This window comes from Elephas maximus, chromosome 2 (assembly GCF_024166365.1).
Source record: "Elephas maximus indicus isolate mEleMax1 chromosome 2, mEleMax1 primary haplotype, whole genome shotgun sequence".
Classification (NCBI taxonomy): Eukaryota; Metazoa; Chordata; class Mammalia; order Proboscidea; family Elephantidae; genus Elephas; species Elephas maximus.
Genome location: NC_064820.1, coordinates 202735347 through 202879525, shown reverse-complemented (window position 1 = coordinate 202879525; position 144179 = coordinate 202735347). Strand labels below are relative to the sequence as shown.

Here is a 144179-nt window from a genome sequence, read left to right as displayed (position 1 = left end):
ACCCAAAATCAGATTCTACTCAAGAATAGTGAATGGACTCTTAGGCTTATATTTCTGGTAAAGGCCCAAACCAGCTGGTAAGAGGACATAAGTGATTCAAAGCCTACAACAATCAAGACAGCACAATCTACTAGCCCATTTACGTACACTGAAAAAAAACAAAACAAGATAAGTCTCAGTGAGCAAATATAAAATAAACCATTACAATATCTTATAGATGGCTCAGAGACAACAGTCGATATCAAACCACATAAAGAAGCAGACCATGATTGCTTCTAAAACTCCCCAAATTAAAGAATCAAAATCTTTCCCAAATGAAGATACAATCCTGGAATTGCCAGATGCAGAATATAAAAACTAATTTACAGAATGCTTCAAGACATCAGGGATGACCTCGGAAATGAAATAAGGCAATCTACAGAAAAAGCCAAGGAACGCACTGATAAAGCAGTTGAAGAAATCAAAAAGATTATTCAAAAGAGACAGCATTCAGAAATCCAAAAGATTAAAAGAAAAATTACAGAATTAGACAACTCAATAGGAAGTCAGAGGAGCAGAATCGAGGAATTGGAATGCAAAGTGGGGGAGTTGGAGGATAAGGCAATTGACACCAACATAGCTGAAGAAAAATCAGATAAAAGAATTTAAAAGAATGAAGAAACACTAAGAATCATGTGGGACTCTATCAAGAAGAATAACTTGCGTGTGATTGCTGTTCCAGAACAAGGAGGGATAACAGAAAATACAGAGAGAATAGTTGAAGATCTATTGGCAGAAAACTTCCCTGACATCATGAAAGATGAAAGGATAGCTATCCAAGATGCTTATCGAACCCCATATAAGACTGAACCAAAAAGAAAATCACCAAGACATATTATCATCAGACTTGCCAAAACCAAAGATAATAAGAAAATTTTAAAAGCAGCCAGGGATAAAAGAAAGGTCTCCTACAAAGGAGAATCAATAAGAATAAGTTCAGACTACTCAGCAGACACCATGCAGTCAGGAAGGCAATGGGATGACATATACAGAGCACTGAAGGAGAAAAACTGCCAGCCAAGGATCATTTATCCAGCAAAACTCTCTCTCAAATGTGAAGGTGAAATTAAAACATTTACAGATAAACACAAGCTTAGAGAATTTGCAAAAACCAAACCAAAGCTACAAGAAATACTAAAGGAAATTGTTTGGTCAGAAAATCAACAACATCAGATAACAACACAATACGAGGTCACAGAACAGAACATCCTGATATCAACTTAAATAAGGAAATCACAAAAACAAATTAAGATTAATTTTAAAAAGAAAAAAATGCTCAAAACAAGAAATCATTGAAGTCATTATGTAAAAGATTACAATAAACAAAAAGAGGGACTAAATACAGGAGGCATAGAACAGCCATGTGGAGAGGAAAACAAGGCGATATAGGACGATACAAGTTAGGTTTTTACTTAGAAAAATAGGGGCAAATATTAAGGTAACCACAAAGAGGTCTAACAATTCCATAACTCAGAATAAAAACCAAGAAAAACATAAAGACTCAGCAAACATAAATTCGACTACTATGAAAATGAGGAACACACAATTTACAAAGAAAAATGTCTCAGCACAAAAAAAGTAAGTGGAAAAATGAATTTGTCAACAACACACACAAAAAGGCATCAAAATGACAGCACTAAACACATTCTTATCTATAATTATACTGAATGTAAATAGGCTAAATGCACCAATAAAGAGACAGAGAGTCTCAGACTGGATAAAGGAACATGATCCATCTATATGCTGCCTACAAGAGACACACCTTAGACTTAGAGACACAAACAAACTAAAACTCAAAGGATGGAAAAAAATATATCAAGCAAACAACAAGCAAAAAAGAGCAGGAGTAGTAATATTAATTTCCGAAAAAATAGACTTCAAAGTTAAATCCACCACAAAGGATAAAGAAGGACACTACATAATGATTAAAGGGACAATTGACCAGGAAGATATAACCATATTAAATATTTATGCACCCAATGACAGGGCTGCAAGATACATAAAACAAACTTTAACAGAACTGAAAAGTGAGATAGATACCTCCACAATTATAGTAGGAGACTTCAACACACCACTTTTGGAGAAGGACAGGACTTCCAGTAAGAAGCTCAATAGAGACACGGAAGACCTAATTGCTACAATCAACCAACTTGACCTCATAGACCTATACAGAACACTCCACCCAACAGCTGCAAAATATACTTTTTTTTCTAGTGCACATGGAACATTCTCTAGAATAGATCACATATTAGGTCATAAAACAAACCTTTGCAGAATCCAAAACATCGAAATATTACAAAGCATCTTCTCAGACCACAAGGCCATAAAAGTGGAAATCAATAACAGAAAAATCAGGGAAAAGAAATCAAATACTTGGAAACTGAACAAGACCCTGCTCAAAAAAGACTGGGTTATAGAAGACATAAAGGAGGGAATAAAGAAATTCATAGAATGCAACATGAATGAAAACACTTCCTATCAAAACCTCTGGGACACAGCAAAAGCAGTGCTCAGAGGTCAATTTATATTGATAAATGCACACATACAAAAAGAAGAAAGTGCCAAAATCAGAGAACTGTCCCTACAACTTGAACAAATAGAAAGTGAGCAACAAAAGAATCCGTCAGGCACCAGGAGAAAACAAATAATAAAAATTAGAGCTGAATTAATTGAATTAGATAACAGAAGAACAATTGAAAGAATTAACAAAGTCAAAAGCTGGTTCTTTGAAAAAATTAACAAAACTGATAAACCATTGGCCAGACTGACTAAAGAAATACAGGAAAGGAAACAAATACCCTGAATAAGAGACGAGATGGGCCATATCACAACAGACCCAACTGAAATTAAAAGGATCATATCAGATTATTATGAAAAATTGTACTCTAACAAATTTGAAAACCTAGAAGAAATGGATGAATTGCTAGAAAAACACTACCTACCTAAACTAACACAATCAGGAGTAGAACAACTAAATAGACCCATAACAAAAAAAGAGATTGAAAAGGTATTCAAAAAACTCCCAACAAAAAAAAGCCCTGGCCTGGACGGCTTCACTGCAGAATTCTACCAAACTTTCAGAGAAGAGTTAACACCACTACTCCTAAAGGTATTTCAAAGCATAGAAAATGATGGAATACTCTCAAACTCATTCTAAGAAGTCAGCACATCCCTGATACAAAAACCGGGTAAAGACACCACAAAAAAAGAAAATTACGGACCTGTATCCCTCATGAACATAGATGCAAAAATCCTCAACAAAATTCTAGCCAATAGAATTCAACAACATATCAAAAAAATAATCCACCACGACCAAGTGGGATTTATACCAGGTATGCAAGGTTGGTTTAATATTAGAAAAACCATTAATGTAATCCACCATATAAATAAAACAAAAGACAAAAACCACATGATCTTATCAATTGATGCAGAAAAGGCATTTGACAAAGTCCAACACCCATTCATGATAAAAACTTTCAGCAAAATAGGAATTGAAGGAAAATTCCTCAACATAATAAAGGGCATCTATACAAAGCCAACAGCCAACATCACTCTAAATGGGAAGAATCTGAAAGCATTTCTCTTGAGAACGGGAACCAGAGAAGGTTGCCCTTTATCACCGCTCTTATTCAACATTGTGCTAGAGGTCCTAGCCAGAGCAATTAGGCTAGACTAAGAAATAAAGGGCATCCGGATTGGCAAGGAGGAAGTAAAATTATCTCTATTTGCAGATGACATGATCTTATACACAGAAAACCCTAAGGAATCCTCCAGAAAACTACTGAAACTAATAGAAGAGTTCGGCAGAGTCTCAGGTTATAAGATAGACATACAAACATCACTTGGATTCCTCTACATCAACCAAAAGAACATCGAAGAGGAAATCACCAAATCAATACCATTCACAGTAGCCCCCAAGAAAGATAAAATACTTAGGAATAAATCTTACCAAAGATGTAAAAGACCTATACAAAGTACTACTGCAAGAAACTAAAATGGACCTAGATAAGTGGAAAAACATACCTTGCTCATGGATAGGAAGACTTAACATAGTAAAAATGTCTATTCTACCAAAAGCCATCTATACATACAATGCACTTCCGATCCAAATTCCGATGACATTTTTTAATGTGTTGGAGAAACAAATCACCAACATCATATGGAAGGGAAAGAAGCCTCGGATAAGTAAAGCATTACTGAAAAAGAAGAAGAAAGTGGGAGGCCTCACTCTACCTGATTTTAGAGCCTATTATACAGCCACAGTAGTCAAAACAGCCTGGTACTGGTACAACAACAGGCACATAGACCAATGGAACAGAATTGAGAACCCAGATATAAATCCATCCACATTTGAGCAGTGGATATTTGACAAAGGCCCAGTGTCAGTTAACTGGGGAGAAGATAGTCTTTTTTAACAAATGGTGCTGGCATAACTGGATATCCATTTGCAAAAAAATGAAACAGGACCCATACCTCACACCATGCACAAAAACTAACTCCAAGTGGATCAAAGACCCAAACATAAAGACTAAAATGATAAAGATCATGGAAGAAAAAATAGGGACAACGTTAGGAGCCCTAATACAAGGCATAAACAGAATACAAAACATTACCAAAAATGAAGAAGAGAAACCAGATAACTGGGAGCTCCTAAAAATCAAACACCTATGCTCATCTAAAGACTTCACCAAAAGAGTAAAAAGACCACCTACAGATTGGGAAAAAATTTTCAGCTATGACATCTCTGACCAGTACCTGATCTCTAAAATCTATATGATTCTGTTAAAACTCAACCACAAAAAGACAAACAACCGAACCAAGAAGTGGGCAAAGGATATGAACACGCACTTCACTAAAGAAGATATTCAGAGCCAACAGCCAACATCACTCTAAATGGAGAGAGCCTGAAAGCATTTCCCTTGAGAACGGGAACCAGACAAGGATGCCCTTTATCACCACTCTTATTCAACATTGTGCTAGAGGTCCTAGCCAGAGCAATTAGGCTAGACTAAGAAATAAAGGGCATCCGGATTGGCAAGGAGGAAGTAAAATTATCTCTATTTGCAGATGACATGCTCTTATACACAGAAAACCCTAAGGAATCCTCCAGAAAACTACTGAAACTAATAGAAGAGTTCGGCAGAGTCTCAGGTTATAAGATAGACATACAAACATCACTTGGATTCCTCTACATCAACCAAAAGAACATCGAAGAGGAAATCACCAAATCAATACCATTCACAGTAGCCCCCAAGAAAGACAAAATACTTAGGAATAAATCTTACCAAAGATGTAAAAGACCTATACAAAGTACTACTGCAAGAAACTAAAAAGGACCTACTTAAGTGGAAAAACATACTTTGCTCATGGATGGGAAGACTTAACATAGTAAAAATGTCTATTCTACCAAAAGCCATCTATACATGCAATGCACTTCCGATCCAAATTCTGATGACATTTTTTAATGTGATGGAGAAACAAATCACCAACTTCATATGGAAGGGAAAGAAGCCTCGGCTAAGTAAAACATTACTGAAAAAGAAGAAGAAAGTGGGAGGCCTCACTCTACCTGATTTTAGAACCTATTATACCGCCACAGTAGTCAAAACAGCCTGGTACTGGTACAACAACAGGCACATAGACCAATGGAACAGAATTGAGAACCCAAATATAAATCCATCCACATATGAGTAGCTGATATTTGACAAAGGCCCAGTGTCAGTTAATTGGGGAAAAGGTAGCCTTTTTAACAAATGGTGCTGGCATAACTGGATAGCCAATTTGCAAAAAAATGAAACAGGACCCATACCTCACACCATGCACAAAAACTAACTCCAAGTGGATCAAAGACCCAAACATAAAGACTAAAATGATAAAGATCATGGAAGAAAAAATAGGGACAACGTTAGGAGCCCTAATACAAGGCATAAACAGAATACAAAACATTACCAAAAATGAAGAAGAGAAACCAGATAACTGGGAGCTCCTAAAAATCAAACACCTATGCTCATCTAAAGACTTCACCAAAAGAGTAAAAAGACCACCTACAGATTGGGAAAAAATTTTCAGCTATGACATCTCTGACCAGTACCTGATCTCTAAAATCTATATGATTCTGTTAAAACTCAACCACAAAAAGACAAACAACCGAACCAAGAAGTGGGCAAAGGATATGAACACGCACTTCACTAAAGAAGATATTCAGAGCCAACAGCCAACATCACTCTAAATGGAGAGAGCCTGAAAGCATTTCCCTTGAGAACGGGAACCAGACAAGGATGCCCTTTATCACCACTCTTATTCAACATTGTGCTAGAGGTCCTAGCCAGAGCAATTAGGCTAGACTAAGAAATAAAGGGCATCCGGATTGGCAAGGAGGAAGTAAAATTATCTCTATTTGCAGATGACATGCTCTTATACACAGAAAACCCTAAGGAATCCTCCAGAAAACTACTGAAACTAATAGAAGAGTTCGGCAGAGTCTCAGGTTATAAGATAGACATACAAACATCACTTGGATTCCTCTACATCAACCAAAAGAACATCGAAGAGGAAATCACCAAATCAATACCATTCACAGTAGCCCCCAAGAAAGACAAAATACTTAGGAATAAATCTTACCAAAGATGTAAAAGACCTATACAAAGTACTACTGCAAGAAACTAAAAAGGACCTACTTAAGTGGAAAAACATACTTTGCTCATGGATGGGAAGACTTAACATAGTAAAAATGTCTATTCTACCAAAAGCCATCTATACATGCAATGCACTTCCGATCCAAATTCTGATGACATTTTTTAATGTGATGGAGAAACAAATCACCAACTTCATATGGAAGGGAAAGAAGCCTCGGCTAAGTAAAACATTACTGAAAAAGAAGAAGAAAGTGGGAGGCCTCACTCTACCTGATTTTAGAACCTATTATACCGCCACAGTAGTCAAAACAGCCTGGTACTGGTACAACAACAGGCACATAGACCAATGGAACAGAATTGAGAACCCAAATATAAATCCATCCACATATGAGTAGCTGATATTTGACAAAGGCCCAGTGTCAGTTAATTGGGGAAAAGGTAGCCTTTTTAACAAATGGTGCTGGCATAACTGGATAGCCAATTTGCAAAAAAATGAAACAGGACCCATACCTCACACCATGCACAAAAACTAACTCCAAGTGGATCAAAGACCCAAACATAAAGACTAAAATGATAAAGATCATGGAAGAAAAAATAGGGACAACGTTAGGAGCCCTAATACAAGGCATAAACAGAATACAAAACATTACCAAAAATGAAGAAGAGAAACCAGATAACTGGGAGCTCCTAAAAATCAAACACCTATGCTCATCTAAAGACTTCACCAAAAGAGTAAAAAGACCACCTACAGATTGGGAGAGAAATTTCAGCTATGACATCTCTGACCAGCGCCTGATCTCTAAAAGCTATATGATTCTGTTAAAACTCAACCACAAAAAGACGAACAACCCAATCAAGAAGTGGGCAAAGGATATGAACACACACTTCATTAAAGAAGATATTCAGGTAGCTAACAGATACATGAGAAAATGCTCTCGATCATTAGCCATTAGAGAAATGCAAATTAAAACTACGATGAGATCCCATCTCACTCCAACAAGGCTGGCATTAATCCAAAAAACACAAAATAATAAATGTTGGAGAGGCTGTGGAGAGATTGGAACTCTTATACACTGCTGGTGGGAATGTAAAATGGTACAACCACTTTGGAAATCTATCTGGTGTTTTCTTAAAAAGTTAGAGCTACCATACAACCCAGAAATCCCACTCCTCAGAATATACCCTAGAGAAATAAGAGCCTTTACACGAACAGATATATGCGCACCCATGTTTATTGGAGCACTGTTTACAATAGCAAAAAGCTGGAAGCAACCAAGGTGTCCACCAATAGATGAATGGTTAAATAAATTATGGTATATTCACAGAATGGAATGCTACGCATTGATAAAGAACAGTGACGAATCTGTGAAACATTTCATAACATGCAGGAACCTGGAAGGCATTATGCTGAGTGAAATTAGCCAGATTCAAAAGGACAAATACTGTATAAGACCACTATTATAAGTTCTTGAGAAATAGTATAAACTGAGAACAACACATTCTTTTGTGGCTCTGCCCCCATGGGTTCAAACTCACACCTTCCCTTGTGTGTTCCCAGGTCTGCATCCCAGGCTCTCAGGGGTTTGTCTGCCTCTTCCCAGGATTCTTTGCTTTGGCCATCCTGAGTCCTAAGAAAATGTCATCCTTCCCCCCATGACTTATGACCAGTCAGTCATAAGCACCAACTTTCTGCCCATGGAAAGGAACATCTCAAACAGAACAGGTATCCAAAAGTCCATGTGGTTCCACCACAAACTCCCACTTAGGGGCCCATTTGATGGCCATCCATTGCCCCCATGAACACAGCCACCATCTTCCTCTTTGTTGCTCCTCTCCCTTCCCAGGCACTGCCACCTGGGGAAAGGGAGAGAAAGTAGAAGTAGCCTTCCCAATAGGGAGCGGAGCTTGTGCCCAAAGGGGGCTCTCCCAGCCCAGGGCCATAGCTTTCCTAGATCCCAGCCACAGGAGATACCACTCCGAGTGTCACTTGCTTCTACAACACCTCCAGCACCACATCTGTGCTACTCCTTCTTTGGAGGAAATTCTCCTCCACCCACTGCTTTAGCCACATGATCTGAATATTTCCTGACCACCCACTATGTTCCAGGCACTGTTCCAGTCACTAGGGACACAGACAAGGCTCTGTCCCCATGGGTGTGTGGGCGGGAGGGAGAAGGGGTGAGACAGAAAAAGATTCCCCAGCCCACACATGTCTGAGCTCTACTCTTACCTCCCCACAGTGGGCGAGTGGTCCCAGAGGGGTCCCCTGCCATGGGTGGAGCCCGGGAAGACCACATGGGCCTGGAGGCAGGCAGAGGCCAGGAGCTCGGGCAGGGGATTTTGAGGTCCCTAGAGTCCTGGTGGTGCAATGCTTAAGCACTTGGCTGCTAACCAAAATGTCGGTGGTCCAAACCAACCAGCAGCTCTGCAGGAGAAAAGACCTGGTGATCTGCTCCCATAAAGATTACAGGCTAGGAAACCCCATGGCTGGTTCTATTCTGTCCTATAGGGTTGCTATGAGTCGGAATTAACTTGACGGCACACAACAACAATGAAGAATTAGACAAATTTGCAATTATAGCTTGGGATTTTACACTCTCCATCAGTACTTGTTAAAAAAAAAAAAAAAGGCGGGCAAAAACCAGTAAGAGATGAATGCTTTGAACAATATTATCAAGCAACTTAATCTGATAATTATAGAACACTATACGACACATAGAAGCCCTGGTGATGAAGTGTTTAAGAGCTCAGGCTGCTAAGCGAAAGGTTGGAATTTTGAATCTACCAGTTGCTCCTTGGAAACCATATGGGGCAGTTCTACACTGTGCTATAGGATCACTATGAGCTTTTTTTTTTTTAATACAAAGCATAAGGAGCCCTGGTGGTACACAATGTTAAGTGCTCAGATGCTAATTGAAAGATTGGCAAAGACAAAGGCTCTGCCCCCATGGGTTCAAACTCACCCAGTGGCCCTGAGGGAGAAAGACCTGGTGATCTGCTCCCATAAGGATTACAGCCAAGAAAACCCTATGTGGCAGTTCCATTCTGTCACGTGGGGTTGCCATGAGTCAAAATCAACTCGATGGCACCTAACAAAAACAGTAACATACAAAACACACTTTAGAAAGCATACACTTTTCAAGTATATGTGGAATGTATACCAAGTGTATCATATGCTGACCCATAAAACAAATCTTAATAAACGCAATATAATTGAAATCATACAGAATATGTTCTCCGGCCACAGTGAAACTAAACATTCCCAAATATTTGAAATTAATCAGTACATTTCTAAACAGGGAATGGATCAAAGAAAAATCACATGAAAATTAGAAGATATTTTGAACTGATGATCATAAAAGCCAATCATAACAATATTTGTGAGTGCAGCTAAAGCAGAGCCTGGGGAAAATTACAGTTCTAAATACTTACAAAGGAGTAAAGGTTGGAAATCAGTTTTATAAGTTTCTACTTTCAAAAGCTAGGAAAAAACAGTGAACTAAACTAGAAGGAGAAGGAAATAATATTAAAAACAGAAACCAATAAAGTAGCAAATATATAAAGAATAGGGAGAAACAACAAATCAAAAGATGATCCTTTGACACAGGGGCCAACTTGAAGAGACTTCCAATGGCCAAGTGTGAGAAAACTTGAGCAACAAAATAAATAACAACAGTAGTGGGTTATAATCCATATGATAAGATAAATATCCATGAGTCCATACTGATATGGAAACACAGGTGGCATACTGGATAAGAGCAACAATGTTAACCAAAAGGTCGGCAGTTCAAATCCACCAGGTGCTCCTTGGAAACCCTATGGGGCAGTTCTACTCTGACCTATATGGTCACTATCAGACAAAATTGACTCGACGGCAATGGGATTTTTTTTTTTTTTTTGGTAAGGACATAGCCCCCAGGTGACACAAATGATTAAGCACTCAGCTGCTAACCAAACGATTGGCAGTTCGAGTCCTCCCAAAGGCTCCTCAGAAGAAGGACTACTTCCCAAAACATCACCCATTGTGCTCACTTCTGCAGCACATATACCAAAACAGTAGCCACTGAAAACTCTATGGAGTACAGATCTACTCTGACACGTGTGGGGTCACCATGAGTCAGAATCAACTCAACTGGTTTTTTTAATACTGATATAAATAAGTGTTTAAGTATATAATTAAATGCGGGGAAAGGGAAATCTCTTCCTTATAGTAGAATTCTAATTGATAAATGTAGAAGGAATGATGGAAATATAAAGTAACTATCTGGCATGCATCACTGTTGCCAGTAAGATTTATCAACGGATGCTAAAAATTGTTGTTGTTGTTGGGTGCCAACTCATACCCTACGTACAGCAGAATTAAACACTGTCTGGTCCAGTGCCATCCTCACAATCCTTGCTGTGTTTGAGCCCATTGTTGCAGCCACTGTGTCAGCCCATCTCATTAAGGGTCTTCCTCTTTTTTGCTGACCTTCTTATCTTAGCAGACATGATGTCCTTTTCCAGGGACTGGTCCCTCCTGATAACATGTCCATAATACATGAGATAAAGTCTGGCCGTACTCGCTTCCAAGGAACATTCTGGCTGCACTTCTTCCAAGACAGACTTGTTCATTCTTCTGGCGGTCCATGGTATATTCAATATTCTTCACCAACACCGTAATTCAAAGGCATCAATTCTTCTGTCTTGGTTTTTTTGTTTTTGTTGCTAAAAATTAGTAGTTTCAAAGTATCCCCTCACAAGATGCCTATTAATCGTAAAGGAGAAATGTTACCTTTATACTGGAGAAACCTGGCAGACACCACTTTAGCCAAGTGATCAAGGTTAGCATTAGCAGTAAAGAGACATATCAACACCATGTTCCTCCTGACAGGAGGTGCTGGGACGGACACAGCACATTTATCTCGTCACAGGGCCCAGCAACCATTCATACACGCAGCTTCCTCTTCCTCTCTAACTTCATGGGCATACACATGGTTGCCAGAAATGAGGTCAAGATGGCCTGGTGTATTAGCCAGGATTTGACCACAGAAGCAGAACTACTAGGAGATTATAGGGATTTATTAAAGAGATTGAAATCCTTGGGTGGTGCTTATGATTAATGTGCTCAGCTGCTACCCAAAAAGTTGGCTGGCTGTAAGAAAGGGCTGGTAATCTACTTCTGAAAGGTTATGGTCATTGAAAATCCTATGGAACACAGTTATACTCTGACACATGTAGGGTAGCCGTGAGTCAGAACCGACTTAACGGTGACTGGTTTGGGTTTGATATTACAGGGACTGGCCCTTACACAATTGTGGGAGCTAGTTAAACAATCTATGTGAAGTTGTTGCTCTGTGTCTGGTGCTGGAGCCTGGAGTCAGCAGGGCAGGCAGTCAGAAGAGAAGATGGATTTGAAGTGGGGGAAACAAGGACAAATGGAACTGAAAGGGTTGGACTGGAACCTGTAAGAATGGACCAGAAACTATGTTGATCCCTCGCTGTCTTCCAGCCTCCAACTTCGATGTTGTAAGTGACCTGCTGGAGGAGCTGGTGCCCTTCATCATGGAACTAAACATGTACCTTCCCAGGAGCCAGAGAAGCAAAGGAAGATCTGGCAGGAGCTGGAGAGCTGTATGCTTGAGGGCAGCTACCCTGCACCAACCAGGTGAACCAGCAGAGACACAATCTGTGTGAGCTGCAACAGTGCCCTATACTGACCTCCCAAGTGTCAAAAGATTATGGCTGCTGCTTCACTTCCACCTTCACAATCTCATGCAAGATGTCTCTGTCGTCCATGCTAACCCGGAACTGTGCAGGGACAGGGATTCTGGGAAACAGCTGTAACTCAACTTAAGACCACCACAACTCAATACAGAGAAGCCACTGCTTTGGTTTCCCTCCAATCACATGGACCCCTGGCCTTTGTACCAATTCACAGCTAGCCCAGGCACAATTACAGACATTTGCAGTAAGTAGGACTGATCATCAGCATTCTACTTATATCTTTTCTTTATACAATTTATTTTTATGTCATTGAGAATATACACAGCACAACATACACCTACATGTACACTTCAGTGACATTGACTACATTCTTGGAGTTGTGCAACCATTCTCACCCTCATTTTCTGAGTTGTTCCTCCCCCATTAACATAGACTCATTGACCCCTAAACTTCCTACCTAATCTTTGGTGGTGTTGTCCATTTGATTCCATATAGACAAAAAAAAAAAAAAAATTTTTTTTTTTTTTTTTTAAAAAGCATAATGCTCAACACAGATCTACTTTAGCTAAACTATGGTTTTAAGAAGGCTTCAGGGGATACTTTTGGTTTAAGGTTTAATCTTTGGTGGGGTTTGTTTGCTTTTTTGGGTACATTTGTATGTGTGTGTGATAACATATATAACATAAAATTTTCTTTTTAGCCATTCTTAAGTGTACAATTCAGTGGCATGAACTGCATTCACAATGTTGGTGCAACCTGTATTTTGGCTGGATATATTTCCAAGCAAGTAGTGCTCTCAGGAAGGCAAACCCGAGGCTGCTTTCCCAGGGCTACTTCTATGAAGAAAGGGTCCAGGCCTGCTTTAACTTTTATCACAAAAGGGCTCCCTCTTTTTGTGTTTTCTGGAAGAGTTAGTTAGATGGTGGCAATTTCTTCCTTAAATGTTTGGTACAATTCACCAGTCAGATCATCTGGGCCTGGAGTGTTTTGTAGGAAGGTTTTTAATCATGCACTAAGTTGCTTTAATAGTTCTACTTTTTAGATTTTCTTTTTTTTCTCTCTCTCTTTCTATTTTGCTAAATTGTGTTTTTCCAGGAATTTATTTTTCATCACATTTTCAAAGTTATTGGCATAAAGTATTACATAAAATCTTGGGCTTTTTTTTTTTATTATTATTTTGTTGTTGCTATCGAGAATATATACAGTAAAACATAGATCAACTCAACAGTTTCTACATGTACCACTTAATGACATTCTTTGAGTTGTGCAACCATGCGTACCGTCTTTTTCTGAGTTGTTCCTCACCCATTAACATAAACACACTGCACCCTAAGGTTCCTATCTATTCTTTGGAGTTGCTGCTGTCAATTTGATCCCATATAGGTAGTTCTTAAAAGAACGTAATGCTCAAGGTAGACATTTTTTTTACTAATTAAGCTAGACTACTGTTTTAAGAAGACTTCAGGGGATATTTTTAGTTTAAGGTTTAAAGATTACCTCAGGGCAATAGCTTTCAGGGGTTCATCCAGGCTCCATGGAGTCTATGAGAATTTGAAAATCTGTTCTGCACTTTCTCCTTTTTGATCAGGATTCTTCTATAGAATCTTTGATCAAAATGTTCATTAATGGTAGCCAGGGACCATCCAGTTCTTCTGGTCTCATGGCAAAGGAGGCAGTTGTTCATGGAGACAACATGCCACACATTCCATATCCTCTTTGTATTCTTGACTCTCCTTCTTCCTCTGTTGCTCCAGGTGAACAGAGACCAATTGCTGTGCCTTGAATGGCTGCTTTCAAGATTTTAATACTCCAAGCACTAAGCAAGGAACTCCGTACAAGGTACGTAGAACAACAACAACAACAACAAAAAAACCAAAAAAACCAAACCCATTGCCATGGAGTAGCTCTAAATATGTTATTAGGCCAATTAACTGGATGTCGCATGAAACCATGACTCTAAACATCCAAACCAAGAAACTAAATCCCATGAGGTTTTTGGTTGTACATAAGTTACTCTTTTTTGTAGTTGTTGTTGTAAATATATCTATCACACTACTTTTTAAAAGTGTACAACTTATTGACAGCAATTACAATAATTGGCTGTGCAACCCTATTAGAGTATTTTAATGGCTAAAGAAATCTATAGTGATGTTCCTCTTTTCGTTACTCCTGACTTGTGATTTCTCTCCTTTTAAAAAAATTAATCTTTCCAAGGGTTTATCAATGTCACAACCTTTTCAGGGGTTTATCAGTGTCACAATCTTTTCAAATAACTATATTTTGCGTTTTTCATTTCTCACTATGTATATATTCATTTGTTTTTTGTTTCTGTCTTTATTACTTCCTCCCATCTATTTTCTTTAAGTTTAATTTGCTATTCTTTGCATTTTAAAAAGCATTATTTATGTTCATTTAAGTGGGATTTCTGTATGGAGTAGCAGTCTAATGTGTGGTCAATCTACCACGTTTAACTAAAAATCCAATTATTCATAATATAAAAAACTAGAAAATACCTAGTTACACAATCCTAGGTATTTTTTGGGTTTTTTTTTTTTTAGGTATTGACTAGGAGCCCTCGTGGCGCAGTGGTTAAAGTGCTAAGCTGCTAACCAAAAGGTTGGTGGTTCAAACCCACTAGCTGCTCCACAGGGAAAGATGTCGCAGTCCACTTTCATAAAGATTTACAACATTGGAAACCATACAGGGCAGTTCTACTCTGTCCTGTAGTGTCACTATGAGTGGGAATTGATTTGATGGCAATGGGTTTGGTTAAGCATTTGGGTTAGTAAAGTATGTTATAGTCACTTAAGGAAAGGTTGTATAAAACCAAAAAAAACCAAACCCACTGCTGCCGAGTCGATTCCGACTCATAGCGAATGAAAGGTTGTATAGCCACCAAAAATACTATTTTACTCGTTTTCAGTTGGGTTTTTTGTTTTCTTATTGTTGAGTTCTGAGAGTTCTTTATCAGATACATGATTTGCAAATATTTTCTCTCTGTGACTTGTTTTTTCATTCCCTTAACAGTGTCTTCTGAAGAGCAGAAGTTTTCCTGAATTTCAATTTATATATACATTTTTTCATTTATGGATCATGTTTTTAATGTCCCAGCTAAGAAATTTTGTCTAACTCAAGGTCACAAATATTTTCTCCTGTTTTCTTCTAAAGTTTTATAGTTTGCATTTTGCATTTAGGTCTCTGATCCATTTTTAGTTAATCTTTGTGTAAGGTGTAAATATGTGTTGAGGTTTTATTTTGTTTCTGTTTTTTGCATACAGACAGAATGCTTCTTAGAAGGGAGATGGTGAGACTTTGTCTCATGTGCTCTGAACACGTTGTCAGGAAGGACCGGCCCCTGGAAGAAGGATATCATGCTTGGTAAAGTAGGTCAGTGAAAAAGAGGAAGACCTTCAATGAGATGGACTGACACAGCGGCTGCAACAATGGGCTCAAATATAGCAAGGATTGTAAGGACAGCGCAAGACTGGGCACTGTTTCATCCTGTTGTACATAGGATCACTATGAGTTGGAACCAACTCAACAGCACCTAACAACAACAGATGCAGACTTCCACTTGTTCCAGCACCATTTGTTGAAAAGACTATCCTTTCTTCACTGAATTCTCTTGATGTCTTAGTCAAAAATCATTACTGCAAATGTATGTGTGGGTCTATTTCTGAACTCTCTGTTCTGTTCCATGGATCTATTTCTCTGTTATGCCAATACCATGCAATCTTGATTCTATATCTATATAGTAAGTCTTGAAATCAGGTAATCCTTCAATGTTGTTCTTTTTTTCAGTATTTCGGCTATTCTAGGTACTTCGAATTTTCATACGAATTTTACGGAGTGTCAATTCCTACCAAAAAAAAAAAAGTCCACTGAATTTTAATTGGGATTTCTTTGAATTTATAAGTTACTTTGATATGTTAATTTCTGGTAGTTCATTGCAGTACATAGATATAAAACTGATTTTTTTAAATATATCAATCTTGTATGCTGCAACCTTGCTAAGTTTATTTATTAGTTCTAATAGCTTTTTTGTAGATACCGCCAGATTTTTTTTTTTTTTATACAGACAATCATGTAGTCTGCTTGGGAAGCGAAAGTCTTGTAAGCTGCTAGCCTTTAGGACCATCCTTAAATAGATCTGATGGCTCAGCATCTTAAGGGTGAGGTTTGAAATATGATGCTGGGTGTATGAAGTGAGGAGGAAATTACAAATCCCTTGGATCCTCAGTTTCTCCAACTGTAAATGGGGATAATAATATCTACTGTGCACTATTGTGAAGAAACAATAAGGAGAGATTTTAAGTCGTGACTCATTCCAAAAGGTTTTCAATCAGCCAGGTAACTTGTGCAAAGGCTCTGGATCAAGTGTCTCCTTCTCTCTGTTTCCTGGTCTCTCCACAGCCCTCCCTCCCAAACACCCTGCCTTCATGACCTCACTCCTTCTTCACCTGAGATTTCGGGAAAGAGTCTAACAATTCCATCCTAGGGGGAGAAGCCTGTCTGTGTGTGAGCACAGAGCCCCAAGACTTGCAGAAAGGGGCTCTTGGGAGGCATGGGGTGAGGACAGGGCCTTCCCCAGGCCTCTGAAAGCCCGATTTTCCCTTGTGTAAAGCTGGCTGTGTTCTTACCAGGTGAATTCTCACCAATTGAGTGTTCACAAACCATTCCAGGCCCACAATCCACTCCCGATGAAACTATAGTTGTGGTAGAGCCAGAGTGGTACCAGCTTGGAAACACACAACCTGATCCCCAGGAACCTGCCCCCTCGCCTGATACAGTAGCCTGTCATCCTCGCTTCTCCAGGCTCTCTGCTGCCCTTGACCCCAGCAGACATGCTTTCACACTGCTGTAATCATTGCACTTCTCAGCTTATTACTCCTGCTTCCAAATTGCAACATCGTCCTAAGAACTTTGCTTTCTAGTGCCACCAAGCCAAAGCATGTAACTCACAGAGCCACTCCCTTGCTGGAGAGGTTTTGCCTTCTTTTGGACTCTTTCATCAGAGCAAATTTCCAGCAGTGAGATTCTTGGGCTAGATAAAATGAACATTGCTATGGTTCTTGCTGCTTTTTGCCAAATGATTTTCCCACATGCTTGTACACTTTCACTATCAATAAATTACGCCTCTGCAGAACCTGTACATAGACCAAGAGGAAGTCGTTTGAACAGAACAAGGGGATACTACATGATTTAAAATTAGGAAAGATATGCAATCTGCATTAAAAAAAAAAATCTGCATGCTGAGTAAATAATCCAAGAAACTCAGCCGTATGAAGAAAATGAGGCTTCAGCATTGAGGGAAGACTTATTAACGATCTGTGATATGCAAATGACACAAACTTGCTTGCTGAAAGTGAAGAAGACTTGATGCTTTTACTGGTGAAGATTAAAGACCACATCCTTCAGTATGGATTACATTTCAACAAAAACAAAACAAAAATCCTCACAACTGGACCAATAAGCAACATCATGATAAATGGAGAAAAGATTGCCGTTGTCAAGGATTTCATTTTACTTGGATTCACAATTAATGACCATGGAAGCAGCAGTCAGGAAATCAAAAGATGTATTGCATTGGCAATTCTGCTGCAAAAGACCTCTTTCAAGTGTTAAAAAGCAAAGATGTCCCCTTGAAGACTAAAGTGTGCCTGACCCAAGTCATGGTGTTTTCAATCGCCCTCATATGCATGTGAAAGCTGGACAATGAATAAAGAAGACCAAAGAAGAATTGGTGTCTTTGAATTATGGTGTTGGCAGAGAATATTGAATATACCATGGACTGCCCAAAGAACGGAAAATCTGTCTTGGAAGAAGTACAGCTAGAATGCTCCACAGAAGTGAGGGTGGTGAGACTTTATCTCTCATACTTAAGACATGTTATCAACAGGGACCAGTCCCTGAAGAAGGGCATCACGTTTGGTAAAGTAAAAGAGGAAAACCCTCAAGGAGATGGATTGACACAGTGGGTGCAACAATGGGTTCAAACATCAATGACTGAGAGGATGGTGCAGGACCAGGCAGTGTTTCATTCTGATGTATGTAGAATCCGAACTGGCTTGACAACATCAATAAATGAATATACTATTTTCACTACAATATTAGCAGCATGGATTCTTATCAGTTACTTTTCATATTTTTTGTAAATACTTTTATTCTTCCCCTTGTAGAAATAATAAAAAAAAAAAAACCCTTGTCAAAACATTCTTATACTACAGAGAAATAGCGAGGCCATTGGTAATTACATGTCTTACACAAAATGACTGTAAATTTTTGGACTTCCATGATAACATTTTTTAAAAAAGTAAATCCTATTTTACTCCATCTACCTTGTAAGAACATTTTCGTACATAATGACAATGACATTATGACACTAAATTATCAAGAAGCCTTTGGTGTCACCTAATGCCCATTTCATAGTCACATTTTCCCACTGCTTCAAAAACGTGTCATTTCATTTATTTTGTTCAGATAGCATCTGCACAAAAGCTACACATGATATTGCAGCGTTATGTTTCTTAGTTCTCTTTTAATCTAGAGTGGCCCACCTTTCCTTCTTGTCACTGACTTGCTGACAATTGACCACTGGTCAGGTATCCTGCAGAATGTCTCTCCTTCCCAATGGTCTGCCTTGTGGTGTCCTTTAACTGGTCTTGCCATCTCTCGTTCCTCCTGTAAACTGGAGGTCAGTTCTAAAGCCATCATAGGATTCAGGCTCAACTTTTTTGGCAGAAAATCTCAGAGGCAGAGCTGGGAGCTTCCTATCACATCCCATATGGAGACACTCAACATCTGATTGCTCCTCTCTCAGTGATACCAACATGGATCATACCAAGGTAACCTTCCCTATCAACCTTTCGGCTTTGGTTGACCCCCATTGCCCAGCAGTCAACAAGGATCCAATCAACAGTGATTCAGTCATTCCCTCATTCATTAATTCTGTCTGCATGAAGATAAATTCAGAAAAAAGGAAGGCAGCTGTCATTCATCGAGCATCTACTAATGTGCTGGCACCATGGTTGGTGTCTTACCGCTCTCTATTACTTTTAATCTTTATAACAAAATGGTGAGGACAAAAATAGATCTGATCATAACAGAAATAACGGTCACTAACATTTGGGCTGAGAGCAGTGGTGGTTCATGGTAGAATTCATACCTTCCATGCAGGAGATCTGGGTTCAATTCCCGGCCCGTGCACCTCGTCCACAACCACCACCCATCTGTCTGTAGAGGCTTGCTTGCTGCTCTACTGAACAGGTTTCAGTGGCATTTCCAGATGAAGACGGGCTAGAAAGAAAGGCCTGGAGATCGATTTCCGAAAGATTAGCCAGTGAAAACCCTGTGGATCACAACAGTCTGATCTCATTGTGCATGCAGTCACCATGAGTTGAAGGCTAACTCAACAGCATTTAACTATAACAGCATTTAGGCTGCCTCGTCTTATTTAATCCTACCCTTGAGGTAGTCTCTCTTATTATCTCTAACTTACCGATGAATAAGTCAAGGCTCATTGACAGGCCTGAGGGCACAAAGCCAGGGAGAGGCAGGGCAGGCTGTGTACCCAGATCTCCCACCTTCCAGAATGTGATGTGCATCACAGCCAACCAAGGACTGACTGCACTCAGACAGTGGTAATCGAGAAACATCTCAGCGTATAAGCATGCCAACATAAGGCTGCTGTAGGAAGTTTCTCCTAGAAGGACACAAGCATGATCCATAGTGTGCATGGTTCAACAGATGTTTATTGAGCACAGCCTCTGCTCTTCTGAAATGTGGAGGCTGATGTGTTAGTAGCAGTGCCCGTGGGCTAGCCTGTGACTAGGTGAAGTATTATGGCATGGATCTTGACAGAGTGAGTGTTCACACTGAAGATGGAGATTTGGGCTTGCTGCAGAGAGTTGAAAGCTAAGGTGAGGGAGTGGAGGAGATGGCCAGGGGCCATGCAGAGAGTGAGGGCCCAACAATGGTGTTTGGAGGCAGCGCACAATTACAGAGGGGAAATCACCCAACCCCAAGGAAGGGCACTGTAGAATCTTACTTAGGGCCTAAATGTCCATGCATAAGAGGAAGACTATGCCAGCCACTCTATCCATACTGTGGAACAAAGCAGGTGTTAGGAGAATGGTGCTGGGTCATAGCTGGCATATGTTTCACTCAACAAGACAGATTGATGATGAAAAAAACCAAGCTGCAGAACAATATGCACAGATGAAGCTATCTGTAACACACACATGGAAACTCTTCAAAAATACTACATGTAGACACGTGTGTATATACATACACAGGCAAGGTCAGCAAGGAGAGACAGCAAACCCAAACTGTTGTTACCTGGGGCCTAGGATTAGGGGAGGGGGAAAGAGATCGAGGGGTCTTTGGATTGACTGAAATAATTTAATTTGTATAAGAAAAATATATTCACATATTACTTGTGTATATAAAATTAACAATATAAACAAAAAGCTACCAGAGACTATCGGGTGATTGTTGTTACCTTAACCTGGAGGCTTCCAGGACACATTCCAGGCCAAGACGGACAGCTTCATTCTGAATACAGAATAATTTCATCACCCCCTAAAAATTCCCTCATGCTGCCCCATTTGTAAAAAATCTGCATCCTATACTTAACTCCTGGCAACCGCTGTTCCTATAGTTTTGGCTTCTCCAGAAATTCGAACCAGATTCAGAAGAGGTTGTGGAACAAGGGATGTCATTGCTGATGTCAGATGACTATTGGCTGAAAGCAAGGAATAACAGAAAGATGTTTACCTGTGTTTTATTGACTATGAAAACACATTCGACTATGTGGGTCATAACTAATTATGGATAACATTGCAAAGAAAGGGAATTCCAAAACACTTAATTGTGCTCATGCGGAACCTGTACATAGACCAAGAGGCAGTTGTTAAAACAGAATAAGGGGATACTGAGTGGCTTAAACTCAGGGAAGGTGTGCATCAGGGTTATATCCTTTGACCATACTTATTCAATCTGTCCAAGAAGCTGGACTGTATGAAGAACATGGCATAGGAAGTGGAGGAAGACTCATTAACAACCTGCATTATGCAGATGACACAACCTTGCTTGCTGAAAGCAAAGAGGACTTGAACCACTTACCAATGAAGATCAAAGACTACAGCCTTCAGTATGGATTACGTCTCAACATAAAGAAAACAAAAATCCTCACCACTAGACCAATAAGCAACATCATGACATACGGAGAAAAGACTGAAGTTGTCAAGGATTTCGTTTTACTTGGATCCACAACCAACCCCCATGAAAGCAGCAGTCAAGAAATCAAACGACACACTGCATTGGGCAAATCTGCTGTAAAAGACTTCCTTTAAAGTGTTAAAAAGCAAAGAGATCACTTTGAGGACTAAGGTGCACCTGACTCAAGCCATGATATTTTCAGTAGCCTCATAACATGCGAAAGCTGGACAATGAATAAGGAAGACCAAAGAAGAATTGATGCATTTGTATCATGGAGTTGTCGAAGAATGCTGAATGCACGGTGGACTGCCAGAAAAATGAACAAATCTGTCTTGGAAGAAGTAGAGTCAGAATGCTCCTTAGAAGCAAGGTTGGCAAGACTTTGTCTCAGGGACTTTGGACATGTTATCAGGAGCGACCAGTCCCTGAAGAAAGACAACATGCCAAGTAAAGCAGAGGGTCAGCGAAAAAGAGGAAGATCCTCAGTGAGATAGATTGACAACAATGAGTTCAAACATAGCATGCACTGAGAGGATGGTGCAACACCAGGCAGCGTTTCGTTCTGTTGCATGTTAGGGTAGCTATGAGTCGGAACCAACTGGACAGTACCTAACAACAACGACAACAACATAGTTTTGGCTTTTCTACAATGTCATCCAAGTGGAATCATTGAAGTATGTAAATCTTTTGAGCCTGACTTCTTCATTCAGTACATGCCTTTGAGATTCACCCACGTTGTACAGTGTATGAATAGGTCATTGCTTTTTATTGCTGAAGAACTCAGAACAAAAAATACTATTGCCATCGAGTCAATTCCAACTCATCGTGACCCCATAGTGTTTCCAAGGCTATAACTTTATGGAAGCAAACTGCACATCTTTCTCCCACTGAGCAGCTGGTGAGTTCGAACAGCTGACCTTTTGGTCAGCACCACTAGCGCTCATTGCCGAATAGTATCCCATTATATGAATGAACTGCAGTTCATCTATCCATTCACTCATTGATGGGCATTTAGGTTATATGCCATTTTCGGCAGTTATGAGGTGAGCTACTATAAACATTTGTGCAAGATTTTTGTGTGAATATAAGCTTTCATTTTCTAGAGTAAACTCGTAAGAGTGAGGTTACTGGGTCATATGCTAAGTATTCACCCAACTTGAAAAGAAACTGTTGGACTGTTATCCAGAGTGGCTTTATCACTTTACATCCCCCCAGCAATGCGGGATAGTTGCAGCTACTCCATATCCAGTACTTGGTATTCACAATTAGTTTGTTTGTATTGTCTGTTTGTTGTAATTCTAGCCACTCTAAAAGTTGTATAGTGGTATTTCATTGTGGTTTTAATTTGCAGAGCAGACCTTTTAAATTTTGACAAAGTCAAACTTACCAATTTTTGCTTTTATGGGTTGCACTTTTGGCATCATAGCTAAGAACTCTACCTAACCCAAGGTCACAGAGTTTTTCTCCTGTATTTCTTCTAAAAGTTTTATAGTTTTTTTGCTTTACATTTAGATCTGTGATCCATTTTTATTGTCGTAAAAATATATATAATAAAACATTTACCATTTCCACTTTTTTACATGTACGACTCACTGATATTAATTATGTTCACCATATTGTGCAACCACAACCACCTTCCATTTCCAAATTTTTTCATCACCCTTAACAGAGACTCAGTGCCCCTTAAGCTATACTTCCTCCTTGTCCCCCTCCTACCTGCCCCTGCAAACTTTGATCTTTATGCATTTGCCTATTCTAGATATTTCATATAAGTGAGATCATATAAAGCCTGTTCTTTTGTGTCTGACTTATTTCACTTAGCATAGTGTTTTCGAAGTTCATCCATGTCATAGCATATATCAGAACTTTATTTCTCCTTATGGCTGAATAATATTCCATTGTACAGATATACACGTTTCATTTACGCATTTGTCTGTTGATAAACACTTGAGTTGTTTCTGCCTTAGCTATTGTGAACAGTGCTGCAATGAGCGTTAGTGTATACCTGTCTGTTTGTGCCCCTGCTTTCAAGTCTGTTGGGTGTATACCTAGCAGTGAAATTTCTGGGTCATGTGGTAATTTGATATTTAACTTTCTGAGGAACCGTCAAACTGTTTTCTACAGTGGCTGCACCACTTTACAATCTCACCAACAATGAATGAGGGTTCTGTTTTGGATTGAATTGTTCCCCCCTCCCCCACAAAAATGTGTGTCAACTTGGCTAGTCCATGATTCCCGGTATGGTGTGATTCCCCACCATTTTGTCTTCTGAAGTGATTTTCCTACAAGTTGTAAATCCTGCCTCTATGATGTTAATGAGGTGGGGTTAGCAACAGTTATGTTAATGATGCAGGATTCAATCTTCAAGATTACACTGTGTCTTAAGCCAATCACTTTTGAGATACAGAAGAGAGGAGCAAGAAGAGAGACAGGGGACTTCATACCACCAAGAAACAGGAGCCAGAAGAATAGTGTGTCCTTTGGACCCGGGTCCCTGTGCTGAGAAGCTACTGGTCCAAGGGAAGATTGATGACAAGGACCTTCCTTCAGAGTCAACAGAGAGAGAAAGCCTTCCCCTAGAGCTGACACCCTGAATTTGACTTCTAGCCTACTAGACTGTGAGATAATAAATTTCTCATTGTTAAAGCTATACGCTTGTGGTATTTCTGTTATATCAGCACTAGGTAACTAAGACAGGTTCCAATTTCTCCATAACCTCACCAACATATGTTGCTTTCTGATCGTAATCATTCTACTAGAGGTGAAATGATATCTCATTGTGGTTTTGACTTGCATTTCCTTAATGATTAATGACATTGAGCATCTTTTTATGTGCTTGTTGGCCATTTGTATATTTTCTTTTGTGAAAATGTCTATTCAAGTCCTTTGACCATTTTTGACTGAGTTGTTTGTCTTTTTGTAAGAGTTTTAAAAAATATATTCTGATATTAAATGCTTATCAGATATATGATTACTGAATATTTTTTCCCGCTCATTGATAAAGTCCTTTGATGAACAAAAGCTTTTAATTTTGAGGAAATCCAATTTATCTAATTTGCCTTTTGTGGCTTCCTTGTGCTTTTGGTGTCATATCTAAGAGTCCATTGTAGAAGCTTAGGTCCCAAAGCATTACCTCTATGTTTTGTTCTAAGAGTTTTATGGTTTTAGTTCTTAAATTTAGGTTGTCGATCCACTTTGAGTTAACCTTTGTATATGCTAAGAGGTATGGGTCCTGCTGCATGTAGAGACCCAGTTATCTCAGCATCATTTACTGTAGAGACTATGCTTTCCCCATTGAATGGATTTAACACTCTTGTCAAAAATCAGTTGACCATAGATACATACATTTATTTCTGGACTCTTAATTCTAATCCATTGATCTACATGTCTATCATTAAACCAGTACCAGACTGCTTTGATTATTGTAGCTTTGTAGTATATTTTGGAATTGGAGAGCGTGAGTCCTCCTGCTTTATTCTTCTTTTTCAAGATTGCTTTAGCTTTCAGGACCCCTTGTAGTCTCATAAATTTGAGGACTGACTTTTCCATTTCCTCGAAGAAGGCTGTTGGGATTTTGATCGGGATTGCATTGAATCTATAGATTACTTTAGGAAGTATTAACATCTGTCTTAGGCTGGGTTCTCTAGAGAAGCAAAACCCGTAAAGCATACAAATATATACAGAAAGGTTTATATCAAGGAAATGGCTCACGCAGTTACAGAGGCTGGATCAGGATAGAGGCTTCTCTCGATTCACATAGCCACAGGGCCTGGTGAACCCAAGATCCACAGGTCGGAGAGCAGAGTTTCCTCTCTCAGGCTATGAAGATCAACAAATCCCAAGGACTGCAGGTAAGCTGGTAGCTCAAGTCCCATGAGCCGGAGGTCAGATGAACGGGAGGCAGCTGCTGGACCTAGACTGAGCAAAAAAGCCAGAATGTCTGCTTATATTTGGATGCAGGCCACACCTCCAAGGAAACTACCTTTCAACTGATTGGCTACTCACAGCAGATTCAATCTTGGGAGTGATCATATATAAACATTGAGAATCATGGCCCAGCCAAGTTGACACACAATCTTAACCATCACAACATCTTAACACAGAATGTCCAGAACATGGAATGTCCTTCCATTTATTTAGGACTTCTTTAATTCCTTTCAGTAATGTTTTATATTTCGGGGGGAACCTATTTTTACCTTCCTGGTTAAATTTATGCCTCGGTTTTTTTATTCTTTTAGATATTTTGTAGATGAAATTGTTTCTTTAATTTCCTTTTCAGATTGCTCATTGTTGATGTATAGAATCTGACTGATTTTTGTGTGTTGATCTTGCACCCGGACACTTTGCTGAATGCATTTATTAGCTCTAGTAGCTTTCTTGTGTACTGTTTGGGTTTTTCTACATATAGGATCATGTCATCTGATAGTGTTACTTCTTCCTTCCAAATTTGGATACTTTCTATTTCTTTTTCTTACCTAATTACCCTGGCAGACTTCCTGTACAATATTGAGCAGCAATGCTGACAGCAGGAATCCTTGTCTTGTTCCCGATCTTAAGGGGAAAGTTCTCAGCCTTTCTCCATTGAGTATGATGGCTGTGATTATGATCCATTTTGATTTTGTTTTTGTATAATATGTCAGTCTCAGGCTGAGGTTCTTTTTTTTTTGCATGTGGATGTCCAATGTATCCAACAAAGTTGTTGAAGATACTACCCATTCTTCAATGAATTGCCTTTGCACCTTTGTCAAAAATCAATTGGTTGTGTTTGTGTGGATCTATTTCCAGACTTTCTATTCCTTTATATCTATCTATGTGTCTATCCCTTCACCAATATCACACCGTCTTTCTTGTGATTTTTTTTTTTTATTGTTGTAAAAATATAAATAACACAACATTCGGCATGTTATCTTAGTTGCTGTAGTTTTATAATAAATCTTAAAACCAGGTAATGCGGACTTCTATTTCTGTCCAAGATGGATGAATAGGGACTAGATTTACCCTCCTGCTTGAAATAACAACCTAAAGAATCCCAGGTAAAATACATGAAATAAAAAATTTCAACACACTGAAATCAGTCAAGGAAAGACAGCAATCCCTGACAATGGGAAGCAAACAAGATGAGTCCTACAATCACCCCAGTGTCTTAGTCTGGGCTTTCTAGAGGAACAAAGCCAGTAAAGCATATATATAAATATATACAGATTTATTTCAAGGACATGGCTCCCACAATGGAGAGGAAATGACTCAACGCAATTATGGAGGGCAGTGAATTCCAAATCCATGGGTCAGGCAGCATACTGGAGGTCTCTGCTAGCTCACAGGGTTGTGGGAGCTGGCGAATTGAAAGCTGCAGGTCAGGTAGCAGGCTGAAGGTTTCTACAGGCTGATATTCCAAAAACTGGAGGTCAGGTGATGATAAGAAGGCAGAGTTTAAAGAGAGAGCAATTTTTGCCAGAACATCCATTGATATGCTAGAGGTAGGCCACACACCCGTGGAAACTCCCCTTTCAGCTGATTGGCTGCTCACATCAAATCACAAAATGGAAGGTGATTACATAGTGTTTGCCAAATCATTGAGAATCATAGCCTAGCCAAGTTGACACAAAACTTTAACCATCGCTATCTACCCTTGTCGACTTGGCACCTATACACATCTCCTTAAACCATACACAATCTCCAAATAAAGACAATTATAAAAACATACTTGCACCTAACATGATACAACTAACATGCATATTAACAACATACTAGCCCCTTTTATATCTTATGTTTTATAATAAGTAATGAGATAAGGGAGGGATGAAAACAAAGGTTCATATTTATATCCCAAAACCAAAACCAAACCCATTGCATTAGAGTTGATTCCAACTCCAAGCAACCCTATAGGACAGAGTAGAACTGCCTTATAGGGCATCTAAGGCTGTACTTCTTTAAGGAAGCAGACTGATACATCTTTCTCCCACGGAGCAGCTGGTGGGTTCAAACCACCGACCTTTCAGTTAGCAGCTGAGCACTTTAACCACTGTGCCGTGAGGGCTCCATATATGTGTGGTGTGTGTGTGTACACACACATAACAAAACAAGAAATACTCATAACAGTTACAACCATCATTTCTGCAACTGGTCACATAGTGGTAACTGTTAGTCAATACTACCTTCTTCCACTACTCATTCCATATTCCCTTCACCTTCAACAAGCACCTCAGCTGGTTGTGATTGTTTTCCCAGTGGGGTAGCCCAAAGCTTCATTTCTGAAGGGTCTGGGCCATTAGTAGTCCTGTCTGAATTGGGTTGTTGTAGTTTTCCATTGACTTTAATCACAGGGCATGGTAGTACTAGAGACGCCCTAAGGGATCTCCTGTATTACCAACATACTCTTCTTTACCTCCATTATGTAATATGAGTCTAATTTCCCCTTGGTAATCAGGATCACCCACACCAGTCGATACGTTAAGTCCCTTTTTTGTCTGTTAACTCAGAGGCACGAGGAGCCCAAAGTGGCCAGTGGCATTCTTAACTTCCAGTTCAGTAGAATCAGTGTTGTGTTTCCTGGTGGGAGAATTCCTCCCTTTGGAACCAAGACCTCTAGACCTGCAGAGTGTAGGGTCCTGGGGACAGGAAGCAAAAATTTTGCAAGTGGGTCACTAGGGGTAATAGTGAGTAGTGCCACTTCCATTTCTACCCCTTGATTCCTGGACCCGTGAATCCTGGCTGTGGGAGAAACAGCACAATATATTGGATGCTGATTTAAAGCATATATAGCCTCCTGGAGAACATTATTCCTGACCTGCAAGGTATTTCTAGTTAGCTGGCACCATAATTGAGTCTTTAAAAGACCATCCCATCATTTTATTCACCAGCTGTTTCAGACGCTGGGCAACATGGTAAGACCAGTGAATTCCGTGAGCATGAGTCCGTTGCCACACTTCATTTGCTGTGAAGTGTCTCTTGAACCAAGGCAATGCCATGACAGTGGATAAGGCATTCTGTAAGTCCACAGATGGTAGTTTTGGCAGAAGCATTGCGTGCAGAAAGGGCAAATTCTTATCCAGAAAAAGTGTCTATCCCAGTATCCTTTCCATGATGGAAGTGGTCCAATGTAATCGACCTCTGCCGGGTTGCTGGCTGATCACCCTGAGTAATGGTACCATATTGGGAACTCAGTGTTGGTCTCTGCTGCTGGCAGATTGGGCACTCCACAGTGGCTGTAGCCAAGTGGAAGTCCATGTTGCTGGCTGACCCCATGCATAATCTCCATCCCTGCCACTATGACCACTTTGTTCATGAGTCCATTGGGCAAAGACCGGAGTGCCTAGAGAAAGAGGTTGACTGGTGTCCACGGAATGCATTATCTGATCCACTTGATTGTTAAAATGATTCTCTGCCAAGGTCACTCTTTGGTGAACAATCACATGAGATACAAATATCTTAACTTCTTTTGCCCATTCAGAAAAATCTATCCACATACCTCTTTTCCATATCTCCTTGTCACCAATTTTTTATTTTTTTTTTTGTCACCAGTTTTCCAATCATCTTCCTTCCAAGTCCCTGACCATCCAGACAAAGCATTGACCATAGCCTGTGAATTGGTATATAATTGCACATCTGGCCATTTCTTGAGCTTCCTCGCCTGTGCAAGCTCCCCTATATTTTACTGTTCCAGCCCATATCCCCCACTTTCTGGGCTTCTAACTAGAACACTGAGACTTTGGTTTTCCTGCTCTATCATGTACTTCCTGTAACTGTGTCTGCCTTTGGGCCCAAGTGGCAAGAGGACAGAGAGAGAGGGGAAAAAAAAAAAAAGGCAGTGAGGATTTCCCCTACACTCTTGAGACAGCTCCTCTAGTCAGAAATAAGGGTTTTCTTCCCTCAGAGTTTTAGGTAACTTCCTAGATACCACTGCTGTTGCACCCCTGTGTGATTGCCTGGGGTTGGGGTAGGAGAAAAGGAAAAAAAAAAAAAAAAGATTTCTTCCACTCTATTACACATTTATTATTAGTTGTCTTCCAGTTGGCTCTGACTCAGGGCTCCTCCACATACAGCAGAATGAAATGTTGACCAGTCCTGTGCCATCTTCATGGTTGTCTACATATTGGAGTCCATTGTTTCAATCACTGTGTATTTTGAGTGCTTTCCAACCTACACGGCTCATATTCTATCACTATATCAGACAATATTCTGTTGTGATCCATAGGGTTTTCATTGGCTAATTTCTGGAAGTAAGGTAGATCGCCAGGCCTTTTCCTACTCCTTGAACCAGAAATCAAGAGCTTGTCTTAGAACCCTTTCTTTTCACACCTAGAGTGTATGTTTGGATTTCAAGGCTGCCTTTGAGTCTAGACCGGGAAATACCAAGGGGGAAAAAAAAAGGGAAATTCGCTGCTGGTTCAGTGGTATTTAGAGATCTGTTTTCCTTCTCAATCTGCCTGCTATCATTTATTTTTCAAAGTCCTCAGCTAGCTGCTCTACACATCCAGGAATTTTAGGTGCATTTTGTGGCAGAGATAGGATGCACTGCCGTCGACTCATACAGAGGGTGCTTATTTCATCTTCACCAGAACCTACATCCCTAATTTTTTTTTTTTTTTTTGAACAACATGCAATATATGCTTAGGGAAGATTCTTAAGAAAATACTACCATTTATCTCTGGGTAGCAGGATTTGGGGAGGTTTCTTACTCACTTCCTGGTAACTTCTCTGCTAATGAGCATTACTATTTGTATAATTAGAAAAAGAATCACTGAACTCTCACAAAGCAGCCCAAGCATGGTGAACTCACATGTGGTGCTCAGGACATTTTCTAAGCCCTAAGTCGTGGAGTATGTGAACAGGTCGAGAGTTCACATGAAGCACTGCTGATGGGAAAAGGTAGTACCCAAATGTTGTGAACTTTTTCATTCCAGCCTTGTACACCAGGTCTGTTCAGGTGGAAGAAAAAAACCAGCAAAGATGCTGATCCATGGTCTTTGCAGCAATGGGCACTAGGGCTTTGTTTATTTTACTTTTTTTTTTAAATATATTTTATATTGCCTAAACATTCAATGGAAACCCTGGTGGTGTAGTGGTTAAGCGCTACGGCTGCTAACCAAAGGGCCGGCAGTTCAAATCCACCAGGCACTCCTTGGAAACTCTATGGGGCAGTTCTACTCTGTCCTATAGGGTCGCGACTCGACAGCAGTGGGTTTTTTTGGTTTTAAACGTTCAATGGAAACCCTGGTGGCATAGTGGTTAAGAGCTACAGCTGCTAACCAAAAAGTCGGCAGTTGCAATCCACCAGGCACTCCTTGGAAGCTGTATGGGGCAGTTCTATAAAAACCAAACAAAGGAGTTATCAGAGCTCTCAGCTCTTATTGCCACCCCACTACTTGGCCCCGAGGGTACACATTGTGGTTAAAAAGACATGTCCATGTGTTGAGCCTGGAACCAGTGAATGTGACCTTATGTAGAGAAAAGATCTTTGTAGATGTGATTAAGGTAAGGAGCTTGAGATGAGGAGATTATCCTGGATTATTGCAGTGGACCCTCAATCCAATGACAAGTGTCCCTATAAGAGGCATACAGAGGAGGAGGGAGACACAAAGGAGAAGGCAATGTGACCATGGAGGCAGAGATTGGAGTGATGTGGCCACAAGCCAAGGAAGTCGGCAACCACCAGAAGCTGGCAGAGGCAAAAAGCAGATTCTCCCCTAGAGCCTTAGGAGGGAGACATACCGAGTTTGGACTCCTGGTTTCCGTAACTCGGAGAGAATAAATTTCTGATGATTTAGGCACAAAGTTTGTAGTAATTTGTTACAGATGCTCTAGGAAACTAACAGCTTTAGAAAGGCAAGCCTGCGGGCAGGCCTTGCTGCCCAGGGCAGTTCGGTCCATTAGTTAGACCCTAGGCAGACTGATAATGTAATGTGCGGAGTGTACAGGCCGGGCCCTCACAGGAGGGAACCCAGTGCCCTCTGAGCAAGGGTTCCTGGGAGACCTCGTAGATACCTTATGGAAGTATTTCCGTTGTGAACATGACTCAATGTTACATCCTTTGGCAAACTTTCTGCCCCAGTCAGGGTATGTGAGGCAATGCTACAATAACAAAGAGCCCTAAAATCGTGGTGGATTATAACATTAAAAAAGGTTTATGTATCGGTCATGTTCATGTTTATAATAGGTTACCTACGTGTTCTACTTCATGGTTCCTTTCTCCAGGACCCAGGCTGAAGAAGCATCCACCACTTCAGATGCTAATAGTCACCACTTCAGAGGGAAAGGGAGCTTTGCCAGATTCCACATAAGCAATTAAATGCTCCAACTCATTGGTCCCTTAGTCATGCAGCCCCACCCAAACAAGGGGCCCAGGAAGTATGATCCTATCCTGTGCCCAGAAGATGGAGAGCTAAAACTATTCGGTGAACAGCATTCATGACTACCAGACTTTCGTGAATCCCAAGCTCCTATGTCCCATTTATCTTTCTATTATCACTTCCCAGCATAGGGCATGGATGAGATTATGTTCAGTTACCATTGAATGAATGAATTAAAATTCCTGGCATGTAGAAAGTTCTCAAGGCAGTTTTTCCAAACTAGCACTGACAATAGAACACAGTAGGAACTCTACAAACGTGCTGGTGCAATTGAATTAACTTTCTCTTTTTTTCATTTTACAAACTATTCTCCTTGGGGATTCTGACACTTGCATGTAACAAGTCATAATGAATTCAAGGTTAAGACTGAAGCAGAATCAAGGTCACAGGTCTGCAGATTGAGGTACCATCCAGGGGAGCTGATTAGAGGGAGTGTGCAGATACCAGCCCCTGGTTTTAACTTGCAGCTTTTTGTCAAATCCAAGCCCACAGCCAGGCATAACCCATGACAGAGTAGCAGGCAAGGTCTGGGGTTTTGAGCAAGGCAGGTGCTTGCAAAGCTGACCTGAGCACTCAGAAACACAGGGTTGGCATGTGTGGTCACGACAAGCCTGGTTGCCAGAGCAGACTTGGTGCTAGGTTCAGTGCCAAGGCTGGTCTTTCCTCCCCACTCCCAACCTTGGTTAATGCCCAGACACCATTGGTGCTGTGTCCCAGTGACCAGGACATGCCCAGTCCTGCATATCATTCTCATTTGTGCCATCTGCTTTGCTCTGCCAGGCTCTGTCCAGGCTGGTATCTGCACCCTTCCTTTAATCAGGCCTCCTGGACGGCACCTATATCAGCAGACCTGTGACCTTGGTTCTGTTTCAGTCTTATTCTTGAATTCATTATGACTTGTTGCATGCAAGTGTCAGAATCCCTAAGGAAAATGGTTTATTAAAAAGTACTTTCAGGCATGGCTGGATCCAGGGGTCTAACCAGTGGTCCACTTCTCAGTTCCACTTTCCTCAATGTTAGCTTCATTCTCAGACTGGCTATTCCCTACTTTACAGTTTTAGAGTATGAACCTGATGTGACAAAAGACTTCATTTGTTCTTTTCACTGCTATATTCCTATGTTTAGACCAGTGCCAAGCTTTCAATAAATGCTTGTATAATGAATGAATTGAGGAAAGAAAGAATAAAAGATGGCCCTTACACTCCAGGTTTATGTCCTATCAACTTGGAAACTCCAGGAAAAGAAAGAATACCTCTTCTCAAACCAAACTCCCTAACCCATTGCCATTGAGTGGATTCTGACTCATAGCGACCCTATAGGACAGAGTAGAACTGCCCCATAGGGTTTCCAAGGAGCCCCTGGTGGATCTGAACTACTGACCTTTTGGTTAGCAGCCCTAGCACTTACCCACTATGCCGTTAGGGCTGACTAATTAGTCTGGCTTGGATTTGGGTTATATATTTGTCAGTGTAGGCTAGACTTTGCCATAGTAACACACAAATCCTGAAATCTCAGTGGCTTAACATCATAAAATTTTACTGCTTAGTCACATCATAATCCAATGTGTTTGGGGGTTCCTCCCATTTTTTTGACCCTACCATCTTCAATCTATGACTTCAGAGTTATGGAAAGGGAAAAGAAGGATATCACATGTGGGAGATGTTTTAGGGTGCACACTTGGAAGTGGCATCCATCACCTCTGTCCATATTCCATTGGCCACAGCTGGCCAATGGCTCCCAGCTGGGAGCCTAGGAGGAAATAAAATGCTTTGGTAAACACATACTGCATCTTCCTGCAAGCTGTATGACCCTCCCTGAGACAAACACTGAGACTGGTAGGTTTCATAGCCTGGCTGTGGAGGAGGGCTGCTTCTCTGTGGGAAAACTGGTGTGCTTTTTATTAGAAGGGGAAGCGCTGGTGGCACAGTGGTTAAAAGCTCAGCTGCTAACTAAAAGATCAGCAGTGGGGAATTCACCAGCCGCTCCTTGCAAATCCCATGAGGCAGTGCTGCTCTGTCCTGTAGCGTCGCTATGAGTCGGAATCGACTTAATGGCAATGGGGTTGGTTTTTGGTTTATTAGAAGGGAGTTTCTGGGAGATGCAAATGGTTCATGCACTATCCTGAGTGTGTTTGATTTTAACTCAGCTGCCTCCCTCCCACCCCCTCTAGAAAAAAAGAAAAAAAATTTTTTTTTTTTTTTTTTTTTTTGAGGGAAAATAGGGAGTGACCTCCCACAGCCCAGGTTACGTATATTGTCCCGCATGGTAAGTCAGGCTTCAGCCAACAGACACAAAAATGGAAATAAAGAACTTTATTACTCAGTTCCTGGGGGTACCTGACACGCCTGTATGCCGGCACATACAGAGAGGTCACGAGTGGACAGAGGGGAAGGGCGCGGACCTGGGGCACAACCTTTAAAGTCCGAGGGTAGGGTGAGGGGATTTTCATGAGCTAAGTGCCATTGGGAAACCCCGGTGGCGTAGTGGTTAAGTCCTATGGCTGCTAACCAAAAGGTCTACAGTTCGAATCCGCCGGGCACTCCTTGGCAACTCTACAGGGCAGTTCTACTCTGTCCTATAGGGTCACTATGAGTTGGAATCGACTCGACTGCAGTGGGTTTGGTTTTTTTTTTAAGTACCATTGGTCCTTTTGAATCTAAAGAACCAGGAGTAAGGGAGATTGGCTGTGACAACTAAGTGGGGCAGCTGTGGGGAGCCGAAAAAGGGAAAACCTCAGTGTTTTAGGTAGCACGATTATCAGGGGCAACTACCTGTGGCGTGATGTGGTGCACGAGCTAATAGGCAAGAAATGGGCTCGACAGGGATGCCAAGGCATCATTTAAGATGGTGACTGGCTAATATCATTACATGCATTCAGTTGCTAATCGAAAGGTTGGAGGTTTGAGCTCACCCAGAGGTCATTTGGAGGAAAGGCCTGGTAATCTACTTCCAAAAAAGTCAGCCACTGAAAACCTTATAGAGCACAGTTCTACTCTGACACACATGGGGTTGCCATGGGTTGAAATCGACTGGATGGCAACTGGTTAATAGCTTTATTTCCAGAATGGGGAATGGATGCTGGGCAACTTTGACCACTAATCCTCAGGTATTGTTTCTTAGTTCCTCCTAAGCCCCACCTAGGGCCAACATACTCTTTCTGAGCAATTTCAGCAGTGTCAGGCTGGCTAAAGGACCCGGCATGCCTTTGGTTTTGTTTAAATTACTCCCAAATAACTTGCAGATCCCCGTGATCCATCAATGTCTAATTTAGTGAGAACATTCAAGGATTGTTTTCATAACACAGATGCTGAAAAGATAAACAGATTTAGGGTAATCTGTTAAATACCTTTAAAGTAATATGTATTTAAATAATTTTTAAAAACTGATTGTAAAACTCATACATATTACTTGTAGAAAGCTTGAAAAATAGTATTTTATTACTCAGCTTTCACTAAGATATGCTACTGTAACAAATGACCTCCCCCGTCCCCCGGCCCCAATCTCAACAAAAGTGGATTTCTCACTCATGTTTTATGTTGGTAGAGGGTCAGCCAGGCTCTAATCTACATGTCTTCACTCCAGGACTCGGGCTAAAGCATCAGCCCCATCTGGGACACGTGGTTCTCATAGCACAGAAACAGAACTGGCTGGCTCACACAGTGGCTCTTAAAACTTCTGCTCTGACATCATACATGTCACTTCTGCTTGCATTCCATTGGCTAAAGTGAATCACATGGCCAAGTTCAAAGTCAGTGGGAAAGGGTAGTATAGGCAGTCTCTGGGTTTTGAACTTCTGACTTGCATACAACCCATAGTGTCTTAGGCTGGATTCTCTAGAAGAGCAAAACCAGTGAATCATGTAGAGATTTATATCAAGGAAATGGCTCACATGGTTGTAGAGGCTGGGAAATCCCAAGCCCATGGTTCAGGCTGGAGGCTTCTCCTGACTCACGTAGCTGCAGAGGCTGATGAACCCAAGATTGGCAGGTAAGATGGCAGGCTGCTGGCTCAAATCCCAAGAACCGGAGGTCAGATGATGATGAGCTGGATGCAGGATCCAGAGCGAACAAAAGTCAATGAACTTTGTCAGAAAGTACATATATTTTAGATGCAAGCCATACTTCTCAAGGAAACTCCCTTTCAACTGATTGGCTGCTCTTAGCAGATCTCATGATGGAGATGATTAATTATATCAGATTTCAACATGGAAGTGATTACATCATAACATAGCTGCCCAACTACCTCATAACTACCAAACCACTAGAATCATGGCTCAGTCAAGTTGACACAGAGCCTTAACCATCACAGTTAGCTATAAACCAACCCATGTAAAGTCTATTATGTTAAAAATTCAAGGTACATACAATGGTTTGTAATAGCAAATTGATGCAACTCTGTGACAAGCATCAAAATATTATTATTATTACTGTATTATTATGTTAAAGATGTTTTAATGTATCTGGAAGTGTTTCTTTAATGTTTTTTATGCATAGAAAAGTACGCTATATACTATATACTAAGACAAACAAAAGAATTAAATTTGCCTGTAATTTAACCTCCCAGAGATAATCATATGGCTAGTGGCTCAATGGTTAAATGCTTGGCTGCTAACTGAAAGTCTGGTGCTTCAAACCCACCACTAGCTCCTCAGGAGAAAAAATTTGGTGATCTGCCTCCATAAAGATTACAGCCTAGGAAACCCTAGGGAGCGGTTCTACTCTGTCCTATAAAGTCACTAGGAGTTGGAGTGAACTTGACAGCACACTACAACATATTTAAATATAGGTCCCTGAGTAATGGAAATGAGTTGTGTTGGATGAGAGGATACAAAATAATAAACCACAGGCCAAAATCAGTCTGTAGATGGGTTTGCTTCTTCTTTTTTTTCTTTGGGGTGTCTAAAAAATATTTTGAGTCAGCATTTAAAACGTGAATTTTCACATACACACTGAAAATATGGGGTTCTCTTACAAAATTGGTCCTTATTCATGGCTCTCACTCCCACAATTGACAGCTGAGACTGAGTAGCAGCTGTTCATTCAGGCATGTCTTAGTTACCTAAGGCTATCATAACACAAATATCACAAGTGGGTGGCTTTAAAGAACAGAAATTTATTTTCTCACAGCTCTAGAGGCTAAATGGCCAAATCAGGGTCTCAGATGATTCCTTCTGTGGGCTTCTCTCCTAGTTTTTGGTATCTGCCAGAGATCCTTAGCATTCCTTGGTGTTCCTTGGTGTCTGTCTTTCCCTGTGTGTCTGTGTCTAATCTGCTCTTTTTTAAAACTCAGAAGTGTTTAGGTTTAGGACCAACTCTACTCAGGTATGACATAATTAACATAACAAAGAAAACCTTATCTCCAAATAGAATCACATTCACAGGCATAGGAGTGTCTTAGTTTCTCCATGCTGCTACAAAAATACAAGTGGGTGGTTTTAACACAGAGAAATTAATTTTCTCACAGTTCAGAGGCTAGAAGCCTGAATTCAGCCTTCCTAAGGGTTTTTTTTTTTTTAAGGGTAGGCTATCTTTGTCTGCTCTAGGGGGAAGGTCCTTGTCTCTTTATAGCATCTATTCCTTGATGATATTCATGTGGCATGGTATCTATCTTCCTCCATCTGCTTGCTTGCTTAACCTGCTCTTTTATATTTCAAAAGTGATTGGCTTAAACTTCACCCTACACTGATATGGCCTCATTAAAGAAACAAAGAAAACTCCTTCCCAAATAGGATTATAACCACAGGTATAGGGGTTATGATTTACAACACATTTTTTTTTTAATTATTGTGCTTTAAACGAAAGTTCACAAATCAAGTCAGTCTCTCATACAAAAACTTTCATACATCTTGCTGCGTACTCCTAGCTGCTCTCCCCCTAATGAGACAGCGCACTCCTCCTGTCCACCCTGTATTCCCCCGTCCATTCAACCAGCTCTTGTCCCCCTCTGCATTCTCATCTAGCCTCCAGAAAAGAGCTGCCCACATAGTCTCGTGTGTTTACTTGAGCCAAGAAACTCACTTCTCACCAGTATCATTTTCTGTCTTATAGTCCAATCCAATCCCTGTCTGAAGAGTTGGCTTTGGGTATGGTTACAGTCTTGGGCTAACAGAAGGTCTGGGGACCATGACCTCTGGGGTCCCTCTAGTATCAGTCAGACCATTAAGTCTGGTCTTTTTATGGGAATTTGAGGTCTGCATCCCACTGTTCTCCTGCTCCTTCAGGGTTTCTTTGTTGTGTTCCCTGTCAGGGCAGTCATTGGTTGTAGCTGGGCACCATCTAGTTTTTCCAGTCTCAGACTGTTGGAGTCTCTGGTTTATATGGCCCTTTCTGCCTCTTGGGCTCATCTTTACCTTTTGTCTTTGGTATTCTTCATTCTCCTTTGAGACCAGGTGGATTGAGACCAATTGACGCATCTTAGATGGCCACTTGCTAGCGTTGAACACCCCAGATGCCACTCACCAAAGTGGGATGTAGAACTTTTTCTTAATACATTTTGTTATGCCAATTGACCTAGATGTACCCTGAAACCATGGTCCCTAGACCCCCATTCCTGCTACTTTGGCCTTCGAAATGTTCCGTCGTATTTCAGAAACTTCTTTGTTTTTGGATTAGTCCGGTTGTGCTGACCTGTTCTGTATTGTGTGTTGTCTTTCCCTTCACATAAAATAGTTTTTGTCTACTATCTAATTACCGAATACCGCCTCGCTCCCTCCCCACCCTCATAACAATTAAAGAATATTTTCTTCTGTGTTTAAACTATTTCTTGAGTTCTTATAATACTGGTCTCATACAATATTTGTCCTTTTGCCACTAATTTCACTCAGCATAATGCTTTCCAGATTCCTCCACGTAATGAAATGTTTCACGGATTCATCACTGTTCTTAATTGTTGCGTAGTATTCTATTATGTGAATATACCTTAATTTATTTATCCATTGATGGGCACTAGGTTGTTTCCGTCTAGTTGCTATTGTAAACAGTGCCACAATGAACATGGATTTGCATATATCTGTTCATGTAAAGGCTCTTATTCCTCTAGGACATATTCCAATGAGTGGGATTGCTGGATCATATGGTAGTTCTATTTCTAGTTTTTTAAGGAGCGCTAAGTCAATTTCCACAGTGGTTGTACCATTTTACATTCTCAGCAGCAGTGTATAAGTGTTCCAGTCTCTCCACAACGTCTCCAATATTTATCGTTTTGTGTTTTTTGGATTAGTGCCAGCGTTGTTAGAGTGAGATGGTATCTCATTGCACTTTTGATTTGCATTTCTGTAGTAGCTAATGATCGTAAGCATTTCCTTATGCATCTGTTAGCTGCCTGAATGTCTTCTTTGGTGAAGTGCCTGTTCATATCTTTCTTCCATTTTTTAATTGGATTATTTGCCTTTTTATTGTTGAATTTTTTGAGGTTATCATGTAGATTTTATAATATGTCTTGGTGACTTTCTTTTGAGATCTACCTTATGTGGGGCTCTATGACCATCTTGGGTAGATACCCTCTCATCTTTCACAATATCACAGAAGTTTTCTGCCAATAAGTCTTCAACAATTCTCTCTGTATTTTCTGTTATCCCTCCCTGTTCTGGTACTCCAATCACTCATAGGTTATTTCTCTTGATAGAGTCCCACATGATTCTTAGGGTTTCTACATTTTATTAAATTCTTTTATCTGATTTTTCTTTGAATATATTGGTGCCAAGTGTTTTATCTTCAATCTCACTTATTCTGCCTTCCACTTGCTCAGTTCTGCTCCTCTGACTTTCTAAACCTAATGAGTCGTCTAATTCTGTAATTTTGTTGTTAATCTTCTGAGTTTATAATTGCTGTCTCTGTATGGATTCTTGTAGCCTTTTAAATTTTTCATTACATTCTTGAATAACCATTTTAATTTCTTCAACTGCTTTATCATGTGTTCCTTGGTTTGTTGTGTTTTGCCTGATTACGTCCCTGATGTCTTGAAGAGTTCTGTATATCAATCTTTTGTATTCTACATCAAGTAATTCCAGGAGGACACCTTCATCTGGCAGGTTCCTTGATTCTTTGTTTTGAGAGCTTGTTGAAATGATGGTGGTCTGCTTCTTTATGTGATTTGATATTGACTGTTGTCTCTGAGCCATCTATAAATTATTGTATTAATTTATTTTATGTTTGCTTACTGTATGCTAGCTTCTTGCTTTGTTTTGTTTTGATATGCCCAAATAGGCTGCCTGAGTGAGCTAACTTGATTATTTTCACCTTTGAAGTTCTAACGTCCTGTCACCAGACGGCTAGAGCTGTTACCAGGTATATGAGCCTAGGAGTCCTTTCACTTTTCATGTATGGATTCAGCTCAGGTGTCCAGGTGGTACAGGCTCTGTCCTACAGCCTTAGAGGGGCAGGAGTGATTGATGTAGGCACAGGTATTTGGTTGCAGCAGGGGATCACGCTCTGAGCAAGGCAGGGAACAGAAAATCATCCCCTGAGTGTCTGTGAGGAAACCATGTCCCTGCTCTTAGAGCACACAGGTGGGTGTGTTCTGCAGCCGGACCATGGGCACTCAGTGCTTTTGGTTGTAAGGACTGGGAGGCACTACTTATCCTTGGATCCCTGTTGCGGGTGGCTAGGTGATGTGGGTGGAGCCACCAGTCCTTGGGCCCCTGATGTGGGTAGGTGAAGACCCTGTTTAACAGGCAAAGTGGTGTCAAACATCAAAACCCACCTCTTCACCACACAGCTGAAACAATTGAAGTCAGATCTCAAGCACATACACTGTTTCAGTCTGCCAACAAGGGCCTAATCTCCTGAAATGAGCCCACACAAGTCCATGCAGGGGTGAAAGGTATTCAAAGTCTGCAGACTGTTTGTGCCTAGACAGGAGCCACTTCCGTCCTGAGCCCCCCAGCTGAGCAGAGCTAACAGATTATCTTTTCCCTCAATTGTTAATTTATTCCTTCTCCAAGGCTGGGAGAATGGCTCAGGGCAGGCAGCAGAACCTGTCTCAGGCCCATGGAAATTGACAGCCTCTGAAGCCAGCTTGGAGGACTGGGGGCACAGTAAAATAAACGCAAGTGCTTAAACTTTGCCAAGAGCACTGTTCCTCTCTGGTTCTGGACGTGTGAGTAGACTGTGCAGCTCACTGTTTCTCCCTGAGGAAACTGTGTCCCGAATGCTGCCAACCCCACCGCAGTCACGCAAGGGGATTGTGCCACTGAGTCAGGTCTGGCAACTCCTCGCTGCTTCTAAACCATGTCTCCCTCCCCTTGCCACTCAGTCTGTTTTCCTAACTTTGCTTTTGATGTTCAAGGCTTCTAGCTTCTCTCATATATAATCGTTTCACTTGTTTTTTCAGGTCTTTGTTGTAAGAGGGATCACCAGAAGCATCTGACTACTCCACCATCTTGGGTCCGCCTCCTCATGTAGATTTTAGAAATCAGAGGCTGATCAGATTTGTCGTAGCCAAAAACTTTTTCCCAGTCTGTAGGTAATCTTTTTATTCTTTTGGTGAAGGGCAAAATAATTTTTTTTAGGAACTATCAGTTATCTAGTTTCTCTTCTGGTGTTTGTGCATTGTTAGTAATGTTTTGTATACCCAACTACTCCTTCTGGTCTGTGTGCTCTTCCTTGCTGCAGCAAGTGAAATAAACTCAACTTTGTTTGAGTGTGGGTATGTTTCTGCTGGTCTTCGACAACATTTATGCATTCATTTATTCTCTCATTCAACAATATTTATTGTGGAACCACCACGTAGCCACCACTGTCTGGTCCCACTCTTTTTCCTTTCCTCCCAAGGCTTCAGGCCTGCCCCACTCAGGTACCCTGACCCCATAGGACTAGTCCAGCTGATCGCTTCTGGTATGAGGAGGTACCATCTTAGCATTGGGCACAGGGGGTAGCTCCTGAAGACATGACCTCAGGTGTGTGCAAAGGGAAGAGCATTCAGTCATAGCTCTGTTCTTCTGCCTGAGAAGCAAAACTTATCACCTCTCATAAGTGGACTGGACTGTAGGATTGACTGATCTCACCCTTCAGGCTGTGAGCCAACCTCTTCACTTGTGTCCCCAGCCAGGAGCAGGGTCAAGCCACATTGAGACCAGGGATGGTCTGATATGAGATCACTTCTGAAGATGCCATGGAAGAATGAGTGCTAAATTCAGATAAGGAAGCAGAGGGCAGAACTGAGGGTCAAGGTCAAACCTCACCAGTTGTCAGAGGGAAACGGTGAGGTCGATCGAAATAGTCAGGAATAGACTGAACCCCAGAGATAGTAATCCTGGCCACCATTACTGAGCCCACTCCACGTGCCAGCCATGGGAATATGCTTTAGATTATTTACTTTTAAGCCTCTATTTCTGGGGTCTCAAGACTACTCTCAAGTTCAATGACTCACTAGAAGAACTCACAAGACTGAACAGCAGATTATACTCTTGGCTAAGATTTATTACAGCGAAGATTCAGAGTAAAAGCAATAGGAAAAGGATAAGTATCAGGTAAAGTTCTGAGAGGTCAGGTGTAAACTTCCAAGACCTTCCCCCACCAGGGTCACACAGGACATGTTTTTATCTCTACCACTGAACTATGGGGATACATGCAAAATGTCTTTGCCCAAGAAAGCCCACCCAAGTCCTAGTCTTTTATAGAGTGCAGGTCACATAGGTACATCCTGCTATGTGGCCAGCCATGATAACAAAAACTTAGGACCCCAGCCGTGAAACGAGATACATCAGTAATCTTGATGCCTGCACAAAACAATCCTGACCAGTCTTGAGAAACTGGTACTTCTTTGTAATGTTCCATTGCTCCAGGCATACACAACAACATCACAATTAGTAGCATAAGGAACACTCTGGGGGCCACGTTCCGGGAATTGGCCAAGAGTCAATCATGTTTCCAGGGTCCCCTGGAGACATGAAAGAATTGAGCAATCTGACCTGCTGTGTTAATTCTTTCCTCACAACCTCACAAGCAGCTGCCATATGGGAATTACTAGCCTATTTACAGCTGAAGAAACTGAGGCCCAGGGACATGAACTGATTGATGGACAGAGACTTATAAAATAGGACTGTGGGGTAGAGAAGGACTCTGAGGCCAGATAGGCCTGGGTCCCAGTGCTGGTTCTGCTGCTAATGCCAGTATTGCCACGGGCAATTTCACCCCATCTGTGTAACAAAAGTAAAAACAGCACCTCTCTCAGAGGGCTGTTGCTAGAAATACATGAAATTGTGGTTTGGAGGGGCTTAGCACCGCACCTAGCACGCCTGAGTGACAGATGAACACAAGCTCTCAGGGTTATAGTGATGATGTGATGAAGATGAAGGTCGAGGGGCTCTCCTAATTCTAGCCAGAAGCCCAAAAGATATACCAGAAGGAAGTGACAGGAGGTGCACTTTCACTCCAAGGGGGATATCTGTAAAGCTTGGGGCATCCCAACCTCCCAGGCCCCAGAGTCCCTCCTCACCATGTTGGAAACAGCAGATGGGGCTAGGAAAGGTAGCACAGCCTCCTTGAGACAGGTCCAGGCTTCAGGGTCCAGGTTGTGACTCCTGGCTCATTGGCAGGCTAGCCTCTGATGGGGTCCATAGAGTGGGCCAGGGCTGTGGGTAGTAGTGGTGCATGAGTGGCCTGACAAGGCTCAGCCTGTGCATGTTGGTGTCTGGACCAGGGAATCATGACACACAGTCGATATGTTCTCTGCCCAAAGGGAAGTCAGTCCGGCCTGCAGGCTGTTCTGAGGCCCAGGTCTGGGCTTTGGAAGCCCCTCTCTGGGTGTCTATTGGGGCAGAACTCCAGCGAAGTCCTCTGTAGCACCCACTAAGCAGGTATAACAGCAGCACTGACAACCCAGGTGTGTGGCCACCATCAAGTCTTAATCCAGGCAGCCTGGACCATCAGCCAGACAGGGGATGGCAGAGAGGCAACCAGAGACTGCACAGACTTTGCTGTGCATGGAGGCTCCCACCTGGCTTTGCACCCTGTGGGCTGTCACTGCAGGTCTCAGGGTCTCAGTACCTTCATCTGTAAATTGGGAACAACATGTCAGTGAAAACAAAAAAAAACACGTTGCATTGTCTATTTTGACTCATAGTGACCCTATAGGTCAAAGTAGAACTGCCCCATAGAGTTTCCAAGGAGTGCCTGGTGGATTTGAACTGCCGACTTTTTTTGGTTAACGGCTATAGCACTTAACTCCTACGCAACCAGGGTTAAGGTAACACAGTTCAGAGGGTGCAAACAGGCCAACGGAGGCCACAGATTTGTGCTATCTGGTCCTCACAGAGCATTTTAAGGTTTTGAACTGGTTGCCAGCGTTTTAACATCAGAAAAATTTACCAAAAAATCTGAATTTCCAGGTTTCTTTAAAGATGGGGGCAGGGGTTGTAGTGTGGCCACATGTGACCTGCAGTCTCACAAAGTTACAGGTGGCTGCAGCCTGGCTGCAGCCACCCCTTCAGACAGCCCCATCCAGCTACTTGCTCCTTAGCAGGTAGCTGTTGTCTTGGCCCCTGCCCACTTCCCAGCAAGGCCACCAGTGTAATCTGCATGCAGCAGTACCAGGCTGGCCGGCTCAGACCACCACCACGTCCCAGCTTCGACCCTGAGCAATTGTAATCCCCAGTCCTGGCATCGGGGATGGTCACTCCCTATAATCCAGAGGTGGACACATCTGCCCTAGCTGGGGCTTGGAGATGGGTGATGTCAGAGGCCTGGTGGGTGCTGCAGAACTTAGTCCTCACCCTTCTCCTTCCTGCCCAGACAAACTCCCCGAAGCCCACATTCAGGCCTGGCCCAGGCAATCCCTGGGATCCTGGCAGCCCCTGGCCAGGGGAAAGTAGCCAGGGTAGGGGAGGGATGGCAGGGAGAGCTTGCAGGCCTGTAGGGGTCTAGGTGGTCCTGAACCAGAGCTTCCATGAGCGGGGAACCCCAGGAGGCAGGCCTTTCTAACTGTCAGATCATCCAGTCCCCAGGCCTGCCTGAGAGGGAGGGCCCCTTCATAGGAAGAGCAAGGTGGGTATGGGTATACACCTGTCAGATCCCCAGTGTTCTCCTGGCTGCATGGGGTGTAACAACCAGAAGTACTCAGCTGCAGTGAATCTTCGTGGCTCCCAGGCCTCTCTAGGAGGTGAAATGAAGGCAACCAGAGGCAGATGGGTCGGAGTGGACTGGGCCCCAGGCCTCTGGCCCCTGCACTTGGTCTTCCCTGCTGGCAGCCTTTCCTGGCATCCCTGCCTCGAGTCCCTTTCCTATCTTCCTTTGGCAAGCTCCTTCAAGATGCAGCTGAAAAGATTCCTCCTCCCAGAAGCTTTCTCTGACCCTCTTTCTGCTGGGCTCCTCAGTGCCTCAGACATATCCCTCTTACACTCACATGACAGAATCCCTCCCCACCAGGCCCTGAGACCCTAAGGGCGCGCCTGGGGGACAGAGCCTGGTACAGAGAGGGCCCTGGTACTTGGCACCATCCCTGCCTGCGGTTTATGACACAGAGCCGGGGTGTCCTCTTGGAGCAGCTCACATGCCTGTGGTCCTTACGTAAGTGGCCAGCCCACCCCAGGAGTGCACGGCCCCATGGCGTCAAGGCCTGTGTGCAGCGGGCCCAGGGGACGGGAGGGGTCTGCATGACCTCAGAGTGAAGTCGTGCTTGTTTATGAGACACTGTCTCTGTACTGGTCATTTCCTCCCTGCTGGGCCACACAGCTCTCCCTGCTTTGCCAGGCTCTGACTTATCATCTGGCATCACACATTGTCACTCTTGCAGCCTGTGTCAGCCGGCATGATGGAGTCAGAGCAGTTTGTCTGCAATTTGTGATAATGAGTTGGGCGGCAGGGAAACACTTGGATCCTCCAGTGGCCTGGCTGGCTTGGGCCTGAAACCTTGGGCTGTGAGGTGTCCCGGCTATAGCTTGGCACCTTGGTGGGCTGGGGTGGAAACACAGAGAGTCCAAGCGGGCATGGGCAGACTGGCCAGGAGGTCCCACCCAGAGCTCCTCAAGGGGAATGGCTACAGGGACAGAGAGGAGGGGTTGGCCAGCCCTGGTGCTTGCCTTCACTGCTCTTGGGTCTCCCAGAGAAGGGCCTGCAGAGAGAGAAGGAGGGAGGGAGGGAGAGCCTTAACCCCACATGCACTGCAGGGGATGGGGAGGGGTGATGGGGAGATAGTCCCGTGGCTCAGGTAGAGGGAGGGCTAGTTGGCAGAGGTTCAACACCAGTAAGCAGCACCTGGAATTTCTCTGTTGAGAATAGGAGGAAGCCCCAATTTCACTCCCTTCCTCAAGCACCAGCCTGTGGTGCAAAATGCCCTCTGATGCTAGACAGTGGAGAAAGATACAGATTTCACAGACTAAACAGGGTCTGCCCGATTTAAAGGCATTCATAGGGGCTCATGTTTAAAAAGGTTGAAACACTTCGCTGGTCAAAAAGGAAATGTGCATGTGTGTACACACACATACACATGCACTCACACTCACATGCACCCTCACATGTACATGCACTCACACACGCACCTTCACATACACGCTCATACTCATATAATCATACACACTCACACATACTACCCCATTTGGCACAGACAGCTACTTTGTGGTCCCTAAAAAGACACTCCAAAGGTCCTCACACCTTGAGAGCAAGTTCTTTTGCCTGCAAGGACCAGAGACTAGGTTAGGCCGTGATAAAAAAAAATAAGGTATTTATGGTATGGATAGCATAGGGAGTCTAGGTATTCTTTAGGCACTTGCTTTCATGTCTTTTTTTTTTCTTAGTTGAGGTATCGTTTGCATACAGTAAAATGCACAAATCTTAAGTACACAGCTGATGAATTTTTGTCTATGCCTACACCCATCTAACCACCACCCAGATCAATATAAAGAATATTTCCATCACCCCAGGAAGTTTCCTCTTGCCCTATCCCAGTCAATCATACCCACGTCCTCCCCAGAGGCAGCCCCTGTTCTGGTTTCTATTATCACACATTAATTTCGACTGTTCTTGAATGTCACATGAGTTGAATAATACTGTATGAAGATTCTTGTACAAGTCTGTGAATTTATGGTTTTGTCTCTCTTAGATAAATGCTTAGCATGGGATTTCTATGTCTTTATAAGAAATGCCCAGACACGACTGTATAGAGACTAAAGTTAGTTAGAGGTAATGGGGGAGTGGGGAGGGGAAAGGGGAGTCATTGCTTAGGGGACTCTGAGTTTCTGTTAATGGCAATGAAATGACTTGGAAACAGAGAGTGGTGATGGTTGTGCAACCGATGAACGTAATCAAAGCCTCTGATTTGTACACGTAAAAAATGTTGAATTGGCAAATGTTTTGTTATATATATATATTTTTACCACAATGAAACAATAAAAAAGAGAAACTGCCAGACAGTTTTCCAAAGGAATTTTACTATTTTATACTCCTACCAGCATACATGCGAATATCAGTTTCTTCATATCCTAATTAACACTTTGATACTGTAAGTCTTATACATTTAGTCATGCTAGTGGGTATGTAGCGATCTCTCATTGTGATTTTATCTTTTCTTAAAGATTAATGAATCTGAGCACTGTGTAAACATGTAAAAAAAAATTGGCTTAGCAGTGTTTATGAAAATACCTCTCGGGGAGGGAGCGATTGGAAAACAAATGTATAAAGTATGCATTATTTATTATAAATGCGGTATGTCATCTTCTTTTTGATGTGTAGGAATTCTTTATATATTCTAGATACTAGTCCTTTGTCAGATATATGTACTGTGGATATTTTCTTCCAGCCTTTGGCTTGCCTTTTCGCTTTCTTAATGGTGCTTGTTGGTGAACAGAAGTTTTAAACTTTACTGAAGTCAAATGTATCGTTTTTTTCTCTTGCGGATAGTGCTCTTTGCATCCTGTTAAGAAATCTTTGTCTACCCTGAGATCATGAAGATAATTTTCCTATGTTTTCTCCCAGAACATTTTATTGTTCTGTCTTCCACATTTTGGTCTATAATCCATTTCAAAATAATTTTTCTGTATGATGTTAGGTAATGAATGGGTCAAGGTTCATCCTTTTATATCGATTTCCAGTTGCTCCACCTCCATGTATTGAAAATATCTCCCTTTCCCTGTTGAATTGTATTGGAGTCTTTATCTTAAATCAGGTGACCATAAGTGTTTGGATCTATTTCTAGGCTCTGTGTTCTTTCCATTGATTTGTATGTCTGTCCTCACACACATACCAAGTGTCTTCATTACAGTAAAGTGAAGACACTTTACTGTGGCTTTATAGGAATCTTGATATTGTGTAGTATAAATCTTCCAACTTTACCCTTCTTCAAGTTTGTCTTGGTTCTTTCTTTTATTATTATTAATTTTTATTGTGCTTTAAGTGAAAGGTTACAAATCAAGTCAGTCTCTCACACAAAAACTTACATGCACCTTGCTACATACACCCAGTTGCTCTCCCCCTCATGAGATAGCCCGCTCCCTCCCTCCACTCTCTCTTTTCGTGTCCATTTCACCAGCTTCTAACCCCCTGTACCCTCTCATCTCCTATCCAGGCAGGAGATGCCAACATAGCCACAAGTGTCCACCTAGTCCAAGAAGCTCACTCCTCATCAGTATCCCTCTCCATCCCATTGTCCTGTCCAATCCATGTCTGAAGAGTTGGCTTTGGGAATGGTTCCTGTCCTGGGCCAACAGAAGGCCTGGAGGCCATGACCACTGGGGTCCTTCTAGTCTCAGTCAGACCATTAAGTCTGGTCTTTTAATGAGAATTTGAGGTCTGCATCCCACTGCTCTCCTGCTCCCTCAGGGATTCTCTGTTGTGTTATCTGTCAGGGCAGTCATCGATTGTAGCTGGGCACCATCTAGTTCTTCTGGTCTCAGGCTGATGTAGTCTCTGGCTTATGTGCCCCCTCTGTTTCTTGGGCTCATAATTATCTCCTGTCCTTGGTGTTCTTCATTCTCCCTTTGTCCAGATGGGTTGAGACCAGTTGATGCATCTTAGATGGCTGCTTGCTAGCGTTTAAGACCCCAGATGCCACTCTCCAAAGTGGGATGCGGAACTTTTTCTTAATAGATTTCATTATGCTGATTGACTTAGATGTCCCCTGAAACCATGGTCCCCAAACCCCCACCCCTGCTACGCTGGCCTTCGAAGCATTCAGTTTGTTCAGGAAACTTCTTCGCTTTTGGTTTAGTCTAGTTATGCTGACCCCTCCTGTATTGTGTGTTGTCTTTCCCGTCACCTAAAGTAGTTCTTATCTACTATCTAAATACCCCTCTCCTACCCTCCCTCCCTCCCCGCTCTCGTAACCATCAAAGAATATTTTCTTCTGTTTAAACTATTTCTCGAGTTCTTATAATAGCGACCTTATACAATACTTGTTCTTTTGCAGCTGACTAATTTCACTCAGCATAATGCCTTCCAGATTCTTCCATGTTGTGAAATGTTTCACAGATTCATCACTGCTCTTTTTCAATGCATAGTATTCCATTGTGTGAATATATACTATAACTTATTTATCCATTCATCTGTTGATGGGCACCTTGGTTGCTTCCATCTTTTTGCTATTGTAAACAGTGCTGCAGTGAACATGGGTGTGCATGTATCTGTTCGTGTAAAGGCTCTTATTTCTCTAGGATATGTTCCAAGGAGTGGGATTGCTGGATCTTATGGTAGTTCTATTTCTAGCTTTTTAAGGAAGCGCTAGATAGATTTCCAAAATGGTTGTACCATTTTACATTCTCACCAGCAGTGTATAAGTGTTCTAGTCTCTCCAAAACCTCTCCAACATTTCTTATTTTGTGTTTTTTGGATTAATGCCAGCCTTGTTGGAGTGAGATGGAACCTCATTGTAGTTTGATTTGCATTTCTCTAATGGCTAATGATCATGAGCAAATCCCCATGTATCTGTTAGCTACCTGAATGTCTTCTTTAGTGAAGTGCCTGTTCATATCTTTTGCACATTTTTTAATTGTTTTTTTTGTCTTTTTGTAGTTGAGTTTTTGCAGTATCACGTAGATTTTAGAGATCAGGGACTGATCAGAAATGTCATAGCTGAAAACTTTTTCCGGGTCTGTAGGTAATCTTTTTACTCTTTTCGTAAAGTCTTTCAATGATCATAGGTATTTGATTTTTAGGAGCTCCCAGTTATCTACTTTTTCTTCTGCACTGTTAGTAATGTTCTGTATACTGTTTATGCCTGTCTTGGTTCTTTACATTTCCATGTAAGTTTTAAAATCAGCTTGCCAATTTCTGCAAGAAGAGCCTACTGGAATTTTTATTTGGATAGCATTGAACCTGTAGATCGATTTAGGGAGAATTAACATCTTAACAATTTTCAGTCTCGTGCTCTGTAAACATGGTGTATCTCTCTATTATTTAGATCTTTATTAATTTCCTTCCTCAGTGTTTTATAGTTTTCAATATAGAGGTGTTGTACACTTATTAAAAAATATGATGCTATTGCACATAGTATTTCTTATACCTTTTCTGTCTCTAATGGTAGCTTTCATCTGTTCTCCTCTCTCCGTCTCAACCATTGTGTCTATATTCTCAATGTGAATTTGGAAAAGAGCCAGCCTGATTGGCTTCTTCAATATCACAACCACCCTAAGCAGATTCCTTCACTCTGGTCAGTCACAGGCCTCTGGCCATCCTTCTGATGGACTGCCCTTGAGTCAGTCCAACCTGATCCCTCCTCTTTTCTGAACAGGAGACTCCAGGTACTGTATTTGCCACAAGAAGGTGACATTGTGTGTGGCAGCCACTGTGACCAACATGCCTACTACAGTTCTATAGTGGGTTGAATAGTGTCTCCTCCAAAAGGCATGTCTACCTAGAACCTCAGAATATGACCTTATTTAGAATAGGGACTTTGCAGGTGTAACTGAGATAAGGATCTCAGGATGCAATCACCCTGGATTCAGGTGGACCCTAAATCCAATGGTGAATGTCCTTGTAAGAGACAGAAAGGGAGAAGACATACACACACAGAGGGAAGAAGGCCATCTACAAGCCAAGGAATGCCAAAGGTCATCCACAATTATCAGAAGTCAGGAGAGACACATGGGACTGATTCCCCCTCAGAGCCCTCAGAAGGAACCAACCCTGTGGACAATTTGATTTTAGATTTTGGCCTCCAGAACTGCAAGAGAATAAATTTGTGTTGTTTTAAACCACCAAGTTTGTGGCGATTTGTTACAGCAGCCCTAGGTAAAAACACACAGACTTGTAACTAGTACATAACAAAAACTCTGGGTAGCTGTAGCTAGCACACCTGCTTGAGTAAAAGGCCTGGACTCCAGAGGATAGAGGAAAAGGCACACTGCGCCTTTTCCTCCGTGATGTGGGGATTGTCAGTGGGGGCTTGCATGTTGCTATGATGCTAAACAGGTTTCAGTGGGGCTTCCAGACTAAGACAGACTAGGAAGAAGGGCCTAATGACTTACTTCTAAAAATCAGCCAGTGAAAACCCTGTGAATCAATGGTCCAATCTGCAACCAATCATGTGGATAATGCAGGACTGAGTACCATTTTGTTCCGTGTGCAAGGGTGGATTAACCAGTACGACAGGTACACATAGGCTTACAGTAAGCAAGGTACGCATGGGCTTAATTGTGTTTGCCCACTAATCTGTAGCACACAATTTCACATGGGTGAGATGTGGTAAAAACAGGTGAAATTATGCACTGCAGATTAATACATAAGCACAAATAAGCGTGGGTGTACCTTGCTTATTGGGTAATCTGTCCCTGTCCATGTCCATAGGACTGTCAACTTGACAGCAGCTGACAACAACATGGTGACTGTCCTTTTGTTGCCCTGGCTGGATCCCTGAACTTCAATCTCTTCTCCAACTCAAAGTTTCTCTCCTCCACTATGAGGTAGGGCCTGCCTCATGCTGGGATTCCTGTAGTGGAAAACGAGGGCCTAGCCAGTTCCTTCACAGGTCTGTGCCTTGTTCTCCCAGCTTCTCTAGGGTTGGAGGGGAAGGGATAGTAGGTGGAGAGGTGCCATATTTACTTGGTGTTTATGTCCTCCGGGTGTAGCAGATGCCCAAACGCTGCTTCCTCCCTGAGTTGAGGGTTTCCGGGGTTCCCTCTGGAACCTCTACAGAGAAGCTCTGGCTGTAGTTTTCTGACACCTGCAATGCAATCTTGGCTGGCTGCAAAACACCCCTTCTGCCCCTGAGTTCTACAAGTTCACCCTGCAGACACCCTCTGAGATTTTGAAAACTGAAGGTCAGCAACCTTCCAGAGATCCAAAGGCCCATGGGAGCTCGCTCATCTTGCTGTGTCAAATTGTGCACACAGGCCATTCCTAACATGCTGCCTTGATTAAAGTGATGTTAAAATAAGAATTAACATCTGGTAGGTCAATTCCTCCTATTTAATTTTAAGAATTTCTTTGTATACTAACTCTTTGCTATAAACTTTTAAATCATTCCCCTTCCCACCTCCTCCCACCAAAGTCAAAGCACATTAAATTTATATTCTAATTTGGGGAAAATGATGTTTTTATGGTATTAAGCTTTTCCGTGCAAGAATTTAATTTTTCTTCATTTGTTCAACTTTTATTTTGGGACTTGATTTGATTTCATAGTTTTTGTCATTAAGGGTCTGAATCTTTTAAAATTTATTCCTAAGTACTTCTATAATTATTATGAATGAGTTTTGTTTTTCTGCTTTTGTTTCTCTTTCAGAGGAAAAAAAAAACTATATATATATATATAAAAAACCTTCAACCACCTTAAATTCTCTGACCAACTCTAGTAGTTTGTTTACAAAAATGTCTTACCTTTTATGGACACACAATAATGTCATTTGCAAATAAAGATAATTTTGTCTGTTTTTTCCCCCACGATTTTAACCAATCAACCAATTCTTTTCTTTTCTCACAGTATTTCTTTAGCTAACATCTCTAAAATAATCTTGAGTTTAACGGCGAGAACAGGCATTCACATTTTGCTGCTAATTTTAATGAAAACGATTTAAGCATATCAAGAGCTCATATGGTATTTGCTGTTAACTTTTATATATTTACCATAGTTTTACATTGTTTCCTTCTGTTATTTTACTTGGAACTTTTATTAGGCGTGACTGCTAAATTGTATTAAGTGCTTTTGTGCATGTTTTAATACGACCACCTGATTTTTCTTCTTTGTTTAAATGTTCTCTGATCTTCAATGATTTTTCATTCTTAGAATAGGCCCTATTTGCTATGATGTATATTTTTGGGTACACTGCTGGCTTCAATTTTCTAACAACTTGCTATAAACTAAACGTAATCATAAAATAAAGTAAAAACAAAATGAAATCATTTCTTTCTTATTATATACCATTGCCTTTGGAAGACAGTACAGTGTAGCAGTTTGAGCACAGACTGGGGAGCCAGACTGCCAGGGCTTAAATTCCTGCTACACCACCTAATGCGCCCACCTGAGTAGCTATAATTCCCAGTCTCCCTTGCAGATGGAGCAACCAATGAGTTGTTGGTGGAAGTCTGTGTGGACCCTTGAGAAAGGCCTTTCATACTTTTGTTCCTCACCTTTCCTCCTCATTCTTTCTGTCTAGACTTTGGACATTATGGCTGGAGCCCCAACAGCCATCTTGTGACCTTGAGAATGTATGCTACATGATGAAAATACTGGAGCTGGAGGGTGGAAGGAGCTTGGGTGCTGGTGACACCATGGAACCACCACTCAAGTGCAACCTGCCTAGACCCAGGATGCGTTTACGTGAGACAGAAATGCACTTCTGTCTTGTTTAAGCCACTTCATGTTTTCTAAATATAATTCCCAGCTGAGAGAAGTAACGGAGAAGCTGGCTTACCTTCCCGCAAGGATTGAAGTGGCTTGGTGGAGGCTCACATACCACAAGCCGCTGGGGCAAGTTCCCATTGCCTGCTGCAGACCAGTCCTCAGGAAAGAGGAGGGGGCTACAGGAGAGTCCTGGGCCTGTGCTGCCTAGCCATGCTGCCCACTTGAGGATGCATGTCTGTTCTAGGAGTCCCAGGCTGTTGAGAACACCTGGTCATCTTTAGAGTGTTGCCCCAGACACCCAAAACATAGCTTTCTTGGGACCTGAAGGCCATGGATACATTAAAATCCATCAAGACCCAATTTCCCTGAGCTCAGATCCAGCTGGCCAGCCCTCCAGCCTAGAGGATGCCTCCAGCTCCACAGTGGGCACATCCTTTCCCCAATGCCTAGCCTTGTCTCAAAGAGGCTGGCATCTCCATCATAGGAACAGGATACCTATGGCCAGAGGTCCTGCCCGTAGGTCCCAGGACAGCATGATGGCCATCTGCACCAGAGCTGCTGGATTCAAAAACTTGGCACATGTCAGAGCAGGGCTGCCTGATTTGAGCTCTTCAAGATTCCCATTTCTTATGTCAGAACTCAAAACCACCAGGCAGGCACCTTTCCCCAAAGCCTGAAAGGCTAAGGAGTTTCTGTATCCTCTGCAACCCCAGATGCCCTACAGACACTGCCAACTGGGAATTTGTTCCATTCTGTACCCTCACAGAGACGCTGTCCTCTTCTGATAGTGGTATTGACTCTCCCCAAGAAGGTGTCTTCTCCCCTGTTCTGTGTTTTCCAACACATTAGCCCTGCCCTCCACTTCTCAAAGAAAGCTTCTGCTTCATTCAGCTTCCTGAACACCCTGTTCCTCACCACGGCCCAGGATTTTCTCCTGGTTTGGGAGGGCAAGTTTCTCTGTTAGGACCCTTTAGAGTGCAAGTAACATCAAACTGAATCACACTGACTTAAATAGCAAAGGGAATGCATTGGATTCTGTACCTGAAAAGTCCTGAACGGACTTCAGGTGAGGCTTATTCCAGCTGTTCAGACAATATCGCCAAGAACCTAGCTCTTTTCTCTCCATTCTTCCTTCCATGGTGACAACATCGTCCCCATCCCCAGCATAGTGGCCTCAGTTCCTCCAGGCTCTTCTGTCATGTTAGAAAGAGCTGCTACAGCTCTAGACTCATATCCTTTCCCTACAGAGGTCTGTACTAGGGTTCCCACAGTAAAGACAGGAAGATTTGCACTCCAAGAAATCTCAGAAAACATCTTCTCATGTCTCACTGGCTCCAGTGACTCAAAGACATAGTCTGAACAGCAACCTCCTTAGGGGAAAATCATCCTGGTTTATCATTTAGGGAACAATCCTCCCTGGTGTGATTCAAAAGGGGCTAACCCACCCCTCAACTACAAAGAACCTAAGCCCGGCCAATCAGAACATTCCATCCCCTGGTTAATGATTGGTTCATGGATGGGCATGTGATCCCAATTAAACTCAGTTCTGGGACTTTCATGGGGACTTTTGCAAACAAGGGACTGCTGCCAGGCTTGAAGTCAGAGGCTGGAAGGCAGGTACTTCTGGAAGTCACAGCTGAGGGAGGGCCTGCATGAGCGTGGCACCAACACTGGTGCAACATGGGATACTTGGCTGCTGTTCCTTTCCTGGTACCAGGGCACTCATTCCTGATTCCTCCAAGTAAGGCTAGGGATCTGAAGGCAGCAGAGTCGGAAGGTCCTTGGGGACATGGAGACCCACAGCACAGGTGGAGAGTACCAACATGGGAAGGGTGATGGTCAACATGGGAAGGGTGGTGGTCATGCTCCCTAGTCCCGGGAGCCCACAGCCCGGGGCCAAACTGTGGCAAGGCACTGCTGGCCCACAAGGCTTCCCAGAGCAAGACTCAGCGAGGAGGGAGGGAGAGAGTGCTTGCACAGAGAGCGCAGCCTGAGGGAAAGCAGGGAGGGTGGCAGTGCAAGGTAGGACACAAAGATAAGCAATAGAAACACAGCTGCTGGGTGGGATAGCATGGGGTGCATCCCAAGGGCCACCTGAAACAACAAGCAGTGTCAGCAGAAGAATGGCAGCTTTGGTGGACACATCTGGATCTTTCTCTTTAGAGGCCACGTCCTGACCACTTGACCCTTTTGTGGCTTCTCCTTCCTCTGAATGGCTCTGTCTCTCCCTCCCAGTCCCCATCCCTCACCTCCTGCCAGACCCTATCCCACCGCCTGGTCTGGTGTGGCCGGGCCGCTCAGTTGCACTCCAGGCTGCATCTGGAAGTCTTTATTAGACAGTGCAGACTTGTGCTGGGCCAGAAAAGCAAACAGACCAGGGGCAGGGAACATGAAGATTCCCCATCCCAGCTCAGGAACTAGCAGGCTGCCGGCGGAGGGGGGCGGGGGGGCGAGGTGTGAGGCTTCTGAGAAGGGCAAGGACCTGGAGGATATGCAGACTTGGGGTCCGTGTGCTTCTTTTCGAAGGACATAGAGTCTGAGCCAGTCACAGCAGCAGGGCTGTGCATGAGTGGGCCGTCCTCACCTCACAGAGGAGGGCCTGGGGGCTCAGAGAGGCTAAGGAGTACCTCAAGGGGGTGCTCACTGGGGTTGGAATGGGCCCTGCTGGCCTTCTTGGGGCCCTCGTCCACTGAGGTGTTAGGGAGGTGACCCGCCAGGAGGTCAGAGTCACTAGGCCACTGCAGGGATAATGTCCAGAGGGCCAGGCTGGGAAGAGGTGCCCCCACTGGACATGGGAGCAATGCAAAGGCCTGGCCCAAAGGATGAAGGGCAGAGGCACAGCCCAGATGCTCTCATGGCTCTTAGAAACAGCACTACTTGGAAGCTCTCAGTGCCTGAGAAATCCGAGGGTTCCAGTTGCCAACCTGAGCTCATATTTAAGGAAGTAAGCAAGGATGGGGCAGGAGGGAGATTCTGGCCTGGATGGAGAGCCAGCCTGAGGCAGGTGTCTTCATACCCATGGCTTTCAGAATTGTCATCACCACCTGGGGTACTATTAGTCCATTTTATACCTGGCTGAGAAAGGGGGTTGCCTGTGTGGGTGACAGAGCAGAGCTGGGGACTCTTGGTCTCAGGCTCCACCAGTCCTGGGAAGGTGGGGGGTAGGCAGCAGTCCAGGTACATTCTTGCAGAGCCTCTTCTGAGAGCCTGGGAGGGGGAGGCCAGCCAGCAGGCTGCAGGATGGATGCCTTTATGCCCTAGATAGGAAGTCCCATTCCCTTTTGCCCGCCCCACCTTCCCCCTCCCTCAGGGTGCTGGTGGAACCCTCCAACACATTCTTGGCAGCATCTTGTCCTATTCCCCCAGAGGCAGGCCCTCCCCTATGCCTTCCTGCTCAAGTTCATGGGCATGGATGCAGGCTGGAAGTTGAAAGGACCAGGTAGGCAAGCTTGGCCGAACGAAGCTTCTTTTCTTCCTCTGGTCAGACCTTGGAATCATCATCTGTGAAAGGAGGGGTTTAGCCCAGCCAATGGCTCAACTGGAAAAAAGAGTACACAATCCTCAGACACAGGGTCTTCTCCATTTCAAGGACTCTGAGTTCCAAGTTTTAAACTAGTCTGTTGTATTCATCTTTGAATTTTTGGCAAAAACTGACTTGGGATTTCTAGGACGGGCAACCTCACGTGTGTCACCAGGACAGGGTCAGAGTACTCTGGGTTGCCTCACTGCTCACAAAGATCACCCTAAAGATGGAAATAACAAAAACCTGAAACACCCATTAGCATTCTCTCTGAAAAAAATCTGGTTAAAGTCCATGGTGAATTTCTTCCTCATTGTTTTTTGTATTGCTTTAACTGGTCACAGTGAATCATACTTTCATTAAAAATATATATTAACAAAGTTATTTAAAAAGATAAGTCCCTGATTGGGTTATTTGGAGCACTGAAGAACCATTCGGAAGTATCTTAACGTATATACAGAAAAAAGTACCTTCCGTTCTTTCATTCTAAGAAAAATAAAAGAAGCAAGACTTGATTCCAGAAAGAAAAGTGGCCAGAGAGTACATTACACGAGGTCATGGGCACAGGAGGGATCAGGCTTGACAGCCAACCAGATCCTGCAGGATCAGGGCTCAAGTTTCCACCCATTTTCATCTGGCTTGGTTGGGCCCTAGGATTCTCACACTTACTCAACTCTCCATCCCCAACCCCATGAACTGTTCCTCAATATACGTTTATAAAGCACCTACTATGTGTCAGTCACTGTTCTAGAATCTGGAGCTACAGCAATGGGCAAACAGACAAAAATTCTGGCCTCATGGAGCTGACAGTCTAGTGAGGGAGGCTGACCATGAACCAATGCACAGTGTGTAGGGTGCTGATGGACTCTGATGGAGTTTAGAGCAGAGAGAAGGGAGGGGGTTGCTGGGATGGGGCTGCATCTTTAAGCCCGGAGTTCAGGGAAATGGTCTTACTGAGTAGGTGACCCTGGAACGAAGACCTGGAGAGGTAAGGGCAGGAGCCCACAGGACACTGGGAAGGAGAGCTCCAGGCAGAAATGAACCCAGCATTATGTTCCAAAAACATCCAGGGACGAGACATCCTGCATGGCCAGAGTATAGTGACTCAAAACGGGAGTGATGGGGTTGGGGTGATAGGAAGTGACAGGAAGCGGGGGATGGGGAGATCGTAGGCTACAGTAAGGACTTGGCTGAGGCTGGGGAGGACCCTGAGCAGAGGAGGGAACAGGGCCTGACTTTTCCAGCTGCGTGTGGAGAACACACTGCAAAGGGCCAGCATGAAAGTATGAGGCCAGCTTGGGGGATCACGGAGAGAAGCACAGCCACCCAATATAGTGAGCCCTGGTCCACCAGGCCTGCACCAGATTCCGTATTTGCCATATTTACTCTCCTTTCAGATTTTTAAAAAATGTCCCACTCCTTTTAAAAAATTTTTTTTATTGTGGTAAAATATACGTAACTTAAAATTTGCCGTTTTAACCATTTTTATGTATACAGTTCCTAAGAAAACAAATTCAGTGAAATTTAGTACACTCACAACATTGTGCAACTCTCGCCACTATTCATTTCCAAAACTCTTTCATCACCTCAAACAGGAACCCAGTATCCATTAAGCAATAACTTCCCCTCTCCCTCTCTCTCCCTTTTTTAATTTAAATAAACTTATTTTAAAATGAAGTATTACATCACTAACTTAAATATCAAACTAAATTCATTTTCCATAAATAGAAGATAACTGTAAAAATTAATTCAATGAAAACACAGCTGATTACTTTCTAATGACATGCGCTTTGCTGGCCAAGTTCTCTGCATCTGTGGTCTCCTCTTACTGTTTAAAATAAATGAAATAGTGCTGGTGTCAAAGAGGTGTCAAAGGTTAATTAGCATGAGAGAGAGCTTCTCTGCTGTGCGACTCCACGTTATTGCCCCTACAGCCACTAAGATCAGCTTCCCTCCCACCTTGCCCAGCCCACACCTTGGCAAGCACTGTCCTTGAAGCTTGGATCCCAAGCCCTGGCCAGGCCAGCCAGAGTCACCCCACAGGATGTCAGTTTAGGACAGTGTTGGTGCTATAAATCTGGCAGAGAGCTCAGATCACATTTCGATATTCCTGGAAACTATGTCACTGGTATTTCTAGTACCAGCATTGTTATCCATGGTGAACAGGTTTCAGTGGAGCGTCCAGACTAAGACAGACTAGGGAGAAAGGCCTGGTGATCTACTTCCAAAAATCAACCAATGAAAGCCCTCTGGATCATAGAATATTGTCCAAGACTTCGACTCTCTTACCTTGGCCACGTCATCAGGAGGGACCGATTGTTAGAAATGGACATTACATAGGACTTCCTGTCTGAGGTAGGCTAGAAGGAGAAGGCTTTCTCTTAGGGAAGAACGTGGAGGCGGGGCACCGGAGCAGGCTAGGAACCGGGCCTGCCCACAAGGGAACCTCCTGTGAAAGGATGGCTTAAATTCTCTGTGCTTTTCCCTTAGAAAATGGACACTTCCCTGTGATGAAGTGTTTTAGTGATATTTTTACATTTTGAGGTACAGAGTGCATAAGTATTTAGTTACAGATTGATTTTGTTCTGCATGGTTTTAAACCATGTGCATGTATGACTTTGACTTGAATATTTCAAGACACAGGGCCCTAAGAGGTTACTGTGTGTTGGAGGGGTTTTCTGTAACTGGGCTGTGGGCACACGCAAAGGAATGAGAGGATAGGCAAAATGTAAATACTTGCTGGGTTCAGAAATAAGTTTCCTCACCCTGTGGGGAAGCCCTGCTCTGTCCTATAGGGTCACTATGAGTTGGAATCGATGCAACGGGTTTGGTTTTTGCTTGTTTTTAACTGGGCTGACATAGACTAGTGGAACCCCCAAGACTATGGCCCTTAGAGACCCTTTGAACATGGAACTGAAATTACTCCCAGAGATCACATCACAGCCACATAATAGAAAGGTCTATAAAATGAACGATAACACCAATGAGGACTGTATACCTCAGAACAATCAACTATGAAAAAAAGGAGAGCTAAAAGGCAGGATTTGCCCAAAAGCAAAGTTAAGAAGGATAGCATGGGCAGGAAAGTTAGCCAAATGGACACAGGGAACCGAGGGAGGAAGGGAGGAAAGTGCTAAAAAAAAAAAACAAACAAAACTAAGTTTCCTTAGATTACAATACCACACAATTGTGGGAGACTAGGATCTTGAGCCACGAACTCGGAAGTGCAAGAAATGAGAGCTGGTGACTGCAGGTTGCCCCTGCAAATCCTCTCTGTGCCCTGACCTGTAGGGTAAATCAATAGGCCCTCCTGTGTCTGGTTGGATTTCATCCAGTAAAGAGCCTAGGCAGGAGATGAGGAGAGAGTGGAAAGTGAAGCCGGAGCATTTATTCCCCAGGTTCTCTCCCTGCAAGGTTGCCTGGGTATGGCTGTGTGCCTTTGCCAAAGGTTCCGATTACCAGCTGGCAGCCCCTCCACACAGCCTTCTTTTTCTCCAGTTTGAAATCATGCTCCTTGCTCTTGTCCCTTGAGTCAGAGGGCAGTAGCAGCATCTCACTGTTACTAGCCGTGGGGTACTGCACTATCCTTCATAATGGTTTTCCTGCACCCCCCACCACACTTTATTAAACTAGCTGCTGAGTCAACTCTGACCCCATGTATGGTCAGAGTACAACTGTGCTTCATAGGGCTTTCAACGGCTGGTTTTTCAAAAGTAGATCTCCAGGTCTTTCTTTTGAGGTGGCTCTGGGTAGGCTCAAACCTCCATCCTATCAGTTAGCAGCTGAGCACATTAACCATTTCACTCCCCAGGGACTCCCTACACTTAGTAAATTAAAACAAACGAACGAACCCGTTGCCAATTCTGACTCACAGAGACCCTATAGGACTGAGTAGAACTGCCCCATAGGGTGTTCAAGGAGCAGCTGGTAGATTCGAACTGCCAGCCTCTTGGTTAGCAGCCAAGCTCTTCACCGCTGCTCAACCCCACGAGTAGTACAGTCCCCTTATTAAGCTTTCCTCAGTGTACCCTATTTATGCCCCCAGAAACAGATCCTGAAAACCGTCTCTGGGATTGTTGCAGAGCAAGGCTTCCCAGCTTGGGACTGAGCCCTGCCTAGGTTCTTGCCTTCTACTCACCAATAATGACCAGGAGAGGCTCAGAGGTTCCACATCAATAAACGTTTATAGTGACAGAGAGCAAAGGCTTGCGAGGGAGAGATAGAGAGGGGCTTCCACCTACGCTAGCCTCCAGTCTCTCCCCAAACAAAGGATTTCCTAGGGTTTATAAAAGTTTTTAGGTGGGACAAAGGCATTATCTTTATTCATTAAATGGGTGGAGGTTTCCAGGAGAAGGGGAGGGATTATGAAAATCAAATGCACGTGCAGTTAGAATTCAAGATGGTTTTCCTCGCAGAGGTTGCTGGGAACCAAGATGGAGTCTGTCACAAAGGCTGTCAGGATGTCGTATAGGACTTATTCTGGGATGTTGTGCACACACGATGCCTCTGGACCTTGGTTCAAGTCCCAGCGAGGGGTCCCTGCTCATGTTTGTCTCAGTGGAAGGTCATTCATAGGCCACATTGATCTTTACTGTGCATACTCTGCACCTGGTGGGGCCTTGAAAAACAACTCAGGAGGGTTATCAGTAATTTATAGCTGGTCAAGTGCACAGGGCTTTGAAATGTAGCCCCTTATCTTGTCTAAGCACCTAGTTTGTTAATCACAAGTAGTTCTCAGGTGCCAGCAGCAAAAGTTATATGGTGGTCTGCACTTAGGCTTAGATTCCAAGAATATTGGGTCAGAGGCTATTTAATTCAGCCAGCCTGATCTCTTGCCTGTCTCAGGATTGGGTTGCTCCCATCCTAGGAGTACACAGATCACACCTCCTTGACAGGGAAATAGGTCATGGGAAATCTGGCAAGCAGTGGCATTATGATCACTCAAAAGATGGCCTGTGGTGGCATGAGATAATGGAGTTGGAGGGCAAGGCATTGGCATCAAGTGGTTGTGACAGATGCTGTAGCAACCATGGCCCAGGGAATAGCAATAATGCTACGACAGCATTTTCCAAAACATGGTGCACAGACTGGTACTGTCCACTAGCTACCTGTGGCTAGTAAGAGATTAGATCAGTTCAGAAAATGAGTGTTTAGTAAGTTTTATAGCATTTTGTTATGGCTGCAATGTTCAAGCGCTTCCATGAACATGATCAACGCTCTCATCTTATTGAACAGAGTATAGGCCTGTTTGAAGTTCCTGACTAAAGCTCGCAGCTAACTGAAATGTTGAAGATTCAGGCCCATCCAGAGGCCCCTCAGAAGAAAGGTCTGGCAACTTACTTCTGAAAAAAGCAGCCATTGAAAACACCGTGGAGTACAGTTTTACTGTGACATACATGGGGTTGCCAGGAGTCAGAGTCGACGCCAAGGTAACTGACAATAAACCTGTTTGGTATCGCTAACTCGCCTGCTGAGTCCCACGTGGTGCAGCTAAATGGAGCAGCAGGACCATGTTACAGTGTGTGAGATTTTACAGTCAGTTTTTACTATTACCTGAAAGTGTTTAAAATATGGAATCCGTTTCTTTCTTTGAAAGATGATTTAAATTTAACTATAATTTACAGTGCATGGGCAAGCTGGACAATGAATAAGGAAGACCGAAGAAGAATTGATGCCTTTGAGTTGTGGTGTCGGCAAAGAATATTGAATGTACCATGGACTGCCATAAGAACGAATAAATCTGTCTTGGAAGAAGTACAACCAGAATGCTCCTTAGAAGTAAGGATGGCAAGACTGCGTCTTACATGCTTTGGACACGTTGTCAGGAGGGATCAGTCTCTGGAGAAGGACATCATGCTTGGCAAAGTACAGGGTGAGCGGAAAAGAGCAAGACCCTCAACAAGGTGGATTGACACAGTGGCTGTGACAATGGGCTCAAGTATAACGATTGTAAGGATGGCGCAGGACCGGGCAGCGTTTCATTCTATCGTGCATAGGGTTGCTATGAGTTGGAGCCGACCCGATGGCACCTAACAAAAATAACATAATTTACAGGATAAATTGTTGGAACCGGCTATTGGTGAAGAATTGGAGATGAGCTTTTAAAACAGCATCACTTGCTCTAATTTGTATAAAAATTAAAGATAAATATCCTATCAGTGGATGAATGGATCAGCAAAAGTGATATACCCATACCTTAGAAGCAAAGATGGCAAGACCTCATCTTATATGCTTGGACATGTTATCAGGAGGGAGCAGTCCCTGGAGACAGGCATTATGCTTGGTGAAGTAGAGGGTCAGTGAAAAAGAAGAAAACCTTAATGAGATGAATTGACGCAGTGGCTGCAACAATGGGCTCAAACATAACAATGATTGTGAGGATGGTACAGGACCCAGCAGTGGTTTGTTCTGTTGTACATAAGGTCGGCTATGAGTTGGAACTGACTCCAAGACACCTAACAACAACAATATATCCATACAATAGAATATTATTCAACCATAAAAGGGAATGAAATTCTAATACATGCTACAGAATGGATAAACTTTAAAAACATTCTGCTGAGTGAAATAAGCCAGACACAAAAGGTCACATGTTGTATAATTTCATTTACATGAAATATCCAGAATAGGCAAATCCATAGAGATGAAAAGCAGATCAGTGGTTGCCAGGCACTGGGGGAGAGGAGAATGCAGAGGGACTGCTTAATAGGTTTCCTTTCGGGGCAATGAAAAACTTCTGAAATAGACAGTGGTGATGGGTACACAACGTTGTGACTGTACTAAATGCCATCGAATTGTACACTTAAAATGGTTAAAATAGTACATTTTGGTTAGGTGTACAACAATAAAAAAATAGTAGCCTGAGCTTGCTGAAATCATTTTAAAATCTCCTTTCTTTTCTGTCAACATTACCTCTGTGAGGCTGGCTTCTCTGCTATGAAAATTAATAACACAAAGAATAGAAGAAGATTAACTATATTATCCCCTGAGAGTAGCATTGTGCCAGTTCACCCTAGATTAAATAAATTAACGAGCAAGAAGCAAGTTCACGTGGCACATTAAAATCTTTAAAAATGGGAGCCATTATTTGACTCCTTTTTGTTTGTTTGTAATTGCAGAAAGACAAAAGTTGCATTGTAAATATGATTCTTTATATTAATCACCTTAGGTACATTTTCAGTGAACAACATGTACACTTTTTGTAATTAAAAACATTTTTTCTTGTGCTATGTTTATTCTAATTATATTTATTGAAGTTAATTTTGCGTTTGTTAACTCTAATGATAAAAACCATAGGCTTGTATTCTGTGTGTCTTTATTTTAGCACTTTTTTTTTTTTTTTTACAAGAGTATCAGTCTGCAATGGATTGGAAATTTAAAAAGCAGATAGTTTGAGAAGCATCATAGTAGAAAGCATAGTTAAGACCAAGAAGAAAGCTACAGCTAGGCATGTCCAGCGGAGAATGCAGGCGAAGGATCAGAAAGTCTCCATGGCAACCCTGAAGGCAGCTTCATCTCCTGCTGCAGACCAAGCCCAGGGCCCAGCATAAGGCTGCAGAAGTGCAGTGGCACCTGCTGGGTCAACTCTGCCAGGTTAGTCACACAAGGTAAGGGTATGGGGAAGAGAGGGGTCCTGAGACATGGTTTAGGGACAATTGGGCGGACACAAATAAGACTGGGACCTCTGAATTCCCAGATTCCTCGTGAGCTTCCCTTGAGAACAGAGGCCACCCTTGGCCCAGGGAACCAGCCTCCTCTTGCATAAAAGCCTTGCAGTGACTATGCCTGGGGATCGTGCTTCTCTTCAGGACCTCCGGGCCCACACAAGAGTTAGATCCCAACACTATCAGGCAAAGAGTACAGGATCTGGCCTAAGAGACCCAGAACCCCAAAAGAGTTATAGGGCCTTGCCAATCTGCATGGCCCGGAGCCTCGGGAGTATGTGTGGGGAGACTCCTATGTGTGAGTCCAAGGGGATGAAGCATAAGACCCCATCGGCCCACATTCATTGACGCGAGGTCATTTTATAGCCCTAAAGGATTTAATATGCTGGCTTGAGATCAAAGACTGGTGCTGTCAGTCCATAGGTTTTAGGTTGGCTGGTGGAAGCCTTGATGGAACAGTGGTTGAAATGTTGAGATCTCTCTGGCACACTGAGGAAGGTGTGTGGAAACTTAGGAAGACAGGCTTTTGGAATCCATTCAAACATTTAGGGCGTTTTTTTTTTTTACCCAGCCACTCCCCAAACACAAGCCTCTTGAATGGCCTGAAGTCCACTCCCTTTTTTGAAAAAACAAAACCAGTTTTGCCATCAAGTGAATTCCAACTCATGGTGACCCCATGTGTGTCAGAGTAAAACTGTGCTCCATAGGATTTTCAATGTCTGATTTTCTGGAGGTAGATTAACAAGGCTTTCTTCTGAAGCACCTCTGGGTGGACTCGAACTTCCAACCTTTGGCTACCAGCCAAGCATGTTAACTGTACCACCTACAGACTCCTCACTCCATTTACCAAGGCACTGACAAAGGCTTTCGTGAGGGAACCTCTAACATCCTTGAAGAGCTCTCTGGAGGCTGGAAATGACAGTGAGAGAGGCTGCAATGGAATGGGGGTTCCTAATCTCAGTGGGAATAATGGGACCCTGCAGGTACAGACGCCAGCTGGCAACGTGCAAACAGCAAAACCAAGATGAGACCCCTGAGGGAGCAGGAGAACAGTGGGATGCAGACCCCAAATTCTCATAAGACCAGACTTAATGGTCTGACTGAGACTAGAAGGATCCCAGTGGTCATGGCCCCCAGATCTTTTGTTGGCCCAGGACAGGAACCATTCCTGAAGCCAACTCTTCAGGCATGGATTGGACTGGACGATGGGTTGGAAAGGGATGCTGGTGAGGAGTGAGCTTCTTGGATCAGGTGGACACTTGAAACTATGTTGGTATTTCCTGCCTGGAGGGGAGATGAGAGGATGGAGGGGGTTAGAAACTGGTGAAATGGACACGAAAAGAGAGAGTGGAAGGAGAGAGCGGGCTGTCTCATTAGGGGGAGAGTAATTGGGAGTGTGTAGCAAGGTGTATATGGGTTTTTGTGTGAGAGGCTGACTTGATTTGTAAACTTTCACTTAAAGCACAATAAAAATCTTAAAAAAAAAAAAAAAAACAACCAAGGTGGGCCCAATTACCACAGGCGTAGAGGGGTAGCAAAGAGTTTTGATCATAGAGACTGATGGTGGTGGCTAAATGATCACAGAGTCCTTAAAATGAAATAAATGCTGAAGAGCATGTTTAGGAGGGAAAATTATAGATCTGATGGGCATAGTGGGGATTCACAGCCCCTTACCCGGTTCGCAGACCAGGAGCCCCTGGACTGATGGGGAGGTGAGATCTCTTTGAGGAAGGACCCCAAAACACCAGCGTCATGCCATAAATCTTCCCTCAAGCCTCGCTCGAAGAAACATGCTGCCATTGGCCTGAATGACTATGCACCAGGGGAAAAGAAATATCTAGACATTCCAGGAGTTATTTAGAGACTGGCCCTGAACTGATGCTAATCCTCAGAGACCTGAAAGGGCCCACTGGTCAGAGCAGCGCTTACAGGGATCAGGTGACAGATGGAGTTTTGGCTAAGTCCACCTCACGATGGGTCCAATAATTATTTCCTTAGCGCCAGAATGCATAGTGAGGATAGTTACGCTTAATACCTAGAATAAAGCCCACATTGTCTCACTGTCTCAGGGCTATTGCAGTAGAAAATAAGGATCCCTGAAATGCTCCCATATCCCACCAGGATTGTAAACTAAAAGCAATGCTGTCTGCCATCAGACTTGAGAGATGTGGGACAGTGATTTCTACCACACGCTCATTTAACTCACCTGTATATTCAGTGCAAGATTTGACAGTAGATTGTTGCAAACTTAATCAAGTGACGAAATGAATAAATCTGCAGTTCCAGATGTGGTGTCTTTACTGGGCAGATAACAACGCTTGGCACCTATTATCCAGCTACTGATTTGGAAATTTTTCTTATTCCTGTCAGTATAGAAAATCAGAAGCAATTTGCCTTCAAGTGGCATAGCGGAGAGTATATATATATCTTTATTGTCTTGCTTTGGGGCCATGTCACTTTCATTTTGATATTATACAAAACAAAATGGTGGTTCATTGCACTGATCATCTTATACTGAATGGATTTGTTGGGCAAGAGTTAGCAAGTATCCTAGATGCCTTAGTCAGACACATGCATGTCAAGCGTGAGGGATAAAACATGTGAAACTCCAGACTCCAAGTGCCCACCAGGAACAAGGGGTTATCTCAGCCAAAGAAACACAGAGTTGTATGTATAAGACAGCCTTCCTTTTTAAAATGGAAGTAGTACAGACACATAGATCTGGGAGGCAAAGAGTGCTGTCCAAGCAGGAGACCAGGATGCGCTTTGCACTGGCTCCCTCTGTTTCCCTGCCTCTCCCTCAGCCCCATACCTGGCTCCTCAGAAGTTTCCAATGACCGGTTCACAGGGGAGGAAAATGCTGTGTTTCATGTTAGGTTTTCATAGTAAATCAGGACCAGAATGAAGCCAGTGGCAGCTGCACTTCAGCCCCACCAAGAAGTGGCCTTTATATTGTAAACAGAAAAGTGTTTTGTTTGATCTCTACTTTTTGAAAAATGTTTAGACTTATCATAAAATTTCATAACAATTCTTGTTGCCTTCTCTTAGTTAATCCTCAAAGAACAACTCTTTGAGCTAGAGAGTATCATTCCCACTTCACATGTGAGAATACTGAGGTCCAGAAAGGACTAGTGGTTAAGGCTCTTAGGGCTGCAGTAGGGATTCAAACCCTAGCCCATCAGGCCCAGAGCAGAGGCTGCTTCCCTATCATGAGAATGTTTTTGGGTGTGAAGCTGCGCCTGTGCATCCACGGGAAGTGGAAGGAATGGGGCTCTAGAGGAAAAGCGTGTTGGGCAGTTTCTTCTCAGCCCTGGCCTAAGCTTCACATCTTCTCAGCAGGTGATAGATAAAGAATGTGATTGTCCAGTCAGGGATGGTATGACCATTCACTCAGGCCTGAAAGGCCACCTGATCCCTCTGTCCAAGCCCAACCCCAGATCCACTATAGCCCTGGTCCCACCTCTTGTTTCTCCCACCAGAACAGCAGGAACTCCCTTTAAGGCCTTGCTCATTCAGCCCAGGTCCTCTAAGAAGAAGCTGGGAAATGGGGTGGAAGTTTGCCTCATGGGGCACTTCCTGGATGTACTAGGTGGAGTGGTGGATGTCAGTAAGTAATCAGAATGATGAAGTGGCTGCTTTCATAGAGGCAGTCAGGGAAGGCTTCTCTGAGGGGATGACATTGGAGCTAGCTCTGCATGATGATTGGGGGGTGGGGAGAAGAGGAAGATTTCTAGGCTGAGGGAACGCCAAGGTGAAGGCCTTGAAGTGGGAACAAGTTACTTCTTGCTGCATTCCCTCCCCTTGTCACCTCAAGAACCTAGAACCGATCTCACACCTCTCAGCATGGCCCTTGAGGCCTTTCACACCCTTCTGCCCAGCCTCCTACTCATTCTTTGATCCCACTGCATGCTGTGACTGCCCAGAGTAGGCTGGGCCCCTCTGATAGTATCTGAAAGAAAGTGGGCTCTGGGGGGAGCTCAGGGAGTGATGGAGAGTATGGCAACCTTGAGAGCCAGCCGCCATCCCACCTAAGGGGCAATGTCTCTTTGCACCAGCCAGCGCTCCCTTGAGGGAACACAGCCCTCTGTGTGAGCATCCCAGCTTGGCCCCACCCCATCCATGACTCTTAATGATGGCCTGAGCTTCTCGGACCCTCTCCCCATCTGTCCAATGGGTGGATTGGCCCAGAAGCCTCAGAGGTCCCTGTAGCGCACCATGGTCTGACTCACTTGCACTCCACAAACAAACAACACACAGCTTATTTTCTACATCTATTGATGACAAGATGGTCTCCAAAACTCCTCTGAGCTGGGAGGGGTGACAGAAAAGCCATTTGGCCAACACCCGTCCTTGTGGCCAGCAATCATTTATTTCCCAGCTGTGTTTTTAGGAGAAAATAATTAAGGCTCTGAATGCTGCCAACAGGGTGGCTCTGTGGCTGTCTTTGGTGGTGATGACCACGCTGGAGTCCCCACAGATTAAGCTCCCTTCCCCTGCCTCGAGCTCCACCCATCAGTCTCTGTCTGGGCCAGTTGAGTTCAGCTTATGGACGACCAGAAGCAGCTGTCCCCTCTCCAGGCCCCACCTCCTGCTGAGTGCAATAGCATCTCTTTCTGCATAGATGACCCAGACCCCTACCTCAGTTGCAGCTCTCAGACTCTCTCTGCCTTCACGCCTGCCCAGTCCACTTCCCTGTTGTCCTCTGAGCACCTAAACTGTACTTCATGGTTTCCAGAGTCCATTCTCATTTGTCCCCATAACTGCCAGGGAGCCAGGATTTCTCAGGCCCATCTTATAGATGAGAAAACTGAGGCTTTGGGAGATAACCAGGATTGCCCAGGGTCACAGGCCAGCAAGAATTGGAACAGGAACTTAGATTGAGCCTCCTGGCTTTGACTCCTAGTGTTTTCTTCCATCCCTCTGTCCTAGTGTCTCCTCTTTAAATCCAGGTTCTCTAACTCTGAACTCTCCCTTCAGCACAGCCCTCTCTCTGAGCTTGAGACCCATATCCCTCTACCTCAAATTCAGCAGGGCCCAAACAGTTGTCCTCACCCCCCTCAGCCTGCCACCATCTCGAACGGCTCTCTTGTTGGCCTAGCCCTGCAGAATTGCTGGACACCTGGGGACCAGCCTAATCTTCTCTTCATCTGCCCCCACATCTGGTAGCACTCTCTGGGGCCTGATTCACAGGACTGCCACCCATGCCACTTCATAGGCAGGGCAGAAGGACTCCACTGCCTCCTCCTGTGTCCCAGGCCAGCCACTCTCCTTCAAGGAATACCAGGACCTTTGGACAAGAAGGCTTTTCCTCTAATCTTAGTGAGTTTAAGTTCTTGAATCTTGGGGTGTTTATGTCCAAAATATGAACATCCGTTTTCCAAGTAAATCAACCTTCTCCTTTAACCCTGAGATTTAGCAAAGGTTTGCTGAGGACCCAGCTCTGTACCACGACATACTGAAGGGTAAGACTTGCTCCTGCCCTGAAAGCAGTAGACAAGTAGGTGAACAGGCCTTCCCAAGACTAATTCATAAAACAGTCTCTAAGCCCGTGATGGGTGCTTTCACTTAGTTGCTCATTCCTCTTACTTCTCTCTCCATTCATCCACATCACATACCCAGGGAACAGAGCTCTGTTTGGCTCAGCTAATCCTCATCACTGCTCTTTGGGCTGAGGCTGTGGCATCAGGCCACCTCAGAGAGAAGCTGCTATGGGGTGGGGACTCCCCATGGCCCAGTCACTGAGGGGAGCAGGTAGGGTCTTAGCAAAATAGCACAACTTGCTCAGGCTCACTTTTCCGAACAATTTACTATAAGATAAAACCATGGGAGAGGCACGCTTGAATGTAATTGAAAAATTATGTGTTCAGTGTCATCTATGTCCAAGACATTGGTTTCACTGCCAGAGAGCAAGACGGATGGAGATGAGAAACTTCAAGTTGTGACCCATGAACTGAAATTGATTGATTCTGTGTGGAGCACTGAGGAACTGTGCCTCACAAGGGAAACCACATGTCGTGATGTAAAAAAACATGAACTTTGGAACAAAACAACTCCGGGTTCAAATTCTAGTTCCACCACAAACTGGCCATTGGATCTTAGGAAATTAGACTCCTCACTAAGCTTCAGCTTCTTCATGTGAGAAACAGGGTGATGATATCATTTTTAAAACACAATGAAGCAAAGACATCAGAAGAAAATGAAAATGCAGACCAATATCTCTTATTAATATGGATTCAAATATCTTCAACAAAAAAGAGCAAACCACAAATACAACTAGATGGTGCCCAGCTACCACCACTGACTGCTCTGACAGGGATCACAATAGAGAGTCCCAGACAGAGCTGGAGAAAAGTGTAGAACAAAATTCTAACTCAAAAAGAAAGACCAGACTTGCTGGCCTGACAGAGACTGGAGAAACCCTGTAAGTATGGCCACCGGGCATCCTTTTAGCTCAGTAATGAATTTACTCCTGAGGTTCACCCTTCATCCAAAGGTTAGACAGGCTCATGAAGCAAAACGAGACTAAAGGAAAAGACTCACCAGCCCAGGGGCAAGGACTAGAAGGCAAGAGGGGACAGGAAAGCTGGTAATAGGGAGCCTAAGATTGAGAAGGGAGAGTGTTGACATGTCGTGGGGTTGTTAACCCATGTCATAAAACAATATGCATACTAATTGTTTAATGAGAAGCTAGTTTGTTCTGTGAACCTTAATCTAAAGTACAAAAAAAAAAAAGCAAACCAAATCCAGCAACATAAAAAAGATTATAAACTGTGACCAAGTAGGATTTATTACAAGAATGCAAAGTTAAACATCAATGTAATAAGTACACGATATGAATAGAATAAAGGACAAAAATTACATGGTCATTTCAATAACCACAGAAAAATCATTTGAGAAAATCCAACACACTTTCATGATAAAAATAGAAGAGAACAGCCTCAACCTGATAAAGGGAATCTACAAAAACCCACAGCTAATATCTTACTTAATGATGAAAGACTGAATGATTTCTTCCTTAGATCAAGAACGTGACAAGAATGCTGGCTCTTGCCACGTCTATCCAACATCGTAATATCCAGAGTAAATAAAGAACTCCTCTAACTCAATAACAAAAATAAACAAATAAATAATGAACAAAGGACTTGAATAGACATTTCTCCAAAGAAGTTATACAAGTGGCCAATAAGCACATGAAGAGATGCTCAACATCATTAGCCACCAGGGAAATGCGAAGCAAAACCTCGGTGAGATACCACTCACATCCACTTGGATGGCTAGAATAAAAAAATCAGATAACAAGTGTTAGCAAAGATGTGGAGAAATTAGAATCTTCATACACTGCTAAAGGGGACATAAAATGGTGTAGCTGTTCTGGAAAGCAGTCTGGCCGTTCCTCAAAAGGTTGAACATAGAATTACCATATGACCCAGCAGTTGCACTCTTAGGTACCTACCCAAGAGAAATGAAAACATATGTCCACACAAAAACTTGTACATGGGTGTTCATAGCAGCATTATTCATGAAAGCCAAAAAGTAAAAACAACCCAAATGTCCATCAACTGATGGTTGGATAAATTGAGATGTGGTATATCCATACAATGGAATATTATTTGGCAATAAAAAGGAATGAAGTACTAATACAGGCTATGATGATATAAGGATGAGCCCTCAAAACATGCTAAGTGAAAGAGGCCATTCACAAAAGAGCACATATTCATTTACATGAAATGTCCAGAATAGTCCAATTTATTAAGACAGAAAGTGGGTTAATGGTTGCCTAGGACTTTCAGAAACGCTGGTAGCGTAGTGGTTAAGTGCTATGGCTGCTAACCAAATGGTCAGCAGTTCGAGTCCGTCAGGCGCTCCTTGGAAACTCTATGGGGCAGTTCTACTCTGTCCTATAGGGTCGCTATGAGTCTCGACTCAACGGCACTGGATTTGGTTTGGTTTTCGTAAGACTGGGAGGTTGGGAGAAAATGGGAAAGGACAGCTATTGAGTTTGAGGTTTCTTTTTGGGATGATGATAATGTCCTCAAATTGATTTTGGTGAGTTTTGCTCATCTCTGTGGATATACTCAAAACCACTGAATTGTACATTTTAAAAAGGTGAATGGTATATAAAAAAGAGGATTATATAATACTTAACATCTTTGTAGCCCTCTTCTATTTAACAATATAGCTTGTCAAAAACTAAACCAAACCCAATGCTGTTGAGTCGATTCCGACTCATAGCGACCCTATAGGACAGAGTAGAACTGCTCCATAGAGTTTCCAAGGAGCCTGCAGGATTCGAACTGCCTACTCTTTGGTTAGCAGCCATAGCACTTAACCACTATGCCACCAGGGTTTCCATATAGCTTGTATACAACTGTAAAAAAAAGAAAACAAAAAAACCCAAACCCATTGTCGTCAGGTGGATTCCAACTCATACAGACCCTACAGGACAGGGTAGAACTGCCCCATAGGGTGTCCAAGGAGCGGAAAGTAGATTTGAACAGCTGACCTTTTGGAAGCAGCTGAGCTCTTAACCACTGTGCCACCAAGGCTCTGTATACACCTATACTGCCATCTAATTCTAAGGGCTGCACAGTATTACACCATGGTTATGTTCCATTCTTTACTTAACCAGTCCCCTGCTGATGGACGTTGCTTATTTCCAATGTTTGCTCAATATCAACAGCACTAGGTGAACATCTTGAGCACTTTTTACCCATTTGTCATTATTCATTAGCATAATTTGTGTGAGAAAATAATTTCTCCCTAGAATGTTGCACCCATTTACACTTTCACAGGCAGTGTGTGAGATTACCTGAGATCTCAGTTTTATGGAGGAGGAGAATGCCTTGCTCAAGGCCTTACGGTGAGGTAGCAGGGAGCCAGGGCTTAACCCTGGCCAGCCTGGCTCCAGGGCCAGCTTGCTGTCTGTCCTTGCAGCTGCTCTGAGTTGCACTGGCATCTCTATCCTTACTCCCCTGGTTGACCTGAACGGTATACCCTCTATCACCTCCATACCTTGTGCCTTCTCCTAGGCCTTGGGCTCAGAGGTGTTGGGTGGGTAGTGAGTGCCCAGGGGCAGTCTTTAAGTTGTTCCTCCTCCTCCCCAACTGGATTGCCCAGGTGCAATCTCTAAATTGTACTCACTCCAATTTTGTGATTAATAGACATTGATATCAGCAATAAGTCAGCAAAAATGGCTTCCCCCGCTTGACTAGCTGCCTCAGTTAGGCGCCTTTCATATTTGTGTCACCTTGAAATGTCATTCCGCACCTTGTCTGGTGGCCCCTTGGACTTAAGCCGTGGTGGCAAGTGTCTCCCTCTGCCCCTCTCCCTACAACTCTACTGGGGCTGCTGCTTTTCCAACAGCACATGGTCCCTACACAGCCTCAACACCTGGTTATGAGCCAGGTGGGGAACAGGCATCCCCAGGAGCACAGGAACTCAGAGCCTTGCAGGGTATTAAAACACTTCTAATAGCAGACTATCCATTAGGAGTGCAACTGGCATGGGGCAAGTTGTACACATTTTTATGGATTCTGTATTTTAAAAGTCTTAGAAAATGATTCAAGTGGCAATTGTTTTGATATACATATTTTACCACACACACACATACAAAGTCTTGGAGACTTATCAGCCAAATGCAATGTGTGGGCCCCGTTTATAACCTGATTTGAACCAACAAACTGTAAAAGGTTTTTTTTAAACAGTCAGGGACATTTGAACATAGAGTATTAGATGCATTAATGTATTTTTTAATTGTATTTAGTGTGATACTGGTATTGTGCTCATAACAGCTTTATTTGTAAATACCCATAATGAATTACCAATGAATCAAATTATATAAGGATTTGTTCCAGCAAAACAAAACAAACTGAAACAAGTTGGATGAAAGGTTGACTCTGGGTGATGAGTACATGTGGGTCCATGAGACTATCTTTGTGTATATTTGAAATTTTCCCAAACAAAACAATACATATGTATGTGTCTATGTGTGTGTATACATATCTGCTAAGAATTAAAAAAAAAAAAAATTTCTGAAGGCAATATTGTTTAGGAAAGGGAGTTAAAAACTCCAATTTCCATTTGCAAGAAAAGGAAGGTTTTGCCAGATGGGCTAGGTTATTTCAGAACACAAGCAAAACATTGCCACATCAGCAGATTGTGGAGGCCCTATTTTAGTGTCCAGCTTGTCTTGCCTATGAAGGAGGTATTCTCCTCTCCTGGGGTTATCGAAGCTGCTTCATGTCAGGTTGGGCTGGGCAGCCTGAAAGAAAATCTCTGTCCCTAGCAACAGTGCCATTCATTGATGCAAAGGAGCATGCATGCCTGGGAGCACGGACACCCAGGTGAATGTTCACAGTTTCCTGGAGCACTATAACATAGGGGACTGTACTCTCCACCACCAATTCTCAGTACTTCACAGAGTTTCAAAGTTATAATAAACAACAATCATACAAATTATATAAACAGGCTACCAACATTCCATGAGACCCTCAGAAATTTCACAAAGATCAGGGCTTGGAAGGACCAGCCTACAGGAAGAACCCCCCCCCACGCCCCCACCACCACCATGTACAGTGTACATGAAGGTAACAAATGCCTACTAAGCAATGGGGAAGGCTGCCCAGAAGACCCCCAAACACTGCCAAGCAGAGGCTAGAGTAGAAAGCAAACAGTGCAGTAGTCCCTGGGGGTAATGGTTAACCTCACCGTTTAAACCAAGGTCTCAGCCCAAGCAATGAACAAAAAGCCTGAGAAGTCCAGGCCTCTAGGGCTACAGGCAGAGCTCGATTCAGGCCTTCACATTATGATATAAGCACTCTGCCTGGCTCCATTTCTCAAATCTGCTTTCCTCTGCTTTCACTCTCTGACTCTCTCCACCTGAGGTCAAGCTGACCACAAGTGAAACCCCAGTCTTACACCCTAACAGCTTGTTAACTTCACTGGAAAGACAGGGTTTCTTTTCTGATAGGTCCAGCAAGAATCCTCTGGGTTGGCCCTCACTGGTTCTTACTGGCTTGCTTTAGGTCCCTGGAATCAATCCCTGTGGCCATGGTGTGGTGCCCTCATTGTCCAGGCAGGCCTGGGTCCTGTACCCACCCCAGCAACCAGGAGGCCAAGGCAGCCCAGTGTGATCTGACAGGCTGAGGGTAAAGAAGAGGTGATTTCACAGACAAAAACCTGGGTGCTGTCCTCAGAGGAGACAGCAATAGGCACAGATGTCCTCTCTGCCCACTGGTCACTCCAGATGGCACTGTTGCCAGCATGCCTAGGGAATACCCAGGCAGGCCCTCCTTGAAACCTCCTGTACCAGAATGGTCTGGGAGGGTCCCATGTCCCACACAAAACATGGAAATGAAGCCCTGCAGGAGGCAAGGAGTAGCTCCAGACATGCCCTGGGACAGTCCCATGTCCCCTGGGGTAGGGTTGACTCTTGCTTGGAATGTGCTCCCCAATAGAGGGAGTCCTGGATCCCAAACCTTCACCCACTCCCCCTGCCCTGCATTCTGACTCATAGCCAACACCCACTGCTAGAGTGGATGATCCCAAGGGGAAACTTACCACCCATAGAGAAGCCCCTCCTCCACCCAGCCACAGATTCTGTTGGATATCGCAGTATATTTTATGAAGTTTGAGGAACTCCATCTGGAATGGGAGTAACCGGCTCAGGTGCCCACAGGGCCAGGCAGGTGGAATGGAAGAGCTGTATTCAGCCTGGAGGGAGGATGGGGAGGACCTGGGGGGCAAGCCCCTCCGAGGGCACAGCAACTGTCAGTGCCAGGGAACAGTTCTCCCTCAGAATGGGGCCAGGATTTCCAGGTCTTCCAATTTGTCATAAGAAGCTGAAAGTCCAGGGGACAATTTTGGGCCCTTCTTAATGTCAGCTTAGTAGACAAGAATGAGAAGAAACAAGAATACAGTATCAGGTCTCTGCAGGGGTCAGGTGGCAGCTAGGGTGACCAACCAAACCAGTGTGCCTAGGACCGAGGGTTGCCCAGGATGTGGGACTTTCTGTGCTAAAATCAGGCAGTCCTGGGCAAACGGGTCTGGTTTGTCACCCTAAGTGGCACCCTCAGACAAGATAATTGAAGACGGTTTATGGAAGGGAGGGGGCTGGGTTAAGGGAAACCAACAAGAGAGGGTCAGCTGTAGGGGGAGGGGTTTGCTCAGCTGGAGTGAAACCACTCCTAGGCCTGAAGGGTGTTACCCTGAGAGAGTGGCTGTGGGAGACCATTGTCACCTCTTAAGGGTAAACACCCTGAACTCACCCCCTCCCTCCCTGGACCTCCTGCTGGGTGTCTCCCACTGGCCAAAGCTAACCAGAAACCAGAGGTCCCGGGGTCTCCCTGATAAAAGCCAACCTCAGGGGACACAGAGCAGGGGACAAGGGAAAAAAGTGGATATACAGGGGCAAATGGTAAATTCAGAGGCTAAATTCAGGCCAAGAGATCCGAAAGAATAGTCAAGGAAGACACAACTGAGAGCACCCCCCTTTGGAAGAACAAAAACTGGCCAAGACAGGGTCCATCTTAACTCCTCCCCTCTTCCGGGGTCCCCACCATGGCCCAAGTAAGTGATCCAGACAATTCCTGGCTCTCTTCACCTGTACTCCAGTGCCCCTCCCAGAGAGGATGTGCTCTGGGAAGACTCGAGCTCCCCACACTCAGGGCCCCTTCCCCTGGTTTCCCTGGATAAGGCAGCTCCAGTTTCAAAAACACACGCAGAACTAGCAGGGCAGCATGTATGCATCTTCTGGAGAAAAGGTCCAGATCTGGGCTCCTGCTGGCCCAGGCATCCCTTGAGCAGCCAGGGGCCTCTCCAGGTTTCCGACATGGCTGAGGGAATCTGGCAACCAGGCTTCCTGAGCTGGGTTCTCTGGACTTCCACTGAGTGTGCAAGCTCCTCACCCACTTCCAATAGTCAGCTGGAGTCTGGGCCTGCTGCACACAACCAAAAGGCTAGATGGGGCCAGCCGCCATTCACTGAGGTTTTAACCATATGGTCAGCCCTGTGCTGAGAACTTCGATTAAATCAAGAGGTGGCCTGTTTCTGTACAGCCTGTAAGCTAAGAATGGTTTTTATATTTTTAAAGGATTGTAAAACACACACACACATACAAAAGAGAATACGCAACAGAGATGTGTGTGGCCCAAAAAGCCTAAAATAATTACCTAATGAATTCTTGGAGCCCTGATGGCACAGTGATTAAGTATTTGGCTGCTAACAAAAAGGTCGGCAGTTGGAATATACCAGCCTCTCCTTGGAAACCCTGTGGGGCAGTTCTACTCTGTCTTGTAGGGTCGCTATGAGTTGGAATCCACTCGATGGCAGTGGGTTAATAAATTCTTTGGAGTCCTTGAGTGGTGCAAACAGTTAACGTGTTCTGCTGCTAACCGAAAAGTTGTGCCTTGGAAGAAAGGCACCCAGCAGTGCCTTGGAAGAAAGGCCTGTTCATCGCTCCACTTCCGAAAATCAGCCAGGCAACTGTTTTTTTTTATTTTTTAGTGAATTCTCTGTAGTCATGCTACTCTGGGTCACTGGCCCAGCCTCCAGCCTCCCCAGTCTCGGGGATTCCACAGAGGAAATGCTCCAAACAAAGGAAGGGGCTCCAATTTGCGTGGTGACCGCCTCTTTTCCAGCTGCACAGAGCTTTTGAGCCTCAGGCTTGTAGTTCTTAGGTCAGTCAGTGCCCACAGACAGAGGCTCTGCTCCCAGTAGAACCCTGCTTAGACCTCTGTTTATAGAATGGACACATAAATGAAACTTGAAGCTTCTACCTTGAATTATTAAAAGGAGGCTTTTGAGGCCTCTCTCCGCTATGTGATCTCTGCTCAGTGGCCAACCACATGCCTTTTTTTGGTGCCAAGAACCACCTTAAATGGACACATGACCCGCACACACTATAGTCCCCACTCCTTCCTATCATTGTTCCCTTCCTCCCACTTACCTGCCTTATTTCCATTACCTGCCTGGACCCTGTGGGCATTTGGTCCTAGACAACGTGCAGAGCATTGACAGTGATGTAATGTTTACTTACTTTCTATGCCTGACATGCTTTTTTCCATCCCTGGGACTTTGCCTGTGCTGTCCTCTCTGCCTGGAATGCCCTTCCTCACCTTGTCTCCTTCTTAATTTCCAAAATTCAGCTGAAAATTTTCCTGTCCCATGGATTCTCCTCTGAAGTCTACTCCCTATTTTCTGTGTGCGTATGTATGTCCAGCTAGGATGGAACTGGGTTGGCTTCCTCTCTGCGCCTCCAAGCCTAGCACAGGACAGGCACATGGAGGTGTGGAGAACATCTGTGGGTTAAATGAACAACCATGCTTTGCTCAACTTTGACCAAAAAAACCAGTTGCCCTTGAGTTGATTCCAACTCATGGCAACCCCATGTGTGTCAGAGTAGAACTGAGCTACACAGGATTTCAGTGACTGATTATTAAGAAGTAGATCAGCAGGCCTTTCTTCTGAGGCACCTCTGGGTGGACTCAAACCACCAAACTTTTGGTTAGCAGCGCGTTAACTGTTTGCACCATCCAAGGACTCCTACTTAACCCTGATAGGGATGCCAAATGCTTATCTTTTTGTGCTGGAGGAGATTCCTTACCTAAAATAATCAAACAGTGCCATGTAAGCTGCTTGGTATTTGGAAAGTTTAGATGGTGCAATGCAGGAATGGAAAGGCAGGTGTTCCCATCACTACAATCCACCCTGGTCTTTGCCAAAGAGCCTTCAGGGATTCCACACTTGGGTGTGGACCTGCTGCTCTCCACTCACTTCTGTTCCATAGCCAATGCTTGGTGCAAGGTCAGGTTTCTGTTGGTCCCACATAGACCCTGGTGATCTTCCAGCTAAGCAGAGTAGATGCCCAGGTCTTCCTGGATGCAGTAACATTAGCGGTGCATCAGGGACAGCATTGACATTCCAGGCCAGATCTGGGCTTCACAGCATGAGTTTAAATTCTTTCTAACCAGAGGTCAAACTCAGCTACAAAACAGTGTTTTCAAGATGACCACGTTCTTTAAATAATAACTATATATATATATGCCCTAATTGCGCCCCTGGGTCTCAGGTCCCACACCTTCAGCCCACAGGTTGAAGGAGTCAGGAATGTCCATGGTTGCAAAGGACAGAAATCCCTTTAGAGTGCCTCAAATAAACATGGGAATTTATGGGGATGTGATACTAAGGAGTCCAGGGGAGATCTCGACTTCAGAAGGCCACCTGGATCCAGGGCCTCCAGAAATGTGTATCTTTCTCCATCCTTGGGCTCTGCTCTGCTTTGGGCTGCTTCTCTCTCAGATGGCCTCCTTCCTCTCCCTCTCCCCCAAGGTAACAAGAAAGTTCCCAGCAGCACCAGGCTACCTGCTTGCCAGCTGGGCCACCCTGGCAAAGGCCAAGCTCCCTGATGTCCCTGGGCAGGTTCTCAAGGATTCAGCATGGGCCACATCCTGATCCCCAAGCCAATGCCAGGACCAGGGAGACCTAATGGCTATGTGGCTGGGCCCAGTCCACTGCCTTCCCATAGTACTCTCGGGAGGCTGGTCCCCAAAGCTGGGCCAGTAACAGCTGCAGATAGGTGAAGTGGCATTTATCCCATTGCAAATTCTCAGCAGGGAACTTGTAAGAAGCGCAAATTTCCAAATCACATTTCCACACCAGATATACTGAATCAGAATCTACATTTTAACAAGATCCCCAGGTGATTGTTATGTATAAAGTCCTGGGAACTTCTTAGAAATGCAAATTCTCAGCAGGGGTTTGAGCTGATCCAGTTTGAAGCCCCTGGTTCCTACCCTTCCAGCTAAGAACCCAGACTCCTGGCGTCTTGGTGCTAGCAGAAGGCCAGTGACATCATCCTGTCCCCACCTCAGTTACAGAGGGTGGAGGCCAGTCTGGGGCAGAACAGCTTGGTCTCCAGACCCAAGTTCTAGCCTTTCATCAGAGGACCTTTGCACATGTAGTTCCCTCTGTGGGGTCCTCCCTCCCTTCTCTGTTAACTTCCTCTGGGAACCTGCCAGGTTCTAGATGAACTGCACCAACCCTAGCCACAGCCTCCTCACAGATAGAGCCTACTCTGCCCCCCTCCCTATCCCACCTGGAATTGTCCAGCTCCCTGTATGATCGTGGGGCTAACGTCTGCTTCGCCACCACTTTTTAAGTGCCACATGGGCCCGGGGAAGGATCTATTCTAACTCATTCAAGTTCCCAGCACCAGGTGAGGGCTTGGCATGAAAGGAGTGTTAGGGATGAATGGATGAATGAAAGTGAGAGGCATAGTGGAGGCTGAGGGGTGAATGCCATGTCCCGTAAACTAGCTCTGCTACTCCCCAGCAGCATGACGTAGACAAACCCCTTCCTTACAGACGCTGAATCTCAGTTTCTTCAACGGTCCAAGGGGTATAATAAACACCTCCTGCTCCGAGGGCCTGCAGAGCCATGGTGAAGCTGGAGAGAGATTACATCAGGGAAAATGCTCTGGACACGACATTAAAAGCTTCGTTTTGTTCTCTAACGCGACTGGGAAGGATCTGTTTAGAATTTCGAGGTTTTTTTTTTTTTTAAGTGAAATAAAAAACACCAGATGGCTTCAGACTACGCAAATGTTGGGCCAGTTCTCGTGACCTTCCTCGGGAGACTGGGGGTCCGGAGCACAGCGGGGAGGGAGGGGACGGCTGGGAACCAGGGAGGGAAAGCCGTTCTCGGTGACTCACGGCGGGGGCCGGGTTAGAGCTCTAGGCCGGCCCTGGGCGGAGGACCTGGTCTTGTCGCGCCGAGGCCGCCCCCTACCCGCGCCTCTCATGCTGGTGGGTTCAGGGCAGGACTAGTCAGCCGGCGACGCTCGGGAAGGGGGCGGCTCCCATGGGTTGCACCCAGCTTTGCTCAAGACCTGCGTAATTACCGTCGCTGAATTCTGCCTCTGCAGTAAATTTGGAGTTCGAATTCTATACGGTTTTGACGAAGTTTGTTTCCATCTTCGAGGAGTCCCAGTTTTCTCATCCATCTCTCCTGGTCAGGTTTAAAGACCTATTGTGCGCAGCGTTTCTGGTGCCCAGAGAGGACTCTGGAACACAGAGGGTCGCATACTTAGAACAGGGGCTCACGGGTGGTGGAGGAATTCCTGAGCACGTACATTAACATCAAGTCTGACATTGTGCTCTATACCTTAAACCCTGCGAAGTAGGCACTATTGTTATCCCCATTTACAGATGAGAAAACTGAGGCACAGAGCGATTTCCGCCCCCAGTCTATGGTCCTAAGCCTAGTCAGTGGTTGAGTCAGAGTCTGAACTCTGCCTGTCTGCTGCCCCCCACCCCTACCCCATCCCTACCCCACCCCTAGGACCTAACTCCCAACGCTCGGCACTCTCCAGTTACCGCACAGATTCGGTTCCAGGAGACGCCCTACTCCCCCTTCTTTGACTATTGTAGGCCCGGGCCCGGCCGTTGTCAGGACAACCAGGGGCCAATGGGGAGCAGGCAGGCAGGGGGAGGCCCCGCCCCCGCCCCGCCACGCGCGAAGGCCTCGGGGCTATAAGCGCCAAAGCAGCGGAGCTGGAGTCCAGCTCGCGGAGCGTAAGGCGCACACGGAGTTCTGCAGTGACCGCCGCGCACAGAGCCGGAGAACCGCCCAGGGGCCAGAGCAGCAGTCGCGATGTGCGGTAAGTGCGTTGCCCGTCTATCTCTCCTCCCCGGCGGCCATGGGTTCCGGCCCCTCATCCTCTCAGTCTCAGGGTCCGGGCCCAAAAGTCGGGCGCCGAAGACCTGGAGGCAGACCGGCATGGGGGCGCCGATCTGCCACTGTCCTCGACCGAGGGGCTTTCATTAGCCCGGCAGTCTCCCCCTGGCCACTGAGTAAGTGTCTCAAGGAGATGTGGGAGGGATGCCCAATCCTGGTCCCCAAAAGGGTGAGGGCGACCCCGACCGGTTTCCCCACCAAGGGGAAGGAACTGGACCTGCCCCGGGTCTGGACCCTGGCAACACAGAGGTCCTCCCACGCTAGGTCCAGGGAGGGTGCTTTCCTCCGCTTCCCGGAGTCGCCCACAGAGGTGGCCACCCGTGAGGTCGCGCGTCCTGAGCGCGAATTGCCCCACCCGGCTCTCAGCCTCCTGGGCGCCGGACGCCCACTGCGCCCACCGCGGAGAGTAGACCCCACCGGCACCCTCCCGGGCAGCCCATCCGGCGCGCTCCCACGGCGTCCAGAGCGCCCCTGGTGCGACCCCAAAAGAACCCTATCCCTAGACGAGTTGATTCTGGGTTCCTGGCCTTTTTGCTGAAAAGAGTGCTCAGGACCAGGAGCAGAAGGAGCTCCAGGCGACACGGATCATCCCGGCAGCCGCCGGAGAGGAGGGCGTCGGCGGTCTTACGCGCACATCTGTAATTCCTTATTCTCCTGGCTGGGCTGCCTTCGCTGGCCTGGGAGAGGGCCGGGAACTTCTGCTGGGACAAAAGGTCACTGTGCTTTTTTTTTTCCTTGAGTAGGATTCGGTTACCCACTCCAGCCTCCTGTGGCGGGAGGACTTGGTGGAACTTTTGAAGCCATGAAAGGCCTCTCTCTGGCTTTGCTGAGGGCTGAGAGTGGGGTGTGCCAGGGGGGGAACCTTGGGACAAAGTCTGTACAGGCCTTGTTTCTGAGGTCATCCATCTCGGAGAAAGAACCAATTACCAAGGAAAGAACCAGTTATAGCAGGCTTTGGGATGTGGGCTCACCCGGGCGGAGAAATCAACAGTTTAAATTCAGGAGCCCTCAGCAAAAATTTCAGGATGCCCAGGCATCACTGGCAATGTGTAGGGCTGCCTCTAGGCAGAAATGAGGCAAAGGTGGCAGTTTTGCTGGACCTTAAAGCCCTTCAGGTTCCAAAACTCAGTGTGACATTCAAGGCCCTTGGCCAACTGGTGGCAGTAGAGCCAGGCTAGACTCTTGCCCTAGGAATGGCCCTCCAGCACCAGCCACTTGCCACCTTCTCTCAGCTGCACCTCCACCCCCACTGCCACCTCCAGCCTTCTACTCCTACTTGCATCCTGCTTTACCTCCCCAACTCTGAAAAAAAGTGGGTTTTTTGTTCTGCTTTCCTAAAGTGCTGCACATGGTTTGTCCCCTTTGGAGAGATTGAACTTTGGGTTGTAACCAACCTGTATCCTCACATCTTCTGGCACTGACTCAATGTTATGTGTCAGAAGGGGCTTCAGGTCACCAAAGGACACACCAGGGCTCAGGAGCAGCCTTGACTAGTGGAAGTGTCTGCTCTGAGCCAGAATCAAAGAGCATGTGTTCCACTAGGAGGCCTTCCTAGAATATGTTTCTCTAAGGGTGAGCCTTGCCGAGATCGTCAGACGTAGCTCAGTGGGGAGTAATGTTTAATCCCTGCATGGGAAGGTTATTTCCTTTTCAAGTTATGCCAGGAGAATGTCTCAGCTTGGTGCTTTTTCACAGCAGAAACAGTCCAGGGCTCAAAGCAGGTGGCAGCAACTGGCTAGAATCTAACACGTGGGTCTATTTTTTTGGATTATGGTCTGTATGTATAGCGAGCGATATTGGTTTTCCTTTTATTTATTTATGTATTTGCAGTGAATTCAGTTAGGTTTTCCAAAAAATTTGGTCAATTTTACAGAAAAATAGTAAGGGAATGATTGTGCTGTAGACACAAAGACATGGCAAACATTGTGAAGATGCTCTTGGAATTAATCACCTAACTCCTTCACTTTCCATTAGGGGAAAATGAGGCCCAGAGAGGTCTGTGCACACCTGAATGTGAGCAGGAATGGTTTTTTAAGTCCTTTCTCTGGGCTGTGCCTATTGCTTCTGGTTGTGGTCCCTCTGCCAATCTTCTACCTTGGAGCAGCCTTAGGGCCCCCATCTCCTGAGCTATTCCCACAAGGATCAAGACCAAAGCCCTTTCCATATCAATTTGCTGATGACCATGCTTAGATTGTCCTGCTCTCCCTTGTCTTTGCTTCTTCTCCCACAGAAAGCCAGGCCATAACTGACCCTCTACAAATCTGAGATATTCAGTGCCCTGAGAGTTTAGTTGAAATAACATTTAGCCAGTTACCTTTGAGTTGAGTCTGATTCCTGGTGATCCCATGCATGTCAGAATAGAACTGGGCTCCACAGGGCTATCAATGGCTGATTTTTCAGAAGTAGATCCTAGGCTTTTCTTCTAAGGCACCTCTGCGGGACTTGAACCTCCAGTCTTTTGGTTAGCACCTGAGCATTTTAATCCTTTGTACCACCAAAAAAATAAAAATAAAAACCACTTGCCATCGAGTTGATTCCGACTAATAGCGACCCTATAGGACAAAGTAGAACTGCCCCATAGGGTTTCCAAGGAGTGGCTGGTGGATTTGAATTGCCAACCTTTTGGTTAGCAGACCAACGCTTAACCACTGCGCCACCAGGGCTTCCAAGGGGCTCCAAAATGACAGTTATCCACAAATAGTTTTGTTGGCATCTAAAAAGCTGCTGGCATTTTGTTGACTTTCTACCAATAGAAATGTAACTATATTTCCTTTCTTCCATCATCCTTTCCTTCTCCCCTTCCTTTTTCTTCTCCTTCCTTCTTCATTCAGCCATTAGTGAATGACTATTTGTGGATAGGCCCTATATTTTCGGGGCACTGGGGTCTTGAAGGTCATGTGGGCATGGTCCTTCTCTCAGAGGGAGGCAGGCAAGTTGGAGGATCAATCTGGAGGCCAGTCACTGATCAGACTTGTGCTAACCCATTGGATAAATGCTGCCATGGACGGAAGATCTTGGGCACAAGCTGCAGCCTGGAAGTCTGAAGCCAAAGCAGACAGGCAGATATGTTTTGACTAGCACATCAAATTTTTGGAGATTTCACAAAAGCAGGTGGGATTTTCCACTTCTCTTGAAAATATCCAAAGATGAGTAATAGAGTCTATATTTCTAAATGGTACATAAGTGTCCCTTCAGCTGATGGGCACAAGGTCCCCAGTTCTCCCAGCCCCCTCCTAGCTCCCTTACTCACTAGTATTACCTGCTGGCTTCCGTAATGCCTGAGGTTGGGATCCCAGCATAGAGGAGGCAGGGTCCAGTGGCTTTCTCAAGAAGAGAGGGAAGGAATTGAGACAGCACTGCAGAGAGCCAGGCCTGAAGTATGAGCTCAGCAGAGGCCTGCTAGGATAAGACACAGCTTGTGCAAAGATATAACGGCAGGGATTACACTCGTATGGGATTTGGAAAAAGGGATCTCACTTCCAATCATAAACCTTCCTTGTCTATAGTGTACTATACTTAGTAATCCAAAAGGAAGTGGGGGATGGGGATGACGCTTGGCCACAAAAATTGTAAAATTCTTAGTTCTTGCTAAACCATTGGCTTTAATTCACCATCCTCTGTCTTGGTTGCTGTATCAGTTTCCTGAGGCTGCTGGCTTGAAACAATAGAAATTTATTTTCTCTCAGTTCCAGAAGCTAGAAGTTTGAAATCATTATCACTGGACCAAAATCAAGGTGTCACCAGGGTCATGCTCCTTCCAAAGGTTCTATGGGAGAATCTGTTCCTTGCATCTTCCACTTCTCGTGCCCCCAAGCATTCTTTGGCTTGTGGCCCCATCACTCCAGAGCTTGGCTGCTAATCAAAAGGTGGGCAGTTTGAATCCACCAGCGGCTCCTTGGAAACCCTATGGGGCAGTTCTACTTCATCCCACAGAGTCACTATGAATTGGAATCAACTCAACAGCGACAGGTTTTTGTTGTTGTTGTTGTATTGTCTTCCCCTCTTCTGTATCAAGTCTTCCTCTGCCTCTCCCTTATACACACACTTGTGATTGCATTTAGGGCCCATCTAGATAGTCCAGGATCATCTCCCTATCTCAAGATCCTTAACTTAATTATATCTGCAAAGATACTTTTCCCATATAAAGAACGTTCACAGGTTCATGGGATCAGGACCATGGTATCTTTGGGGGGCATTATTCAGCCTGCTACAGTTGGATTCTTGCTTGCATGTACATTCTCCAAGAGCAGCCCATGCTGCAAATCCCAGCTGCTTAAGTCTTGGCACAAGGACTTTGGCCAGAGGTCCACCAGCCTCCACCCCCATATCAGCAATGGATGAGGGGGGCTTTCTTCTTTATAGTTAGCAAAATTAGCTTAAAAAGGCAGACTAACTTGAGCTTACAGACAATTTTGAGAGAAAATTCTGAAGATCAATACAGTGTGAAAACAAGAAATTTGATCTGATCATCTGCCTTTTTGTAATTTTCAAAGGACAATTTTCTCTTTCACAGAACAAATTATTTGTACTGTTTTTAATAGCCAAACTTTGACAATTAAAACCCTTTTTTTTTTTCTTGAAAGGTTTCTTTTAATAACATTTAGAGTATAGGCTGCTTCTCACTTTGCTCTTGGTGAAATCGTAAAAAGACAAGGACACTAAGAACTTTTCTATTAAAAATAGAAATGCCTCTCCATGTATACTGATGGAAACAGAGTCCCCTGTTATCTCACGGATTCCAACAGAGCTGTGACTTTAGCTCATGGAGCCCAACCGAGGCCTGAGGCAGGATAAGGCTGTCCCCAGAGGAGCCAGTTCCCCCTCCTGACCCTACAGGCCCCTTTGCCCTTCTGTGGGAACTTGGCTGTGGGACCACACACTTCCACTGCCTCCGCCTTTGTTCTTGCTTCCGTTGGGAGGCAGCAGGAATCATTATCCCCATTTCATAGACAACGTGGCATTGGTCAGCCTGCGTGAATGAGGTTGAGTCAGTGAGGATCAGACAACCAGAGGGAGCCTGGCCCCAGACTTCCTCAGCAGCCCTCCCAGTTGACCCAGTGGCCTCCCAACACCTGAGGGCCTCACCCCAGGAGGATAGGCCCACCCCAACCCCCACTCCAACATGCCACACACACACATACGCTCATTCACACACCACACACACATACACACACTCACACACAATACACCACATAGAAATACTCACGCACTGCACACACTCACACACACACCACACACAAAAGAATTTTATGAGCATTCCTTGAGGCAGAAATCTAACTTGGCCTTGTTCTGTCTAGGGAAGGAATAATCCAATTTGAGTTTAAGCATAATATCTAATCTCTACTAGGTTCATGGATTTAACTAGTGAGCCCCTTCAATTCTCAGAAGCAGTGGATGGAAAGAGTGACCTCTGTCTGTGGAGGGTCCCAGCCTGGGGTGGGCAGTTATATAACTCCCACATAGTGAGCCCCTACTCTGTGATATACGGGACTGTCCACTCACACCCACAGCTCAGCAAGGGCACTGTTGTCATAGCCATTTTTACACAAGGAAGCTTATGTTTGAGGAGATGGAGAGCTTTTACAAAACTGCACAAGCAGAATCAGAATGTGAACCACAGCCTGCCCACCATGAGACTGACTTTCTTCCCTTATCTCCTGACAGTATCCCTCAGGTCCCAAACAACCCCCCCCCGCACCCCCCACGCTCCCTCTCCAGGAATTGTAGAGAAGGTTCCAGTTGTCAGCGACCCAGCCTGCTCCTAGCTCTGGCCTTTTCACTAGCTCACAAGGTGTCCAGGGACATCATTTCCATGATTTGGTCAGGGTCATCCTTTGTCACCTGAGCTGTGAGAGGCCCCGGCTTGTGTGGACATGCCATGGTGGCCTTGTGGTCCTGAGTTCCTGTATGATCTATCGAGCCTTATGCTATGGGAATGTTAGAGTTGCCAGCCCTCCGAGGTGAGCCCAGGCAGAAGGGCCCTAGGACCCTCTCGAAGGCCCGTCTTCGTCTTGCCTTGTGTCTATATTGTCTACAGTCCCTGGTGTTTATCTCAGTCTCTCTCCCTCAGGAGCCTTTCCTCACTGGCTTTCCCCATCAAAATTTTTCCCCATCAGTTTTAAGAGTGGGACCCTGACAAGCTGTTTGGGAGCTCTGGGTGCCAGGGTGGGGCATGTGGCTGAGCTGAGGTTAGATGTGCTGGGGCACCTGCCATTCTGGGTGCTTCAGGCTTTATTCTTCTCCCCTGCTCAGTTGCATCTTTTTTTCTTTTAGTTAGCTAAAATCAGGCAGAATCTGGAGTAGGGGGCCATCTCTCTTAGGCCCGAGGGGCCATCCCAGAGCTATCCTAATAGGCCCCGCCCAGTCTGTGAAATGTGCAGACTGGTGCGGCACTTGGGCCCATCTTGGCCCGCAGTTGATCCCACAGTAATTCCCAAGGCACTGCCTAGCTCACTGGAGCCCCTGGGGCCCAGTCTGTAGAGACAAACGAGCTCCTAGGAGGCAGGTGCTGAGAGCTGCTTCATTACACTTGTGTAGATGTGTACATAGAGATGATATGAATGGTGATCACAGCTATATGGGTGGCCTGGGTGCACCACACTCACCTCTCCACACATTGCAGCTCACTTCAGGGCTCTGCCTTTCCCTGCCCTATGTAGCCTGGGAGCCTGTCAGGCAGCTTATTCCTCAGCCTGAGGTGGGGAGGGCTGTCCCTCTCAAACTAATTTGCATACCACCTTCATAAATGTTACCATATTCTTTATAATCATATTTACATAACATTTAAAAAATTGACTCAACTTTCCACCTCAACAAATTTATCTCTACCACTTGCCATAAATAGAAGGTAACTGAAAAACCCACCGGCCAATGAAAATGAAATGTTATTTTATTTTTGATGAAATCTCTAGGCCTGGTACCTGTCCCCTTTGGCTCTAAAAGGAGATTTCTAAGTGTAAGAAGAGGCACTAAAGAAAGAAGTAGTACCCAATAGAGACTTTCTTTTTGATTTACTCAAAAGGACTGAGAGAGAATTAGAAAGGGAAAGACTTCCCTTAAGTGCTCTGATGTCGTTTACTGCCCTGTTCTCAGCTCACTTAAAATCCAGTCATGTGCCCCTGGCACTTCTGCTCTTCCAGCAACTCTGGGATGGAGGTGAGTCAAAAAAAAAAAACAACAAAAAACCAAACCCAGTGCCATAGAGTCGATTCCAACTCATGGCGACCCTATAGTAAGTAGCAGCAAATCAAGGTAGGAAGTGGCAGATGTCCTGAAATAGGAATGCTGAGAAACTGTCAGGGCCAAGAGGAGGCTAAGGAGACATGACAACTAAATATAATGTGGGATCCTGAATGGGATTCTGGAACAGAAAAAGGACATTAGGGAAAAACTGAGGGAATAAACTGTAGGCTTGAGTTAGTAATCATATATTAATATTTGTTCATTAATTGTGACAAATGTATGCAAGACGTTAATAATAGGATAAACTGTGAGTGTGAACTCGCTGAACTATCTTCTCAATTTTTCTATAAAGCTAAAACTGCTCTAAAAAATAAAATCTATTAATAAAAGAGGAGCCCTCGTGGCATAGTAGTTAAGTGCTATGGCTGCTCATCAAAAGGTCGGCAGTTCAAATCCACCAGCTCCAACTTGGAAACCCTATGGGGCAGTTCTACTCTGTTCTATAGGGTTGCTATAAGTCAGGATTGATTGGACAGCAACAGGTTTTTTTTAATTTTATTAATATAAGGGAGGGGAAAAAGGGAAAAAAAAAAGATGGAAAGTGGAGTTCAGAGAAGGGAAAGGTTATTTTCAGCTAGGGGGACAGAGGAAGCTTATGGGAGAATTGGCATGGGGCTTTAGTGGGACTGTGCCAGGCTGAAGCCACCCCACAGGAGTGGACCCCACAGGTCAGATACTACAGGGTGGGTGGGGAGCAAGGGTGGGTCACGATGGCTGTGTCCCATCATGGAAGACATTGTGGCCAGGCCAGGATAAGCACTGTGGGCACTGGAGGGCAGAGAAGTATCTGGGGAAGGAGGGATGAAGTTGGGGCCAGCCTTACTGTGGTTGCCTGGGCCCTGGTGGAGAGGGGGAGAAACAGGAAGGGAAAGGAGTTGGAAGCAGGAGTGTTCCCATAGTGGGGGTGGGAGGCAAAGGGGGCAGGGGAGGATTGTTTTAATGTGCCAGCACCTGGCCTGAATCTGACCAGAGGAGACTCTGAGCTTCGCCTGTCAGGTTGTCAGTTGGGCATATCCCTGCAAGCCAGGTCCTCTAAGTGTAAGCTGTCTCTCACCCCTTGGAGCAGGATTCTAAAGCAGGTAAGTATGCTGATTTGGGGGACAGCAGCAATGAGCTTGGGCCTGAATGAGATAGACCTGAGTGTTCATAAAATGATACTGGTGAGGAGTGTGCTTCTTGCCTCAAGTAGGTACAAGAGACTAAATAGGCAGCTTCTGTCCAGAGGTGAGATGAGAAAGAAGGGGACAGGAGCTGGCTGAATGGACATCGGAAATACAGGATGGAGAGGAGGAGTATGCTGTCACATTGTAGGGAGAGCAACTAGAGTCACATAATATGTGTATAAGTTTTTCTATGAGAAACTGACTTGAATTGTAAACGTTCACTTAAAGCACAATAAAAAAATAAATGATAGACCTAAGTGCGAACCACTAAAGTCTTTGCCTCTAGAGCCTCAGATGCCTCATCTGTACCCTAGTCTCTGGTCACAGGGCGTTGTGAAGATTAGATGAGATAACGTATCGAGAGGGTTTGGCTCGTGGTGGTGGCAGTGGTGGTTTACTCTGAAGCCCACCCAGCAGAGTCCTGGGATCCTGCCATGGAACCTGGTTCTTTTGTCTAGAAAGCTCTTCTCACTAACAGTCCTGTGATCATCGCAGTGCACAAGGTTGGAGGGGGAGGGTTGTGCTGGTGGACATGAGTCCTTGTTCTTGCCTGTCATGGAGTTAATCACGAGAACTGGCGGTGCCATGCTGACACTCAGGGGAACTGGAACTGAGTGCCTCCCACCTCCCCTGACTTTCTTCTATTGTTTTCTAACTCCCCATTCCCCCTACTCCCAACCCCTGGTGTAACCACTAATCTTTTGTCTCAATGAATTTGCCTATTCATTTTCATATAAGTGGGGTCATACAATATGTCCTCTTGTGTCTGACTTATTTCACTTGCATAATGTTTACAACGTTCATCCATGTCATAGCATGTGTCGGAACTTCATTTCTCTTTGTATGTATATACCACATTTTGTTTATTCATTCTTCTGTTGATGGACTCTTGGGTTGTTTCTATCTTTGGGCTGTTGTGAATAATCCCCTGACTTTCTGACTCTCTTGCTCACACTGTGAGTTCCGGCAACCAGATCTGCTTGTGTGTGGCTGAGCGTGGCCATGTCCCAGACCCAACTCAAAAACCACCTTCTCTGACCACCCCTGTTCATCTACCTATTCATGCATTCAGTCATTCAACAAATAATTATTGACACCTAAAATGGGCAGGCCCTGGGTTAGGTGCTAGGGATGCAGCCATGGATAAGACAGATAAAGAAGACAGATGTGGTCCCTGTCCTCATACAGAGACAATCTAGTGGGGACTTGACGGACGACAAGGAAGCAAGTGCTGTACAGGAAACAAACAGGGCTATGCAGCTTAAAACAACAAAAAGGAAAAGGCCTACATTAGACTGAGTGGGTGGTGACCTTTCAGCTGAAATCTGCAGAATGGGGCAAAACCACCTTTATAGACAGCCGGCCAGGGAGCTCTTTCCCCACCTCTCAGCTCCCAGCCCCTCTGCCTGCACACCCCCACTGTTTGCCTGGGAAGTCAGGAAGGCCCTGTGCATCTTGCCTTCTCTTGACTTACCCTGCGAAGTCCCTGACAGGTGAGCTCATCCGTCCTGCCACCATGCAGCCCCCAGCACAGCGACGGGGCCCTCACCTACTGAAGGAAGTGTGTCAGATGAATTTGACACGTTTGATTTAACCGCCATTTCTGCGTGCAGAAGGCCAAGAGGAAATAATGGTGAGATTGTGCTATTGTCCATGTGGTTTTATTTAGTGGGAGCAATTTCTTGAGAGCTTATTGTATGTACTCGCGGCATTGAGACCTCATTGCCCCTATGGGGTAGGCACTTCCCTACCCCATTTTATTTTAAGAAACACTTCCAATGTGGAAAACACTATTCTGTGTGCTTTACAAAGAAATTGGGTGAATTCTCATAACAATCCTATGAGGTAGATACTGCCATCACCCGTTTTACTGATAGAGAAAGCTAGGTACAGAGGGGTTAGGTAACTTGCCCGAGGCCACGCAGAAAGCAAAGGGCAGAGCTGGACTTTGCAATCGAGTATCTGGTACAGGCTCTGTGCTCTAGCCACCATACTTGGTGCTTCTTGCTAAGTTATACCGCTAATGAGTGGTAGCGGGTGGAGGCAAATGCAGGTGCTATGACCCTGAGCCTGTCTTTTACTGATTTTGGAAGGTGTGTGCATTCACGTGTTTTCTCCCTTCTTGTGGCCGTTATTCCTCCAGGTGAGCTGGGCTGGGCAGTCACAGTGAAGTCCAATTGAGCCCACTCAGCTTAAGAGGATGAGGGGCAGAAGGGCATCCCAGTCACTGCAAAGGGAAGGACAATGGCCTTGGCATGTCAGATGGGGATGGAGGGTTAGACAATCCCAAGGTAGAGCCATCCCCTGGGAAAACAGAGATCAGATCAGAAGTCTAAGGCTCCACACCATCATGCTTCCTGTCCCTGGAAGCTCTCATCCCCTCTCAGAGAGCACCACATGTAGCCCAAAGAGATGTCTGTGCCCTCACGAAATTAAGGTGAGCAAGGGCCACATTGCATTTGCCACTCTCCAAACAGTTCATCCCTGTCAAACTGCTTTGTTGCTTGGCCAGGACTTTTCCTCTTCTGATAGGAGTGAGTCTTATTTAGGTTTCGGCTAGCTAGCTAGACAACTATCATGTATCCACCACGATCTAATGGCACATGGTAAAATATTATCTACAGGCATGTGGTAACATGCTGTAACCCTGAAAAGAGAACACAGTTTCTGCCCTATGCCCAGTGCCCTCTTCAAAGGCAACCACTACCCCCTGGGACTTAGGTGCCCTTCCAGAAATATTCTATACACCTCACCTCCTACCTTGCATAGTTTACCCACTCTTCGACAAGCTGGCTTTTTCACTGGACACTGACACGTTTTGAAGATTAGGTTGCTTTCCAAGAGGACACACAGCTCTCTTTTCTCTGTGGAGGACTGCCTGCCTGAGGTCCTGCCGTGAGACCATATCAACATTTACCCTGCCAGGCACCAGGCTGTCTCCGGTCTTTAGCTACCACAGGCAACGTTGCATATAATGTACAGTCGATCCTTAATCTTTGCAGACTCTGTATTTGTGAATTCATCTACTTGCTAAAATTTATTTGTGATACCAAAATTAATACTTGCAGCATTTTCACAGTCATCCTCAGACATGTGCAGAGCTGTGAAAAATTTGAGTTGCCTGAAACACACGTTCCCAGCTGAGGCTGAGCAAGGCAATGCTCTGCCTTCTTGTTTCAGCACTCATATACTGTAGACAAGTGTCCTTTTCATGGTCGAGTTAGTGGCACATTTTTCACATTTTTTTTTTTTTTTTTTTGCTGTTGGTGTTGGTGGCGATTTTGCTGTTTAAATAGTTCCCAAGCCTGGTGCTGAAGTGCTATTTAGTGTTCCTGAGCACAAGAAGGCTGTGATGGGTCTTGTGGAAAAAATCAGCTTTGCTCAGGCACAAGTTATAGTGCTATTGGCCGTGAGTTCAATGTTAATAAATCAACGATAGGGTATGTCCAGGAGAAGAAAAATGAAATTCATAAATCTGTACATGAGGCCACTCCAGAAAGTGCTAAAGTAACTTCTACAATACATGATAAAGCTATGGAAGAGATGGGAAAGCAGTTAAATTTGTGGATTCATGAGAAGACAACAGATTTTAAAAAGCATAGTGGACAGCATTGTTATGAGGCCGAAAGCCGAAGAAACCTGTGGTCACATGACCCAAGATCAGTCAAATGTTAAGTCCTTCTAAGCTAATGTTTTATTACAAACAAATGCTGCAAATAATTAATTATTTGTAAGAAATATATATTAAATACAGTGTCTTTAAACAGAAACATATATAAAACAAGGTTATGTATTGATTAGTAAGGAGCCCTGGTAGCGCAGTAGTTAAGTGCGTGGCTGCTAACTGAAAGGTCAGCGGTTTGAACCCACCAGCTGCTCCACGGGAGAGAAATGTGGCAACCAACTTCTGTAAAGGTCGCAGCCTTGGAAACCCTGTGGAGCAGTTCTACTCCATCCTATACGGTCACTATGAGTCAGAATTGACTTGATGACAATGGGTTTGGTTTATATTGATCAGTTGACCAAAGTGTTGTGACCAGAGGCTCACAGGAACCTAACCCTGTTTTTCCCCTGGAGCAGTGGCTCAGTGTTCACTTATTCAGTGTTCATGGTGACTTTATAGAACATAATTACTGAATAATGAGAATCGACCGTACACATGTCCTTATTGTACGTATGCACATACATCTCTACAAAGGTATCTGTTGGATAAAGTCTTAGAAGTGCCACAGCTCTGGTCAACATATGTGCACATTTTACATTTTGACAAATTGCCAAATAGCTTGCCAAAGAGGGTGCACAAATTTAAATCCTCCCTATTGTCAAACTGATCTTTACTGACCTTAGAGGTAAAAAATTGGTTCTCATCGTACCTGTTATTTGTGGATGGAATGGTTCCAAAAGGTAATTTCAATGTGAATAGAAAGAGAATTACTGGAAAAGCAGATTTATTTTGCTTTTTTTTAAAGTAGTAGGAGCACAAGGTAAATGCTGATTTGCCCACTTCATTTTAGTAGAGTACAGGGAGAATACAGCCACAAAGGCGAGCTGTGAAAAGGAGACAGTGCCTAGATATTCAAAGAAAGTATTGAATAGATGTTGGTATGCAAGAGATTTTATGTTGAAAATTAGATTATGCCTTCTTGGGCAAAGATCTCTAGAACCTCTTCTTGGCAGCCCTCTTCATCATGGTAATCTTCCAAGCTGTGGCCCCAAGTGGCTGCTGAGCCTCTCAGCTGAGTGTGGGCTCACTTCATGGTCCCAAAGACAAGGACCCTTTAACTATCCAGGCCACCAGGGGCTTTGGCAGCAACCCCCCAAGAAAGCCGTTCTGAATGAATCTGTGGAGTCAGAAACACAACACAGAACTTTTGTGTCTAACATGAGTTAAGGTGTTTGGCCCAGAGGGTGGGGAACTGCAAAGCTGGAGAGAGCAGAACCAGAGAGCACTCTCATAAAAACATTTCAGATCTAAAATCTTTTTAGAGTTGGTGATCATTACATATCTGGGCCTTTGTGTCATCCATGATGGCTGTGAGCTCATTTTATTGGGGTGCAGGTATAATGCTAGAACAATTCCCAAGATGTCAGGCAAGACTAGTACTACAAAAGTACTTAAAAAATGTACAGATGTACAAAAAAAAGTACTGCAAAAAAGATCTGTTAAGTTTCTCCATCCCTCACGTGACTTCTCCCATAGCTATATGGCCTTTGAATTTATTGGAATTTGACCATGCCCTATCCCTCCTGCCCAGGGAACTTTCTGATTTTTGTAGAAAAATTAATGTTATAAATTTTCTTACCTACCCATAGAGTGTGATGATGGTGGTACAGCTCCGTAAATCTACTAACAACCATTGGATTATACGCTTTAAATGGGTGAATTTTATGGTATGTGAATTATAAATGTGACAAAAAAAAATTTTTAACGTTCATATTAAGAGGTAACTTTCTTTTTTGTTGTTGTTGTAAGTAAGGAGACAAAAATACATCCCCAGACTTCTTTTGGTTTGAAGTTGAGGATAAAACATGAGTTCCTCAAAGGCGTAGACTTTCCGCAGGCCTGGGAAGGCTGTGCCTTCCACTGGGGAAGTGAGAAACTCATCTCGCAGGAAAGGGCCTGAACTGCACATCCAGCCTTCACAGGCTATGCTGCTCACCAGACCTGAAGTCAGCAAAACCAAACACCAAACCCATTGCCATAGAGTCAATTCCAACTCAGCGACCCTATAGGACAGAGTAGAACTGCCCTGTAGGGTTTCCAAGGAGCAGCGGGTGGATTTGAACTGCTGAGCTTTTGTTTGGCAGCTGAGCTCTTAACCACTGTACCACCAGGGCTCTGGAAGTCAACAAAGAAGACAGAATAGCTTACGGTTGGAATTACCCTTGGCCATTTTTAAAACAAAATGTCTGTACCTGCTCAGAAAGCCCAGTATCTGTGATTTTCTGTATGTGCCTTCCTAAGTGCATACAAATATCTAATGTGTACAGTATGCAAGAATGCAAAATATAATTTACAGCGTTATTTAAATTACTCTATGTCCTATTTTTTGATTGCATATAGATGATTTTTAGTAAGTTAAAGGTTCACATGATGTAACCCTACTAACTGTTTAGGAAAATAACATTCATTTAATTGAAGCTTAATCATTCATTCAGATATACGACTTGAATCTAATCTACTTAACAACTAGATATATTGTAGGTGTTTTAACTGTATAATCATAGTCAGCCCTCGATTATCTGTGGGCAGGTTGTCCTCTCCAAGGTTCGACTTTGGCAAATTATTAGGAGAGGAGGGCCTAATAGAAGAATTGGGTCCTATTACAGAAAAATGTAATTAGAGAAGTAAACCATCTTTTAACAATCTCAGTATTCACCCTGGGGGCAGTGCTGCCCTGTGGTTAGGAGCATATGTTCTGAAGTCAAGTGTCCTGGGTTCCACTCCTGACCATGCAGTCTACCAACACTGAGACTGGGCAAGCCACAGCCTCCATAGGCTTCTGTTCCCAGAAGAGGAAGAGAAGGGCGATGGCAGGACCAAGCTCTAAAGCTGTCAAAAGGTTTGATGGACATCTGCTTGGGAACATGGCCCAGTACCTTGCACAAACGAAGTTCTCCATAGATTGGTTACTATTAATATGACTGAAGCCCTGTAGCTTTTTCATGATCTGTACTATTGCTTCCCTCTATTAATACAGATTTATGGTCATTCTGTTCCACAAACATTTATTGAACAAGAACTGTGTACCAGGGCACAGTGAGAAATATAAAGATAGAAGCACTAGCCCTTGTCAAGGGAATGTAGATGGGTCTCAAAATGCAAGAGTGGTGGGCAGCCCAGAGCAAGGGAGCATTCTTGTGGAACCCTAGGACAAGCTCTCCCTTGGGAGAGCTGAGGTTTGAGGCCGGGCAGGATGTCCCAGGTGGGGGCAGAGAGGAAGAAAGAACAGAGTCGGAATCCACTCAACCGCAACAGGCTTGGACTTGGGCTGTACCGCAGGCACCTGGGTGACAGGGATGGGGGCACTCCCAGAGGAGGCTCGAGGGCAGACCAGAGGCCCATAGTCTCAAATGGGCAAGTGGAGGTGTCTTAGTTTCTTAGTGCTGCTGTAACAGAAATACCGGAAGTGGGTGACTTTAAAGAACAGAAATTTATTTTCTCACACTTCAAGAGCCTAGAAGTCCAAATTCAGGGCACTGGCTCTAAGTGAAGGCTCTCTTGCTCTCTCCCCCTTTCTGTATCTCATTCTCTCTCTCATTTCTGGGGGGAAGATCCTTATCTCTTTCAGCCTTTGTAGTCCCATCATGCCTTGGTTACTTGGCAATCTTCATGTGGCATCTGTCTTCCTCCCCCGCCCCCCGCTTGTGTTTTCTTCTATGTCTAATCTGCTCTTTTTATCACTCAGACACGATTAGGTTTAGGACACACCAACAAATTTGGCGGGGGGGTGCACAATTAATCCATAATAGGAGTTTGAAAAGGCAGAACCAACATGACAACTATTTCCTCTTTGGGAAAATATTGTTTTGAAATACAAATACAGAAAATAAAGTCAAATAAAATCTTCTTGGCTTGTGAGCTTACCTTGAAGATAAGGATTCTCCAGGGGCCAAGGGAGCATGAGGGGGTTTTATTGCTGCTGCTATAAATGTAGTGCTTGCTCATGGTGCAGTACTGGGGCATGGAAAGTGGAAGCCCAAGTCCCCAGCACCTGCTATCACCTGCTACAGAAGACTTCTGTTGATTTCCTATGACTCTTGCTGGTGTTTTCTAGACAAATCAAGGATTACATAGATGTGGGACTGCCATATATTTCAAGGTGGCTAGGTTGTTTTGTGGTCCTTTGCCATTATAAGAGTTGCCACAATGAAAGCTTCCCCCTTCTGTTTTTGCATGACTCTAAAAATGTGCCCATAAGACAATTTTTCAGCAGTGGAATTGGAAGGTGAGGAGCAAGTGCATTTTATTTTTCTAGGTGGTGACACCTGGTTCATCAGTCTTTTTATTAAGATCGGTAAGGACTAAATAAATGGGTAAGACCCCCTTCCAGAGCAGGAGGGGAGTGAAGTTCATATTTGGTTATGTCTGGGAAGGCTTCCTCCTCTCTGTAGGCATGCGGGTCCTGGAAGCCCTACTGAGATGTCACATTTTCGTCCCCAGAAGTGTTTTCTTCTAAGCACGAACTAAGTGTTTTATAAATGTGTAATTTTTTTTTCTTCCTCTTTTAACAGGAATCTTTGCCTACATGAACTACAGAGTCCCCCGGACAAGGAAGGAGATATTTGAAACTCTCATCAAGGGCCTGCAGCGGCTGGAATACAGAGGCTATGACTCGGCAGGTGGGTCTGCAGGCAGGTGGGCAGACTCTGCTCATCCATCTTCTTTATGGCCATTTTTCTGATGTTCTTTCCAGTATTCCTTTCCAATATAAAAATAATATCTGTCCATTAAAGAAATCTGGAAGCCATATAAAAGTAGAAAGAAGAAACAAAACATACCCCTCCCTGACAATCTCTTTATGCCTCCCTTTCATCCATTTGTATGTACCTGATGGTTGGAGGTGGGCGGAGTGGGGGAAAAGGTGTCTGTGCATAGGTATTTTTTGTTTTTTTCTCTAATTGTAACCTCTATTTATCACATTTTTTTTTTTTTTTACATTCTTTGCTTTTTTTCCACTTGAACATTTTCCATTATTCTAAACTCGTCCTAGATATCTTAAGGGCCATACAATCCTCCACTCGGTGGCTGTCTCAGAGTTGACTCTTCTGCCCTCCTACCAGTTACCGGTTGCCATCTAGTCGACTCTGACTCACGGCAACCCTATGTGTGTTAGAGTAGAACCGCACTTCACAGGGTTTTCAGTGGCTGATATTTTGGAAGTAGATCGCCATGTCTTTCTTCTGAGGCACCTCTGGGCGGACTCGAACCTCCAACCTTTCAGTTAGTAACCGAGTGTTAACCATTTGCACCACCCAGAGACTCCTCCATCCTCTTAACATGTGGATATTTAGTCTGCTTTTCATTTTTGATTAGGCATCCTTAGGAGAAAGAGAAAGGCATGTCTGCAGCCAGACACATTTATATCTCTATTAATTCTTAACAGAAATCAAGCCAGATAAAAATTGCAAAAAGACTAATTCAATATCTCTACCTAAAATATGATAATTCAAAAAACATAACAAGGTAAGTGTTAAGTGCTCTTACAGAAGTCTGTTGCTGTATGGGTGGGCATGGTAACACCTCTCCTGGGCAAGCTTCTGTGGTGCTTACCCTGGTTAGAAGCTCTCAGTAGAAGGTGGTCAAGGCAATCCACGCATGGAACAAGCAGGCCACGTGCTCTTCTGATTGCTGCTAAGTGTCACCACAGGCACAGGCTCTTTGTTCAAAGGAAGTTTCCTGAAAATGCATAGTTCTCTTTGGGTCAGCAAGCCTGGGGAAGAAGAGCTTCAGTAAAGAGCCAGCACCATGCAGCTATCTAATCCTGTACAGTACCTGGTGATAAAGGGTAGGAGACAGAAACTTAAATTCCAATATAAATACAAAAAATAATGTTTAAATTACAGGTCTGGCAATTGATGGAAATAATAATGAAGTCAAAGAAAGATATATCCAGCTAGTCAAGAAAAAGGGAAAAGTCAAGGCTCTTGATGAAGAACTTTACAGTAAGTGGAGAAACACAGAGTTAGAGGAATCAGCGCAAGCATGGGTCACTTTACAAGATTTTATTCCAGCCGCGTTCTAGACTCAGAGTATTAACTTGTCCAAGCTTAGATCAATGGAAGGATGGTTAAGTGCATGTCATAAAACAGTGTTTCCCAGAGTGTGAGGTGGATTATTTTAGCTGCGATGCATGGAGAATTTTTCTTTATAATTTCTGTAATTATGTATTTATTTTAATTTTTATGGCAAATGATACTGCTTTCCATTTTTAGTAGTGATATAAAATTTTCTCTTAAGTTTATTTCAGTTAAAAAGTGAGTTAAGTTACTGATCAATACTAAACAAACAACTGCAAGGTGGCACCCAGGTCTGGCAGAAACCCCCAGGGTAGGATGTAGGTGGTGATGGTTGCCATAGACTATTGGCAGAGGCGACGCCCATTAGTGCTCTTTATGCTATAACAGTCCCTCCTCGCCTTAATATTATTGAGTTAGTATTGTAAAGTGCTGCAAACTAACTTCTCTTTCATTTAGAACAAGACAACATGGACCTAAAGGTGGAGTTTGAGACCCACTTTGGCATTGCCCACACACGCTGGGCCACCCATGGGGTGCCCAATGCTATCAACAGCCACCCACAGCGCTCAGACAAAGGCAACGGTAAGTAGTATGGCCTTGATCCCCATCCCCAAGCCACATGCCGGAGGGGGCTCCATGGCTACCCTGACTTCTCAGCATGCCTCTTCTTCCCAAGAGAATCCAAACATTCACCCTCCCAAAGCCTCATCTGGCAGCATGACCTGCAGGCAGGAGGCAGATGAAGCCGGCCCCTGGGCCAGTGGCATCACTAGTGGGGTGTGGGGAGTGTGGACCATACCACGTGACACTATCAGAGGGGGTGACACCAAAAATGGCCGCCTATAAAATTTGTGTCAGTATTTCAGCAAAAATTTATTATTTTTTATAAAAATACCCTGTAGTTAGCTGTAACAACAAAAAAACATTTTTCGTAAGCCCAGCTTACATGTATCAATATACCTACATGGCTAAAACTCTATGCTAATTTACTTTTTGAACCTCCTAATGTGCTCCAGTCAGAGCTGTCATCATTACCAAATTACAATGAATCATATAGTTTCGTCTGCACACAATGTAAACATGTGCTGTTATTTTCGTTGCAGCGGGTGATTTTATAGTGCTGATTTTGTCAAATTTTCTGGTGTTTTAGCTATAATATTGTGGTAAGTAGTATTTGTGAACCTATAGCAATAACTTTTTTGAGAATGAAGTAGCAATTAAAGGCAAAGAAGGAGAAAAATCAAAAAAGGCTTCTACTCAGTTGCTAATAATGTTACTAATAATGCAATTCAACATAGAAAGATTTCACAGTTTTATTGTCAGTATTCGTATATAATCTAAGAAATATTACATTTAAGCAATTTACAACTATATTACATATTATTCTATAATTAAAATTGATGATAAACATTACTAAGGATTCTGTACGGTCTGATATGGGAGAAGGTCCATGGGGGGATGACTCCAACCCTAGTGACACCGCTGCCCCAGGCAGTGTTGACTTCCCCAGGCATCCACAGGAAAATGATGGCACTTTCCTGTGACTGCTATTGGCTTCTTAGAACCTAACCCATGATTGGGATATAGCAGCATGAAGGACTGAGGGCCTTGGCACCATTCCTCCATGAGAGGCTGAGGTTCCCAAGGGCTGGGTGCTTAAGGTAAAGTCTTTAGGTTTCTTCCTCATGCAGCTACCCCTCCCACAAAAAGAGAATGGTACTGAGTGAGGGCAGGTGGGTAATGTTTGAGGTGCCCGCTCCAGCACCTGGGCCCCTGTGATGAGGCCAAGTACTTGAGATTTGGAAAAGCAGGCTGTAACCAGGGACCCAAGGGCTCTTCCCAGTCAGCAAAGCTGTCAGCTTGGCTTGGTTCATGTTTTTAAAAATAGAGAAATATTTGACAAAGAAGTCCAGGTTTCTGGCATCTCTTGATGGACTGGGGAATATGGAAACACTGAGCTCATGGTGCCCCAGGGTACCACTGACCCGCTGTGGGCAACAGGCTGGGAGCAGGAGGTGCTGCTCCCGGTGAGTATGCACGACAGGTGGAGGGCCAAGAGGCCCTCTGTGGTGGACGTGGGCTCCCCACTCTCCCAAATGCCCATCATGCCAGCCCCAGTTCACAGATTCACACCACCTGCCTGGGCCCCAGTGCAGTTTGTGTCATGTGCACTAGTCAGCTTCTGCAATAGGAGATAAATAGCTAGGAGATTTATACATATAGATATAAATTAGTTTGCTGTAGAGTAGACTCCTACTCATGGTGACCTCATGTGTTGCAGAGTAAAATTACTCCCTAGGGTTTTCAAAGGCTATGACCTTTCAGAAGTATATCTGCAGGATTTTCTTCTGAGGTGTCTCTGGGTGGACTCCAACCTCCAACCTTTCAGTTAGCATCTGATGCTTTTAACTGTTTGCACCCTCCCAGGGACTGCAGATATAGATGTAGATATATATATAGATATAGATGTATACACACACACACGTATATGTACACACACAAGTGCACACACACACATATACAAAAGTGTGTGTGTGTATACACACACACACACCAGAGATTTATTTTCAGGAATTGGATCATATGATTTTGGGGGCCTGGCAAGTCTAAAATCCATAAGGCAGGCCAGCAGGCTGGAAACTCAGGAGAATTTCTATGCTGCAGTCTTGAGTCAGATTTCCTCCCTTCTTCAGGAAACCTCAGTTTTTGTTCTTTAAGCCTCCAACTGATTGGATGAGGCCCACCCACATTGTGGATGGTAATCTGCTTTACTTAAAGTCAGTTGATTATAAATGTTAGTCACATCAAAATACCTTCATAGGAACATCTAGACTAGCGTATGACCAAACAACTGGGCATACAGCCTACTCAAGCTGACCCATGATATCAACCATCACACTGTGTGTGTTTCTATTAAATGACATCCCTATGCTCTCTCCCATGGCGGAAGGACTGATAAGCCTAGAACTGCCAGTGGCAGCTCCTGGCGGTGAGGGGGAGGGGATGAGATGGAAGAAGAGATATAATCCCTAATTCCTCCCAGGTAGAAAGTAAGGTGGGCAGGAGCCTAAGGCATAGCCTGGGCCTTCCAGTGAGCCCCACTCTGGGTTATACCTGGTCAGGTCAGAAGCCCCTGATGACTCACACCTGTGCATGAGTGTCTGGCAGACAGAATGATTTCTGGAGTCACGCCAGCCAGGGACCCCACCCCAAGACATCCCCTGACATAGTGTATGTTCTTGCCAAGACCCAGATTAGAGTTGTTGTTGTGTACCATCAAGTCAATACTGACTCACAGCGACCCTATAGGACAGAGTAGAACTGCCCCATAGGGCTTCCTAGGCTGTAATCTTTAAGGAAGCAGATCATGAGGTGTTTTCTCCCGAGCAGTGGCTGGTGAGTTCGAATTGCCTGCCTTTCGGTTAGCAGCCGAGAGCTTAACTTATGTCACAAGGGCTCCTTTTAGAGTAGTGGTCAAATAATAAATCAGTATTTGTTGGATGCTTATTATCAGGCACTGAGCAAAACCCTTGACAAGCATCCTTGCAGTTAATCATGGAAATCAGGCCACAGGAGAGAGTAGCACTTCTCCGTCCTGTGTGCCCTACCCACTTCAGGTTGGCGGTACCCTAAGGCAGCCTGCAGCACTGAGTGGGGAGGATAAGCACCCCCTGCCCCACAAACACACAGAGCATGGGAGGCACAGCTTCTCTCTGATGCACTCTTCAGGGATATACCAGCTCACCCTGCCCAATTTGGAAGGGAAGGCCTCATCTGGCAAATGGAAGGCGAGCCCCATCCACCCCACTCAGCAGAGCAGCTGAAGGTAGCACAGGGGCTAGAGCTGCATAGTTGTCCACATGGTCAGTCTTGGGTAGTAAGATTTTAGCTGGGAACTGCTCCTTGTATCTGGTCCACACCCTGTCAGAGAGGATCCTGAACCATACTGTGTCCCCATTCCTGGGGCAGGTGCCCTACACCCAGAAGGAAGACAGCAGATCCCATGATTCTGAGGACCTGGCATGTACTCCCAGGCAAACCACAGGTTAGATGTAGACACTGGTCCCTGGAGCAGCAGTGTTGGCTGAGGAAACACTAAACTGAAAGCATGTGCCCCGAGGTGTTGCCAACCTCAACCATAGCCTCCTGCCCACCCAAGTGATAAGGTGAGCACCACCAGCCAACCCTCCCACTCAGTGCCCACTATGATTCTGACTATGCCCTGAAAGCAAGGAGGCTCGTAGGAGAACCCACACACACCCAATTTAGAAACTTCTGCCCTGACTCATGGCTGGGTAATTGAAAATAAAACTACATGGGAAATAAGAAAAGATTCTGTAAATTTAATAACTCATGAGTGGTAACTGGAGAGCATACTTTTAAAGAAGACTTATACCCAGCAACTACTTTGCAGAAGGAAAGTGCAAAGGAAGTTTTCTCAAAGAAAACATGGATTTCAGAAAATAATGTTGACAAATTAAGACAATGACTGAGGTAAAAAATATGTGACAAGAAACCAAAAGAGACCTACATAAGTGGAAAAACATACCTTGCTCATGGATAGGAAGAGTTAACATTGTAAAAATGTCTATTCTGCCAAAAGCGATCCATACATACAATGCAATTCCAGTCCAAATTCCAACGACATTTTTTAATGAGATGGAGAAAAAAATCACTAACTTCGTATGGAAGGGGAAGAGGGCGCAGATAAAGATAACATTACTGAAAAGGAAGAACAAAGTGGGAGGCCTCACTCTACCTGATTTCAGAACCTATTATACTGCCTCAGTAGTCAAAACAGCCTGGTACTGGTACAACAACAGATACATACACCAATGGAGAAGAATTGAGAATCCAGACATCAATCCGTCCACATATGAGCAGTTGATATTTGACAAAGGCCCAAAGTCAGTCAAATGGGGAAAAGATATTCTGTTTAACAAATGGTGCTGGCACGACTGGATACCCATCTGCAAAAAAATGAAACAAGACCCATACCTCACACCATGCACAAAAACTAACTCGAAATGGATCAAAGACCTAAATATAAAATCTAAAATGATTAAGATCATGGAAGAAAAAATAGAGACAATGCTAGGAGCCCTAACACATGACACAAACAGTATACAAAACATTACTAACAATGCAAAAGAGAAACTAGATAACTGGGAGCTCCTAAAAATCAAACACCTATGCTCATCCGAAGACTTCACCAAAAGAGTAAAAAGATTACCTACAGACTGGGAAAGAGATTGTAGCTATTACATTTCTGATCAGCGTCTAATCTCTAAAATCTACGTGATACTGCAAAAACTCAACAACAAAAAGACAACCCAATTAAAAAATGGGCAAAGGATATGAACAGGCACTTCACTAAAGAAGACATTCAGATAGCTAACAGATATATGAGGAAATGCTCACAATCATTAGGCATTAGAGGTATGCAAATCAAAACCACGATGAAATTCCATCTCAGTCCAACAAGGCTGGCATACAAAATAATAAATGTTGGAGAGGTTGTGGAGAGACTGGAACACTTCTACACTGCTGGTGGGCATGTAAGATGGTACAACCACTTTGGAAATCGATTTGGTGCTTCCTTAAAAAGCTAGAAATAGAACTACTATACAATCCAGCAACCCCACTCCTTGGAATATATCCTAGAGAAATAAGAGCCTTCACACAAACAGATATATGCACACCTATGTTCATTGCAGCACTGTTTACAATAGCAAAAAGATGGAAGCAACCAAGGTGGCCATCAACGGATGAATGGTTAAATAAATTATGGTACATTCACACAATGGAATACTACACATCAATAAAGAACAGTGATGAATCTGTGAAACATTTCATAACATGGAGGAATCTGGAAGGCATTATGCTGAGTGAAATTAGTCAGTTGCAAAAGGACAAATATTGTATGAGGCCACTATTATAAGAACTCAAGAAATAGTTTAAGCAGAGAAGAAAATATTCTTTGATGGTTATGAGAGTGGAGAGGGAGGAAGGGAGAGGGTTATTCGCTAATTAGATAGTAGACAAGAGCTATTTTAGGTGAAGGGGAAGACAACACACAATACAGGAGGGGTCAGCACAACTGGACTAAACCAAAAGCAAAGAGGTTTCCTAAATAAACCAAATGCTTTGAAGGTCAGCATAGCAGGGGTTGGGGTTTGGGGACCATGGTTTCAGGCGACATCTAGGTCAATTGGCTTAATAAAATCTATTAAGAAAACATTCTGCATCCCACTTTGGAGAGTGGCGTCTGGGGTCTTAAACATTAGCAAGCGGCCATCTAAGATGCATCAATTGGCCTCAACCTACCTGGAGAATGAAGAACACCAAAGACACAAGGTAAAGATGAACCCAAGAGACAGAAAGGGCCACATAAACCAGAGACTACATCAGCCTGAGACCAGAAGAACTAGATGGCGCCTGGCTACAAGCGATGACTGCCCTGAAAGGGAACACAACAGAGAACCCCTGAGGGAGCAGGAGAGCAGTGGGATGTAGACCTCAAATTCTCCTAAAAAGACCCGACTTAATGATCTGACTGAGACTAGAAGGACCCCGGTAGTCATGGTCCCCAGACCTTCTGTTGGCCCAGGACAGGAATCATTCCCAGAGCCAACTCTTCAGACAGGGATCGGACAGGACAATGGGATGGAGAGGGATGCTGATGAGGAGTGAGCTTCTTGGATCAAGTGGACACATGAGACTATGTGGGCAGCTCCTGTCTGGTGGGGAGATGAGAAGGCAGAGGGGGACAGAAGCTGGCTGAATGGACATGGAAATAGAGAGTGAAGGAGTATGCTATCTCATAACGGGAAGAACAACTAGGAGTATATAGCAAGGTGTATATAAATTTTTGTATGAGAGACTGACTTAATTTGTAAACTTCCACATAAAACACAATAAAATTTTTTTTTAAAATGTGACAGAGTTGAGAAAATGCTGCAGTGGAATAATGTCACAATATATATTAAAAAAAAATTGGAGCAGGGGATGGATATGGAGGCAGTTCATAGAGATCCAGCATATGGATAACCAGTGTTCCCAAGAAGAGGTTAGGCCAAATGCAGTAGAAAAAAAAAATATATATATATATGTAAAACTGTAACAGAGCTAGGCTGTGGCTAACACACCTGCAAAAAATGGACCTTTCTTATTGAAGCCTTCTCATTTTTTGTAGCTTCACAAAAATAAACAATGCATTTTAAAAGGAAGAAAGGAAACTCTGGCAAAATAAATAAATAAATAAAGGAAAAGGTTTTTAAGGATATAGTTGGCGAAATCTTTCCTGAACTGAAGAAAGACTCTAATCGGCAGATTTAAATGTTCACTGAGCAATAAAGCTATGCTGTCGATTCTGACTCATAGCAACCCTATAGGACAGAACAGAACTTTACCATAGGGTTTCCAAGGCTGTAAATCTTTATGGAAGCAGTTTGCCACATCTTTCTCCCATGGAGTAGCTGGTGGTTTTGAACTGCGATCTTTTGATTAGCAGCCAAGTCCTCAACCACTGCGCTACCAGGGCTCCTTCACTGAGTGATACCCAGTGCTGTCGAGTCGATTCCGACTCATAGCGACCCTATAGGAAGAGTAGAACTGCCCCATAGAGCTTCCAAGGAGCGCCTGGTGGATTTGAACTGCCAACCCTTTGGTTAGCAGCCATAGCACTTAACCACTACACCAGCAGGGTTTCCACTGAGTGATAGTCAATATTTATGAAGAGCACCCAGAATATAGACACATCCTGCTGGAATTATTAAATCTCAAGGGTAATAGTCTTTCTGTCTTCTAGACTGGGGAGGAGATCTCAGCTTGGCCTTAAACTTTTCCCTCAAGTTCCTCATTCATCAGTTATCTGTTGAGAAAACGCAGTGGTGACTGAGGGGGTCACACCTATGTGGGAAGCACCGGGTGTGAGTGGGGTATGCCTCTAGTATGCTGGGGAGGGGAGAAGCTGCTGAAAAGAAGTGCTCCTGGCCACACAGGAATGTGGGTGACCCCAGGGGTACCAGAACTTCTGGGGAGTTTTTTCTCAAGACAATCAGGATTTTAAATAAAAATTCAGTATTTTGAAAATATTTTGAAAATGTAGTGTGGGAAAAACAGTACATCTGTGAGCTGTTAGCTTGTGACTTCTTTGAGCTTAAAGCCTGTTGGGGGTGAATGGAATTGTTTCTGTATAAATAAGGGTTAGTCATTCCCTATTTGGCATCATTACTGTCACAGATTGAATTATGTCCCCCCCAAAATGTATGTATCAGTTTGGCTGGGCTGATTCCCAGTATTGTGTGGTTGTCTTCCATTTCGTGATTGTAATTTTACATTAAAGAAGATTAGGGTGGGATTGTAACACCCTTACCAGGCCACATCCCTGATCCAATGTAAAGGGAGTTTCCCTGGGGTGCGGCCTGCACCATCTTTTCTCTCTCAAGAGATAAAAAGGAAAGGGAAGGGAGCAGAAAGGAGGGACCTCATACCACCAAGAAAGCAGCGTTGGGAGAAGAGCAAGTCCTTTGGACCTGGGGTCCCTAAGCAGAGAAGCTCCCAGTCCGGGGAGGAGATTAACAAGAAGGACCTTCCTCCAGAGCCGACAGAGAGAAAGCCTTTCCCTGGGGCCGACACCCTGAATTTGGACTTTTAGCCTACTTAACTGTGAGGAAATAAACTTCTCTTTGTTAAAGCCATCCACGATGGTATTTCTGTTGTAGCAGCAACTGGATAACTGCGACAATTACCAAGGTTAAAAGTTTGGCTGCTAACCAAAAAAGTCAGCAGTTCAAATCCACCAGCCACTCCTTGAAAACCCTATAAGGCAGTTCTACTCTGTCCTATAGGGTCGCTATGAGTCGGAATCAACTCAACAGCAATGGATTTTGTTTTATTTGATAATGTTGTACACCAAGTAAGAGCTCTGTACCTGACTAGGCTGGTGGATATATTTTATTGAAAGAGAAGTGTGTTTCCTCAAAAGTGAATTGTCATAGTAGGTGCCAATTCTAGTAATTATAAGTGAAGTTTGCTCAACAGTAGTCTTTGCAGGGGCAGCATTTTCAAGCTGTCAAATCATTCTCCTTGCCATCTGACTTGAATTTCATTTCTTAATAGCATTCTCCACTAACTAAACTTTTCTTTCAGAATTTGTTGTCATACATAATGGAATCATCACAAATTACAAAGATCTGAGGAAATTTCTGGTAAGATACTTCCCCTGGTAATATCTAAGTCAAAGGGTATTGGTCTTCCCCAGAAATGTTTCAATCAGCTCATTTCCCTCTGGAAACAAATGCAGGAAGTGAGTGAGGCCCACTTTCAGCCACGTGTAAATCTCAGCCCCAGCTGAGCTAGCCACCCCAGATCTTGTTTGAGGAGATACTGGGGCATTAGCATTTACCCCAAAGGCTATTGCAAATTTATAGAATCAAAATAATATGAACTTCCTTTTTTTAAAGTATCTGCACTATATCACATATTGACTCGTACAATAAATGGGATGTGGGGTGGAAACTCAGATGGTTGAGCGTTTAAAGTATGAAAAGGTTATGTGGTGTTGGTTGGAATGTGTGTGGGTTTGACTCAACATATTTTATCATTTTGACTGTTGTTATTTTGCAATGTCCAGATTAACGGCATGGACAAGTTTCTGAACCAGGATGATCTCAGGGAATTCTGGAATGACTCAACAGTGTTTGGCTGTGATTCTGGCAAATTTATCCTCTCTTTCCAGTTTTCCTTGTTCTCACTTATAAGTCACTCCAAGGGCAAGTCATAATGGAGGAGAGGTAGCTGGCCAGGCCAGCATTAAACAATGACCATTATCTGACACTCATGTCCAACCAAATATTACAGGAAAGCAAAGGCTACGAGTTTGAGTCAGAAACGGATACGGAGACCATTGCAAAGCTGATTAAATATGTGTTTGACAACAGAGAAACTGAGGACATTAGATTTTCAACACTGGTCGAAAGAGTCATTCAGCAGCTGGTAAGTCACAAGTCCCATCTGTCTAAATTATTCCTTCATTTCGTAAGTATTTATTAAGCAAATTTGGGTGGAATATTGAAACCTGGTGGCACAGTGGTTAAGTGTTCGGCTGCTAACCAAAACCAGTTAGAATTCACCAGCTGCTCCTTGGAAACCCTGTGGAGCAGTTCTGCTCTGTCTTATAGGGTCACTATGAGTCGGAATCGAGTTGATGGCAACAGGTTACTGAGGTAAAACATAGCTCAGTGTCTGGCCTTAAAATGTTACATTCTTACAGGATGGGAGAAGTTCTTTTTTTTTTGTAGTAAATATCAAATAGTGCCTTGCTTCATCTCTTTGAGATGCAGTTTTTCACATTTAATACCTCTGAAATTGTAATCGGCCTTACAATCTATGGCTTCTAATGATCACATGTTACACACATGAACTTGGTCATAGAGGTTCATGTTGTTAGAGTGGTGTACACTGTTGGTTATGTACACAAGGCGGATTTAACTGATTCATTAAAAAGATTTAGAATTGTAGTCTTTCCTTCTGTGATATCAAGTAAAGCAATTATTCGTCATGGTGGACAAATGCCCACAAATCCTCACCAAGTGGAGCTGAGAAAGTAGAGAGACCAGGTGCAGCTTCTGAGAAGTTTCATTCTAGAAGGGACAAAGAAATGAATGGTACAGTGGCCGCAGAGGGGCGTGGTTCCCAGGGAAGTTTAGGTTCTTGTAATAGGAGATAATAGAGCACAATTGTTTGCTGAAGGGAAGAGTAGAGGGAGAGATTGGTGATGTCCCAGAGAGACAAAGTGCCCATGAAGGGGAGCACATGATGGGGGAACTGGCCAGGAAGAGAGCCCTTCCTTGGAGAAGGCACAGCAGGCACAGGCCCCGTGTGGAATGGGGGGAGGGGGGTACTGCTGGCATCCCAGAGCTGGTCCTCCCAGGCAGTGCCATCAGATCACTCCTCCAAGCCAGCAGCAGCCCAAAGATGGTATTGAGGGCCTAGCACGTCTGCACTCAGAGGCTGTGGCAAATACGACACTGTCATTTGAAGGAATCATCCTTGGGTACTTTCAAATAATTTGTCTTAAAAAAAAAAAGAAGTCTACTGTTGAAATCTTTTACCAAGGACTCCCATTTTGGGGATCATAATTTAGAGAATATATTAATAAGTAAGAACTTGTTCCACAAGTACTGTATGTTATAATATACTGTATAATATACAGTAAGCCAATTTGATATTGGATCACAGTATTTCCTCTTTTCCATTTGTAATTCTAAATTTCTGAAATGTCTCCCCAATAATGGCACTTTTGAACTTTAGTGCCTTTCTTACCTAAAGCAACGTGGGGCTCTTTTGGGCAGGAAATGGGAAGTGACTTTCTATTTGATCCTGTTACATAGTCCACAAAACCACCAGAGTAAATGTCAGGTCCTGAAACCCCTGCACTTGGGCAGCTTGAATGGCTCTTTACAGCCTGGGGATGCTGACTCCCTCTGGGCCTCTTTGGTTGTGCTGCTGGGTTGGCCTTGGGTTCCGAAACATGAGAGATTTCACATGGAAATACAGGTTTACAGCTGGTTTGTATATAACCAAGATGGTAAATTAGTACAGGATGGTCAGAATATAGGATAGGATTTTGCACCAAGAATTTAAGAGAAAAAGCATTTGGAGTCTTGAGTCAGGAAAACGAGATTCTAGTTCTGGCTTTACATAAACCAATAAGCTGAAGGACAGAGGCCAAATGACATTTCTAACCATAGAAATAATGATAATAAGAAACATAAGACTATACTATATTATATATTACTATATTAATTATATACCATATATATGTATTATATTACATATTATTTTAATTACATGTATGTGTATTATTATTATTACTATAAATAGCTCAGAGCCCTGATGGCACAGTGGTTACGTATTCTGCTGCTAACCAAAAGGTCAGCTGTTTGAATCCACCAGCCACTCCTTGGAAACCCCATGGGGCAGTTCTACTCTGTCCTATAGGGTGCCTATAAGTCAGAATCAACTCGATGGCAATGGGTTTGGGTGGATAAACAGCTCATGCTTTTATTAGATTCTCTATATGCCAGGCACTTCTCTAAGCACTAAAAATTGCATTAGCTTACAGTCCTCAGAGAAGCCATACAGTTTCTATCTCTGTTTATAGATGAGGGAAATGAGACACAAAGAAAGTTAAAGTGACTTGCTCCTAAATGATGGGCCCAGGACGTAAACCCGGGTTCTAACATGAGCTAAGTGCAATTTGTAGATTAGTCTCTCCAGCCCTCACAGTTGCTCCCTAGGGGACAAAGATGCTGTCCCTGAGGACAAGCGCAGGGTCCCCCCACCCCAAGCTCTCACTTTCTGTGGTTCTAACTACATCAGTCACAGTAGTCACAATGCTGGCAATCCCTGACAGAGGTCCTCACGGGCCCAGTGGGGTGCAGTCTAGGTTGCTCACAAGTTTTAGACTTTTGCAGGCTCAGCATGGTGCCATCTGCTTTGCTTTCCCCTCCTGACATCACTCTGCCCGCTGTCCTGGCACTCAGCTCCCCAAGTGAGCGCTGCCAGCATGACCCCGGCACCCCTGGCAATGATGAGAGGGCCAGGGAGACCTGTCTTTGCAGTCCAGTCGGGCTGTCCTTCACATTCTTGTGTGTTTTCAGGAAGGTGCGTTTGCATTGGTTTTCAAGAGTATCCACTACCCGGGAGAAGCCGTTGCCACGAGGTGAGGCAAAATGCATGGGCATTTTCAATGAAAAAATTCAAAAAAAATAAAAGAGTATAGCTTGACTGACCATTTGCAGCTTGTACCTAAAGTTACCAGTCAGATAATGTGTGATAAATTCTGCATGACCACTTTATTCCTTTGGAGAGAGAGATTGATTCTTCCATTTGACAGCTAGTGTGTAAACTTAAAGTAAAATGACTCTTTTAGGGAGTTGGAATGCATGTTTAAAATTAAATTATTACCAGCTTTCAAATAAAATGGGAGCCTCTGTCCAGGAGTACAGGAAGCCAGAAGGCCTCCTTGTATGAAGAGGATACTGGTCTCACTCTCTGGCAAAGAATCTCAGGTCTAGAGTGAGTAAGTTACAAAGGTGAATTACTATGTACATTCCTTGTGGATTTGATTTGTATGCTGTGATTCATAAGAATCAGCAAAGAATTCTATTTTGGAGGAAAAAAAAAATTCAAACCCATTGCCATTGAGTCGATTCCAACTCATAGCCACCCCATAGGACAGAGTAGAGCTGCCCCATAGGGTTTCCAAGGAGTGGTTGGTGGACTTGAACTGCCTGCCTTTTGGTAAGCCACCAAGCTCTTAACCACTGTGCCACTAGGGCGAAGATCATGAAATAATACCTTAACCGTATCTACCACTAGAAGTTGTAAACCAAAAGGAAATACAACATCAGCTGCTTTACCGAACAGTCCCTTCTGGGATGCTCTGGCATCCAGGGAGCTGGTGACTAAATTGGGGGGCACCAGGAGAGGAGACCTGAATCAGGGCCCTTACCAGGGCCAGCCACAGGAATTCCTCAGGACTTTCCCTTGTGGAAATTATTGTCTTCTTGATGATGGTATTGCACCTTAGGCAGGCTGTAGATTCTAAACTTAAAGTGCCAACAGGCAGAGAAAAAAACTACCCTTTTGAAAGTGCCTTAAATGGCCCACAAAGTAGAGTATGTACAACGGCCACTCATTTTAATGCCCACTGAAGTTGCAGAGGAGGCAGTGGTGGTTCGGTGGTAGAATTCTTGCCTTCCATGCAGGAGACCCAGGTTTGACTCCTACCCAACGTACCTCATGTGCAGTCTGTCGGTGAAGGCTTGTGTGTTACTTTGATACTGAACATGTTTCAGTGAAGCTCACAGACTAAAAAGAAAGGCTTGGTGATCTGCTTCCAAAAATCAGCCAGTGAAAACTCTATGGATCACAACGATCCAATCTGCAAATGATGGTGGGGAAGGCACAGGACCAGGCAATGCTTTGTTCCATTGTTCATGGGGCCACCATGAGTTGGGGCCGACTTGATGGCAGCTAACAAGAAAGTTGCTAAACAACTGAGCTAGATGAAAAGGAGGAGCAAAAAGAAATCTTTGGGCAAATCTTGGGCATCTAAACGCTCCTGCATTAAAGATGAGCAGCAAATGAACGCTGGGTGGAGGTCCTTAGTGCTCCTGTGAGCCCTCGGGGTTCACGCTACTGCTTAAAGTTTAAATCTCTGTAATCTAACTGTGTAGGTTATTCATGTGTGGGGATTCAGTGGCAGGTCTCATGAGTGTGCAGCCGGAATAGATTATCAGGTGGGTAACCCCATGAAAGGGAGCTAGGATTTACATGCTAGCATGTTGGTAACACTCTCCTTTGTCCCTGCTCTAAGCTTTGAGAGCACTGTGGTCAAGGAGTCCATCCTGTGGGAGTGAAACATGACACTCTGCCCCAGGGAAAGGGCTAGATTTGGGAATCCCATCTCAGATGCTAGGAGGACATCCAGCCTTGGAGTGTTGAAGGTAATTGGGTAACCTCATTCCCTCTTCTCCCCACAGGAGAGGCAGTCCACTGCTCATTGGTGTGCGGAGTAAATACAAACTCTCCACAGAACAGATCCCGATCTTGTATAGGACATGTAAGTTTCTCGAAGTGAAGGGCTTGGACACAGCTACTGATCAGTGTCTCAAGATTTAGCAGCTGCTCTAGTGCATGTCAGCTCCCTTGGAGGCGAGGATGCGTTCGCAAGGAGGTGGGGACATATCTCTAGGTCTCAAAGGCTTTCATGAAATGGAAACTGGCTCCTTTTTTTTTTTTTTCCAGAGATTGTTATTACAGATATTTTCAAACGCACATAAAATTAGAACAGCATCTGGCTCTGTTGTATAATGGCAACCGTGTCCTGATTTGGGGTGTTCATTTGGTTTGTCTTTGTTTGTATTACTGTCACGCTGTAGCAGTTTAAATGCTCTTGCGGTGGCACTGTGCTATTTGGGGTTTTTTTGCAGGATTTGGCTGATGCAGCCAAAGCTAAAAATTGCAGCTCTCTCCCACACATATTCAAAGGGGAAATGGGCTCCTTGCTGCGTGCTATTCAAACAAAAGAGTTTAACGAGATTTGGAATCCACTCCTTCATTTACTAGGCAATTTTGAGAATGTGAAGAATATCTGTAAAACAAGGATGAAGAAGCTGGACAGCTCCACCTGCCTCCACGCTGTGGGCAATAAAGCTGTGGAATTCTTCTTTGCTTCTGATGCAAGGTAATTAAGCCTTTTTTCCTAAGATTACCAAAGAATGACTGATTCAGTAGTGCCATTGCTGACTTACCCCCTGTCTTAGTTACCTAGTGCTGCTGTACAGAAATACCTCAAATGGATGGCTTTAACAAACAGAAATTTATTCTCTCACAGTTCAGGAGGCTAGAAGTCCGAATTCAAGGCTGCAGCTCCAGGGAAAGGTTTTCTCTCTCTGTCAGTTCTGGGGAAAGGTTCTTGTTATCAATCTTCCCCTGGTGTAGGAGCTCCTCAGTGCAGGGACCCCCAGGTCCAAAGGACACACTCTGCTCCTGGTGCTTCTTTCTTGGTGGTAGGAGTCTCTCTCTTCTCTGCTGGCTGTTCTCCTTTGTATCTCAAAAGAGACTGACTCAAGGTACAACCTAATCCTGTAGATTGAGTCCTGCCTCATTAACATAACTGCCTCTAATCCTGCCTCATTAACATCATAGAGGCCTAGCCAAGTTGACAGACATTTTGGGGGGACATAATTCAATCCATAACACCCCCTATTTGAGCTGTTTCCTCATGGCTCAGCAAGGGGCAGGGTAAAGGTGGATTCCAGCACTGTGGTGCCCTTCTCCAAGCATCCTTAGCCACGAGCACCTGCGTGACTATCCTCGGCAGCCTGGAACGAAAGGCAGAGCTTACCCTCTGGTGGCAAAGGCCAGATTTACTGGCAGACACAATGTTTTGGCCTGCACAAAATAATCCAATTACTTGCCAACATTTTACAATTAAGAGATTTCACATTAAAACTTGGCTTTCTAGCTTCTCTGGGAAAACGAGCAGATCTGAGCTCACTGGGCTGTGCTTGCCAGGGCCCCAGTTGTCTGGGGCTGCGTGGTGACCACCCCCTTTAGATGAGGCCAGTGCTCCTCAGACCGTCGGAATCCTTCCCCCATCCCACCCCACATTTGCCTGAGGTTTATCATTTGTAAGAGACAGAGCCAAGATTTAGTTCTTTGTCCATTTGGTTGTAAAGTCTGTGTCTTCATCAACAGATAAAATAGTAATTTAGAAATTTGAGAAATTCTGCTTCCTACCCACCCCTAAAAAAAACCAGTTGTTGTCACGTTGATTCTAACTATGGCAACCCCATGTGTGCAGAGTACAACTGCGCTCCATAGTGTTTTCAAGGCTGTGACCTTTCAGAAGCAGATTGCCAGGCCTTGCCTCTGAGGAGCCTCTGAGTGGGTTTGAACTGCCAGCCTTTCAGTTAATAGACAAGTACTTAACTGTTTGCTCCACCCAGGGATCCCGCTTCATGCCCACTTCAGCACCAAAAAATAAAAATAAATATATACACATACTCACTCAATTAGAAAAGATCAAAACAGTTTCCTGCTGTTTGAAATGGAAAACCACTGTGAACACCATTCTGCATACTTCCTTCATCCAATCCTTTATTATTCCTCTTTCCATTTCATGGATTTTCTCTTCCCCACCCAGTCTCTAATAGGGCCTTGCTGTGCAACAGGGAGGACACCAGGCTAGGTGTCCTGGGAAACAGGGAGTGGTAGTAACCCAGAGCCCAGGCTGCAAGGCCTGGTTCAGCCCACAGCCAGCATCATACTTAACATAGACAGGATAGGGGAGTGTTTCTCAAACTGTGTACCTTGGAGCACCATTTCAATGAGATGCTAATATTATTTCAATAATTCTAAGATACACAATTATTTTACAGATTTTGTCATCTGTAAATAGCATCTTATGATTGTAATTGGTTGCAGTTTTTATTTCTTAGAAGTGTATAAAATAATTGTGATCTTACAATCAATGGCACCTTATATTCAAAGAAACACGGTAGATGTTTCTCCAAAAAAAAAAAAAAATTCATTAAATAATAAGATCTGCTGGAGTTTTAGGGGTGAAAATTGAACATGGCATGCTTCCCACTCCTTACCCACAAGTTCCAAGCCAAATTGAGAAATAGAAACCAAAATATTAGCTTTATCAAAGGTAAGCCTGGACTGAAGGACATGCCTTGGACTCATTTGGCCAAGTTGATTTCTTATTACTTCCTCTCAGCTCTAGAACAATCCACTTATCAGAAAGCCAACTCACTTACCCAGAAATGGTATCTCCCACCATACCTGCCTGAGGTATGGGCAGGCTGATTCAAAAAATAGAAGGGGCCAGGTATTCCCGGAAACCCAACGTGGGGAACGTTGAACTAGAGGCATTTCCATACAATAAGAGGGAGAGAGGGTACATGCTGCCTCCCCACCACTTAATGCTGTTTTCTAAAGTGCTGCTCAGTGCAATAAAAGGGGAGAAAGAAATGAAAGGCAGGAAGGAATGAAAGGAGATGAAATAATGATGTGGAGACAAAATGACTGTGTACTTTTAAAATCCAGCTGAACATACTGGATATTTGATGCTATTAAGGAATAATTATTCATTTAGATATGATAATGGTATTATGGTATATTTAAAAAAGACTCTATCTTTTAGAGATATACTCAAATGTTTGCAGAAGAAATGATATGATGTGTGGGACTGGTTTCAAGATAATTCTGGGGCAGGGGAAGGAGTTGTGGAGAAGATGGAGCTATGAATGAAACAAGATTGGTCTTAAATTGATGATCATTGAAGCTGGATGATGGGTACATGGGAATTCATTATACTGGTCTCTCTACTTTTGCATACTTCTGGAAATTTTGCATAATCAAAAGTTTTAAAAATAAATATAATGAAATCAATCTATGCTATTAAATATTAACTAGATACTGTGGCCTGCCAAAATTCTAGGTCTAGGAACTGCCATTTCTTTGTTAAAAAGGGTGATTAGGAAGTATTCAAAGAGATTTTCAAAACATCCAACCTCAACTTTCTTCTTTGAGATTATTAATCAGAAGGATTTAAGAGACTTGGAAAGAGAATTTCTCATCTGTGAATCAGTGGTTTTGATGTGGCGACCTTGACCCTCCTAAAATGCCATCCAGCACTGCTAGCTGGAACCCCAGGCCTTGGGAAACAGTGAGTGGCTGCTGTCTTGTAGCTGTTAAGGGTAGGGCCCATGCATGATGCTTGTGCTTTCCTTGCTCCAGTGCTATCATAGAACACACCAACCGGGTCATCTTCCTTGAGGACGATGACATTGCAGCAGTGGCTGATGGGAAGCTCTCCATTCACCGGGTCAAGCGTTCAGCTAGTGATGACCCATCTCGAGCCATCCAGACCTTACAGATGGAATTGCAGCAAATCATGAAAGGCAGGTATCCTCTAGGATCCTGTGTAGAGAAGCCCTGGGGTGCAGAGGCTCTGTGGTGGAGCTCCTAGAGACACTGCCCTGCCCTGGGTGGGCACCACCCTTCCTGTGCACCATGGCCGACAGGGTGGGGTTCAGGTAGTTTGTGCTCACACAGCTGAGGAGGCATGGGGAGCCTGACCAGGGACCTCCAGGAGGAGCACCTGTCTATATCCAGGCTCCAGGAGCCCCCTGCCCTCGACCTGACCCCATCAACCCCCTCCCTATGCTTACCCCCTGGGACACGTTCCTATGCCCCTCAGTGTCTTCTCTTCCCTGGGAAGGAAGCCTACGGTGGTAACAGGGGCTCTGGAACACTTTCTCCCTGTGAGGGATGTCTGTCTCCTTGCACCCACTTTTGTCAGTCAAATCCCTCTCTTCCTTAAACTGCGAGGTCCCTGGGTAGTACAAAACACTTTACACTTGACTATAAACCTAAAGGTTGGTAGTTCCAACCCACCCAGCAGTATCATAGAACAAAGGCCTGGTGATTTGCTTCTATAAAGATTTAAAAAAAAAACACCTGTTGCCATCAAGTCAATTTTGACCCATAGCAACCCTATAGGACAGAGTAGGACTGCCCCATAGGGTTTCCAAGGCTGTAAATCTTTACAGAAGCAGACTGCCTCGTCTTTCTCCCGCAGAGCAGACTAGTAGGTGTGAACTACCAGCCCTTTGTTTAGCAGCCGAAGGCTCTAACCACCAGGGTGCCTTCTGTAAAGATTACAGCCAAGAAAATCTTACAGATCAATTCTACGCTGGAACATATAGGGTTGCCGTGAGTCGGAATTGACTCAACAGCAGCAGATTCTTAACCTGCTGGTCCTATTATGTAAACTGGGGATAGTAATCAGGTCATCATGAGTATCAGGTGCCACAATGCCCAGGCCCACCATTTTTAATCTGCAGTGGGCTTTACATGGATCACTACTGTAACTATATAATGATTTCTCATCTTAATTAAAACTCAAATGAAAAACCAATTGCCCTGGAGTTGATTCTGACTCATGGTGACCCCATGTGTTTCAGAGTAGAACTGTGCTCTGTGGGGATTAAAATTTACACTGTGGAAATATAATATAAATATATAACTCAGAGCTGACCTGTCTGGCGTATGTTTCCTTGACCAGGTAACTTCAGTGCATTTATGCAGAAGGAGATCTTTGAACAACCAGAATCTGTGTTCAATACCATGAGAGGCCGGGTGAATTTTGAGACCAACACAGGTAATTCCGATACTCCACTGGGAGCCCCTGTCCTGCGTGCCCTGTAAGGATGAATGCGTTCAGCGTGTAGACAACTGGCATTCATGCCCTGTTGTGTGCCCTGCAGTGCTCCTGGGTGGCTTGAAGGACCACTTAAAAGAGATTCGACGGTGCCGACGGCTCATCGTGATTGGCTGTGGAACCAGTTACCATGCCGCAGTGGCAGTAAGTGCAAAATGGTGAACTCAGTACAGTGCCGAAGAGTTAGAAGAGGTCTAGGATAAGAACCTGGTCTCAAACTTTTATCCTACATCTGGCCTTCCATATTTGGCAAAGCCCTTGCTCCCACCCCCATGACCCAGCATGGAGCCCGTTGTCCTCTGGTATGAACTGTGACTGAAGTTCCCTCACCACCTGGACAGGGGATGCCATTTTACAAAGCTGTTCCCAGAAGCCCAGCTGCCCCGTTTGCCCCTAGGGTCTGTGACTGACTTGAGTCCCCATTGTTGTTGACTTCAGACACGGCAGGTTTTGGAGGAACTGACCGAGCTCCCAGTGATGGTTGAACTTGCTAGTGACTTTCTGGACAGGAACACACCTGTGTTCAGGGATGACGTTTGCTTTTTCATAAGCCAGTCAGGTAAGGGATCTGGGCAGTCTGGCACCACATACACTCCTCCCTCCTTCATTCTACTAAGTCCTCTGCAACCTACTGTATGCCACACGCTTTCTCATGTTTTGGGTCATTTAACCCTGACAACCTGCAGTTACTGTCACTTTTGTACAGGGAGAGCAAGTGACTGCCTAGGCCATGCAGCCATGACAGGGAAGAGCTGGGATCAATCAGACTCAAAGTCTGATGGCTTGTCCCCTGCCCAGCAGTTTCTCCCTCCTTCTTGTAAGTTCAGGACTTTTGGGACCACTCACCAAGGTGCTCATAAATGTTTGCTGGATTTACTATTGTGGAGGAAAAAACTCCTTCCAAACTCAGCCAGGTTGAGAATCAAGTATGGTGTAGGCTGCTGCTCTGGAGTGGACACTGTGGTTCAGTACGGCCCCTCTAGCACTGAGTGTGGGAGCTAAGTGCAGTGGCCATGCAGCCCAGCAGAGAGAGCAGAGGACACTCACCTGTGCTAAGCCAGCCCACCTGGGCTTGGACGTGTTGCTCCACCTGGCCAGGGCAGTAGGCCAGGAGGTGATCCATGGCCGTGTGCTTGGAGTCCAAAGGAGTTCTAGGAGGATTTCTAAACCATTGTAATTATGGCACATTCCAAACCTTTATAAAAACAGAGAGATTCACATAACAAACCCCCTCATGCCTATTGCATAGCTTCAGCAATCATAACTCAGTCAATCTTGTATCATCCATATCCCTATTAACCGCTTGCCTGCACGGGGTCATTCTGAAGGCAATTCCAGACATCATGTTATTTCATTCATAAATTTTTCAGAACATTTCTCTACATAATAAAACCAAAGAGCTGATTTTTCAGAAATTGATCTCCAGACCTTTCTTCCAATCACCTCTAGGTGGACTTGAACCACCAACCTTTCAATTAGCAGCCAAGCATGTTAGCTGTTTGTACCACCAGGGACTCCTCTATATATAAGGACTCTTCAAAAGAAAATAACTACAATATCATTATCACATCTAAAAAATGAGCAGTAATGTCCTAAAATCTATTGGAATTTTTAATACTGCCTCCATTTTTTAATCGTTAATACCATCACCATTTTGATGACAAAGATAAATGAAAATGGATAACCCATCATCTGGCTGGGCAGCTTATACCCAGGTGCTGCCATGTGACTTCAGCTACTGCATTTGCATGTGGAATTATGATCCCATCAGAGCCTAAAAATATTTCATGAATTGGTGGGAGGCAAGAACAGAGGTGGATTTAATGTGAAAATAGGTCAGTGGTAGCTCCTGAGTGGAAGTTGCTTGAAGTTTTATTTTGTTCAGCCCTTCACAAGAGATTTTAAAAAATTAACTGTCAGTATCCAAAAAAATGGGAGGGAGGGGCTAATGAAGATAGAGCCTCCCTCTTCCCTGCCTCCATGCCCACCCCACCATTGGCACTGAGGGAAGGCCACATGACAATCCAGTGCCCTAGACACATTAGTCTGAAGACAAGAAGGACAGAATTGGGCCCTCACGTAGCACACGGTCCCACCAGCCTCCAGTGCGAAAGATTGGGCACAGCCAGAAGCAACGGCCCTGTGGGCAGAACAGCCTCCAGTGATTCACATGCCAATTTGAATGGTTTTGATTTTCTAGCTTGGCTTGTGTTTAATTTGCACACTTGTTTTAGTTTGAGTCCTTCAGAACTTGCAGTACAGGGAGTTTGTGCTCACTTATGCTTGAACCTATTTAAGTAGCTATTAAGTCCCTATCTAAGTCCCCAGGTGGTGCAGATAGTTAACTTGCTGGGCTGCCAACCAAAAGGTTGGAGGTTAGAGTCCACCCAGAGGCACCTGGAAAACAGTCCTGGCAATCTACTTCCGAATAATCAGCCATTGAAAACCCTACGGATTACAGTTCTGTTCTGACACACATGGGGTTGCCAGGAGTCAGAGTCAACTGGACAGCAACTGGTTTATCATAAAAATAATCTCATCCATACTGAGAGGCTGCAAGAAGTGCTTTTCAAAAAATCTATTTGAGAAACACCATTTTGGAGGCATTCTTGCTTTTCAACGCTAAATCCTCGCACGTTCTGAATAAGGCAGCTTCAAGTCATGAAAAGGGTGCTGGGAGCATGCCCACCTGGGTTCATGCTGACTCTGTCGGCACCCCCCCCCCGCCCCGCAGCTGCAGGGCCCTGAGTGAGGCATTGATTTCCTGTCTCTGAGCCCTTCATCCCCAAAGGGAAAGTGGGGAGAGTGGCCCCCAACAGGGTTGTCAAGAGACTTAAATGAAACGGTGGTTGAGAAAGTGTTTGGCACATAAAGAAATAATTAATCCTTCCATCTAATAATCAACTGATCAACTGTTGATCACGCATTTTCCTTTCGGAAGACACACTGTGTCTGGGCAAATGGAGTTCTGTGTAAGAGCCAGGAGGAAATGAGCAGGGGCAGGGGTTATGCTGGCAGAGTGACTGCATTTGTCAACACACCAATGAAAGAGCCTCTGTGTGGCAGGTGAGACTGCAGACACCCTCCTGGCACTACGCTACTGCAAGGACCGTGGGGCCCTGACCGTGGGTGTCACCAACACCGTGGGCAGCTCTATCTCCTGGGAAACCGACTGCGGTGTCCATATCAATGCGGGCCCGGAGATCGGCGTCGCCAGCACCAAGGTAGAAGGAGCCCTGTGTGGGAGGAGGGTCAGCAGGGATGGAGGCCAGAGATATGGTGAGGGAGGCCCTTCACCTGCCTTTCTCTCCCGTGGTTATGGTGATGTGGTCACTCATGTCTCCCTCTGTTCTCATCACCTCCCTTTTGTCCACAGGCTTACACCAGTCAGTTCATCTCTCTGGTGATGTTTGGTTTGATGATGTCTGAAGACAGAATTTCATTACAAAACAGAAGACAAGAGATCATCCGTGGCCTGAGATCTTTACCTGGTATGTCTAAGAGCTAAACCTGCCTTATTTTCAAATCCTGTGGACTGTTCCTGGCCTTTCTGTCCCATGACTGTTGCCTGTAACCACTGCTGTTAATCACTCCCTCCTCCTTCAAGCTTCCTGAAGTTGACTCAGACTCATGGCGCCCCCATGTGTGTCACAGTAAAACTGCTCCATAGGGTTTTTCAGTGCTTGATTCGTTGGAAGTAGATTGATTACCAGGTCATTCTTCCAAGATGCCTCTGGGTAGACTCATGCCTCCCACCTTTTGGTTATCGGCTGAGCATGTTAACAATTTGCACCACCCAGAGACTCCTCAAACTTCCTACTTACCATAAACCACCCCCCTCCCCCACCAGCAGCTCCCACTGGGCCAAGATTAATATCCACACTCCTCGCCAGGCCCTGCACGTTGGGCCCCTGATTCCTCATCATGCTCCCAGCTCTCCTTGGGCTGCTGTAACTGACCTTCTGGTCCTTTCCCATAGCAGGGCCTTTGTCCTGGCTCTTTCACCTGGTGAAACCCTCCTCCTCCAGCCCTACACACGCTGACTGTTCCTCCTCATGCAGGTCTCAGCTTAGATGTCACCCCCTGGAATCCCTCCCTGGCCAACCTAACTAACAAAAGCCCCAGCCCAGTGGTCTCTGAAACATCAGCCTGTTTGTTTCTTTATAGCACATAACATGGTCTGAGTTATCTGTTCACCTGTTCACTGACTTGTCTCCCCCATCTACCATCGCTCAGTGAGCTCATGACCCTGTCTGTTGGAGTCACTGCTGGGTGCCTGGTGTCTAGCACAGGGTGGGTGTAGAGTAGGTGCTCAGTAAATACCAAGAAGGAGCAAATGGCCTGGGTTCAGTTCCTGTCCCAGACTGCTCCTTGACAGTTCCACCAGCCTTTCCTCTTCTGCTGGACGTGCCCATCTGTTGTAGTTGATGAGATATAAGGTCTGTCCACTGAACTGTGGACTCCTAGTGGACAGGACAATGTCTTCATTTATTCGTTCACTCACCACACATGTATTAAGACCAGGACCCTGTGCACTATCCTGGGACTCCCAAGATAAGCAGCAGTCACTTGCACTCCAGGGAAGGAGAGAGGTGTTTTGGGTTTTCTGTGTGCAGCCCTGACAGCGTGACATGAATCAGAGCTAGAGAGAGATGCGCTGGACACGAGGTTCCCCCAGAGAGCAGGGGCAAACCCAGAGAAGGCAGCGGGGAAAAGCCCAGGAACTAAAAAATGATGCTCAATTCAGAGCCTAGGGGGTCTGGCTCTGGCAGCGAAAACATGTTTAAAATGTATTGAAGAGAAAAGCATTCTTACCTTAAGCCAGGTAATGTTATTGTTGTTGTTAGGTGCCGACAAGTCGACTCATAGTGACCCCAAGTGACAGAGTAGAGCTGTTCCATAGGGTTTTCTAAGCTGTATAATTTTTTTTTTTTAGGCTGTAATTTTTATGCGAGCAGATCACCAGCTCTTTTCTCCCGTAGAGCCACTGGATAGGTTCGAACCTCCAGTCTTTTGTTTAGCGGCTGAGCACTTAACCATTACGCCATGCCGCCAGGGCCCCTAAGCCAGGTTAATAGCCATGTTAAAAAAAAAAAAGACTTTGTTCTGATATCTAAGTAAGTCAACTGGTCAACAGTTCTCAAGATGTGGTTGACTTATCCTGGGTCCACAAGAGCCTTGCAGTCAAAACTATTTTCACAGCAATATATGCATAATTTTTTTTTTTTTCTTTTTCACTGTATTGACATTTGCAAAAGCAATGGTGGAAAAACTGGGAGCTTCGCACAAAGCAGGCAGTGGCCACACACTGTTCTCGCAGTCATTGTATTCTTCAGCATCGCACATGCAATCTCACTTAAGAGTGGCCTCGATACAGGGAAAATTATTCATCCTGTTAAATTGCAACGCTTTTTAATAGTCTGCGTGACAAAATGGGAAGTGTGCCTAAACCGCTTCTGCTGCGCCCTGAAGTGCAATGGCTTTTTAAAGGAACAGCATACTGGCGATTGACTGCTTGAGTAGCAAGCTAACTTGGTATCTGGCAGACATTTTCTCAAAAATGAACAAAGTTAGCCCGTGACTTCAAGAAAAGCATCTGACAGTATTTGTTGCCAATGATGAAATTTCAGCTTTCAAGTGAAGCTTAAAATTTTGAAAACATGTATCTGCTACCATGAACTTGACCACATCTCAACACTTAAAGACTCTCTGATGAGATCAGGGCAATTTTAACAAACGTGATTTTTTAAAAATATATATTTTATGATGAAATATGACAATGTTTAGAAGATTTGCATTGAATTCAGTTAACCAATATTTCCCGAATAACCAATGATGCATAATGTTACAAAATCATGCACCTGTAAAAGATCCATTTAAAGTTCACAACCCATAAAACCAAACCAAACACATTGTCATTGAGTCAATGCTGACTCATAGCCACCCTATGGGACAGAGTAGAACTGCCCTATAGAACTTCCAAGGAGCAGTTGGTGGATTCAAACTGCTGACCTTTGGTTAGTAGCCAAGCTCTTAACCACTGCGCCACCAGGGCTCCAAAGTGCACAGCAGACCACCAATAAATTGTAACGTAACAAAGTGGAAGAAGTTCAGATACAATTTCAGATTCCGTGTTTGCAATGACCCTTTAAGAAACTACCACTTCTCGAGTTTGATGTCGTTCTAAAGAAGAATAGTCATAATTATTTGAAAGGGTTATTTAAACACTCTTTCCTCTTCCAACTGCAAATCTGTGTGAGACCAGATTTTCTTCATATACTTCAACCAAAAAAACGTATCACAACAGGCTTTAATGCAGATGCAGATATGTGAACTCCACAGCTTTTATTAAGTCAGATGTTAAAAAGATTTGCAAAAATGTAAGATGATGCCATTCTTCTCACTCATTTTTAAACAAATATTGTAATGTCATGGATTTATTATTGTTATTTTAAAATGAATCAATATGCATTTTTTAATTTCTCAATATTTTCTAATATGGTAAATATTGGTAGATATAAACAAAGAAAACCCCAAAACCACTTTTGTCAAGTCGATGCCGACTCATAGTGACCCTATAGGATGCAGTAGAACTGCCCCATAGGGTTCCAAGGCTGTAATCTTTACAGAAGCACACTGCCACATCTTTCTCCCTTGGAGCTGCTGGTGGGTTCAAACTGCCAACCTTTCGGTTAGCAGTGAGCATTTAATTACTGTGCCACCCACACAAAGGCTTGTAGGGATGCTCAATAATTTTTACGAGTGTAAAGGAGACCTGAGACTAAAATGTTTGAAATGCACTGGTCCAAGTTCCACTGGCTTTGTCCTGAGATGCAGCACGTGGCAATGAAGAGGGCAAGTTATTTGGAGTGTCACCTCTGCGGCTTGCCGGCTGGTGATTTAGCCCCTCTGAACCTCAGCTGCCTTACCTGGAAAATGGAAGTAGAAATAATACTTCCCTGCCTACCTTACAGGGGCTCAGGAAAGCATTAACACAACTCTAACTCACTATCCCAACAAAATCCTATCCAGTAACCCAAGTTATTTTCCCATAGTCTGAGTTTAAAACTCTTAAACTAATGCAAGGAAGCAAAGTTTACTAAGTGAGATGAGTTCTAAAACCATGTTTTGTGTCCTGCAAGTTTCCCTTATGAATATGTTTTGTTAATTGGAATGGCTGGCTTGTCCCCTTTCCTGTGTGCATACTTTAGAGTTGATCAAGGAAGTGCTATCACTGGATGAGAAGATCCATGACCTGGCCCTGGAGCTCTACACACAGAGGTCACTCTTGGTGATGGGTCGAGGCTATAACTATGCCACGTGCCTGGAAGGGGCCCTGGTAAGTGCGCTTCTCCCCAACACCCACCTCCACCGCCCCTGTGCAGCTTCCGGCTAGCCAGGAAGCAGGGCAGGGCACTGGGTTTGGGAAGGTGAGGGCCTGCTGGCCCTCAGTGCAGGATGAGCCTGTGTTGAGGGACTGCTCTTGGCCATGTGGTTCCTTCCCTGGGACAAAGAGATGGGTGAGGCAGTGCCTGCCCACAAGGAGCTCCCAATCTTCTGGGGAGAAGGGGCAGGGGCACCCTTGGGTGAGCTCCTCAAGGTGTCAGACTTGTGCCAGGCTCCATCTGGGATAGCTCATTCACTCCTTAGAGGCTGGCAATTATTGTTCACATTTTAGCCAGGAGGAAACCAAGCCCCAGAAAGGTGAAGTAAATTGCTCAAGGTTACACAGAGGAAGTGATTGGGTTGAGATTTGAACTCAGGTCCATGTGGCCTCAACCTTTGCTTTTCTCTATGACTCCCAGCAGCCTATGTGGGAGGGTTTTGGCAGACCACAGCTGTGGGCTGGGGTCTCTGCAGAGTTTCTCTGTCCCCCTCAAACTTCTGAGTCCTGCAGGAATGAGCCTTGGTGGCCCTACTCTTAAAAATTGTTACTGTCTTGCCCCCCATGGCATAAAAGGAGCCCTGATGGCACAGTGGTTAAGAGCTTGGCTGCTAACTGAAAGGTCGGCCATTCGAACCCACCAGCCACTCCTTGGGAGAAAGATATGGCAGTCTGCTTTGTGAAGACTACAGCGCTGGAAACCTTATGGGACAGTTCTACTCTGTCCTATAGGGTCATTATGAGTCAGAATCGACTCAGTGGCAATGGGGTTTTTTTTTTTTTTTTTTTTTTTTGTCACAATAAAAATTCAAACCAGTGTAAGGGAAAGCTGATGGAGCAGGGACAGGTGCCAGGACCATAGGGCTACTGAGGGGTATGCAGAGTGTGTGAGGGGCCTGGAATCTAGTGCGCTCACCCCGTACTCACTCTCAGCTTGCTGTTTACAGGTCAGAACGCTCAGCCAAGGTAAAAAGGAGGCAGAGTTACAGATGAGGCAGCTTTCAGTACCAAAACAAGGCACTATCCGTTATCCATCTTGGCTTCCCCCCCTCCCTGTGGAAGGATGTGGCAGTTCCTTCCCCACCATCCCAGTCCAAAGAGAGCACTGGTTGCATGCCGTTTACCAAGACACATTCAGAGAGTATTACATGTGGTCAGGGTGCAGCCCTGAGTTACCTGAACCTCACTGAGCTGCAGCTTCACACCTGTAAGATGGAGATTCTGATTCTTGCCAAAGGAAGCAAAGGGCTAGCGCCCTATGTATGTTTGTTCCTCTGACAGCCCTGCTGGCTAGAGAGCTGAGTGTGCTGGCTGAGTGCGCTGGCTGACTGGGAGCAAGAAATGTGGATTCAGCTGTGCCTCCAGCTTCGTCTTTGGGGAAGCATTTATTGAGCTGCTGGCACAAAGCAATTCCCCTCTGTGGCCCCCTTGGCCTCTGGCACCTAGGGAGGAGTCACACTCCTTACAGCGGCTCCTGGCGCATGACGTCCATGGAACCTTCTAGGGAAGTTGAGAAATATTTTCTTCAACATGCTCACCAGTTAAATGACATGAGTTTCATGGCAAGTGCATATAAATGGAACTATCTGAACAAATTGAAATAGCAGCCTATTGTGTGTGATAATTGCTTGGAACAACCTTTTTGGAAGCTATTAATTGTCTACAGTTGGGAGAAATGATTAATCAAATGATTAAAAGAGCTCTACCTAGATAGAATGCAATTCCGTCATTATCATTTATAACCCTGGATAGGCCATGTGGCTGGCTGCAGAGAGAGGAAAGCAGAGGGGGAAGCTAGATCAACACTGACTTGTCCTTCCAAGGGGGGACGGGCCTGGGCACAGAGGGTGCATGCTGGCCTTTGTGTGCCCTGGGCAGTAGCCACCCTCTCCCCTGCCCTAACCTTGTCAGGTGCCCTCGACTATCCATCTGCCTGCCACCAGTCCTCAGCTCCCTGCCTTTCAGAGCGATCCTCCACTCTGGCGGATCTGTTCCAAACCCCTCATCTGCCCGGTGTGACACTGACCCCACCTCTTGTTTCTCAGAAAATTAAAGAGATCACCTACATGCACTCTGAAGGTATCCTGGCTGGGGAGCTGAAGCATGGACCCCTGGCGCTGATTGACAAGCAGATGCCCGTCATCATGGTCATCATGAAGGACCCTTGCTTTGCCAAGTGTCAGAATGCCCTGCAGCAAGTCACGGCCCGCCAGGTGAGTGCTCTCAGTGGGGCGGGGCTCTTCTCCCGTCCCTACATGCCCAGCTCCCCCGGTGCACGCCAGCCCCCCATGCTCTCCCCTAGGCCCCCTGATGAGTACAGCACACATTGAAAGGGAACTGGCCGGCTGTGGCCACACCAGCCACAGCTGCGCAGTGAGGCCCAGTCTGCCCTGAGCTGCACTGGTCCTAGGCAGGCAGATGGAGGTCCTCCTGGTGCAGAGCCCAGGGAACAGGGTTGTCCCCAGGTCATCTGAGGCAGAAGGCAGGACCCCACGGAGCCACCTTGGGAGGGCTCATGGCATTAGCAGTAAACCAGCTGCCATGGAGGTGACTCCGACTCGTGGCGGCCCTGTGTGTGTCAGAGTTGAACTCTGCTCCACAGAGTTCTCAGTGGCTGATTTTCAGAAGTAGATAACCAGAGCTTTCTTCTGAGGCTCCACTGGGTGGACTTGAACTGCCAACCTTTCAGTAAGTAGCTAAGCACCTTAATTGTTTACATCACCTCGGGACTCTCCTGACATTACAAAAAGTAGCTAAGCACCTTAATTGTTTACATCACCTCGGGACTCTGCTGACATTACAGAAAGGAGAAATCCAGTAAGGCACTCAGTGCCCCCACACCTGCCTCACCGTGGTGGTCAGAGAAATGTCATAAAGTATGATCACAGGAACACAAATAGAAACTTACCAATGTACACTGCAGTATTATTCACTATATCCAAAAGGTGGGAACAACCGAAGTGTCCATTCCTAGATAAACAAAATGGGATATAGCCACACAATGGGAAATTACTCAGCCATAAAGAGAAATGAAGTCCTGATACATATTAGGACATGGATGAACCATGGAAACATGTACAGGAAATAGGCAAATGTATACTGAGTGGTTACCAGGGGCAGGAGGTGGGGGAGAAAGGGGAGTCACTGCACAGAGTTTCTGTTAATGGTGGTGGAATAATTTGGAAATGGATAGTGGTGTGGTTACACAACATGATGAACACAACCATGTCACGGAATTGTACCCGTAAAAATTGTTGAATTGGCAAATGTTTTGTTACATTTATTTTTACCACAATAAAACAAAGCACATACACATAGTCATGTCACCTCCCTGTTTAAAACCCTCCAGTGGCTTCTCCTCAAACTCTTCAAAACCAAAAACCTATTGCCACTGAGTCAATTCTGACTTATAAAGACCTTGTAGGACAGGGTAGAACTGTCCCACATGGTTTCCAAGGAATGGCTGGTGGTTTCGAACCACCGACCTTTTGGTTAGCAGCCATAGCTCTTAACTACTGAGCCACCAGGGCTCCTCAAACTCTACAGTGACCCACAAAAAACAAAAAAAAAAAAACAGTTGCCATCAAGTCAGTTCTGACTCATGGTGCTTCATGTGCGCGGAGCAGAACCGCACTCCACAGTGACCCACAAGCCGTGTATTATCTGCCCCTTCTACCCGCCTCACCAAGATCCAGCCATCCAGCCTTCTTTCTGTTTCTCACACGTGCCAACCAAGCTCACTCCTGCCTCGGAGCCTTTGCACTGGCTGTTCCCTCTACCTGGAATGTGCTTTCCACAAATCTTCAGAGAGTTGGCTCCTCATCACTCAAGTCTCAGTTCAAATGTCTTCCTTTTAGAGAGGCCTTCCCAGACCTCACCAATCTCACCCAATCATAGACCCCTGTTTTAGTGCCTTCATAGCATTTATCTGAAATTCATTTTTACTTATTGGTTTGCTGGTTTGTGCTTTGGAAACCCTGTTGGTATAGTGGTTAAGTGCTGCGGCTGCTAACCAAGAGTTCGGCAGTTTGAATCCACCAGGCACTCCCTGGAAACTCTGTGGGGCAGTTCTTTGAGTACTTATTTGGTGTAAATATTCTAGGAGACATAATTTCATTTAAAATAACTTCCTTTTTAAAAGTAACATGTACTCCCAGAAACAAAGTTGGAAGCTATAGGGTTGCTAGGACTCGGATCCGACTCAACAGCAGTGGGTGGTGGTGGTAGTGGTGGTGGTTTGTGCTTCTGCTTTCCACCACTAGAGTAGGGGCCCCATTAGAGCGAAGAGTGAGTCTGCACAGCCCTGTGCAAGGCACACTGTAGCCTCTCAATAAACAGGCAGTGAACGAATGCAGCAGGATGGTGATCACCTTACCAGGGAAGAGGGGAACCTAAAACCAAACCCGTTGCCATCAAGTCAATTCTGACTCATAGGGACCCTACAGGACAGAGTAGAACTGCACCATAGGGTTTCCAAGGAGTCTTGGTGGATTTGAACTACCAACCTTTTGGTTAGTAGCTGAACTCTTGACCACTGCAGCACCAGGGCTCCTAGGGAAGGAGGGAAGCTCACCAAAAAGCAGCAAACAATGAACAAGCTGATATTTTATCCTTTACATGAATCATACACATCACCTCAGCCATAATTCCAGCAAAACAGGAGATTATTGTTTGCAATAACATTGATTTCAGACATGTCGCTGTGTGTGATGACCGCTCCTTTCAGAGACAAGCTGCATTTTGTGATATTTCTCTGCTTTAGGGTCGCCCAATTATCCTGTGTTCCAAGGACGACACTGAAAGTTCCAAGTTTGCATATAAGACCATCGAGCTGCCCCACACTGTGGACTGCCTCCAGGGTATCCTGAGCGTGATTCCGCTACAGCTCCTGTCTTTCCACCTGGCTGTTCTACGTGGATATGATGTATGTCTAAAAAATGTACCTACTGAAGCAAACAGGAGAAATGTAATCCTGTCTTGGTTTGCTAGTGCTGCATAACAAAAAATACCACAAGTGGGTGGCTTTAAAGAACACTTCAGGAGTTTTGAAGTTCAAATACAAGATATGGCTCTAGGAGAAAGTCCTTTTTCTATTTCAGCTTCTAGTAGCTGCCAGCAATCCTTGGAGTTCCTGGACTTAGAGATGCAGCTACCATGTGTATCTGTCTTCATATGACATCTTCCCCCGTGTGTGTTTCTGTATCTATTCTTTTTTAATAACTCAGAAGTGATTAGATTTAGGACCCACCCTACTCAGGTATGACCTATTTAACATAACAAAGAAACCCGTAGTTCAAAACAGGATCACATCCGTATGTATAGGGGCCAGGACTTCAATACATATTTTTGAAGGAAGGGACACAACTCAATTCATAACAACCCCCCAAGTTCCTTTTTGTTCTTTGAGTACTTATTTGGTGTAAATACTCTAGGAGTCATAATTTCATTTAAAATAACTTTATTTTTAAAAGTAATATGTACTTCCAGAAAAAAAAGTTAGAAGCTATGAAATGTATAGAGAAGATGATATTTTTAAACTGTAACCTCATCACCCAGAATCAATGGTATTAGCAAATTTAATATTTTATTGGAGTCTTTATCCTGTGCATTTTTTTTTTTAACATTCTCAATATTGTATCAAGGATAAAATTTTATATCCTCTTTTTTCGCACATCTTTGAAAACTTTTAAGCAATATGTAGTCATTGTGTAATATTCCATCACATTCTTACAATACGAATTTTCTTAATAATTACTTAGCATTCTTCTATTATTTACCAAAAACAGGTGAAACCTGCTGTCATCGAGTCGGTTCTGACTCACAGTAACCCCAAAAGGTTTCCAAGGCTATACATCTCCACGGAAGCAGACTGCCACATCTTTCTTCTGAGGAGCTGCAGTTGGTTTCGAACCACCGACCTTTCAGTTAGCAGTTGATCACCTCAACCACTGCATCACCAGGGCTCCTTTTATTATTTAAGCTGTTCCCAATTTTTTTTTCATAAAGAACACTGCAGTGAACATCTTTGTATATATATATTTGTCCTTAGTCTAGGAAATGATTCATGCCAAATTATTTTCCAGAATAGAACCAATTTATGACTGTTCATTGTGCAAAGAAACGAAAGTTTCATTGCAATGCAAAGAATACAGCAATCACCCAATAGTGTACCTGTCATCCAGAATTGATATTTGTTAACATTTTGTCATATTTTTTTCCTCTTTTTAAAAAACTTTATTGTGGTTAAAAAAAAATTGCAACAAAATTGCCATTTTAACCATTTCCATGTGTACAATTCAGTGACACTAATTACATTCACCATGTTATGCAACAATCACCACTATCTATCTCCAAAAGTTTTTCATCACCCCAAACAAACCCAACAGCACCCCTTAAGCAATAACTCCCCACTTTCCCCTCCCCCAGCCCCCAGTAACCACTAATAAGCTGGGGCTCTGATAGCTGCTTTCTTTCGTTTTAGGTTGACTTTCCCAGAAATCTGGCCAAGTCTGTGACCGTGGAATGAGAATGAAAGAGTGAAGAGACTATCTCCACATTTAGTCTCAGTCAAGACCTGTACCAACAGCAAGGGTGCCAATGGAAAGAGAAGTGGGCATTCTGTGGGTTCTGAGTATGATATCCCAGTATAGCTTGACAGCTTCGACGTGCCTTGTACCCAAGTGCTTTTGCTACAGCAAATAACTGTTTTTCTGTGTCCTGAAGTTGCCAGAGGAGAAGGGAATCATTGTTTACACATGGGGATCAGAGAGGATTTTTTTCCACTACTGTGCAATATTCAGCTCTCTTCAGAGTAACTGTGAACCTTTTTTTAACCAACACTAGTTAGTTTTAAAAGACAAAATATTTATAAGGACAATTGTATAGCTTTTAAGTTAATTTTTTAGAATATGGCTGTCTGCAGCCATGGAAACACCCACACTATGTGTCCCGGCCACCCAGTGCATCATCTCCAGGCTTGCCCCTGGAGGTGACATTCATCTCAGATTCAAGCACAAGGCATTGACCCTCGGGACTTCTTTCTCCTTTCCCTTCCTCTCTTGGCTGCTCCTGAATCCCGACTCCTGACATCACCAAAGCCTCTCCAGCCATCTTTCTATGTCTCCTCTAAGTCCTGTTGAAATCTCAAATTCCTCCAACATTTTCTTCTCTTCTATGGCCAAAGCCCCCCCAACTCTCCAACTTCTGCTTAATCTGATCATGGCTCTTTTTAAGCCAAAGCAGCATCATGGTCCCTGCTCCTGCCCATAGTAAAACAGCATGAAATATACCGTGCAAGAGAATAGTTTCAAGTGGGCTACCTTGGTTTCTATTTAAAAGCATGCACAGAGTACTATGCAATTTAAAGACAATAAAGACAGTACAATTTTTTTTTCATCTTGTGTGTTTGGATTTTGTTAATCTCATTCTTTTTTGTGTACTTGGGTTTTAGGGGCTCTGCAGGAGCTTAGCAGTGGGCAGTGGGAGCAGCTCCTGGCACCTGTCCACACACTTGTGACCTTCACACTTTGACCTTTGGGTTAGCAGTCAAATGCTTAACCACTGTGACACCAGAGCTCCTTCATGCTTCTAGTGAGTTAAAAATAACAAGGGCTGTTTGAAAGAATATAAAAACACGCAGGAGACTTGGGACACTCTGCAGAGGGATCATTGTACAAGCTGTTGGGGGACTTGGGCCATGTGATCCTGCTTGAGATGGTTGCCCAGAACCTAATGATAACATCAAGCGGAGTCTTTCAAAGTTTCAGATTTGTACCTTTCTTTTTTCAATGGGCCTCTTAACCAATTTTATTAATATGATTGGGCTGGAAGGGAAAAAGCCGGAGACAGAGTTCTGAAGGCTTATGAGGTCAGAATTCAGGCTCAGTAATGACAAGCCCTGTTGGCACAGTGGTTAAGCGCTCTGCTGCTCACCGAAAGGTCAGCAGTTTGAACCCAATAGCTGGCCCATGGGAGAAAGATATAAAATCCGCTAAAGATGTGGCAGTCTGCTTCTATGAAGATTACAGCCTTGGAAACGTATGGGGCAGTTGTACTCTGGCCTATGGGGTCACAATGGTAATGGGTTTGGTTTTTGATTTACTGTGCAAATAGGAATCCCTTTTTGGAGCAAACAGTTAAGCACTTGACTACTAACTGAAAGGTTGGCAGTTCAAAACCACCCAGAGGCACCTTGGAAGACAGGCTGGTGATCTGCTTCCGAAAGCTCAAGGCCTTGAAAACCCTAAGGAGCAGTTCTACTCTGCACACATAGGGTCGCCATTGCCATGAGTAGGAATCGGCCAGTAATGGTTAATGCACTCGGCTGCCAAATGAAAGGTTGGTAATTCAAGCCCACCCAGAAACACCTTGGAAGAAAGGCCTAGTGATCTACTTCCAAAAAATCAACAACTGAAAACTCTATGGAACCCAGTTCTACTCTGACACACATGGCGTTGCCATGAGTCAGGGTCAATGCAACAGCAACTGGGTTTTGTTTTGTTTTAATGTAAATGCAACCATAGACCATCAGCATGAATCATGTCTTCAGGAAAACTGCTTGGTAGGTAAAGTTCGAATAATCTCATTAAAACTGTACTAGATTCCTTGTGGGCTACTCAGCAACATTTCCATCCTCTTCTGTGCTCTCCTCTATACTACAAGGGTTGGAAACCTGGGAACTACATTTCCAGGTTCAATCCCACTAGGGAGTGGCACTCCTAGGATATCTGGAAGATAGTCGAGGGGCAGAAATCATATTATTTATTGCTCCTCTGAGAGAGGCAGATAGAAGCACGGCATCAGCAAATAGAGATTATGCTCTGGCCCCAAAGTGCTCCCTCACCTTGCCATCCTCAGTGTCCTAGGCATGCTGGTCATCAGCAGAAATGTCATGCAGTTCCTCCAAATCTCAACCCTGGGAAAGCTGGCAGGAACCCACGACCTGTGGTGGCTTTCCCTGACCGCCAGTGCTCTGGCACTTCCTGCAAAATAACAAGGGTGTAAGGCCTGCTTACAGGGGTAGTAGTAGTTGAGTGGTAGAATTCTTGCCTTCCATGCGGGAGACCCAGGTTTTACTCCTGGCCAATGTACCTCATGTCCAACTACCATCTATCAGCGGAGGCTTCAATGTTGCTATAATGCTGAACAGGTTTCAGCAGAGCTTCCAGACTAAGGCAGACTGGGAAGAAAGGCCTGGTGATCTACTTCCAAAAATCAGCCAATGAAAACCTATGCATCACAGTGGTATGTTATGCAATCGATCATGGAGATGGCACAGGACCAGGCAGCATTTTGTTTCATTGTGCATAGTTTTGCCATGAGTCAGGGGCTGACTTAATAGCAGCTAACTAAAACAAAGTCCTGCTTGGATATCTAGACTGGTTTCTATCTTCCTAACCAAACTATACAAGCCCTGGTACTTGAGTGGTTAAGCATTCTGCTGCTAACCAAAAAGTCAGCAGTTTGAATCCACCAGCCCCTCCGTAGAAGAAAGATGTGGCAGTCTGCTTCTGTAAAGATTCGCAGCCTTGAAAGGCGGGGCCAAGAAGGCGGAGCAGTCAGGTGCTTCCAGTGAACCCTCTTACAACGAAGACCCGATAAAACAAGTGAAACCATTATATTTATGACAAGCTAGGAGCCCTGAACATCAAAGGCAGAGTTGGAATACAGACTAAGCAGCAGGGGGGAAGGAGAGGTGGTTCAGAAGCAGAGGAGTTGCCAGACCTGAATTGCTGGGAGCCCTCAGGCACCATGCCCAGGAGTGACTGCAGCAGGCTGGTGGTAGCGTTTGACTGCAATTTCCTCAGAGAGAAACAGCCAGCCACACAGCCTACTCGCACCTCCAGAACCAGAGAAGAACGGCACTCTCGGCAAAAGCTAAGTACTTGGGGGAGGCGGAGCGAAGATGGCAAAATAGACACATGCTTCCGGGGAGCCCTCTTACAACAAAGACCCAAAAAAACAAGTGAAACGAGTATATTTACGACAAGCTAGGAGCCCTGAACATCAAAGCCAAGCTTAGAAAATGAACTGAGGGGCAGGGGAAGGAAGAGACAGTTCACAGAAGCCGGAAGGAGTTACTGGACCTGAATCTCAGGGAGCCCTCAGGCACCATTCCCGGGAGCGGCAGTGGGGGGCTGGTATTAGCATTCCGCTGCAGTTTCCTCAGGGAGAAGCAGCCAGTCACACAGCCTACTCAAAGCTCGGGAACCAGAGAAGAATGGTGCTCTTGACAAAAGCTAAGTACCTGCATATATTTTACCTCGCACCCCACCTCCACTCGCAAGCTGGCTTCAGCAGTTGATTTCCCTGGGCCTGAGATAGGCCTGCTGAGCACCTAGGGCCATCCTCCCAACCTTGGAGAATGAATAAATTTGCAGTTGGGGAAAAAAACAATTTGCCAGCTCCACTAACCAGGGGAACCCAGGACAGAAGCAGCTCCTGCCCAGGCATAAATGGTCCGTGGAAATTGAGTACCTTTCCCCTTTGCATGGACCTGTGTGGGCCTATTTCAGGAGAACAGGCCCTTTTTGGCAGACTCCAACTGTTTCAGCTGTGTGGCGGAGAGGTGGGTGTTTGATGTTTGACATTGCTTTGCCTATTAAACAGGGTCCTCACCTACCCACATCAGGGGCCTAAGGACTGGTAGCTCCACTCAGGTCACCAAGCCACTCACAACAGGGGTCCAAGGATAACTGATAACTCCCAGTCCTTACAACCAAAAACATTGGGTGCCCATGGTCCATCTGCAGAACTCACCCACCTGTACGCTCTACGGAACAGGGACACGCTTTCCTCAGAGACACGTGGGGGATGATTCTCAGCCCCCTGCCTTGTTCAGAGTGTGACCCCCTGCTACAACCAGATACTGGTAACTACACTAATCACCTCTGCCCCTCTAAGATGGTAGACAGAGCCTGTACCACACACATGATGATCACCTACCTGGACACCTGAGCTGAAGTCATACAAGAAAAGTGAATGGACTCCTAGATTGATATACCTGATAACAGCTCTAGCCATCTGGGGACAGGATGTCAGAGCTCCAAAGCTGAAAATAATCAAGCTAGCTCACTCAAGCAACCCATTTGGGCATATCAAAACAAGAAGCTACAAAACAGTAAGCAAACATAAAACAAATTAATACAATAACTTATGGATGGCTCGGAGACAACAGTCAATATCAAGTCACATAAAGAAACAGACAATGATCGCTTCAGCAACCTCTCAAAACAAAGAATCAAGGGATCTTCTAGATGAAAATGCCTTCATGGAATTAACAGATGGAGAATACAAAAGATTAATATACAGAACCCTTCAAGACATCAGGAAGGAGATGAAGCAATACGCAGAACAAGCCAAGGAACACACAGATAAAGCAGTTGAAGAAATTAGAAATGTTATTCAAGAATGTACTGAAAAACTTAATAAGCTGCAAGAACCCACGCAGAGACAGCAATCAGAAATCCAGAAGATTAACAATAAAATTACAGAATTAGACAACTAATAGGAAGTCAGAGCAGCAGAACTGAGCAAGCGGAAGGCAGAATTTCTGAACTTGAAGATAAAGCACATGGCACTAATACATTTGAAAAAAAATCAGATAAAAGAATTAAAAAGAATGAAGAGACCTTAAGAATCATGTGAGACTCTCTCAAGAAAAATAACCTACGAGTAACTGAAATACCAGAACAAGGAGAAATAACAGAAAATACAGAATTGTTGAAGATTTGTTGGCAGAAAACTTCCCTGATATCGTGACAGCTCCAAGATGCTCATTGAAATCCACATAAGGTAAATTTTAAAAGAAAGTCACCAAGACATATTATAACCAAACTTGCCAAAACCAAAGATAAAGAGAGAATTTTAAAAGCAGCTAGGGATAAACGAAAAGTCACCTACAAAGGAGAATCAATAAGAATAAGCCGGACTACTTGAAAGAAACCATGCAGGCAAAAAAGCAATGAGGTGACTTATGTAAAAAATTGAAGGAAAAAAATTGCCACCCAAGAATCTTATATCAAGCAAAGCTGTCTCTCAAATATGAAGGTGAAATTAGGACACTTCCAGAAAAACAGAAGTTTAGAGAATTGGTAAAAACCAAACCAAAACTACCAGAAATACTAAAGGGAGTTCTTTGCTTAGAAAATCGATAATATCAGGTATCAACCCAAGACTAGAACACTGGGCAGAGCAATCAGAAGTCAACCTAGACAAGGAAATCACAAAAATAAATCAAGATAAAAAAACGCTCAAAACAGGGAAACGGTGATGTCATTATGTAAAAGAAGATGACATTAAAACAATAAAGAGGGACTAAGAAATATAGTCATAGATCTTCCATATGGAGAGGAAGACAAGGCGTTACAAAGAAATAAAATTTAGGTTTAAATTTAGAAAAACAGGGGTAAATAATAAGGTGACCACAGAGGAGACAAACTATCCTATACATCAAAATAAAACACAAGAAAAAAATAGAGACTCAACAGAAACAAAATCAACAACAACGAATGTGAGGAAAAGACAATATATAAAGATGATCCACTCAGCACAAAAAATTAAGTGGGAAAAAGAAACTGTCAACAATACACAAAAAAAGACATCAAAATCATTGCACTAAATTCATACCTATCCATAATTACACTGAATGTAAATGGACTAAATGCACCAATAAAGAGACAGAGAGTGGCAGAATGGATTCAAAACACAATCTGTCTATATGCTGTCTATAAAATACACACCTTACACTCAGAGACAAAAACAAACGAAAACTCAAAGGCTGGAAAAAAAATATGTGAAGCAAACAACAATCAAACAGGAACAGGAGTGGCAATATTAATTTCTGACAAAATAGGCTTTAAAGTTAAATCCATCATAAAGGATAAGGAAGGACACTATATAATGATTAAAGCAACAATGTACTAAGAAGATATAACCGTATTAAATGTTTATGCACCAAATGACAGGGCTACAAGATACCTAAAACAAACTCTATCAGCATTGAAAAGGGAGATAGACAGCTTCACAATAATAATAGGAGACGGCAACACACCACTTTCGGTGAAGGACAGGACACCCAGAAAGAAGCTCAATAAAGATACGGAAGGTCTGAACGACACAATCAACCAATCTGACATATACAGAAGACTCCACCCAACACCAGCCAAGTATACTTTCTTTTCTAGTGCACATGGAACATTCTCTAGAATAGACCACACATTAGGTCACAAAGCAAGCCTTAGCAGAATCCAAAACATTGAAATATTACAAAGCATCTTCTCAGACCATAAGGCTATGAAAGTGGAAATCAATAATAGAAAAATCTGGGAAAAAAATCAAACACTTGGAAACTGAACAATATCCTGCTCAAAAAAGACTGGATTATAGAAGACATTAAGGATGGAAAGAAGAAATTAACAGAATCCAATGAGAATGAAAACACTTCCTATCAGAACCTTTGGGACACAGCAAGAGGAGTGCTCAGAGGTCAATTTATTTCAATAGATGCACACATACAAAAAAGAAGAAAGGGCCAAAATCCAAGAATTATCCCTACAACTTGAACAAATAGAAAGAGAGCAACAAAAGAAACCCTCAGACACCAGAAGAAAACATATAATAGAAACTAGAGCTGAACTAAACAGAAAAACAATTGAAAGAATTAACAAGACCAAAAGCTGGTTCTTTGAAAAAATTAACAAAATTGATAAACCATTGGCCAAACTGACAAAGGAAAAACAGGAAAGGAAGCAAATAACCCAAATAAGAAATGAGATCTGTGATATTACAACAGACCCAACAGAAATTAAAAGAATCATATCAGATTATGGTGAAAAATTCTACTCTAACAAATTGGTAACCTAGAAGAAATGGATGAATTTCTAGAAACACACTACCTACCTAAACTAACACAAACAGAGGTAGAACAACTAAATAAACCCATAACAAAAGAAGAGATTGAAAAGGTACGCAAAAAACTCCCAAAAACAACAAAAAATTCCTGGCCTGGACGGCTTCACTGCAGTGTTCTACCAAACTTTCAGAGAACAGCTAACACCACTACTACTGAAGGTATTTCAGAGCACAGAAAAGGACAGAATACTCCCAAACTCATTCTATGAAGCCAGCATATCCTGATACCAAAACCAGATAAAGACACCATGAAAAAAGAAAATACAGACCTATATCCCTCATGAACTTAGATGCAAAAATCCTGAACAAAGTTCTAGCCAAAAAAAAATTCAACAACATATCAAAAAAATAATTCACCATGACCAAGTGGGATTCATACCAGGTATGCAGGGATAGTTCAACATTAGAAAAACAATTAATGTAATCTATCATATAAATGAAACAAAAGACAAGAACCACATGGTCTTATCAATTGATGCAGAAAAGGAATTTGACTAAGTTCAACACCCATTCATGATAAAAACTCTCAGCAAAATAGGAATAGAAGGAAAATTCCTCAACATAATAAAGGGCATTTATACAAAGCCAATAACCAATATCATCCTAAATGGAGAGAGTCTGAAAGCATTCCCCTTGAGATCAGGAATGAGACGAGGATGCCCTGTACCACCTTCTTATTCAACATTGTGCTGGAGGTCCTAGCCAGAGCAATTAGGCTAGATAAATAAAGGGCATCCAGATCGGCAAGGAAAAAGTAAAAATGTCTCTATTTACAGGTGACATGATCTTATACACAGAAAACCCTAAGGAATCCTCAAGAAAACCACTGAAAGTATTAGAAGAGTTCAGCAGAATATCAGGATACAAGATAAACATACAAAAATCAGTTGGATTCCTCTATGCCAACAAAAAGAACATCGAAGAAGACATCACCAAATCAATATTTTACAGTAGCCACCAAGAAGATAAAATACTTAGGAATAAATCTTACCAGAGACATAAAATACCTATACAAAGAAAACTACAAGACACTACTGCAAGAAACCAAACGAGTCGTATGTAAGAGGAAAAACATACCTTGCTCGTGGATAGGAAGACTTAACATTGTAAAAATGTCTATTCTGCCAAAAGTGATCTATAGATAAAATGCAATTCCAATCCAAATTCCAACAACATTTTTTAATGAGATGGAGAAACAAACCACCAACTTAATATGGAAGAGCAAGAGGTCCTGGATAAGTAAAGCATTACTGAAAAAGAAGAACAAAGTGGGAGGCCTCACACTACCTGATTTTAGAACCTATTATACTGCCACAGTAGTCAAAACAGCCTGGTACTGGTACAACAACAGATACATGGACCAGTGGAACAGAATTGAGAATCCAGACATCAATCCATCCACATATGAGCAGCTGATATTTGACAAAGTCCCAAAGTCAGTCAGATGGGGAAAAGACAGTCTCTTTAACAAATGGTGCTGGCATAACTGGATACACATTTGCAAAAAAATGAACCAAGACCGATACCTCACACCATGCACAAAAACTAACTCAAAATGGATCAAAGACGTAAATATAAAATCTAAAACAATAAACATCATGGAAGAAAAAATAGGGACGATGCTAGGACCCCTAATACATGGCATAAACAGTATACGAAACATTACTAACAATGCAGAAGAGAAAACGGATAACTGGGAGCTCCCAAAAATCAAACACCTATGCTCATCCAAAGGCTTCACCAAAAGAGTAAAAAGATTACCTACAGACTGGGAAAAAGTATTTAGCTATGACATTTCCGATCAGCTCCTGATCTCTAAAATTTACATGATACTGCAAAAACTCAACTACAAAAAGACAACCCAATTAAAAAATGGGCAAAAGATATGAACAGACACTTCACTAAAGAAGACATTCAGGTAGCTAACAGATATGTGAGGAAATGCCATTAGCCATTAGAGAAATGCAAATGAAAACTACAATGAGATTCCATCTCACTCCAACAAGGCTGACATTGATCCATAAAACACAAAATAATAAATGTTGGAGGGGTTGTGGAGAGACTGAAACACTTACTTATACACTGCTGGTGGTGTATGTAAAATGGTTCAACCACTTTGGAAATTGATTCGGCACTTCCTTAAAAAACTAGAAATAGAACTACCATACGATCCAGCAATCCCTCTCCTTGGAATATATCCTAGTACCTTCACACGAACAGATACATGCACACCCATGTTCATTTCAGCACTGTTTACAATGGCAAAAGGATGGAAGCAACCAAGGTGCCTATCAACAGATGAATGGATAAATTATGGTATATCCACACAATGGAATACTAAGCATCAGAAAGAACAAT

General features: G+C 44.0%; 1 protein-coding gene across 3 annotated transcripts; it reads left to right on the top strand.

Annotated features, from left to right (window-relative positions):
• The first annotated feature begins 82353 nt into the window (after positions 1-82353).
• GFPT2 (glutamine-fructose-6-phosphate transaminase 2) lies at positions 82354-135286 on the top strand. Of its 3 annotated transcripts, none has more exons than XM_049874562.1 (19): positions 82354-82493; positions 99211-99318; positions 100543-100641; positions 101173-101298; positions 109870-109928; positions 110581-110715; positions 113385-113446; positions 115272-115351; positions 115858-115975; positions 119041-119204; positions 120371-120466; positions 120573-120670; positions 120965-121085; positions 123593-123750; positions 123903-124017; positions 127738-127865; positions 129956-130123; positions 132673-132834; positions 134392-135286. In XM_049874562.1, exons 1-19 carry the CDS (start codon positions 82487-82489, stop codon positions 134434-134436), a joined length of 2049 nt encoding a protein of 682 aa, XP_049730519.1. In that variant the 5' UTR covers positions 82354-82486; the 3' UTR covers positions 134437-135286. The 3 variants fall into 3 exon arrangements, with proteins under 3 accessions (XP_049730519.1, XP_049730517.1, XP_049730518.1); XM_049874560.1 differs by lacking the exon at positions 134392-135286 and adding an exon at positions 133697-134385; XM_049874561.1 differs by lacking the exon at positions 134392-135286 and having other exon boundaries at positions 132673-133510.
• The last annotated feature ends 8893 nt before the right edge of the window (positions 135287-144179 follow it).

What these genes read in the sequence shown, in the direction of transcription:
- GFPT2 (XM_049874560.1), top strand. An exon ending in CAGAGGCTATGACTCGGCAG is followed by an intron (nt 99,319 to 100,542) that starts GTGGGTCTGCAG and finishes TTTAAATTACAG; the next exon opens with GTCTGGCAATTGATGGAAAT. An exon ending in GCGCTCAGACAAAGGCAACG is followed by an intron (nt 101,299 to 109,869) that starts GTAAGTAGTATG and finishes CTTTTCTTTCAG; the next exon opens with AATTTGTTGTCATACATAAT.